Source organism: Bos mutus, chromosome 9, assembly GCF_027580195.1.
Source record: "Bos mutus isolate GX-2022 chromosome 9, NWIPB_WYAK_1.1, whole genome shotgun sequence".
Lineage (NCBI taxonomy): Eukaryota > Metazoa > Chordata > Mammalia > Artiodactyla > Bovidae > Bos > Bos mutus.
The window spans coordinates 101,675,064-101,816,556 of NC_091625.1; the positions used below are offsets into that span (position 1 = coordinate 101,675,064).

The 141,493-nt window shown below is 52.4% G+C and overlaps 3 protein-coding genes and 1 pseudogene across 6 annotated transcripts; all 4 read right to left on the reverse strand.

Annotated features, from left to right (window-relative positions):
* Nucleotides 1-4,224: 4,224 nt before the first annotated feature.
* GPR31 (G protein-coupled receptor 31) lies at nucleotides 4,225-9,895 on the reverse strand. The gene has a single exon (XM_070377032.1). It carries the CDS (start codon nucleotides 9,426-9,428, stop codon nucleotides 8,490-8,492), a length of 939 nt encoding a protein of 312 aa, XP_070233133.1. The 5' UTR covers nucleotides 9,429-9,895; the 3' UTR covers nucleotides 4,225-8,489.
* Nucleotides 9,896-24,299: 14,404 nt separating this feature from the next.
* Nucleotides 24,300-24,382, reverse strand: LOC138989268 (U4 spliceosomal RNA; annotated as a pseudogene).
* Nucleotides 24,383-50,901: 26,519 nt separating this feature from the next.
* TTLL2 (tubulin tyrosine ligase like 2) lies at nucleotides 50,902-53,297 on the reverse strand. Its single transcript, XM_005907278.2, is given in 2 exon segments — nucleotides 50,902-52,131; nucleotides 52,134-53,297. Coding segments are annotated over 2 exon segments (1,584 nt in total). The 5' UTR covers nucleotides 53,286-53,297; the 3' UTR covers nucleotides 50,902-51,699.
* Nucleotides 53,298-68,896: 15,599 nt separating this feature from the next.
* On the reverse strand, nucleotides 68,897-97,814 carry UNC93A (unc-93 homolog A). Of its 4 annotated transcripts, none has more exons than XM_070377036.1 (9): nucleotides 97,505-97,814; nucleotides 90,160-90,289; nucleotides 85,550-85,726; nucleotides 84,287-84,347; nucleotides 82,256-82,381; nucleotides 80,142-80,356; nucleotides 76,137-76,272; nucleotides 74,995-75,126; nucleotides 68,897-69,639 (listed from the first exon to the last, which is right to left on the reverse strand). In XM_070377036.1, exons 2-9 carry the CDS (start codon nucleotides 90,244-90,246, stop codon nucleotides 69,374-69,376), a joined length of 1,200 nt encoding a protein of 399 aa, XP_070233137.1. In that variant the 5' UTR covers nucleotides 90,247-90,289; nucleotides 97,505-97,814; the 3' UTR covers nucleotides 68,897-69,373. The 4 variants fall into 4 exon arrangements, with proteins under 4 accessions (XP_070233137.1, XP_070233135.1, XP_070233134.1 ...); XM_070377034.1 differs by having other exon boundaries at nucleotides 84,287-84,419; XM_070377033.1 differs by having other exon boundaries at nucleotides 84,287-84,516; nucleotides 85,550-85,731.
* Nucleotides 97,815-141,493: the final 43,679 nt, after the last annotated feature.

The following is a 141,493-nucleotide window of genomic DNA, read 5'->3' on the forward strand; positions in this document are numbered from 1 at the left end:
GCTTGGAGGAATTATCCGTAAAATACATTTATTTTCTCTAGTATGGTGAGTGTGTTCACATCCAAGATTCCTGATCAGGCTTAAAAAGTTTCTTTTGCCTGTATTTTAAATTTGGAAATAATTGCTATAATTAAATATATTTCTTGAGTTTTAATAACTTGGACCGAAAGGAGATCAACTCACTCAATCCTAAGGGAAATCAACCCTGAATATTCATTGGGAGGACTGATGCTGAAGCTGAAGCTCTAATACATTGGCCCATTTGAAAGAGCTGGCTCATTGGAAAAGACCCTGATACTGGGAAAGACTGAAGGCAAAAGGAGAAGGGGGCAGCAAAGGATGAGGTGGTTAGATGGCATCATTGACTCAATAGACAGGAATCTGAGCAAACTCTGGCGGGTAGTGGAGGACAGAGGAGCCTGGCGTGCTGCAGTCCATGGGGTCAGAAAGAGTCTAACTCAACTTAGTGACTCAAAAACAACAACAACGAAACTAACCAAGACCTGTAGCTTAGACCTGGGGATTGTATTTCATGCAGGCGTTGGACCAGGGTAGGGTTGTGGTGAGAACTGGCTACTTTTTTCTCACTAAGTGAAAAACTGTGTTACATGATTATACAGCTACCAGAGTGGCTTGGGCTTTTGTCCAGAGGTGGGACAAAAGTCCCTTGGGTTTGAGTCCCTTGGACAGCAAGGAGATCCAACCAGTCCATCCTGAAGGAACTCAGTCCTGAATATTCATTGGAAAGACTGATGTTGAAGCTGAAGCTCCAATACTTTGGCCACCTCATGCGAAGAACTGACTCATTTGAAAAGACTCTCAAGCTGGGAAAGATTGAAGGTGGGAGAAGAAGGGGACGACAGAGGATGAGATGGTTGGATGGCATCACCTACTCGATGGACATGAGTTTGAGTAAGCTCCGGGAGTTGGTGATGGACAGGGAGGCCTGGCGTGCTGCGGTCCGTGGGGTCACAAAGAGTCGGACACGACTGAGCGACTGAACTGAACTGAGCTGAGAAACAAGCCTGTCCTCTGCACTGAACGCCCGTGTGTCTAACGGGGCTGTGCGAACACACAGCCCGATCCGATAGGAGCTGAATCTAACCAAGAACTGTTCAGTTTCACATCAAACGGAAACCAAATGCACGCGCTCTGGGGACTCCGGACTGTCCCTGTCGCGGGCACAGGAAGATGGCAGAGCAGAGCAGGGGTGGGGGTGACGTGTGTCGGGGAGAAGCGAGGACCTCCGAGGACAGGAGGGCACTGCGGACGGGAGGGAACGGAGGCCCAGGGGAAGCTGACGCTGGGGCGTGGAGGAGAGGCGAGCAAAGGGGCAGCGGAAACGGAAATAAAGCGCCAAGAGCAGACCTCTGGACGACCTGCCCTGACAGCTGAGCTGAAATCACCACTGCAGCACCGGGAGGGGGAGCGAGAGTGGCGGAGGGCGCTGAGCAGCAGGCAGGTGTGCGCACAGGTGCAGGGTTCATTTAAAGCCTTCTACACCTGTGAGCTACAGGCTGCGGCGGGTTTCTGCCTTCGGGTCTGAGCGCAGAATGCCTCAATCTCCAGGAAACCCAGGGTTCTGCCTCTAAGGCCCCCTCCTGATCAGACGAGGCCCACCCCATCAGGAAGGGTGAGCTCCTCTCCTCACAGGCAGGTGCTGACCCGTCCACAGAGGCCTCCACACAGCGCCTGGATTGGGGTCTGATGAGTCACTGGGCACCCAGGTCTGGCCGTGTGGACACAGACAAGTAACCATCACACTGACCGAAGAACGGAAACTAAAAAATGCATTTGAAACTCAGTGAGGCGTAGGTCGGGCTGCCCAGGTGGTCAGTGCTTTAGGGTAAGGGTCCGTCAGTGAGCCTGCTGCTCAGAGCTCAGTTGCCAAAGAATCTGCCCGAAATGCAGCAGACCTGGGTTCGATCCCTGGGTCAGGAAGATCCCCTGGAGAAAGAAGTGGCAACCTACTCCAGTATTCTTGCCTGGAGAATCCCATGGACAGAGGAGACTGGCAGGCAACAGTCCATGGGGTCGCAAGAGTTAGACACGACTTAGCGACCAAATCACCACCACCACAGGTCAATGAAGCCATTTCCGTGTTCGTTTACTACGATGAAGGGGACTATCCTGGCAGCGATGTGCCTGGATCATATGGGCTTCCCAGCTGGCTCAGTGGTGAAAATATCTGCCTGCCAATGAAGGTGACGTGGAGAGGCAGGTTCAGCCCCTGAGTCAGGAAGATCCCCTGGAGGAGGGCATGGCAACCCACTCAAGTATTCTTGCCTGGAGAATCCCAGGGACAGAGGAGCCTGGCGGGCTGCAGTCCATGGTGTCGGACATGACTGAGCACACAGGCAGCGGCAGGGAGGTGCAGACCGGAGTCCACGAAGGCACAGCTGCTCGCAGGGACCAGGAGGGCCACCCAGTGGCCAGGACGGACCGGCAGGGAAGTCCACTCCAGGGCGGGGCTCCACCCCCACCAAGGCCCGGGGCGGGGCCCGGGGCGGGGCCCGGGGCGGGGCGGTCTGTGCCCAGGGCTGGCAGGTCTGCCAGTTTTCAAAGAAGAGGTGAAAATCTAGACTTTTAAAAATGTAGAGTCTTGGGTCTTCTTAACTACCTATAGTATAAGGCAAGTTAAAATTACTTGTGAGTCAACCAGAAGCCTTCTGTGGGTGGAATGCAGTCTTTGGGCAGCTGTTAGAATTCTGAGATGGACAAGGATTTAACAAACCAGACACAGCGGCAGCCTGGGGAGGCCCCTCCTGCCCCCCTGGGTGGCCAGGTGGGTGCTGTGATGGTGCAGTGCACAGCCAGGCAGCGGGGTGCACAGCCAGGCGGCGGGGTGCACAGCCAGGTGGCGGGGTGCACGCCAGCTGGCCGATACATGCCAGGTGGCCATGTAGGGCTGTGCAGGGCCTCACAGGTTGAACCAGGACCCTCTCTCCCCCTCCGTCTTTCACGCCCTGTGCAGCACACTCACATCTCTGTCTTCTGCCCTCTGAGCCTCATGCAGGACCAGGAACGCCCTGGGGCATGGTGTCCACTCTGCTCTCCCCTACAGGGAGGTACAGTGTAGTCACAGGACAAAGACTGGCACGTTAAGCAAACTGTCCCATTGAATGTGAACGTGGAAACCATCTGTGCCGCCTGTCCAGGGGCTGGACTGACGGAGAGAAGCTCCCATCAAGTCCCCGACGGCCCAGCCTGGGGCAGGGAGTGCCCAGGGAGGCGGCGGGGCTGGTGAACTTGGGGTGTCAGCCTGGGTACCGGGGGGCGGCGGGGGATGGTGTGAAAAGGGCCTGCGCCTCAGCTCCCGGTCTCCCGTTGTCTGACTGCAGTCGGCAGACGGCTGCTCTGCAGGGCACCGTGCAGTGAAGACCCCAGGCGTCCGGTGTGCTCGGGTCAGGACGGGGTTCCGGGGGGCTGGCTGCCCTCCCAGCCGTCCTTCCAGTGAACGGTCATCTCTCTTTCTGGATGGAGACGTGGGCCCCACCTGGTGATGGGTTCGAGTTTCCCCGGCCGAAGGCCAGTGGGGCTGAACCTCCAGCTGAGGCCGGAGCACTCCTGGGGCCAGCAGCCCGTCCCGCCCTGACTCCAGGCTCCCGGGGGTCTCATGACTGAGGCTGGGCACGGGGGGCCCTCAGCTCGCATCCAGGGAGTGGCTTCTCCGACCACCCTCAGGACACGTGTCTTCCGGCCTACGGTTCCAGTGAGAAAGAGACTTAGACATGGAAGCTGTCTGAGATCTCCGTGGATCACAGAGCAGGGTGGCCTCAGAACGAACCCGCTTAGACGTGGAAGCTGTCTGAGATCTCCGTGGATCACAGAGCAGGGTGGCCTCAGAACGAACCCGCTGAGGGCCTGGTTCTCACCTTCTTCTCCGTCTCTGAAGTCATCAAGTGTTTCCTGATTTTCAAAGAAACGTTTCTCCCCTGCACATCCCTTAGGAGGGCTACTATAAATGCAAACAAGCAACCAGAAAATGATGAGGGCTGGCAAGGAGGTGGAGGAACTGGAACCCTCGTGCACTGCTGGCAGGAATGTAAAACGGTGCAGGCACTGTGGATACACTGTGGGGAATCCTCAGACAGCTCGACCTGGAGTCACGGGGTCCAGCGTTCCTCTGCGGGGACGGCCTCTACCCATTGTAAAAAGATCCCTGTTAAACGATGAATAAAGTGAATTTTTAAACTTTAAAATCAGGTTGATTTGTGTAGGTATTTATTCTGCAGATTTATTACGCATCTACCATGTGCCAGGCCTGGTGCAAGGAGCCTCCAGGCTGGGGAGCGCAGACGGGAGGCCCACGGAGGCCTGCGGGCCAGGGCGAGGCAGGCCGTGGGCAGGGGCGGCGGGGAGGGGCTCCTGGGACAGAGTCGGGAGCCTCCCAGGCCGGAGCCTGCACCTGCAGCCCGTGTGACCCAGGCGGGCACAGCGGCTGCTACAGTCTGGAAAGAGGAAGGAGAAGGTGGCTGGGAGTTTCAAAGCGCGACGGCATGATCTGAGCAGAGAAGGAAATTCATCTCTCGTAGGGAAATCTGGGTCAGAGCTGAGGCAGGGCTGAGATTTGCAAGACGCACAGCAAGGCTGGGGACCCGCCGCGTTACAAGAAGCGAGTCACGGGAGAAGAGAAACCAAAACCTGCCCCTGGCAGCAGAAAAGCTGTGGTTCCGACTCCGTCGCACACCGTCTACTCACACTTTCATTCTGAGTCATTTCCTTACTCAGGGAAGATACTCTGGGGAAGACAGCCTCCGTGCGCTGTCTTTAAAGAAAGGGCCCGTCCGAGTGCAGAGCTGGCGTCCGACGGAAGAGGCAGGACCAGGAGGCCAAAACATCCTCAGAGATGCCTGGAAGATCCTGAACCTTCCACACACAAAAGTTTGTCCCATTTCACAGGATCCTTAGAAAATACCCAGAAAGGAATTACTGGAAGGAGAGAATAGCAATAAAGCTCTGATTTAGCAGAGCTGCTGGACACCTGGCTCAGGAGGCTGTGTTGAGGGTATGTAGGTGAATGGCTGAGTCCCCAAAGGGACCCCAGGCTTGTGGGGACATGAGCAGAGCTTGCCGACTGAACAGGTCACGTGGAGACGGCCAGGCAGCCCCTGCTGTGGGCCGAGTCCTGGGCCAGGCTCTGTGCCCACAGTTTCATGTCTTGTTTCAGCCACGTGACGGCCCCGTGTGGTCTGTCTCTACTGTCCCTGTTTGACAGGAGGGGAAAGTTCAGAGTAGTTGGATGAGCTGTCCCAGGTCACAAGGCAAGGAAGTCATGGAGAAGCATGCTGTCAAGGGGCCCCAGGCATGACTGCTGACCCCGGGACTCTCAGCCTGACTGCACGGCGACAGGACTGACGCTGTTGCTCAGTCGCGTCTGACTCTACGACCCCGTGGGCTGCAGCCCTCCAGGCTCCTCTGTCCATGGGCTTCTCCAGAAAGAATACTGGAGTGGGTCGCCATTGCCTTCTCCAGGGATCTTCCTGACCCAGGGATCAAACCAGGGTCTCTTGCATCTTCTGCATTGGCAGGCGGGTTCTTTACCCTGGAGCCACCTGGGAAACCCGAGGAAATTCAAGAGGGGGCTTCAAACCTACCCATGCCTCCCAGACCAAGTGAGTCAGAACCCCCGGGGTGAGCTGAGGCATCCAGATTTCAAAAGTTCCCAAACTGATACCACAGCGAGTCTAGGAGATGGTCATCAGGACCCTGAGGAGCAGAAGTTCTGTGATGAGACCTCCCTTTTTGGCCCCCCGGGTTTGGACAGAGCCACTGGCCCCAGCGTTGTGGAGGGAGCCTGGCAGGACGGTGTGTGGGAAGCAGGCAGTGCCCAGTGTGGGCCAGCAAGCCTGTCCGGACGGTCACGTGGGCTGGCTTTGCCCACCCCCACCAGAGGGTACCTGATGTCTCGATGGCTACATGTTTGAAGGGTGTGGATTTACCTGCGTAGGGACATAAATGTCATCAGCACAAGGACGGTTAGTTTCTTAACCGTAACCCCAACTGGGTTATCAATAAGGCTTATGGGGAACTTATCATAATATGGGAAATGCTTACATCGAACGTTAGTTTCTTTAAGTTCAGTTCTGTTGCTCATCTGTGTCTGACTCTGCGACCCCATGGCCTGCAGCATGCCAGGCTTCCCTGTTTCTTTAAAGCAGCGTTTAAAATTGTGTATGCAGTAACATCAAAGGAAGAAAAATGGAGATAATTCTTTGCTCTGAGACAGAAGAAACACAGTTTAGAATCCACATCAGAGAGTTTACTCAGCAGCATCACACCTCATCTGGTCCTGTTTCCCTCCTAAGTCCTTTGAAATTCTGTTCACTCGGGAGGAACTGAACTCCGAAAAGAAAGCGGTGTTGCTGGGGGACCCGCGTTCCCTGGGACCCCTGGGCACACTGGGTGCCTCGTACTGTGGCCTGTGTCCTTCAGGGGCGCGGTAGAAAGGCCACGCCCACATTTCAAGTCTGGTTCTGGCAAGGAGCCTACGTGGGAGGCATACAGATCCTGGAGAGGAGGTAGCTTTGCCATTTTCTGTTGTCTAATTCCAGCAGTTCTAACCTTAAATCCTGCAGCAATCATAGAGCCACCTTCTGGGAAAAGCAGAAGCCTCTCTCTGGGGGCGGTACAGGTAAAGGTCTTGTGAGGCCCCAGTGAGGGCTGCATGGGGCCCAGGGCTACAGGCAGAGCCTGGGACCGAGTGCTCCAGGTGGATCCCGGGACCCAGTGCTCCAGGTGGATCCTGGGACCCAGTGCTACAGGTGGATTCTGGGACCCAGTGCTCCAAGTGGATCCTGGGACCGAGTGCTACAGGCAGATCCCAGGACCCAGTGCTCCAAGTGGATCCTGGGACCGAGTGCTCCAGGTGGATCCCGGGACCCAGTGCTACAGGCAGATCCTGGGACCCAGTGCTCCAAGTGGATCCTGGGACCGAGTGCTACAGGCAGATCCCGGGACCCAGTGCTCCAAGTGGATCCCGGGACCCAGTGCTACAGGCAGATCCCGGGACCCAGTGCTCCAAGTGGACCCCGGGACCCAGCCCTACAGGTGGACCCCGGGAACCATTGCTCCAAGTGGATCCTGGGACCGAGTGCTCCAGGTGGATCCCGGGACCCAGTGCTCCAGGTGGATCCCGGAAACCATTGCTCCAAGTGGATCCTGGGACTGAGTGATACAGGCAGATCCCGGGACCCAGTGCTACAGGCGGATCCCGGGACCCAGTGCTCCAAGTGGACCCTGGGACCCAGCCCTACAGGTGGACCCCGGGAACCATTGCTCCAAGTGGATCCTGGGACCGAGTGCTACAGGCAGATCCCGGGACCTAGTGCTCCAGGTGGATCCCGGGACCCAGTGCTCCAAGTGGATCCTGGGACTGAGTGATACAGGCAGATCCCGGGACCCAGTGCTACAGGCGGATCCTGGGACCGAGTGCTACAGGCGGATCCCGGACCCAGTGCTCCAAGTGGACCCCCGGGACCCAGCCCTACAGGTGGACTCCGGGACCAGGGCCACAGGCCTCGTCTAAGCATCTTAGAGTCTCTCTGGGGCGGCACCACCGTCTTGAACAGAGAACGGGAGATGAGGCAGATATGAAGGTGACATTCTAAGTCCTCTGTCAGCAGCGTGGGCTGCAAATCTGGGACATCATTTAAGAGAAAGAGGAGACGAGGCCTTCGTTGCCGGTGTCCAGGGGCTCTGCCCACCTTCTCTGCGGTGGCCTTGCTCCTGGCCGGGCCCCAGCCGCCTTGCTCAAGACTTCCACGTTGTGGGCATTGGGTGGAAATCACGCTCTCACACACAAAGCGCTGTCTCACTCCTAGTTCTTCTCCCAGGAGGCTCAAACAGAGCAGGGGAAGCAGACGGATCTCAGAAGCACATAGCCGTTCAAACCTTAGAGAGTTCTAGCACTTTTGAGAGGTTTAGTAAGAAAGCACTCATAATAATAAAGGTAGGCACTGACCGTGCTGTCTTGGGTGTGACCTATAATTTATGCAAGTGAAGCTTGAGTTTATCAAACCGTGGTGAGCTAAGCAGAGCTGAGCATGGGACGCTTACACCCGGCGGAACCTGGTTTCAGCTCTGAAGCCCCACTTCCCCATGCCGGTTACCACAGTCTGCACAGTAGGTGCAAAAGGGCAGTTTTCATTTACAAACCAGCATAGGAATTAAAGTGATTTGCCAGCGCCGAAGAGTCAGAACCACACCAGCCATGCCGCCTTCCTCCTCCTCCCGCTCCTTCACCGGACACGAGAGCATCTTTCCTCAGCTGTGAGTGTGGGGCCATAACTGAGCCGTTCAGCCTGTCTCAGAATTGTGTCACGGAGGTGCTACTGGCTCAGTTTTGAGTAGCGGCTCCCTGAGGCTCCATCGCTGGAGGAAATCCCGGTGAACACGGTGGGGAGTGTGTAGTGCCTAATCCTGACTTCCCATCCTGCTTGCTCGCCCCTGGGGGAGTCGTCCTGGAGACGGGGAAGGGCGGGTGGTCCTCAGGAGTCCGAGTCTCTGAGGTCCCAGCCCGGGGCCTCTGTGTGCTGCCGGCGGGTCCGCAGGGTGAGGGTATAGAAGAGCTTGCGGTAGGAGTGCCGGAAGGCGGGGCTAGAGAAGCAGTAGACCACGGGATTCAGCACGCCCTGCAGGTAGGTGAGGCTGCCGGTCACGTCGGCCGCGTGGACCGCCGCGCTCCGGAGCCCGCAGGCCCGCGCGGCGGCCAGCAGGACGCGGGCCACGAAGCAGGGCAGAAAGCACAGTGCGAACAGCACGACCACCGCGCCCACCAGCGCCTGCGCCCGCCGCAGCTTGGGCTGCTTGTCCGGCTCCCGCAGCCGCTTCCGCAGGGTCCTGAGGATGCCCACGCTGCAGAACAGGATGAGGCCGAAGGGCAGGATGAACTGGACGAAGAAGAACGCCTCCCGCCAGCGGTGGCGGAAGGACTCTTCCCGGGGCTCGGAGCCAGGGCAGTCCGCCTCCGAGGGGAGCGCGCTCTGGTGGTTGAGCGCGGCCATGAGCAGCCAGACGAGGGCCGAGATGCCCCAGGCCGCCCGCAGGGACAGCGCGTTGACCCTGAGCCTGGAGTGGACCACCCGCAGGTAGCGGTCCAGGGTGACGGCGGTGAGGAAGGCCACGCCCGCCCCGCGGCACAGGGCGCGCAGGAAGAGCAGCGCCTGGCAGGACGCGCGCCCCAGGTCCCAGCTCTTGCGCCGCAGGTAGAAGGCGGCGTGGAAGGGCAGGCAGCCGGCCAGCAGGAGGTCCGCGAGCACCAGGTTGAGCAGGTAGACGGCGTAGGGCTTCCACACCTTCAGACGGAAGAAGAAGGTCCAGAGCGCCACGGCGTTGCCCAGCGTGCCCAGCCCGCACTCCAGCAGCAGCAGCGAGGCCGTGGCCACCTCTGCCGCACGGCTGTGCTCCGAGCAGTTGGGCGGCAGCATGTCGCGAGTCCCGCCGTCCGTCCGTCTAGGGGGCTGAGGCTCCGGGAGCAGAAGGCAGGGACGGAGCCCAAGGCTGTGCTGGTTCCCGCCAGGACAGACGGCACACTGACAGCATCCGGATGAAGCCAAAGACAAAGTGAAGTTTGTTTGGGGAAAGAGGATCAGGAGCAGAGGGAAAAAACCCTTGCAGTTTTGTTTTGCCCTGAAAAAGGGGAAATTGTGTTTCACTTCCTGTCGTCCTGTGTTAAATCCAGCACTTTATCCTGAGGGTCTGTGTGTGGCCCCTGAGGGGCTTGGGAAGTTCAGGAAGATGTCATAAAGTTAAGATAATGGTGGGAACAGATTGTTCTAGAGTTTGCACTGTCTTCCGACAGCCAGACCCGGGGCTGCGATCCCCGAGAAGAGGACGTGGACGACCCGGCCAGTCGACGGTTCCCCGCTTTCACTTGTCCTTTCATTTCATCAGAGCTGATCTTCTGTTGAGGAGAAGACTCTCTCCCCCCTCCCCTCCCACGCTCCCCACCTGGGGACCCACACCCCCGGGTCTCCACGGGCTTGGAAAGCAGAGTAAGATCAGGGATAAGTCTGGGTGCACAGACTCCGCCAGCACGTCCGGTCCACGAGCCCAGGGACGCGCGCTGGTGACGCTCTGTGTGCCTCACACACAAGCAGAATCAAAAACTAAACACTGGTGAACCCGTCGTTCCGACCCATCCTGATCCTAGTTCACCTGGGTCTTGGCCTGCAGTTCACCCTGATTCTCCCTGTTTCTGTTCAGCCTGAATTTTTTTTCTTTCTGTTTTGACTTCATGACATGCAGGATCTTAGTTCTCTGATCAGGGATTGAACCTGTGCGCCCTGCAATGGCAGTGTGAAGTTCTTACCGCTCTATCACTAGGGAAGTCCCTGTTCAGCCTGGTTTGAGCTTTGGAGTCAAATAGAGTTTAGTTCCATCTGGCTTCCCCACTTAGCAGCTCTGCGGGGTGCATGTGAGGACACCTGCATGCAGGGTCCCTGTGTCTGAGACTCTTACACGCGCGGCGCTGTGCACCATTATCTGGGACATCACGGGCGCCGGACACGGGTGCTGCAGTCGTCATTAACCTCCATCCAGGGCTTAAACTGCTAACAAAACTCTTTTCTCCCAACGAGTGATACAATTCCACACCTGACTTCAGTTCCATGTGCTACGACACCTTCGTTGCTGAGGCCTAAGCTGGAAGCTTCAGGGGGTTTTCCAACAGTGAGGATTCCTAGCTGCGGTGTGTTCTCCGTGTTTCAGGCGCCGTCGTGCGCGCACCTGTTACTGCTTTGAGCTGCAGAAGGTACAGGCCTAAGCCCTGCATTGTGGATGGAGGCGCGGTGGCTCAGAGAGGCGAGGCCACTCACTCCAGGTCACCGGGCGGTGAGCGGCAGGGGCCGGGTGCTCCCCGCCCTGCTTGCCCCAGAGCCCGCGTCTCAGCCACACTGCCCACGGCGTCCACGCCTACAGCAGCCTCACTCCTGTGTGTGTGGAAAGTCCAGGTCTCAGCAAGCCGCCGCGTGACTGCGTGACTTTTCAGGCAATTTGACTTGTATTCCTTCTTGCTTTAATTTTATCCGGTTTTCCTTTCCAGCTGGACCACCAGCCCACATATTCTTCCTTCTCTGCATCATGCAGGTTCGCCTGCCTCTTATTTCCTAAGAAGGTGCATTTGGAGAGTCGTCTAAGCTTTTGCAATTGCAGAAACATACCCCCTGGTACCTCCAGCGACGCCTCCAGGAACACGAGAGGATGTGTTCGTTCCAGCTGAGGGCTGGCTGGAGACCACCAGCTCATCTCCAGAGATGCTGTGGTTCATGGTGACGCCCAGGAAAGCTGGCCCTTACTCAACTGCTCAGGGACAGAAGTTACACAAACGCAGGAAAGAAATGGATTAAATCATTTCAATGCATTGAAAACTTGGAGAGACCTTAAAAGCTACTACCCCTTAACTGCATATTCACAGTATACCAAAACTTTCTAAATTATAAATATTCTAGCTCAATAGGTAACATAAACATTAATAATTATGTATTTTCTTTTTAAATATAAAAGGAAATAATTATATATTTTAAAATATAATTATTTATATAATATATAAGTAATTATATGTTTCCTTTTAAATATAAAAAATCAAAGTTATAGAGTAAAAAAAAAAATTCTGCTTCTTTTTCTCAGCATACTGGTGTGTTCTCCTTACTTCTGGAAGATGGTATTGTCCTTTAAGAAGTTTGTTGTGATCTGCACAGTCAAAGGCTTTGGTATAGGCAATAAAGCAGAAATAGATGTTTTTTTCTGGAACTCTCTTATTTATCTATGATCCAATGGATGTTGGCAATTTGATCCCTGGTTCCTCTACCTTTTCTAAATCCAGCTTGAATGTCTGGAAGTTTACATACTGTTGAAGCCTGGCTTGGAGAATTTTGAGCATTACTTTGCTAGCATGTGAGATAAGTGCAACTGTGTGGTAGTTTGAGCATTCTTTGGCATTGCCTTTCTTTGGGATTGAAATGAAAACTGACCTTTTCCAGTCCTGTGGCCACTGCTGAGTTTTCCAAATTTGCTGGCATATTGAATGCACTTTCACAGCATCATCTTCCAGGATTTGAAATAGCTCAACTGGAATTCCATCACCTCCACTAGCTTTGTTCGTAGTGATGCTTTCTAAGGCCCACTTGACTTCACATTCTGGGATGTCTGGCTCTAGGTGAGTGTGAGTGATCACACCTTCGTGATTATCTGGGTCGTGAAGATATTTTTTGTATAGTTCTTCTGTGTATTCTTGCTACCTCTTGAGCCCATCTTTGCATGAAATGTTCCCATGGTATCTCTAATTTTCCTGAAGCGATCTCTAGTCTTTCCCTATTGTTTTCCTCTATTTCTTTGCATTGATTGCTGAGGAAGGCTTTCTTATCTCTCCTTGCTATTATTGGGAACTCTGCATTCAGATGAGTGTATCTTTCCTTTTCTCCTTTGCGTTTGGTAAAGAAAGAGTCAAATATACAGAACGTGATAAATTTGCTTTACAGGACTCTGTGCTTTTCTTGCGACATTTCCTTCTGTCCCAGCATGTGAACCCCAGAAACCCTTCTGTGGTGCCCGTGCCAGTGAGCAGATTTGGTCCACGGGGGACAGGCTCCCAGAGGGCGGCTCTGGCCAGGGTCCCTGCAGGACTCAGGTTTTGGCAGGGACCCCATGCCGCTGTCGAAATTTCCATGTATGAGTGAACGAAGGTCTCTGGAAGCCGTGCCACATGGAGGAAAGGCAGGGAGAAGGGGCATCACCTCTGGGGTTCTGCGCTTGTTGGAGGAGCCCTCACACCTGGGGAAACTCACCAGAAGGGGCTTCACCGAGGGGTTGGGTGAATGGCACCCCACTCCAGTACTCTTGCCTGGAAAATCCCATGGGTGGAGGAGCCTGGTAGGCTGCAGTCCACGGGGTTGCGAAGAGTCAGACACGACTGAGCGACTTCACTTTCACTTTTCACTTTCATGCATTGGAGAAGGAAATGGCAACCCACTCCAGTGTTCTTGCCTGGAGGATCCCAGGGGCGGGGGAGCCTGGTGGGCTGCCGTCTATGGGGTCGCACAGAGTCGGACACGACTGAAGCGACTTAGCAGCAGCAGCAGCATTCAGCCAGGGCCCCCTTTCTCCTTCTAGACCGAGGATCCACACGGGAGCTTGGAGTCTGGACGATGTGTGAGCAGGGCGGCAGCTACCAACGTTTTGTAAAAGTCTTCTCCTGCCTTAACCACATTTGGGCCGCAGCGTAATTTTCAGTTCAGTCACTCAGCCGTGTCCGACTCTTTGTGACCCCATGGACCCCACGCTGTTTATGCAGCTGCACAGATGGACCCAGAGATGACCACACTAAGTGAAAAAAGTCAGAGACAAGCACCACATGCTGTCACCCACGTGTGGGATCTAGAGGACGACACAGATGAAGCAGACAGAGAGAGCAGGCTTTCGGTTGCCGAGGGGTTGGGGAGGCCGGGGGACGGATGGCCTGGGAGCTTGGGGTTAGCAGACGCCAGCTGTTACAGACAGGACGGATAAACAAGCAGGTCCTACCGTAGAGCTCAGGGAGCTGTCTCCAGCATTCCATAATAAACCATATGGAAAGAGTGTGGAAAAGAACACATGTCTGTATACCTGGGTCACTTTGCTGTATGGCAGGTTTTTGCACAGCAGTGTAAACCAACTGTATTTCAATAAAAGATTTTTTTAAAAAGCCCTCATGTGATGATGAGCTAGTAGATATGGAAAGTGTGTGCACACGCGTGTCTGTGTGGGCATCACATGTCTCTACACTGAGCTGAGAGGAGCTCAGCTAGTTTTCGGGGAAGATGACAGTTACATCAGATCTTTCAGATTTGCTTCAAAGGCAACTTGGATAGCTGCTGTTAGGACGCGTGGCCCCTGGCTTGCACTCCTCCCCACGCCTGGACCAGGGGCAGTGATGCTGTGGTCCTGAGTTTGTGTCCCTCTCCTCACCCTCCCGGCAGAGCCTGGGGGCGGGGGGGCGGTCAGTGCAGCCGCCTCATCCCTGCCACCCTCGCCTTCTGCTGCCACAACCCCCCCACCCCCGACACTCGTGCCATCACTCTGATAACACACAGCTCAAAGGATTAGGAGAAATCGATGCTCATTTTCCCAGGCACGGGTTTGTTTTCTTACAGAGGAGTCTCAGATTTTGTCTCATTGCCAGTCTGATATCATCTCAGTGCATAACAAACGGGAAACACAGGAAGGCACAGTGAAACGGGAAGTCGCTGTTACATAACCGCCCGTCGCATGCAGACGGGGTCACCCAGTACCTGCTGTCTGTAGCCTGTCTTCCCGAGGGGCCACTCTCTTGGATCAGCAGACGTGCTCTGCGTGTGGGGTGGGCTTCCTGGCGGGTGGTGTGACTGCCCCCCCTCCGTGCCCTCCGGCCAGTGCCGTCTGCATTCTCTCGCCTCCTCTCTGCTCTTCCCCCAGACGTGAAAATGGCCAACGTAATTACTATGCTTATGAGATCAATTGGAAAGTGGCTAGTGGGCTTTAAATTCTCGTCCTCGAGAGATCAATCATGACTTTCTAATCACACGTGTTCTCGCCCTTCCCGACGTCTTTGCCTCTGTGTGTCTCTCAGGAGGGTGTGATGCCTGCGTCCACATGACTAACCGCGCTGCAAGGCTGCTCGTCCCACGAGCGAACACTGCGGTCCTCAGTCTCGGACTGATTCTTCCAAAGAAAAAGTGTCCCTCTCAACTGTAAACTCACAGGTTAAAAACTTTAGAATTTACTGCCACTTCCTTATTATTAAAGTGATCTATTCTGTCATAGAACATATAGGAAGCTGTAAAGTAAAATAAAAAAACATTTTTCGTTTTTTTTCAAATCCCACCACTTAGAGACACTGTTTGCTAAACTGTTGGTAAATTTCCTTCCAGTGCTTTCTATCAGGTGCTGCTTCACACAGTTTGTTGCTGTTGTTCAGTTGCTCGGTTGTGTCAGACTCTCTGCGACCCCATGGACCACAGCACACCAGGCCTCCCCGTCCTTCATCATCTCCCGGAGCTTGCTCAAACTCATATCCATTGAGTCAGTGATGCCATCCAGCCATCTCATCCTCTGTCATCCCCTTCTTCTCCTGCCTTCAATCTTTCCCAGCATCAGGGTCTTTTCCAATGAGTTCACTCTTCACATTAGGTGGCCAGAAATTGGAGTTTCAACTTCATCATCAGTCCTTCCAATGAATATTCAGGAATGATTTCCTTTATAATTGACTGGTTTGATCTCCTTGCAGCCCAAGGGACTCTCAAGAGTCTTCTCCAACACCACAGTTCAAAAGCATCATTTCTTCAGCGCTGAGCCTTCTTTGTGGTCCAACTCTCATATCCATACATGACCACTGGAAAAACCATAGCCTTGACTAGATGGACCTTTGTTGGCAAAGTAATGTCTCTGGTTTTTAATATGCTAACTTTGTCATAGCTTTTCTTCCAAGGAGCAAGCATCTTTAATTTCATATCTGCAGTGATTTTGGAGCCCCCCAAAATAGTCTGTCACTGTTTCTATTGTTTCCCCATCTATTTCCAATGACGTGATGGGACCGGATGCCATGATCTTAGTTTTCTGAATGTTGAGTTTTAGTTCAGCTTTTTCACTCTCCTCTTTCACCTTTATCAAGAGGCTTTTTATTTTTCTCTTTGCTGTCTGTCATAAGGGTGGTGTTATCTGCATATCTGAGGTTGCTGCTATGTCTCCCTGCAATCTTGCCAGCTTGAGCTTCATGCAGCCGAGCATTTTGCATGATGTACTGTACGTATAAGTTAAATACGGGGTGACAGCATACAGCCTGATGTACTCCTTTCCCTACTTGGAACCAGTCTGTTGTTCCACGTCTGATTCTAACTGTTGCTTCTTGACCTGCATACACGTTGCTTAGGAGGCAGGCAAGGTGGTCTGGTATTCCCATCTCTTTAAGAATTTCCCACAGTTTGTTGTGATCCACACAGTCAAAGGATTTAGTGCAGTCAGTGAAGGAGAAGTAGATGTTTACAAAGTGGATTCTTTTCTCCATTTAATCTGTAATCTTAAATAGCTTCTCAAGTCATTATGCTTTGAAATGTTTGGAAATCAGCGTCACAGACAAGGTGGTGGTAAGTCGCTTCAGTCGTGTCCAACCGTGTGCAACCCCAGAGACAGCAGCCCACTAGGCTCCCCTGTCCCTGAGATTCTCCAGGCAAGAACACTGGATCAGGTTGCCATTTCCTTCTCCAATGCATGAAAGTGAAAAGTGAAAGTGAAGTTGCTCAGTCGTGTCTGACTCTTAGTGACCCCATGGACTGCAGCCTACCAGGCTCCTCCGTCCATGGGATTTTCCAGGCAAAAGTACTGGAGTGGGTTGCCATTGCCTTCTCCAACAGACAAGGTAGGGGATATCCTATAGCTGAGCCTTTATCTATGCCACTAGCTATGACTTTACAAAAGGTTCTAAGAGACAGAACTTGTGTCCAGGGTATAGGAGGGCTTTGTATGGGTTTGATTTCAATTTTTGTTGTTCTTAGTAAATAGATGTAGAGTTGACACAGAAGACTGTGCATTTCTTTGGTTTTCTTTATAGATCTATTAGGCCAGGAATTGGGGGAAGAAACACTTTGGGGGGCTCGCCAAGGAGACACTGGGAGTGGATTCTCCTACCGTGGGACCCTGCAGGACCCCTGACCCTATGCGCCACCCCGCGGGACCGAGCCGCAACCCGGCGGAAGCACCGCCCCACCACTCCGTCAGTGACCCGGGACGAACCTTCCAGTCTGGCTCCACGCAGCTCTGGGAACCTGCACTCGGGCCACCAAAGCATGAGTTTCAGGGACAGGCCCGCCCTTTCCTGTTTCTCAGGCTTGTGGTTGCAACGAGCTGGCTGCTCCCCCAGCTGTGACCCTGCTCGGGCAGCCCCCCGTGGGTGGCAGCTTCCCACAGGGCTCTGGGGTGCGGGAAACGTTGAAAGAATCACACTTTACCAAGTAGTCTTCTTCATTTATCGACATTGAACAAAAACTGAAACCACATTTACGTCTAACTTCTGCAGGCTGGGGGACCTCGGGGAAAAGGGACCCTCTGACCTGACTCTCAGAAGGCAGACGGGGGCATGGAGAGATGGAGTCTGCCCCATGTGCTGAAATCTTGTGACCGAGAGAAGAGGAGCTGGTGTTCACAGAGGACCCCACTCAGCACCAACTGGGCTCCTCAACCTGGCATGTTCAGTGAGATCCCAGAGCCAGGAGCATATTTGAAGTCATACTCCAAATTCAGACACCTTGGTCACGGTTATCTAGACATTCTCCCCGGTGTATTTGAAGAATATTACAATCTGGTCAAACTGTTCTTGTTAAGAGGATTCTCTAACTAGACACCTTTAGGAATGTACTTTCAAACTGTTTTCTCAGTGGGCAGCATTAGTCACAAATAGTCTTTCTACTGAATCACAGGATCATGCCTTCGTAGAGCTAAGAGACCAGAAATGCCTTTTTCTTCCAGCACTTTCCTAGAACTCCCAGCAACAGCCAGCACGGTTGAGAGCATGCTTTCCCTGACACGTGGCGCCCCAGGGCCTGTGTCTGGGTCCTCTAGTCCTGCGGCTTCGCCAGGAAGCCCTGCTCTCCTGCCGTCCAGGGTCTGCAGGCCTGGGGTTGGCCCCTTCCCCCACCTCCAGGGGCGTCATCTGATTTATTTCCCCAGCTGCAGACTCACACAGCCACGCTCCCTCTGTGTCTGCAGGGACCCTGCTGTCCTTCTACCAAACAGCAGATCAAAGGGCAGCTTTGCGTCCTCGAGGACACGGGCTGAGAGAAACGAGGCCTTGCTCTGTGCTGCACACAGAAAGCTCGATGTTAAACACATGGCGGGCGGTCAGCTGGGAGGTGGAGTCCTGCCATCGTCAGATCCCTGTGCGGGTAACCTACTGCACTGACTTTGAACTGACTGTACCCAAACCGCGTTTGTGAACATTTAATTGTCTTTTAACTTCATGAAATCATAAAGCTAGCCAGAGTATTGGGAAGTGTGGTACGCGTGTGCCCCTTTAAGGCGGGGAGGCAGTTTAGAATCCACCGCTGTTCTCTGAGAAGTAGTGGAGGGGTCAGGGGGGCTCCAGGACCCCGCCCCATGACCGCCCTGGACTAGGTGAGGCGGAAGCTCTTGTTGGGTTGGCCGAGGGTGGGGGTGTCCCCAAGACTGCCTTTGGAGCTGATATTCATCCTGTTAGAGAAATAGGAAAGAAGTATCTTTTTAGAGTCACAAAAACTCAAGCCAACTTCTGAGTGAAACTTTAGTAAAACCTGACTGGGGATGGGATGATGGAATTATTAGTCTGTTCATTAGTCTTTGCTGTTGGTACTTTTGATTATTTTTCTTCACAAAACAAATGCTTTTAACTTCTTACTTATCTGTCACTGTGGTTAAATTGTTCATTCCATGTTTAATATAGTTTGAAGTTTATGAATAAATGCGTTTGTTTGCACACAGCCGTAGGTGTCATCGTTTCAGCTGTCCTTGTAAGCCTGCCCCCTCCCCCAAGTCCTTGGCCCGGGGACAATCGCTGATGTGCTCTGTTGCTGTCATTCAGTCGCTAAGTCATGTACACTCTTGTGACCTCATGGACTGCAGCACACTAGGCTTCCCTCCTTTGGTATCTCCTGGAGCTTGGTCAAACTCATGTCCATTGAGTCAGTGATGCCATCCAATCATCTCATCCTCTGATGCCCCCCTTTCCTCCTGCCCTCAATCTTTCCCAGCATCAGGGTCTTTTCCCATAAGCTGGCTCTTCGAATCAGGTGGCCAAAATATTTGAGTTTCAGCTTCATCATCAGTCCGTCCAATGCATATTCAGGACTGATTTCCTTTACAATTGACTGGTTTGATTTCCTTGCAGCCCAAGGGACTCTCAAGAATCTTCTCCAACACCACAGTTCAAAAGCATCATTTCTTCGCTGCTCAGCTTTCTTTATGGTCTAATTCTCACATCCATACATGACTACTGGAAAAACCATAGCTTTGTTGGCAAAGTAATATCTCTGCTTTTTAATATACTGTCTAGGTTGGTCATAGCTTTTCTTTCAAGGAGCAAGCATCTTTTAATTTCATGGCTTCAGTCACCATCAGCAGTGATTTTGGAATCCAAGAAAATAAAGTCTGTCACTGTTTCCATTGTTTCCCCATCTATTTGCCATGAGGTGATGGGATTAGATGCCATGATCTTATTTTTTAAATGCTGAGTTTTGAGCTAGCTTTTCATTCTCCTCTTTCATCTTCATCAAGAGGCTGTTTGGTTCCTCTTCACTTTCTGCCATAAGGGTGTTATCATCTACATATCTGAGGTTATTGATATTTTTCCTGGAAATCTTGATTCCAGCTTGTGCTTCATCTAGCCCGGCATTTCACATGATATACTCTGCATAGAAGTTAAATAAGCAGGGTGACAATATACAGCCTTGACGTACTTCGTTCCCAATTTTGAATCATGTAAGTTGTTCCATGTCTGGTTCTAACTGTTGCTTCTTGACCTGCACACAGATTTCTTAGGAGACAGGTAACGTAGTCTGGTATTTTTATCCCTTTAAGAATTTTCCAGTTTGTTGATATCCACACAGTCAAAGGCTTTAGAATGGTTAATGAAGCAGAAATAGATGTTTTTCTGGAACTCTCTTGCTTTCTTCATGACCCAACGAATGTTGGCAATTTGATCTCTGGTTCCTCTGCCTTTTCTAAAACCAGCTTGAACATCTGGAAGTTCTCAGTTCATGTACTGTTGAAGCCTTGCTTGAAGGATTTTGAACATTTCCCTGCTAGCATGTTAAATGAGCACAATTGTGTGGTAGTTTGAGCATTCTTTGGCATTGCTTTTCTTTAGGATTGGAATGAAAACTGACCTTGTCCTGTGGCCACGGCTGAGTTTTCCAAATTTGCTGGCATGTTGAGTGCAGCACTTGAACAGCATCGCATTTTAGGTTTGGAAATAGCTCAGTTGGAATTCTATCACCTCTTCTAGCTTTGTTTGTAGTAATGCTTCCTAAGGCCCACTTGCCTTCACATTCCAGGATGTTTAACTTTAGGGGAGTGACCACACCATCATGGCCATTGTGATTGTCCAGGTCATTATGACCTTTTACGTAAAGTTCTGTGTATTCTTGCCGTCTCATCTTAATATCTCCTGCTTCTGTTAGGTTCTTGTGGTTTCTGTCCTTTATTGTGCCGGAAACGTTCCGGCTGTACTTGCCGAAAACGTTCCCTTGAAATCTCCGATTTTCTTGAAGAAATCTCTAGTCTTTCCCATTCTGTTATTTTCCTCTATTTCATCACACTATTCACTTGAGAATGCTTTCTTATCTCTCCTTGCTGTTCTCTGGAACTCTGCACTCAGTTGGGTCTATCTTTCCCTTCCTCCTTTGCCTTTCACTTCTCTTTTTTTCTCAGCTGTTTGTAAGGCCTCCTCAGACCACCACTTTGCCTTCTTGCATTTCTTTTTCTTTGGGATGGTTTTGGTCACCTCCTCCTGTTCAGTTCAGTTCAGTCCCTCAGTCGTGTCCGACTCTTTGCGACCCCGTGAATCGCAGCATGCCAGGCCTCCCTGTCCATCTGACTCTGTGCGACACCATGAATCGCAGCACACCAGCCCTCGCTGTCCATCACCAACTCCCGGAGTTCACCCAGACTCACGTCCATCTAGTCACTGATGCCATCCAGCCATCTTGTCCTCTGTCGTCCCCTTCTCCTCCTGCCCCCAATCCCTCCCAGCATCAGTCTTTTCCAATGAGTCAACTCTTCACATGAGGTGGCCAAAGTACTGGAGTTTCAGCTTTAGCATCATTCCTTCCAAAGAATACCCAGGGCTGATCTCCTTCAGAATGGACTGGCTGGAGCTCCTTGCAGTCCAAGGGACTCTCAAGAATCTTCTCCAACACCACAGTTCAAAAGCATCAACTCTTAGGCAGTCAGCTCTATCCATAGTTCTTCAGGCACTCTGTCTATCAGATCTAATCCCTTGACTCTATTTGTCACCTCCAGTGTATAATCAAAAGGGATTTGATTTAGGCCATGATGTTCAAGCTGGTTTTAGAAAAGGCAGAGGAACCAGAGATCAAATTGCCAACATTCACTGGATCATGGAAAAAGCAAGAGAGTTCCAGAAAAACATATATTTCTGCTTTATTGACTATGCCAAAGCCTTTGACTGTGTGGATCACAATAAACTGGAAAATTCTGAAAGAGATGGGAATACCAGACCACCTGACCTGCCTCTTGAGAAATCTGTATGCAGGTCAGGAAGCAACAGTTAGAACTGGACATGGAACAACAGACTGGTTCCAAATAGGAAAAGGAGTACGTCAAGGCTGTATATTGTCACCCTCCTTATTTAACTTCTGTGCAGAGTACATCATGAGAAATGCTGGGCTGGAAGAAGCACAAGCTGGAATCAAGATTGCTGGGAGAAATATCAATAACCTCAGATATGCAGATGACACCACCGTTATGGCAGAAAGTGAAGAGGAACTAAAAAGCCTCTTGATGAAAGTGAAAGAGGAGAGTAAAAAGTTGGCTTAAAGCTCAACATTCAAAAAATGAAGATCATGGCATCCGGTCCCATCACTTCATGGGAAATAGATGGGGAAACAGAGGAAACAGTGTCAGACTTTATTTTTCTGGGCTCCAAAATCACTACAGATGGTGACTGTAGCCGTAAAATTAAAAGACGCTTACTCCTTGGAAGGAAAGTTATGACCAACCTAGATAGCATATTCAAAAGCAGAGACATTACTTTGCCAACAAAGGTTCGTCTAGTCAAGGCTATGGTTTTTCCAGTGGTCATGTATGGATGTGAGAGTTGGGCTGTGAAGAAAACTGAGCACCGAAGAATTGATGCTTTTGAACTGTGGTGTTGGAGAAGATTCTTGAGAGTCCCTTGGACTGCAAGGAGCTCCAGCCAGTCCATTCTGAAGGAGATCAGCCCTGGGTTTCTTTGGAAGGAATGATGCTAAAGCTGAAACTCCAGTACTTTGGCCACCTCATGCGAAGAGTTGACTCATTGGAAAAGACTCTGATGCTGGGAGGGATTGGGGGCAAGATGAGAAGGGGATGACAGAGGATGAGATGGCTGGATGGCATCACTGACTGCATGGACATGAGTCTGGGTAAACTCCGGGAGTTGGTGATGGACAGGGAGGCATGGCGTGCTGCAATTCATGGGGTCGCAAAGAGTCGGACACGACTGAGCGACTGAACTGAACTGAACTGAAGTGAGTGGCCTAGTGGCTTTCCCTACTTTCTTCAACTTAAGTCTGAATTTTGTAATAAGGGACTCATGATCTGAGCCACAGTCAGCCCTTGGTCTTGTTTTCTCTGACTGTGTAGAGCTTCTCCATCTTCAGCTGCAAGAACATAATCAATCTGATTTGGGTTTTGACCACCTGGTAATGTCTGTGAGTAGAGTAGTCTCTTGCCTTGTCGGAAGAACATATTTGCTATGACCGGTGTGTTTGCTTGACGAAACTCTGTTAGCCTTCGCCCTGCTTCATTCTGTGCTCAATGCCACACTTGCCTGTTACTCTGAGTCAGCCTTAATCCATTTTGATAAAGGCCCGGGTTTCCTTAAAACATAAAGGAAAGACCGTCTGCTGAGAGTGATTTCAGAGGATGCCTTGTGTTTGCAGGAACTTGGTTTCTTGGGTTTGGCTCTGTTTTCTGCTGCTGTGAGGTGCGGCGGTGGTGGACATGCCGTCCCCTCTAGCCCGGTTCCTCCTCGTGTCTGCATGCAGCCTGGCTGCGAGCCGCAGGAGTCTCCACGGCCGAAAGCCCACAGCCTGAAGGCAGGAAACCTGCCTACTCGTCCCCTGCCTGAGGCGCCCGGGGGCAGGGCCAGCATCCCTGCTCCAGGGTGGTGTCCCTTGTCCCGTGGCCCAAATGTGGCCCGCTGGGGGTGTTAGAGAAGCCACCCCTTCAGCACGGCGGGCAGAGGGTCCATTCTAGCAGTCTGGGCAGCGCCCCTCATGCTGCGGGCAGAGCGGGGTCCTCAGTTTCCCACGGAGACCCTCCTGAGCACAACCTTGGTTGCGGGGCCAGCCAGAGTCCCGTCTGCATGGCTCGATGGTCTGTGAGTTAAAGTGTCTGCGCTCCACCGCCAAGGAGCACCTGTGTGTGGCCTCTCGGTCCTCCATGAGAGCTTGGCAGACACCACCATGGCCGGTCCATGAGTCAGCTTTGTAGGCACCACACAGGCCGAGCTGGGCTGTTGTGAGGTGGGGGTCCCATGCTGCAGTGGGAGGCAGCCTGCACCCCCTCCCTGCCCACCAACCTTCTGCTCCCTCCTCAGAATGCTGAGGGCTCACCTGGGGGCCGAGGAGCTGGCGGAGACGGAGCCTGGCTGCCCAGAAGACGGCGGGGCCGGGCCCCAGCCTGAGACAGTGGCCGGGCGCTCCCCAGAGGATGGTGGGGCTGAGGCCATGCTGGTGAGTGGGGCACAGGCCTGGGGGTGCAGGCCTGGGGGGGAAGGTCCATGGGGTGCAGGCCTGGGGATGAAGGTCCATCCAGGGGGTGAAGGTCCAGGGGTGCAGGCCTGGGGGTGCAGGCCTGGGGGTGCAGGGCTGGAGACAGCAGGCTTAGGGGCAGTGCAGCCCTGGGGGTTAAGGTCCAGTGGGTGCAGGCCTGGGAGGTGCAGGCCTGGGTTTCTCAGCTCCTGGTGTTGACCCACTCTTGCCAGTCGTTGCCCGACTGTGTCCTGGGCACCCAGCTCTGGAATGCCCCTGCTCCCTGCCCTCCCTTCGTGACCCGCAGGTTCTGTGTGGGGAAAGTAACTGGGGTCTGGAGGACAGGGAACCATGCCCAGGCTTCTGGGGCCTCGTCAGCCCACCCCTCTGCCCAGAAGCTCTGCGGCATCAGCCTTCACGAACTTGGTGTTTTTAGAATAATTCCTACAGGTGAGGAGAAGAAGAATATGAATTTAATTCACTATGGAAATGCAATGACTTTCCCACTGTTTCTAGAAGAAAATGAGAGAATAATATAATTACTAATTTTCTCTCAAATTGTGTTTTTTTCCTTTTAATAGTTAATTTGCAAATGTGATGTTAATTACTTTTTGGAGGTAATCTCTATAAAAGGAAAATATCTTCCTCAAGTTCTAGAGTTTTTTAAACTTATTTTTCCCTCCTCTAAGTCTCTCTACTAAACTGTTTCTAAGGTAGACAGATTAATACCTTCTTTTCTGAAAACAGCTTTTATTCTGATATACAAACAACATTTCCTTTGTTGTACCCATCAGCTTATATTTCTTTCGTAAAAAGATGATTTCCACCCACTTTTTATTTTTATTTTATTTTTATTTTTTTTCAATTAGCAATAATCGCGCCTCAGATAAACCTCATTGGCTACGATACTGCCACTGCGCAAAGCTGGAATCCACCCACTTTTTAAAAAGTACATTTACTTCTTTCCTTGTCTGTTCTTATTTTTGGCTGTGCTGGGTCTTCCTTGCTGTGCACGGGCTTTCTCCAGCTGTGACGAGCAGGGTCTCCTCTCTGGTTGCGGTCCACGGGCTTCTCATGGTGATGGCTTCCCTTGCCGCAGAGCACAGGCCCCAGGGTGCTCAGCCTTCGGTGCCTGTGGCGCGTGGGCTCAGCAGTTGTGACTCACGGGCTCAGTAGTTGTGCTGCGCGTGCTTAGCTGCCCTCTGGCATGTAGGGTCTTCCTGGACCAGGGATTGATCCAGCAGCCACTGCACTGCGAGGTGGATTCGTAACCACCAGCCTGCCAGGGAAGCCCCTTATATTTCTAATTTTGAAGCCTATTTTGTACTTTAACATGGAAAGCTGGACGTAACTGAGTGAAGAAGTGCAAAGCAACAGCTGACATCTACTCCCCGTTTTTCATTCTCTGCGCTGAGTGTTCTATGCATAGGTTTCCCCTCTCATAGCAATGGCCTGAGGTCGCTTTGTATCATCATCTTAGAGGAGCAGAAGCTGAGGCCCAGAGAGGTTAAGTGCCTTACCTGAGGTCACACAGAAAGGAAGGGGGGCAGCCGAGGTCACAGTCTGGGTCTGAATCCCTTCAACGCTCAGTTCTTCAGTCCAGGCTGTCCTGATCCTTTAGGATAAGCTGAGGGGGAAGAAGCCGAGCTCTCAGCCTCCTTCTGCCCCAGTGGTGTTTAGCAGGAAGGGTCAGCCTCCTGAGCTGTTTGTGTCACGTGGACCTGACTCGGTGGAGACGGACGGAGGTCTCCTGGCTGCGTCCGGCCCAGTGGCCGCGAGCTCCTGACAGCAGTCCTTGTTCTCTCCTGTTGCAGCGGCTGCAGCAGGAGGTCTCGGGGCTCCGAGAGGAGTTCAGGAAGCAGGAGGCCCGCTGGGCGGCCACCCACCGTGAGCTCCGGGCCCAGATGGATGCGCTGGTGAAGCAGAACCTCGAGCTGCGGGCTGGGCTAAGGGCCTCGGAACGGCGGCGCCTGGAGGCCAAGCGGAGTGCGGCGGGCTCGGTGCACGTGAGAAGACGCTCAGAGGCTCGGGTACCGGGGCTTCTGTTTGCCAGCCCAGAGCACCACCCGCAGAGCCGCGTGCTTGGCGCTGGGTGACCGTGGCACTTCCCGTGCAGGAGGCGGGAGGGTTTGCCTCCTCTGGTCAGCTCCACACACCACGAGCAACCAGTTACAGTCGGGAGTGGCCAGGGCGTTCATGGGGGCCCCGTGCGTCTGTCTGCAAAGACATCTGCTAACACCAAGCAAAAGCACGTTGGGTGCTGCCCGGGTTTACGGGGGGCCATCTGTGCTTGCTTTCTGCCTCCATTGACCCCTGTCACGACCCCTGAGGTGGGTGCGTCTAACCCCAGCGTTAGTCACATGGCTGGGAGCCAGAGTCCAGACTCGGACCAGCTCACTGACCCCAGAAGCAGCCTACGGGCCCCAGGGCTCTGTCCAGCACTGGGACCACTCAATGGAGAGATGGGAAAGAGCTCACCCTGCTTCCCCGCACACAGTGCCCGGCTTCCAAGTGTGGGTGGCCGGGCCGAGCGCAGGCTGCGGAGTTGGTGGGGTGGCCGGGGCTCTGTCGCTGTGTTGGCATGTTCCCCCATTTGCATCTAAAGAACTGGGCCATTTGAGCTGCGTGTGCAGGAGTCAGCAGGAAACCACGCAAACACCCTCGAAATGTAACTGGGGGTTTCCTCTAGCGGATCAAGGGAAGCGCTAACACTTCTTGTCTGCACTCACTGTGTGAGCTTCTGAGTCTGTAGTTCAAGGACTTGAAACTGAAAAATGAAAGCCACTCAGTCGTGTCCGACTCTGCGTGACCCCATGGACTATACAGTCCATGGGATTCTCCAGGCCAGAACACTGGAGTGGGCAGCCTTTCCCTTCTCCAGGGGATCTTCCCAACCCAGGAATCAAACCCAGGTCTCCCACATTGCAGGTGGATTCTTTACCAGCTGAGCCCCCAGGAAAGCCCAAGGACTTAGGGTATCTCTGATATGACGGATGGGCCTCCCTCTCTCATCTCTCTCTCTCATTTTGAGCTCTTGTGCTTGGCGGGCTTCCAAACATCCCTTAGGTCTGTACACAGTCCCCATCACAGGGTCATGGGGTTACTTAGAGGGTCCGGGCCTGCCCTCCAAAGCAGGCCTGACCTGACCTGAAGGGAACAGACACACATGTGAATTGCACACCTTAGGTGCACACAGGTGTATCTGTGTGCAGACACGACTTCAGGGACAGAAGATCACAAGGTCAGTGACCACTCACGAGCACACTGGACCAGCCTCCGCCCACCCCCCTGCACCCCCGCCCCTCCCCGCCCAGCCCGCCTCTGGGCTGAGTGGTGAGTAACTCAGAATACCTCCTCCCACCTGCGGGATCGGGCTGCTTGCTTCAGAGCTGGGAGGCTACGGGTCTCCCAATTCAGATCTTAGATAAACTGAGTGATGCTAGAAACGGGGGCGTGTTTTCTTCCTTCTTGAATCCTTTCTCAGCTGAAGACACACAGCGCAAGGAAACAAATTAGGTGTTGGTTTCGTTGCCTTGGGGATCTCGGGGTATTTTCAAACAGTGAGCCATGACACACAGCACCACAAGGCACACAGAGGCGCCTTGTTTCGGGCGCGGCGTGTGTTCCTGGAGAGCCTGCAACACACCGAGGGGAGGACCCCACCCCGGGCCCCCAACCTGGCGTCCCTGTTTTTCCCAGGACACTGTAGTTACTGTTGAATGGATTAAATGTGCATTTCTCTCTGTTACTGTACCTCAGGAGATGTGACCACGCTTCCTGAATTTTCTGTGTGATAAATTGTCTTAGGTGTCAGAGTCTACTTTTGGGAAAATGTCCCCTCTGCCAGCTGATACAGGGATAACGCCAAAACACGCTGGCCAAAGTCACAGCACAGCGCTCCTAGGACTGCCGTCAGGAAAGGTGACTTCCACCAGCTGACTCCCGGGTTTGTCGTCTGTGAAAGGAAGCGGAGGCTGGGGACCCAGGCCCACGTGTCCCCGCAGCGTCCCAGGGGGACCCTGCCTCCCTGCAGGAAATCCCTTGCCGCAGGCTGCAGGCTCCCTGGGGCCCTGAGGGCAGAGGGCCTGGCATGGAGCTGGGCACAGGCAGGAGGGCCGTACACCTGGGTCCTTGCTTTATTTCCACTAATCCAGCCTCGGGCCAGGGCCCGGGTAGCCACAGCCGCGGCGCTGTCTGGCTTGTCCTCGTGTGTACCTGCAGCCATTGCGTCTCCTCGCGGCTCGTGCCCTGGACTCTCTCCATGCGCAGTCCACGCTGCTGTCTGGGGGCCTCCTGCGGGGTGTTATTTGATCCCAGAGGCATTTTCCTGGCTAAGGGCAGCCCCTCTTTAGGCAGTCTTACTAGCAGCATATTTGCTACTTCAGCTCTGAGGCATCTTCATCCCTGGAGGCCAGCGTCTGGTAATGGGTGACTTGGGCTGAAAAGCCCCCGGACTCCTGGGGATGACCACGTGTCCTGCCCTCCTGCCCCAATACCTCTACTGAGCAGAAAATATTTTATTCCTTGAAGGAGGGTCTGGGATCTCCTAATCCAGGTGTTTATTAAAAGTAGGAAAGCTATCTTTTTTGGGTTGTTGGGGTGGGGAGTGTCTGAAGCTCCAGCGCTGTGTGGAGTCACTGGTTTGCTTTGGGACGAAGCTTTCTCTTATGTTCTGTATTGAACTGAATTAATTAGGAGCGTGCAACATAATTCCTTAATCAATGCACATGCAAGTGAAGAATTGGTGTGCTCAGAACTGAAGGTTATCAATTTTTGAATAATGCAAAGGGTAGAAAAAATGTCTGTTGTATGTTTTAAAATTCAGTTTTGAGCAATTTGTTTTGCCATGATAGCGAACCTCTTTCAGACAATCCATGCTAACTTTCCTCAATTCCATGTGAACATGGGCTGTCGCGTGGGAGATGAGATACACCAAGAATTCTGCTTTGCAGCACGTGAACACAGGGCTATAACAAAGTAGCTTCTGTGATGGAAGATGAGGTATTTGCTGATATTTTTGGATAATGATTGTCATTGATGCAAAAGTACTCCCATGTTTGTTTTCAGCCAATAAGCAGAGAGACAGAGAAAACTGACTCAGGGAAACCGATACCATGTGAAGATGGAGATAAAGCTCTTTCCAGAAGTCTTCAAGACAGACATGCAAAGCCTCCTAGGAGGGAACAAGCCTCTGAAGAAAAGCCAGCCCCGTCTGAGGATGGAAAGGTAACACTGGGGAGCAGTGCTAATTTGTACACTGAAAGTCTAGATTTAGATGAAATCCCACTATGTCTAAAAAGGATACTCCATTTATCATTCTAAATAGTTTAAATTTTGCTGGGGACCAGCCCCAGCTGATCCAGGGTATTCGAAGGAGAGACGGCCTAGGCGACTATTTATATGCTAATTAGAGATATAGAGAACAATAGAATGAGGATAGCTCAGTAGGAAAATTCAGTGGAGAAAAGAGGCTGAGTAGCTTGGTTTACGCGGGAGACCAATAAAACTTCAAGACAAGAAGTTTGCACCACTTACGTAGGCCGCAGGCGCCCTCTCGAATAGCGGAAGGTGCCTCACCCTAGATACCTTCTCGAGTGGGTCTTAGAAGCCCAGGCATAATTAGTAAGCGTGGTGGGTTCCGCGCTCCAGATGGAGACTCAGCTGGAAGTTAAAGGGAAGAATGACATGGGGAGACCAAGCGCTGGTGAGCAAGGCCCGTAGCTTTATTTTCAACAGGGGCTTTTATACCCTAAGTTACACATAGAGGATAATAGGGGATGCAAAGTCAGCAGTCTTTGATTCTTATCAAAAACCAAGGTTTCTTTCCTGCAAATGTATCGTATACAAATGGTTTAGGTGATTTACATCATCTTCTGGCCAGAAGGCCTACTAACATTTTATGACTCTTGACAAGGACTTATCAACAAAGACTTATTTTCTCTAAGAGTAATTATTTTAAGGTTTGGTGCCATCTTCCGAAGATAAAATTGCATTCCTATAGGGCGGATGTGTAATGGGTTTACAACAAAGGAAAGAATTTATTACCTTAAGGGTCTAAAGTTACTAACACCAAGGCCACTACTTATTTTTTCTATATGCCAACTATTAATTAATACACATTCAAGGATACAATTCAGGGGATGTGAAAACTTGGCAACAAGCATTGACTCATCAATGAAATCCTTTACTAGTCTTATTCTGACAGTTTCTAACTCTCTGAGAGCTCTAAGCTATTTGAATATCTTAAGCTTCCCGTGCCTCTCGAGGCTGGGAGACTGTAAACAATCATATGCATAGCTGTAGGAGACCGGGTAAACTTGTCAGGCGAGTTAGAGAGCCATCTGAGGGGTTTGGATTTAAACACTCCTAATTGCCCAGGAACTTTATTAATTGGAGCTGTAAGTTAACTCTTTGACAGAGAGAACGAGATGGTGGTAGGGGACAGCCCCCAGTAAAGTCAGAGGTGAGAGCACAAAGCAATAAAGTAGGCAGACTCTGGTTTTTTGGGGGAAGATACTCGAGAATATCCGGGGAGACTCCCGAGGCTCGATCCCGCCTTTGCGTATGCTGAGCCTCCTTCCTCATGACCTTTGTCACGAGCAGAATGTCTCTTGCCGGCTCCTGGCAAAATTTATTAAGAATAATTATATTTTCATATATTAATGAATATTATTTGACTTTAATGCTAAAAAAGTAAATGAATGGAGTTGATTATCGTTTTCTCTGTTGTGCTCTGTATATTCCTGCACCTAAAAACAGCCCCTTGAATAACTGACTCGATGGACGTGAGTTTGAGTAAACTCTGGGTGTTGGTGATGGACAGGGAGCCCTGGCGTGCTGCAGTCCTTGGGGTCGCAGAGGCAGACACGACTGAGCGACTGAACTGAACTGAACTTCCTGTATAGCAGACCTTGAGAAACATTACCAATCAACTATTCCCCGATAGAATGCATTTTAAAAGAATAGCCCCTAGAAATAGAACCATCACGTGACTCAGCACTCCCACTCCTGGGCGCACATCCACAGAAAGTCGTAATTTGAAAGGATACATGCACCCCAGTGTTCATAGCAGCACTGTTTACAACAGCCGGGACACGGAAGCCGACTAAGTCTCTGTCAACAGAGGAAGGATAAAGATGTGGCACAGATACACAACGGAGTGTTGCTCAGCCGTGGAACAACTGAAGTAAGGCCACCTGCAGCAACATGGCTATAACCAGAGAGTATCATACTAAGTAAAATCAGATGCAGGAAGACAAATACACATGATATCACTTATTCGTAGAATCTAAAATAGGATATAAACACTCAAAATAGAAACAGACCCACAGACATAGAAAACAAACCTATGCTTACCAAAGAGGAAACGGGCGCAGAGGGATAAAGTAGGAGTAACATGTACACACTGCCGCAATGAAACGGTAACGCAAGGACCTGCTGTATAGCCTAGGGGACTCTGCCCAATATTTTCTAATAACCTATAAGTGAAAAGAGGCTGGAGAAGAATATACATGTTTAACTGCATCACTTTGCTGTGCGCCTGAAATTAACACAACACTGCACACCAACTCTACTTCAGTAACAACAGCAGCAACAACAAAAATATGACCAAAAAAAAGGTCCTTGCAGCGCTGGGCTCAGGGCTGCTGGCGGAGGCCTCGGACGGTTTGAAAACACTGACAGCAGAGGAGGTTTTCTGTGACGTTGTTTCTGGCCCTGAGGTGCGTGGCTGAGCGGGTCTGCAGGCTCTGTGCCCGTCCTTGCCCCTAGGTGCTCCAACAATCACCTCAAAGTCTGCAGAAATGGAGCGGCAGGAGGTCCCCAGCGCCAGCTGCTCTTGCGGTCGCCCCCCAGGACCACCGAGCCAAGGATGACCCAGGTGAGCCTCCTCGAGCAGGCTTTTCCTCCTGTTTGCTGTTTGCTCCCAGACGTTGGCTTTTGTTATCCTGTGAGTGTTTTATTATCCTGAAGATCCCGGGGCGAGCGCCTGTGGTTCTCAGCAGGTCGTCCACCGTGCTCTGACCCTCTTTCTCCAGTTCCCTCGGGTCTCCTTCTGCCAGTCTGCCCCGCACATCCCCCCTCTCCCCGCACACCCAGAGCTGGTCCTGGGGGCAGGCGGTCCACCACCCAGATGGGACCGTCCCCTCCGGGGTCCCAGCAGCAGGACCAGAGGGCCCCGAGCTCTGGACATGTCGGGGAAGGAGCCCTTCCCAAGTCCCTTCAGACCCACATGCGGACCTGCCGCCCTGAACCCCGCTTCTGCTCCAGCCGGGGCAGTGTGGCTTGGCGCCTTTGTGCCGAGCATGAGCTGCAGGTGCCCGAGGTCCCTGTGAACTCAGCAGGGCGATCAGGATCTCGTGGCTTCCGGAGACCTGGCCCTCGCCCTTAGCTGCCCGTCCCCCGCGCCAGTCCTCCTGGCAGGACGCCTGGCCTTGCCATCTCAGAGCCCTCCCTCCGCCCGGGTGGACGCGGACCTGTCTGCCTGCCTGGTGGGCCCCCGCCCCTCCCCCCCACCGGTCCTCTGGGTCCGCCCCGGGGTCTCCCCACAGCCCAGGCTGGATCTTCATCCCCTCGAGGGTCGACGCTGGCGGCCCCTCACCCCCTTGGGGAACCCTGCTCCCCCAAACTCAGTTTACTGCTGGAGCTTCCTGCTCCTGATGTACTGAGTGGGACGGCCCCCGCCCCACCCCAGCCTCAGCCTCCAGCCCTGTCTCCCCTGATGGGCGGTGCCTCCTTAGAGACACGCTCCCCGACTCCGGGGACTGAGGTGGTGCTCACCCCCAGGACCCGTCTGCCCAGCAGACCTGCCACCGTGGGGTCGGGCTTTTCTCTCCTCCCACCCGTCTGCCTGTTGGCTCATCCGCAGCTCGAAGGCAGAGAACGGGCCTTTGGATCCATCACTCGACCCGCCTTAATACGTGACAAGGGGTGGATACGTTCTTTAAATGGGCTTCTCCAGCGGTGCTAGTGGTAAAGAACCCGCCTGCCAGTGCAGGAGACGTAAGAGACCCGGGTTCGATCCCTGGGTCAAGAAGATCCCCTGGAGGAGGAAATGATAACCCACTCCAGTATTCTTGCCTGGAGGACCCCACGGCCAGAGGAGTCTGGTGGGCAGCAGTCCATAGGGTCACAGAGTCGGACACGACTGAAGCGACTTGGCAAGAATATTCTTTAAACGGTTCATGTTTCCTGTGTGATCAGTTGACCCTGTGTCTGTGTAACTGGCCCTCTGTTTTCATACTGATCTCATGAAGGAAAGAGAACATGTTCACATCAGTTTACGTGGGACTTGGAAACTAGAGAATGTGGTTTCGAGACGTGTGTGCACTGTTCTCTCAGCCTCGCATGCTTGCTCTGCAGAGACACGCTCCTCGCCCTCCAGGAGCGATGCAAGCAGGCTCCCCGCCCGGGTCCCGATGGATGAGCCCACGTGTTCCTCCCCAAGCGTCTCCGAGGAGCCACAGGTGGGTGCGTTGAGGGGGTGCAGCCCCCAGCACTGAGAGGGACGCCCCCTCTGTCTTCATGGGGAGAACAGAAAACCACGGTGATTCCAAATACCGCCCCCCTACCTGCTGAGGGCTGCAGCCGTGCCTCTATGTCGAAACATTTTTCCTAGCTTTCGCTTGGGTGCATTTAGCACGTTGTCAAAATAAGAGAGATAATTTTCCATCACTTGGGTTCTCAAATTGGTTTTATTTATAATAGTTTTACTTATAATTTTTAACCAAAACTATTAATAGTAAAAATCAAAGGCAAATATAGCATAATTACCTCCAACTGCTAGCTAGCAATCTGTTTATTATATACTGTATTTAAAACAAGAATCAGTAGTATTATTCAGTTCAGTAGTTCAGTCGTGTCCAACTCTTTGTGACCCCATGGACTGCAGCATGCCAAACCTCCCTGTCCATCACCAACTCCTGGAGTTTACTCACACTCATGTCCATTTAGTCAGTGATGCCATCCAACCATCTCATCCTCTGTCCCCTTCTCCTCCCACCTTCAATCTTTCCCAGATCAGGGTCTTTTCCAGTGAGTCAGTTCTTCACATCAGGTGGCCAAAGTATTGGAGTTTTAGCTTCAGCATCAGTCCTTCCAATTAATATTCAGGATTGATTTTCTTTAGGATGGACTGGTTGGATCTCCTTGCAGTCCAAGGGACTCTCAAGAGTCCTCTCCAGCACCACAGTTCAAAAGCATCAATTATTTGGCACTCAGCTTTCTTTATAGTCCAACTCTCACATCCATACATGACTACTGGAAAAGCCATAGCTTTGACTAGATGTACTTTTGTTGGTAAAGTAATATCTCTGCTTTTTAACATGCTGTCTAGGTTGGTCATAACTTTTCTTCCAAGGATTAGGCGCCTTTTAATTTCATGGCTGCAGTCACCATCTGCAGTGATTTTGGAGTCCCCAAAAATAAAGTCAGCCACTCTTTCCCCCCTATTTGCCATGAAGTGATGAGACTGGATGCCACGATCTTAGTTTTCTGAATGTTGAGTTTTAAGCCAGCTTTTTCACTCTCCTCTTTCACTTTCATCAAGAGGCTCTTTAGTTCCTCTTCACTTTCTGCCATAAGGGTGGTGTCATCTGCATATCTGAGGTTATTGAGATTTCTCCGGGCAATCTTGATTCCAGCTTGTGCTTCATCCAGCCAGGCATTTCGCATGATGTACTCTGCATATGAGTTAAATAAGCAGGGTGACAATATACAGCTTTGACGTACTCCTTTCCCGATTTGAAACCAGTCTGTTGTTCCATATCCAGTTCTAACTGTTGCTTCTTGACTTGCATACAGATTTCTCAAAAGGCAGGTCAGGTGGTCTGGTAATCACATCTCTTTAAGAATTTATAGTTTTCTTCATGGAAGGAAATTTGGGCTTGAACGTATTTATGGTGTAAAAGTTGTTTAGTCTCTATGTCATGTCTGACTCTTTGTGACCCTCTGGACTATAGCCCCCCAGGCTCCTCTCCATGGAATTCTCCAGGCAAGAATACTGGAGTATGTTGCCATTTCCTCCTCCAGGGGATCTTCCCGATCCAGGGATCGAATCCACGCCTCCTGCATTGCAGGCAGATTCTTTACCGTCTGAGCCACCTGGGGAGCCCAGGTGCAGCAACATGGTGTAGAAGTAGGGAGCTGTGAGGGATAACTTCCCTTCCCTTCTCCCAAGAACAGCCCACATTCTGTTCTGCCCTTTCTGACGTCATAAGTAAGGTGCTTTTACTTGACTTTGGGCCCTCCCTCATGGGCTCACCGCAACGCCTCAGAAAGATCCCCGCAGCTCTGCGTGGGGCGACGTCTCCATCGGAGGTTTGCCATTACCTGCTGTGCTGTCCCTCGGCCACCCTGGCCCAGAACAGGGGCGCTGGGGGCGTGCGCCTTCATGGAAGCCCAGAACATGGCCCTGGATGGGCCACGGAGCTGGGCCAGTGAGGTGCGGTGGCAGGCGTCCCAACCACGGTCTCCTCAGACAATGTGACGCTCTCTCCACAGGACCTTCCTGTAGAACCAGAGTTGCCCCCAAATGTGTCCCAGCATGAGGACACCAAGATGAAACAGGAGGAGGAGGGGGAGATCCAGCACCCCAAGGACAAGGTACGTGGTGGTGCCGTCCATCTTCCAGGCCCAGCTCCTGTGCTGACAGTCTACTTCCAGTAAACAAAGCCACACACTTCCCAGAGCAAAACAGATTTAAACATGATTTGTCTCGTATTGCCTGGAGTGTCTCCTTGCTCCACATTGCAACCCTTGAGAAGAGTCTCAGTTCCTGAAGGTCACATCCATGTAGAGGGCAGGGGCAGGTGTTGCTGGGGGGCAGGGCTCTCAGGAAGCGGGTGGGACAGTAAGGCCACAGCTGCAGCCCCAGACGTCCCGTGAGAACCATAATATCTCATAAATATTCACTGATGCCCAAATGATTGCCCAGATCCGAATTCAGCTGACAGTGTTTTGGCCTGTGGCAAGCTCAGAACCTTCCCCGTTCTTGCTTGTTGAATTACCTCTGGCCTAGATGAAGATGAACCTATGCTCTTTAGGATCAGGAAGATCCCTGGAGAAGGGGATGGCTACCCACTCCAGTATTCTTGCCTGGGAAACCCCATGGACAGAGGAGACTGGCCAGCTGCAGTCCATGGGGCTGCAAAGAGTTGGACATGACTGAGCGACTAACACACACACACACGCACAGACATACATTCTTATAAACAGGTAAAACCTTTGCAAGGGTGAACAGGAGGGAATGATACTTGCCGTAACAGCTTGAGTTCATTTAAACGTTATTATTTTTTTCTTTTTTTGTTTAATGTAGGAAAATTTTTAAAGAGTAATTGCTCTATTTACATGGCCTAGGATTTCCAAATTTACCAAACTCAATGACTACGAATTAGCTAGGGTGTGTGTGTGTGTGTGTGTGTGTGTGTGTGTGTGCACATGTGCGCACACTCAGTTGATCAGTCGTGTCTGATTCTTTGCAACCCTATGGACTTTAGCCTTCCAAGCTCCTCTGTCCATGGAATTCTCCAGGCAAGAATACTGGAGTGGATTGCCATGCCCTCCCCCTGGGGATTTTATCTAGACTGATACTTAATAATTTGATAATTGAGGCATGTTTACATAACATGGCCTAAAGGAAAACAGATATTTGTAAGGAAAATCATATCATTTTTTATTCATAACCAAATTCAGGCTGATTTGGCGCTGATCAGTTTAGTGAGACTTATTCACAGAAATGTCACAGTTGGTGTCTATGATGGCAGTAGGCTTATAACAATTCTGAACAGAAGGAAAGATCATAAAACCACAGTAGTGAGACTTTAAGTAATTTTCCATCTCAGAACCCTTGTGTTTCCATCAAGGGGGAACAGGCACTCAGCAACAGTTGTAAAATGGATACTTTCTCAAAAGGCACCGAGAAGGATGTATGTGCTGACAAGACCATCACCCCACGACGTTCTAACTGGGACGTGAAGGAGAGCCCACAAGACACCAGACTGGTGTGCACAGCTACACGCTGGTCTTAAAAATTCAACCCCCACCTGGTTATTAGGAAAGTTTCTGTTCATCGTCACCCTCTTCCTCGGGGGCTCAAGGATGAAGCTAGAAAGTGGGCAGGTGCCAGGCTTTCATTGGGGGTGCTCTTCTGCCTACTGGGTGCTCTTGATATGCTCAAGTCAATGGCAAACTCGGGATTCCACACTAGAGAGGGAGTAGCCGCCAGCCCCATCCCGGCCATGAGTTCTCACTCAGTCATTCAGGGACTGGTCAGCCCTCTAAGCCTCTGTAACTGAGCTTCACTGGATGGATGGTGATGAACAGCGAGGGACACAGGGCGTAGCCTGTGCTGCTGCTCAGTAGCGAACACTTGAGAGGTGCCTTAGTTATAGAATCAGCATTGGTGCTGCAGCAGACTCAGGCAGAGAGCCAGGAACTCAGGCCTAGTATAAGCTGGAGGTCAAAGGGAAGGAGATGGTTTCTCTTTTCTTCTGTTGAATGGCTTTTGCACAGTCTGGTAGGAGAAGGAGCCAGTCTCCCCAAAGCTGGGTGCTAGGTGCTGGGCACTGGGTGCTGGTCTCTAGGTGCTAGGCACTGGGTGTTGAGTGCTAGGTGCTGGGTGCTGGGTCCTAGGTGCTCAGTGCTGGTCTTTGGGTGCTGGGTGCTGGGTGCTGGGTGAAGTAGGAAGTCTGGGCCTTGGAGCCACAGGGGCCTGGGACAGGATCACACTCAGTGACCATGATCTTGAACATGGGAAATGAACTGATCTCCTGAGCGCTCAGTTTCCGCATCTGAAAATCAGGGCACACCTGTTTAACAGATCAGCAGTTCTCAATTGGCCCCCGGGAACGTTTGCAATGCTAGGGGATACTCTTGGCTGTCACGACTGGAGTGGTGGCGGGGGCTGTTGGCATCCAGAGGGTGGAGGCCATGGGCACAGTCAACTTCCTACAGCATATACAGGATGCCCCCTTCCATTCCTACACACACACACACCAAAGGACGACCTGGCCCAGACTGTCGGCTGTGCCCAGTCTGGGAAAATCCACTACAGGTCATTAAACAGACTAAATTCACACCAGGCCGTATTGCTTGGTGCAGATCAAGCACTCAGTCACTGACAGCTGTGAACTCTGGTTATAACCAGTAGAGGCACGTGACATGTTTGGAGGGAGCACAGATCAGCGTTGACCGGGGCTCATGGGACGAACTGATGTCTGGGTTGTGTTAAGTTATCGTATTTGGGGGAAGAGATTCAGCAGAATCTGGAGGTTTTATAGGCACTTCTCCAGAAAGGCAATTGTCCAGATAATTTGGGATTTAACTTGGTTCTTAGAGTAGTAGACTAATAACTGTCTTTTAGCACTAAAACATCACCAAACTGTGTTCGACACATTTTTTAAGGCTTCTTTAAATACTCGACTTGACTTTTTTTTTTTTTTTTTAACCAGGCTTAGGGGTTAAGAGGTAGGGCTCAGGGCCCTGGGAGTCCTGAAGGGCTGCAGAGCTCATCTCTGCCGTTTCCCTCTTGTTTTATTGGTTTTAATTAGAGAGGTCCACTGATGGCTCTGTTTTCCCTCCAGCTAAAGCCTCTGACCCTTTCTGAACTATTTCACTGCCATATGAACTCTCATGGACCTGAGCTAACCCACATGTCCATTTTTTTTTTTTTTTGCAAACTAATGCAAACAGGAGAGTCTGGAAGAACCTGTTTGGAAGGTGGCCTCTCATTATGTCACAGCGATACGATATTGATCTTGTAATCTACCCAACCCTTCACACTTTGAACCCTGAGTTTCCCTGATGTTGGGGGAACAAATAGTCATTTCTTAGCCAGACTCAGGATGATGTACAGATGCAGAGACCAAGGATGGGTGCAGATGCCCCATGTGGATGGGAGGTGTGGACAGCGAAGACAGGCTGCTGGGGAGGACAGGTCCCAGGTGTCCTGGGAGGGATATGCTCCTGTCCTGGTCGGCTTGCTGTGTGGTCACGGGGAAGTCATGGGGGGCCCCTGCTGGGCGGACACTGTTCTCTTCCTCCTCCCTCCGGTCTCCAGGGAGACCTGGCCTCTGAAAGTTGGTTGGACTTCATAAGTACTGCGATGCTGGACAAATAAGCCTTCTCTCTGCTTCCGCTCACTTTGGGACAGACAATCCACGTGAGAAGACTCGCTTTAAAACAAGAAAGCCCTGCAGTCCCTTGAACCTCGGGAGCACAGTTTTCCAAATAATTCAACTTTACTTAAACAGTTCTCTCCACTTGTTCATTCTCTCAGCCTCTATTCCTGATGAGCAGGGACGCTCAGGATGGCCGGCACCAACTGACAGACCCTCAGAGCTTGGAGTAGACTGAGATTTCTTCCTCCCAAGTTCTCACTTTGAAAACAAATCCATCCATTTGGAATGAAAACAAAACACTTTGAAAACAAATCCTCCTCTCTTGCACTTTCCCACCTGGTCCTTCTCCACTTGATCGGAAACCAAAGGGGTCATCATAACTCAGAATCTCACAATCACGGGACCTGTTAAAAAGGCAGAGATGTGTGGACGGATGACCATAGAGGAGCTCATGTGTTATCCGGAGCTGGGCAGTGAGGTTCTCAGTGGCAGGGATCACAGCTCACACTCACTGCAGTGAGTGTGATAGGGGGTCTAGATAGCTACAGATCCCCCAAGGCTGCCTAGCTTGGCAGGTTCCAGGTTCCAGAACCTATCCGGGTGAAGGGCTGAAGGCTACCTCTCGGGCCAGTGATCACCCGGACTAACCAGGCATCCCAGCTGCCTCCATTTTGGGGGCTTTGATGTCCAGCTCCTCTTCCAAAGCCCTACTTCCCTTCCCACGCACAGCTCAGGCCTCCCTGTGCAGGAAGCACTCCACTAGATTCACAGATTAAGCCGAGGCTCAGAGTGACCCCTGGACAGCATCCCAACACAGGTGTGTTTCTGGTGCTTGCAGACACACTCTGCTGGGGCTGGGAGAGCACGCACGGCACATCGCCGCCCTCTGGAAGTCGGGCGCGTTCCCAACAAACAGACAGGTGAGTGATGCCACGAGCAACTCTGGGGAGAGGTGCTGGCCGTGGGCAGGAGATGCGCAGGGCGCTGTCTGGGGAAAGGTTAACTCTACCAGCTGTGGGTGCTTTTAGAGCAAATTCTCCACGGCAGACGTTGGCCAAATGACTCAGCAATTAACTCACTTAATAAAAGCCCTTTTCATACTGTTTCTGGGGTTCTCAAGGCAAGAATGCTGAAGTGGTTTGCCATTCCCTTCTCCAGTGGGCCACGCTTTGTCAGAACTCTCCTCTATGACCTGTCCATCTGGGGTGGCCCTACACGGCATGGCTCATAGTTTCACTGAGTTAGACAAGGCTGTGGTCCATGTGATCACAATTTCTGTGATTGTGGTTTTCATTCTGTCTCCCCTCTGATGGATAAGCATCAGACCTTGTGGAAGCTTCCCGATGGAAGGGACTGGCTGTGGGGTGAACTGGGTCTTGATCTGGTGGGTAAGGCCATGCTCAGTAAATCTTTAATCCAATTTTCTGCTGATGGGTGGGGCTGTGTTCCTTCCCTGTAGTTTGGCCTGAGGTCAAACTATGCTGGGGTAGTGGCATCAGGGACTCAGTGGACATGAGTTTGAGAGCTTTAGTCAGTGGGCTTGCAGTCAGCTTTTCTGCCTGGGCCTGTCAAGCATCAGGAACAAAGTCACCAGCCACAGGGCCTGACGCTTAGCTTTGCACCTTCACCCTCTTAAAAGGTCAAATTCTTTTCCCAAGTTTACATAGACTCTGGAATGCAAAGCTCGAATTAAAACCTGAGCTACCTGGCCTTGTGAATTTGCTTCTCTTATGATGTTCTAATTTTATCGTTCATTGTTTTAGTTCAGTTCAGTTCATTTCAGTCGCTCAGTCGTGTCCAACTCTTTGCAACCCCATGAATCCCAGCATGCCAGGCCTCCCTGTCCATCACCAACTCCCGGAGTTCACTCAGACTCACGTCCATGCAGTCCGTGATGCCATCCAGCCATCTCATCCTCTGTTGTCCCCTTCTCCTCCTGCCCCCAATCCCTCCCAGCATCAGAGTCTTTTCCAATGAGTCAACTCTTTGCATGAGGAGGCCAAAGTACCGGAGTTTCAGCTTTAGCATCAGTCCTTCCAAAGAAATCCCAGGGCTGATCTCCTTCAAAATGGACTGGTTGGATCTCCTTGCAGTCCAAGGGACTCTCAAGAGTCTTCTCCAACACCACAGTTCAAAAGCATCAATTCTTTGGCACTCAGGCTTCTTCACAGTCCAACTCTCACATCCATACATGACCACAGGAAAAACCATAGCCTTGACTAGACGAACCTGTTGGCAAAGTAATGTCTCTGCTTTTGAATATGCTGTCTAGGTTGGTCATAACTCTCCTTCCAAGGAGTAAGCATCTTTTAATTTCATGGCTGCAGTCACCATCTGCAGTGATTTTGGAGCCCAAAAAATAAAGTCTGACACTGTTTCCACTGTTTCCCCATCTATTTGCCATGAAGTGATGGGACCAGATGCCATGATCTTTGTTTTCTGAATGTTGAGCTTTAAGGCAACTTTTTCACTCTCCACTTCCACTTTCATCAAGAGGCTTTTTAGTTCCTCTTCACTTTCTGCCATAAGGGTGGTGTCATCTGCATATCTGAGGTTATTGATATTTCTCCCAGCAATCTTGATTCCAGCTTGTGCTTCTTCCAGCCCAGCGTTTCTCATGATGTACTCTGCATAGAAGTTAAATAAGCAGGGTGACAATATACAGCCTTGACGTACTCCTTATCCTATTTGGAACCAGTCTGTTGTTCCATGTCCAGTTCTAACTGTTGCTTCCTGACCTGCATACAAATTTCTCAAGAGGCAGATCAGGTGGTCTGGTATTTCCATCTCTTTCAGAATTTTCCACAGTTTATTGTGATCCTCATTATTTAGAATCCCTGTATTTTCCATTTTAGTGGTTTGAATATCTTCAGAGGACCTGGCTCTCTAAATGGTGCTAGCTAGTGGACAGACCTCCCATTCAGCATCGTGTCCACCATCTGCAAGCTCCAGGAGATGGTGAAGGACAGGGAAGCCTGGCATGCTGCAGTCCATGGGATCACAAAGAGTGGGATACAACTGAGCAATTGAACAACCAACATCAGCATTACAGCCAGAACTTTGAGAATTTTGCCTCTGGAGTGGATTTTTAAGAGAGTGTACAGATTGCACCCCCAAGGTCTTTCTTGCCGCCTGTAGCTACTGAGGCTCTGTGTGAAATGGACATTTCTGCCTTCTTGAGTTCCTGCTCTTGCTGCTGAAACTAACAAAGTCCTGATCTTGCGTTGAGCTTTGTAGATTTCCAAAAGATTTTCCCTGGGATGGCTTTACTGCAGCCGGTTAGCCTCCACCCCATTATGGGGCTGACTGTCTCCAGAGCTGTCACATAAGGAGGGTCAGACTTGTGGTCACCATCTCAACTTCTTTGCACAAAGTGTCACTTCCTGACCTGGGACCGATTTGAAAATAGATCCCCTCTGGGTTGGACACTTCCCATGTGCCATCATTTAATATCCTTCCTGACCACTGTTCATGGTTTCACAGCTGTCCTGAGAGAGGGTGGAATTACAACATGCTCTCTGTGGTCACCGGGACCGTAGATCCAGTTTGTGAATACCCACCAATGTCTGCATTGAAGGACCAGGGTCCCTGATGAATGAGCCAGTGACAGTTTACCTGTTTAATTCAAGAGGTTCATTGCTTTGTCTTTATACTTTCCAAACAAAAAGTTATTTCCTATTTGTCAAGCGTTTAAAATCCTGTTGTTCCCTACACATAATTGGAGGTGGGTTAGTACTGCCCTCAGCTTTTCAAAACAAAGATGTTAAAATGATACCAAACCAAGGCGTCCTTCCCTCACTAAGACAGGGAGTCCATCTCTCTGAGTTTGTAACCCACAGAACCAAAACCGCCCTCAGTATAGGCTCGCTGACTATCATGCAAACAACCCCAGTGCGTTTCCTTGTCTAGTTCTCCCACATTTAGGTGGTCACTCTTTTTCTGTCTGGGAAATACGGCTAATCACCCCAGAAGGGTGTGTCAGGAACAGCTGGTTATGAGTACTGACTGGGGGCAGAGAACCTCATGTTCTGTTGAGGGTAGTAAGACAGAGGATCCCGGTGGGACGAAATATTTCTATCGGGTGTGTGTGATCCTGGACATGAATCTCAGTCTGAGACTTTTCCCTCTATTTTATCTTTGCTGATTTAATTTTCTTTATAGGAGGGCCTCCCTGGTAGCTCAGTCGGTAAAGAATCTGCCTGCAATCCAGGAGACCTGGGTTTGATTCCTGGGTCAGAAAGATCCCCTGGAGAAGGAAATGGCAATCCACTCCTGTATTCTTGCCTGGAGAATCCCATGGACAGAGGAGCCTGGCAGGCTACAGTCCATGGGGTCGCAAGAGTCGGACACGACTTAGCAACTAAACCACCACCACCATAGGAGTATGACTCCTATGTATGACTCCTTTCTTCTGTTCGACTCCTATTTAAATGTCCTGATTCTGTGAGCTTGAGAGGAATGTGAACTCTGTTGGGCTCTGCCTTCTGTATTTATCCATTAGAGCAAACTCTTTAACTGTTACTCAGCCCCTTTATTTTTTGTTTGCCCTAAATTAAAAAAATATACATTTATTTTGACATAAGTTTCCTATATGCTCTTTACTCAGATTCACCAAGTTTTACCTGTTGCCACATCTGCTGTAGCATTCTCTGTGTGCATGTATGTATACACGCAAACACACACATCCATTGTTTATACTTTCCATTCTCCTTGGGGATAAGCTGCATATATTAAGATCAGTGCCCCTTTGACCATGAAGACTTCTGTTCCTATGACCAGTCCTGTTGGGGCAGGGCTCACCCTGCTCCAGCATGACGTCATCTTGACTAATTGCATGTCCTAATAATGCCATGTTCTGAGGTGCTGGGGCCAGGACATCAGTACAGGAACTCTGGGGTGGGGGACAGGTCAAGCCGTAACATGCTCCTTGGATTTCTTTTCATTTATTCTGCTTGGAATAAGCTGGACCTCTTAGATCTGTGGAGCCACATTTTTGCATCCAGTCTGGGAAATTCAGTCACTATCTTCGATCATATCTGCATTCCTCTGTGCTCTTTCCTTCTTCTTCTGGAATTCCAGTCTGATGCTTTTCCACATCTCTCTCCCCTTGAACATTCACCATCTGGCGTGACCCCTCAAGTCAACAGGAAACAGTGACAGTGAACTCTACCATACCGAGGGTCCGAGGCCTTCCAAGGTCCACGTGCTGTGGGATGAGTGATGACGGTCTTGAAAGGCAGGATTTAGGGAGCCAGAGAGCATATGGAAGGAAAGAAAACTTTTAATTAGGGAGATAATTTGAGTGAAGTTGGGAGAATATAAATTATGTATTTTAATGAGACCAGGGAGATGGGCCTGCCTGGGGCAAGATATTCAAATATAAATAAAATATGAGAGAGTAGGCTACAAGAACATCTTGAATACTAGTCCTCTTGGAGTGGATCACTGTAAAATATGTTTGTACAGCTAAATAATGCAACAAATGTTCTAGTTATGAAGATCTGCTGACTTAACCTGTATTCTTCAGAAAAAGTCTGCCCTGATGGCTCAAAGGAAATCGTGTTTCCAGATGGGACGGTGCAGCATCTGAATGATGGACGCGAGGAGACTGTGTTTCCAGATGGGACCATTGTGAGTGTGGAAAGGTTGGTACCGGGACAGGCGGTGTCAGTCTGAAGTCTCCAGGATTTGTGGTTTGTGCAGTTGTCAATTCTCTGGATTAATTTAATTTTTGTAAAAGTTGCAGTATTTGTATAATACAAAACATCGTTGACCCTAGAGGTTTGGTCTTGTAACTTTGATCTGATTGATTTCATAGCGAACATGGATCTAAACACTCATTTTTTAAAAATATTACTTTTTAATTGGAGGATAGTTGCTTTTCAGCACTGTGTAGGTTTCTGCCATGCTTCAGCGTGAATCAGCCTTAGGTGTACGTACGCCCCTCCCTCCTGAAGCTCCCTCCCACCTCCCACTCCATAGATGCGCATTTTTAAGGGTTTCCTTCGCTGACATTGGTCATGACTGAACTGCAGCCATAAAAATAATCTCTGGCGTTTGGTGTGTGCCCACTGAGGCCGCGCTGTGTAGCAGCCCGAGCCTGCAGCAGCACTCACGTGGTGCTAAGACGCACGGGGAGGTGCCGTCCTGACGGGGATGAGCAGGGAGACCTTACCGCCGAGCCGACTCTCAGGCCCTCGAGCGCCCCCCTCCCCACAGCGCAGGGGCCCCGGCACCGGTGGGCTGCTGCCTCCGTGGGCTCCCTCTCCTGTCATGGAAGCCACAAGTGTCGCCATCACCGCCGGAGTCACTGTGCTCAAGTGACGCTACACCAGGTCCCTGCCGCTCCGGGTGATTCCGCCTCAGGTCCCCGCTCCCCGGGTGATTCCGCCTCAGGCCCCTGCTCTCCAGGTGATTCCAACTCAGGTCCCCGCTCCTGGGTGATTCCGCCTCAGGCCCCTGCTGCTCTCCAGGTGATTCCGCCTCAGGTCCCCGCTCCTTGGGTGATTCTGCCTCAGGTTCCTGCCACTCCCTGTGTAATTCTACCTCAGGCTCCTGCTCCCCGGGTGATTCTGCCTCAGGTCCCTGCTCTCCCGGTGGAGCCCTGCGGCCTCTCCTTCCTCCCTCAGAGCTACCTTCCGCGCAGAGCAGCTCTGCCCAAACAGGCCCGTGACCCCGGCCTCTGTCCTGAGCTCTCCCCAGGCCGCCCTGAGCCCCGCTCAGCTCCTGTCTATACCCTGACTCTGCAGGTGCCTGCCCTCTCCCGCCCTGGCGGCATCTGTACCCCTGTCTCCCAAGATCTGGGGGTGAGGGTGTGCAGACCTGGGTGGTCACACCCCTTGGCCTCACGGGTTCCCCACGGGACGTGCTGGCCACTGACAAGGCTGTTCTCTCCACCAGGAATGGTGACAAGACCATCGTGCTCAGCAACGGTCAGCGGGAGATCCACACAGCCCAGTTCAAGAGGAGGGAGTACCCCGACGGCACCACCAAGACCGTGTACCATGACGGCCACCAGGAGACCAAGGATGCCTCTGGGAGGGTCAGGGTTAGGGATGAGGCTGGAAACATCGTCCTGGACAGGAAGTAGCTTCTGCTTCAAAACTAGCCTTACCTGTGACCTTCCAACATCACCTTGACCTTCCAACCTTACCTGTGAACTTCCAACATTACTTGTGAACTTCCAAATTACGTGTAACCTTCCAACTACATTATTTGCTAAAACAAAGAAACAACTAATGTTTGTGGCCCTAAATGATGAAAAATCGTGTAAAACTTGAGGACTACCCAAGTCATCCAGAAATTATAAAGGAAGAGACAGCCTGGTCCAGGGCTCCTTGTTAGGAAAGGTGGCTGCATCAACACTAGAGCAGCCAGAGAACAGGAAGCTCCCCGACAACAACTCCAGGGCCCCGGCCAGACCCCTTTCTCTCTGTGCATCACAAGAACCAGCTCTACACGTGACGGGCAGCCTTCCCTGGGCCCTGGGCGCCTCCACCTCGGCCTGCAGCTGGCCCCTGGTGCTCTCCTCCTGAATTACACCAGCTTAGCCTGACCATCCCGTCCATTTTCCTCAGGGCACCAGTTCACACCACTACAGGAGCACCCACAGGGAGCCCGACCCAGGGTCTGAGTGACCTGGCCTCATGCCCACGGCTGTGTGGGTGGTAAGCCACCTCCTGAAACTCTGTGTTTTTAAATCTCACAGTCAAGGCAATGACAGTTGCCCCTTTTATTGTTTTGTAGGCGGCCTAGAAAATAAGACACAAACTGGCATTTAACTGATTTTTATACTAAAATGGAGAGTCCCAAAATACAAGAAAGGAATAATTTCCTGAAAAATCTTATGACGAGATGTTTGTAGGTGCCCATGTCTTCATGCGACAGAAATGAAGTATCATCTGTTAGTGCCTGTGATCATTTCAGTCCTAAAGTCTATGGTGCCCACACCACGGTAGCCTCAGTGGTTGGGTGAGGCTTTTTGAAGTAACTCAAGAGCAACGTGTGGTCTTGGCTTTGACTTGAAAATCAAAGCATCCTATAGCAATCACACTGGATCGGGCCTTTTCCACCCAGGAGGCAGCCACCACGGGGTGAGGTCATTTGTCAGATGTAACAGACCAAACCAACCCACTGCTGAAAAGCCGAAAATAGAAAAAGTGAAAGGTGAACGTGTTAGCTGTTCAGCTGTATCCTACTCTTTGTGACCCCACGGACTGGCCCACCAGGCTCCTCTGTCCATGGGATTCTCCCGGCAAGAGTACTGAAGTGAGTTGCTATTCCCAGGGGATCTTCCCAACCCAGGGATTGAACCCAGGTCTCCTGCACTGCAGGCAGGTTCTTTACCTTCTGACCACCACCAGGGAAAAGCCAGAAATGTACCCACTCATTGCTTCAACTATTTTGAGTTGGCTTATCCTAGAAATTGTCATTAAAGCAAACAAAACAAAACCCCGCTCTACCAAGTTAAAGGACTTCTGGCTGTTGTGGAGATCAGGGAAGAAAGTAACATACAATTTTGTGGGTAAACTGTTCAAACACCAGATAATCTGCCGAACCAGCAGAACGCTTCCCAACAGCCACGCACGTGACAGCGTGGGTCAGAATAAGACAGGTCACCCAGAAGGCCTGTGTGTGCTGTGTGTTCTGGTATGCTGCATAACAAACTTATAAAACATTTCCTTCTGATTTCCAAAATCTAGAACATACTTTTAAATCTGGGCTTCCCTAGTGGCTCAGTGTCTGCCTGTCGAGGCAGGAGACTCGAATTCCATTCCTTGGGCAGGAAGATCCCCTGAAGAAGGAAATGACTACCCACTCCAGTATTCTTGCCTGGAGAATTCCATGCACAGAGGAGTCCGGGGGGGTCATAGAGTTGCAAAGAGTCGGACATGACTGAAGCGACTTAGCATGCATGCATGCATAGATCCATATACCTGCAGCAGTCTGCAGCACACTGAGTTGGCTGGAAGGGCATCGACAACCTCACAGCACAGGGATGATGAGCATGTGGGGAAAACAGTAGGAGCCAGCCACAGGCTCCAGAGTCGGGGCTTGAAGGAGGAGCCAGGCTTCCCCGCCCAGGCCGGTCCTCTGTGGTCCTGGGAAAGGCAGCCCACTAGTCTCCAGCTCGTCCTGCCTGAACGTGTGGCCTGCACGTCACAGGAGTGTGGTGAGGGTGGGGACGAGGGTCAGCAGCAGACCGGTCCCCTCCATGGCTAGCCTGGGAGGGGGCTGCCTCAAGAATGCACGCTTCCCCAAAGCCCAGCTTCCATGGGGAGCCCTCAGCGGTTCCATGTGTCCCTCAAGGAAAAGGTGTGTGTTCAGAGTGAGGCTCTGGGCTTCCCGAGACCCTGGACCAGCTGCTCCTCCTGGCTGCTCCCTCCTCACTCACCACAGCCCACCCTGAGCATCCCCCACCCCACCCAGGGACACTCCCCTCCCTTGGGACCTGCCGCATCTTCACCCCGGTCACCACTGCTGTCCTTCGGAGCCCAGCGCGGCCGCCCTGGGCCTGGAAGGACTCCTGGGTCCAGCCTGCATGTCCGAGGAGGGCGGAGCCCTGCAGGGAACACGGGAGCCCTGCCTTTCTGCGCGAGGCCCTCTCCCCACGCTAATGAGAGACCACAGGTGTCCCTGCCGTATGGCCAGGTGAGTCTGCATCACTTACAGGGTCCAAGACACGGTCCTGCTGCGGTCTCTGATGGATTCCAGGGAAGGGTGGAGGGCTGATGGTGGGCACTTCAGCTGTTCCCTGTTCAGGCGGGACATCAGCTTCTCCGCATCTCAGGAGCAGGGGGGCGGGGCAGGGTGGCTCAGCTAACACTTCCCGGGCTGGTCCTCCCCTCGGGGAGCTGAGAAGCCCAGCCCGGCATCCTCCCCCGCCTCCACGGCCGCTATGTCAGCAGCCAGCCGGGGAACAGCAAGAGGGCGAGGCGTGAGGAGACAGGTGGGCAGAGGGCCCCGCGCAGCCATGACGGCAGCAGCGTCCACTGTCCATGCACCGGCCTGGGGCTCTGACCCCTGGGCCCCCGCGGCCTCCCCACCTGCGGTCCAGCGGTGGCGGGAGTGTGCCCGCAGAGGCTCTGCTCAGGGGAGTCTGGCAGGTGGGCGTCCCACACAGCCCAGAGTGACCTCGGGGTCATGGGAACAAACCCCTTTGTTCCTCATTCCTTCTAGAAGATTCTGATCCTGATTTCCTGTTCCCTCTCTGCTGGTTCCCTCTAAGCCCAAGTCAATCCAGTTTTGAAACGAAAGAAGAACCAAGAACCTTGCCTTTCAGCGGTAAGACTCTTCCAGGCCCCGGAGGGCTCTCAGAACCAAAGATCCCAGTCTGTTTCCCGGACTCTGTGACTGACAGTTCTTGCAGTTGCTCGGTCACCGGTCCCCGGGTTGGAGAGCAGGCCTGGGCCTCCTCGGTCCACGTCCACTTCCCTCTCTGGGTTGCCCGCTCCTTTGGTGTGTTGTTTTGGGGCTATGAGGCCAAAAAGAACCCCCGACATCCCCCACGCAGGGTTTCCTGGGTCCTTGGTGGGCTGCCTCCTTCCCACCTTTCAGGGGCTCCCCTGCCCGACATACGCGCTCTGCTCAAGGTTTGCAGATGTCCGTCGTGAAGAAACAGGGAAATGCACGCCTGCTTCCTGCTCGGAAAGTGGAGGCCCACGTATTTCTAGAGAACTCCTCAGTCTCCTGACTTGGGCCTGGCTGTTCCACTTGGGCAAGATGCTGTGTTCTCTCCTCCCACATCCCCCCACCCACCCGACATTGTGCTCCTGATGCCCATTCTAGGAAATGAGCAAAAACATCTCCTATCTCTTTTGAAATTCTTAGTCTGTTATTATTTCAGTTTAATTGGCCTACCCTTTACTATAAGATACGTACAGCCCAGGTTTGGGATTTTTGAATGGCCCAAGGCTATTCTAGCCTGAAAAACTCCAAATGCACCAGCAAGAGCTCTGCTGCTGCTGCGTCACTTCAGTCGTGTCCGACTCTGTGCGACCCCACAGACGGCAGCCCAGCAGGCTGCCCCGTCCCTGGGATCCTCCAGGCAAGAACACTGGAGTGGGTTGCCGTTTCCTTCTCCAATGCAGGAAAGTGAAAAGTGAAAGTGAAGTCGCTCAGTCGTGTCCGACTCTTAGCGACCCCATGGACTGCAGCCTACCAGGCTCCTCCATCCCTGGGATTCTCCAGGCAAGAGCACTGGAGTGGGGTGCCGTTGCCTTCTCCGACAAACAAGAGCATCTTTTGTTAATAACACATGCTCTGCTCACCTGTGTAAGATTCGTGTTCACTTCTAAAGAGTCGTTAAAAGCTGGCTTGTAATAGAGAAGCCAGCATTTCAAACACTGAGGGAGACTGAGATGTCTGGTTTTTGAGTGATGGATGTTGCATACTTTGGTCTCATCAGATGACCTGGACGTTTGCGGAAAAGGCTCCTGTCTTTATTTGCCAGACGTAATACAGGAGCCCGGCTGAGGAATGCTGAGTCACTTCAGTCGTGTCTGACTCTGTGACCCTATGGACTGCAGCCCGCCAGGCTCCTCTGTCCATGGGATTCTCTAACAAGAACACTGGAGTGGGCAGCCATTCCCTTCTCCAGGGTGTCTTCTTGACTCAGGGATTGAACCCGTGTCTCTCCTATCTCCTGCATCGGCGGGCGTGGGGGGCAGTGTTCTTCACCACTAGCACCACCCGGGAAGCCTGGACGACATGTAGCTCAAAACCACCTTGATGCACTTATCTTCTCGACTCCTTCCGATCTTTCCTGGAACAAGGCGAGGGCAATAAAGGACAGATGCCTGAAATCAGGCAGTGAATAAGAGATGCGTCGCAGCATCGGGACTAACCCTGCTGTAATTTTTTTCCCTTCCTTCAGTCTTTTCCTCTCAACCGTCCAGGTGAAGTAATAAAATGTTATTGGTCGTTTCAGAAGCCCCTCCACGCGCACCCAAGACAGGAAGTCATCGTTACCTCGAAATGGACGCTTCTCACTTCCTTTTTAAGCCCCGCTGCGAGGCATGTGAAATCTTAGTTCCCTGACCAGATATCAAATCTGTGTCCCCTGCACCGCAAGTGTGGAGTCTTAACCGCTGGGCCGCCAGGAAAGCCCCGAGTCCTTACTTCCTTGAATTTGGCTCTCGATACCTGCAGCACGCGCTATGCATCCCGACTCTCAATAATTTAATCTTGTCTCTTTTTTTTCCTGCTTTAACTTTTTTTATTGTGGTGAAACAAGCACAAGATGAAATTTACCATGAGGGACATTCAGCACATTTATAAACATTTACACACGTTGTGCAACCATCACTGCTCTATTTCTGGAAATTTTTGTCCCAAAAGGAAACTCGGTCATTTAGCTGTCATTCCCCGCCCCCAGCAACTCCTGGGAACCACCAGCCTACTTTCTATTTCTGTGGATTTGCCAGCTCTGGGCATTTCGTGTAAATGGAATCATGCAGCACGAGATCTTCGTGTCTGGCTCCTCAGCACAGCGTTTACAGTAAATACTGGAGCTTTATGTCTCTCCTATCGGGCAGGAATGGTAACTTGCCTAATCTGCAGGTTTTGGACTTTGCAGGGCTGGAGGGGAATCCAACAGTAGTAAAGCCAGCAGAGAGGGGACACTTTTCAAATATGGCTGATGGACGTCCCTGGTGGGAAGATGTTTGGTACAGTGTCTGATTTAGGGCCTAGGATCCATAAAGAACAGTCATTTGACTGTTTGTGGGGAAGCTTTCAGTAACTCACTCTAGATGAATGTTTGATCATTCACAAGATTAATTGTGAACAAAATATGGTCTATTAAGAAAGAAAGAGCTAACCCTTGGCCTTTCTTGTACTGTTTTCACCAAAGAACCTTTTTAAATACAATGTTTTTTCATGTTAAAAATGCACAGTATAACTGTAATAAGGCATTTCCAAGTACAGGTAAGGGTCGTGTGGTTCTTCTGAGAGATTCGAGCAGAGACCGGTGATGTGATGGAACGGAACCACACCCGCGTGTGCTCTGCTGTGAGTTTTATATTTATGTACGAATCGACAGCTCTAATCCCAGGGAAGTAACTGAGGTGGGCACAGAACCACTTGCCTTCCCCAGCAGAGGAATTCTTGCTTTTCAAGAAGTCATGCTATTTTCTTTTTGTTTTCTCTTCTGCCGCTTGAGAACACTGCTTATGCGTTAGTTTCTGGAGCTCTTGAATTATCCTCCTGACATTGAGTCCGTTCCTAGATGCTCCAAAAGTAGCTTCGTTGAAAGGAAAAATGAGAACAAAGTTGCCTGCCTGGGGACCGGGCACCCAGCTACTGTCCGGCTGCACGCACAGGGAGAGGCCCTTCTCCCGGCCGCGGGCCTGGATGAGCGACACGCGGGGGATGAGCGTCTTGAGGGCCGGGTGCCTGGCCCTGGCCTTCGGCTTGGCTTTGGGAGGCTCCCTCATCGGCGGACGTACCTCCTGCCTGCTCAGCACTGCTCGGGGCTGGCAGGTGTGCTGGTTTTCAGGGCACGCTGTGACCCCTTTCTCCCCAGGAGTTCCATCCTTACTGAACGCTCTTCTGCTCCCGGGTTTGAGAAGGACTCGTGAGGAAGGTCGCGGCCCCGACCTCTGTCTTTCCGAGCGAGGGAGACGCTGGGACTTCCGTTTGCAGCACTACAGCTCTCCTTCCGCTCGTTTCTGAGACTGTGTAAGTGCATCAGCTCGATGGTGTCGTGGATGAGCCTCCTCTTCACGGACACGTCCGCCGAACAGTCAAGGGACAGGCCCGGGCTGTAGTTGACCTCCAACAGCCACGGCTTCAAGTTGTCATCGATGAGGATGTCGAATCCTAAGAGCTCGAAGCAGTTGGCCGCGAAGGGCACGGAGGGCGCGATGGCCAGCACGGTGAGAATCACCACGCGGTTGATCTTCTGCCAGAGGAGCAGATCGTCCACGTCCCAGCTCCGCAGGTACGAGAAGAAGCGGCTGAGGGTCCACTTGCAGCCGCTGCCCACCACCTCTTTGATCTTCTCATACGAGGCCCCCGACCTGTTGATGCTGCTGTTGGTCAAGTGGGCATAGCTGTTCTGCAGATTGCCGAGGTCAAACTTTTCTGTGGCAAAGCGCACCAGGCCTTCCTGATAAATGTAGATGGTCAACGGCTTGAAGCCAGTGACGCACACGTAGACGCGGAGGTCACACTTGTATCTCCCGACAAGTAGAGGGTTGCAGATGTATTTCTGTATGATGCACGTGTCGGCAAAGATCAGGTTTTTAATGTCACTGAAAATGATGATTCCGCGTCCTCGAGAGAGCTCTGCGGGCTTGCAAATCCAGTAGCTGAGCTTGGCGTCCAGCGCCTGCTTCTCCTTGAAGTACTCAGCCACGAACTTGCTGTAGTCACTGGGCATGACGAACGTGGGGGGGAGGAACTCATACAGCGGGGCGCCGTACAGCCTTTCCATGTGGCGCAGGTGTTTGGCCAGGAGGTCCTTCCTGGTGAGCCTGGTGGTGCCCGGGTGGTGGTTCAGGCACTGCCAGGGCTTGACGTTGACATGCTCAGCCATCCGGAAGGAGGAGGTCCTCCAGTAGAGGTTCCAGTCCTCCATGTTCCGCTCTTGCTGGTCAAACTTGCTCCAGCCGCGCTCCAGGAGGACACTCTGCACCACCTCGGGGGTGGTCTCGTCCACCCGGAACACCAGGGGCTTCAGACTGGCCCCTGGAGGCTCATCTTCGGCCATCTGATAAGGTCTTCTTTTCTAGAAATGGATGACCAGAAAAGTGTTAGAGGAAGGGAATGATGGAAGGGATGGAGAGGCAGCTCGGGATTAACAAACATACATAAATGGCAGCCCACTCCAGTATTCTTGCCTGGAGAATCCCATGGACAGAGGAGCCTGGCAGGCTACAGTCCATGCACTTGCAGAGTCGGACGCGACTGAAGCGACTCACACACACACACATATAACTGAGTCACTTTGCTGTGCAGCAGAAACTCAACATTGTAAAGCAATTATAAAGTGAAGTGAAAGTCACTCAGTTGTGTCCGACTCTTTGTGACCCCATGGACTATACAGTTCATGGAATTCTCCAGGCCAGAATACTGGAGTGGGTATAGCCTTTCCCTTCTCCAGGGGATTTCCCAACCCAGGGATCAAACCCAGGTCTCCCATATTGTGGGCAGATTCTTTACCAGATGAGCCACCAGGGAAGCCCAAGAATCCTGGAGTGGGTAGCCTATCCCTTCTCCAGTGGATCTTCCCAACCCAGAAATTGAACTGGGGTCTCCTGCATGGCAGGCAGATTCTTTACCAACTGAGCTATGAGGGAAGCCCCAACTTCAGGGAAGGAAGTAAAGCAACTATACGTCAATAATAAAAAATAAAATATACTGTTAGAAAAGAGGTTGGGTGGACTGATGGCCACCTGGTGGGGATTTCACCCAGGAGTCCGGGTCCGGAGGTCACCTGTGGTCTGTACCCTCCAGGACGTCATCCGCTCTTGCTGACACTTGCCTCTGCACAAACGCGTCCATCTCTGCTGCCTACAGACCCAGCCCCACCTGTCCCCACGCTCTTCTCCTCGGAGCTCACTGGCGCACCTCTTTCTACGAGAACTAGTTAAATGTGCTTTCAGGGACACCGCCACACTTCCACAGAGCCACAGTGGACCCTGTTGGCTACAAAGCGAGCACTCTTCAGAGCAAAAATGGCCAAGTTTCTACAGTTAAGTGAATCTGAGCATGTGTAAAAAGCTGGGAACAGTGGTGTTATGAGATTAGCCAGGGTCTTGGCCTGAGAAGTTTCAGGAACTTGGGCCGGGCCCCTGTGACCATCTCCTAGGGCCCACCTCATACTGCCAGGGCCTGGCAGTGTTTCAGAGGCCCCCGGTTTGTTCAAATATCAGCTCATTTGCAAGAAAGAGTTGAGAAAGAAAATTGGAGTTTTTAAAAACTCATTCTGTGATAGCAATGGTTGTCTGAGGATTGCACCTCACATTTTACAAGAGAAACAGAAAGTGAAGATTCAGCATTTTTCTAAACTTTCAAAGAAAGAGAAAAGGATCATTTATGAGAAAAACCAAAACTGATGATGAAGCTTGAGGCTTTGGTATGACCTAGAAAAAAGGTGAAAATAGTCACAGCCTCTGGGAGAAAACGTCAGTATTCCAAAGTCCTATGTTCTCACCAAAAATTCCAAGTTCAGGCCACTTTGACGTTTCTTTGACCATATTTGTATCATTCACGCATAATTAATCATGTAAAGTGACAAAAATTTATTTGCTGGAAATTCTGTGGCGTTTGGGAGATTCCGATTGATGGAACAGGAGTAAATGTGACATGCACTCTATTTTCAGGGCAGCCAGTCTGGACAAGAAAGGAAGGAAGGCAAGAAGGGAAGAAGAAAGAAAGTGATAAAATAAGATTTATTATTTTAAGGCAGGACAAGAAAAACATTAAGCATAAAATTCCGTGCGTGTGTGTGTCTGGGCCGTGTGCATCGCATTACATGTTAACCAGAGCTCCTCAAAGACGGGAGGGCCTGGGCAACCAGAAAGGTCAGTTTTTCCTTCCTTCTGACGTTAGCAGTGAAACTTCATAAAAGTACTTCCTTCTGACATTAGCAGTGAAACTTCATAAAAGCAGAGTGTTCTTTCCCAGCTCTGTCGAGGGCCATGGAGACTTGCTGTGTGCTCTGTATGTTTACTTGGACTATGGCTCCTTGGTGAACTTTATGTAAAGTAGCAGTGTGTTGTCATGATGTACAATTCTTGTCTCAAATACACACGACTGTGCCTTGGTTCTCTGAGCATTCTGAGCCTCTACTTCTTGGGTTATAGTCCTCAATTCGGCTCCAAAAAGGTTCCCTTTCTTCTTCTTCCTAACTTGATGGTTAATTGAATTTTCATCAACAAAAGAAGGAAAAAAAGAAGGATGGAAGGAGGGAGGGAAGGAAGGAAGGGGTGGGGAGACTCGACTTGCCCACCCACCTTCTTCTCCGTATTTGAAGCTGCGAGAAGGTGTCAAGGAGGAAAGGAGATGCTTGTTGCCAAGTGACCTTGTTTCGGAACTGAAGCCACCTGTAGGGCGTGGGTTGCCTCTGCTATCAAGGCTGCAACTGGCTAGGAAGGGGCTTCCAAACGAGGGTGCAAAAGACTTGTGAACAGAGCAGAGTCAACAAAACGAGCGTGCGTGCCTTCAGCACCGTTGCTGCTTTGACCTGGAACGTGTAGAATTCATGTACCGTGGTGGCTGGTACAGAATTCAGTCTTTGGAACTGATTGTGATGTTCTCAAAATGTGTTCAATGGTATTAATACGTATTTCAAGCCGTGTGTGTGTGTGAGTGTGTGTACACTTGTGTGCGTGCATGGCAGGGGTGAGGCTGGCTCAAATAATGATGGAAGCTGGATTAAACAAAGTTGAAAATCTTCTTTTCTATCTCCGAGAAAGTTGCCGTTATTGAGCGGGATGCCCTCTTCAGCTGTGTGTGCCCTGCTAATGGTAGCATTTCACAAAACCGGTGTAAGAAATGCCGAGTCAGACAAACCAGCTGGGCTGGTGTCCAGGTTCTGGCAGCTCTGCCTTCTCCCACCTTGGGAGTAAACCTCTCAGAGGCTCGAGAGAGGAAGGTGTGTTCTGACCAGAGCCCACTTCACCTGGAATCAGGGCTCAGAGGCCGGAGTCAGCCTTCCCCAGCCTGTGCAGGGGGTGGTCAGAGAAGCTGGAGGAGAACAGAAATGGGAAACGCTGCTCCCAGGCAGCTCTGTCAGCCTGGGTCTGCTCCCACCGGGGAGCCCAGGAGGCCATGGCTCATCCTGGGGTGGGGTGATTGGGGGAATGTCGTCTAAGGAGGCCGAGTCCTGGCAGGCTGCCCGGGGGGTGCACACACTGTCTCGGACCCCGTTTCAGTTAAGCATCCACTTTTCTACTAAAATTTCACTGAGAAACTAAATGCATATTTTAGCTTTTTCTCCTGAATAAAAGTCCTTCTGGAGCTACTTGAAATGTGTTTATCCTGCCTTGTTTTCACAGGTGCTGACAGCAGCAAATAGTTGAATTTAAAAAAAATATGTGTAGGGTATGTGTGTAGGGATTAAAAATAGGTTGGACCATTATCAAAGAATCTACAAACAGTAAATCCTGGAGAGGGTGTGTTTGGAGAAAGGTACACTGTTAGTTGGAATGCAAATTGGTGAAACCATTGTGGAGAACAGGTTCCTTAAAAAGTGAAATATAGAGTGACCATATGATCTCACAGTCCCACTCCTGGGCAGAGTTCCAGAGAAAACCCTAACTTGAAAAGGTGCGTGCACCCCCAGTGTTCACTGCAGCACTGCCTATAATAGCCAAGACATGGGAGCAGCCTGGATGCATCAACAACAAAGATGTGATACATACATACAGTGGAGCATTACTCATCCACGGGAGGAAACTCAATTGTGCTATTTGTAGTAACATAGGTATACCTAGAGACTGTCACACTCAGTGAAACAAGCCAGAAAAAGAAAGACAAATACCACATAATGTCATTTACATGTGGAATCTAAATAAGACTGTGCAAAGGAACTTATTTACAAAACAGAAGTAGCCACAGATGTAGAAACAGACATGGTTACGGTGGAGGGAGCGGTAATCTGGGGGCTGAGGTTAACATACACACGCTACTACATATGAAATAGACGACCGATAGGAACGTACTGCTCCGCTCAGGGAACTCTGCTCAATGCTCTGCAGCGACCTATGTGGGAAAAGCATCTGAAAATGAGTGGATATATATATGTGTGTGTGTATAACCGAATCACTTCACTGTACACCTGAAACTAACACCATACTGTAAATCAACTAGACTCTAATTTAAATAAGAAAAACAGGTTGGAGACAAACTCTGAGGCCCTTCTGTGGGAGGAGGGACGTGGGTCATAGAGAGTCCCTTGGAGACTGGTACATCCTGGAATGCTCCCAAGCCAGCAACCCCAAGCAGAGGGGTCCCGGCCCCGAGGATGGAAGCCAGGGGTGGGTCTCTGTCCCTGGAGGAGGAGGCGGGCAGCAGCCCCCTCAGCTCTGGGGAGCTGTGAGCTCCGCAGACCCCGCAGCAGCCAAGGCCAGCGTCCTCTGTGTGTGCCCCACGCCACTGCTGCCCGGTCCCTGAGATGAAAAGCCCTCATCTGGATGGACGATCGAGCACACAGGGCCGGAACCAGCCGTGAACTCAGCTGTGTGAACTAGAGCGCCTCAAGGCCTAGGGAACCTTGGAACAGGCTCCCCGAGACTGACGTTTCAGACACGCCGAGTCCCACGTCTTCCGTGGGAGGTAACACGCTGACTTTGTCAGAGCACGAGCTGGCCCAGGAGCAAGACGATTCCAGACACAGAGGAGGTCGTGAGCGTAATTACAGCCTCGTGATGTCACAGCTCAGGAGGTCGTGAACGTAATTCCAGTCTCGTGATGTCACAGCTCAGCTCATAAAGAATCTGCCTGCAGCGCAAGAGACCCCGGCCCGAGTCCTGGGTGGGAAGATCCCCTGGAGAAGGGAAAGGCTGCCCACTCCAGTATTCTTGGGCTTCCCTGGTGGCTCAGCTGGTAAAGAATCTACTGCAATGTGGGAGATCTGGGTTCCATCTATGGGTTGGGAAGATCCCCTGGAGAAGGGAAAGGCTGCCCACTCCAGTACTGTGGCCTGGAGAAGTGGACTGTATAGTCCATGGGGTCGCAAAGAGTCTGACACGACTGAGCGACTTTCACTTTCAGCCCTGGTCACACATAGTCCTGGCCATAAAGGAAGCTTCTCTTTCCTAGACCTTGATGATATCCCAGCACACAATGGGTTCTGGGGATGGGAATCAGCCAGACAGCACTTCTGTCATGGCCGGAATCACAGCTCCCGGGATGCCCCTGTGGGCCCACTGCTTCTCCCGAAAGACTGGTCTCTGCACAAGCATTCCTAGGAAGGGCTGGCCCCCAGGGCCCGTCAGACTGCCAGCTCTCATGCTCCCTTCCTCCCAAAGTAGACCCTTAGCGAAGAACTGGGAGTTAGTTTTCCCCCACCCCACAGTTTTTTTAGCACTTTCACTGCTTAAAGGATCAAATTGCCCCCGGGGCTGCTTCCATGGGAACGAGATCCCACTAAATTATTAAACCATCTAATTAACACCATGCCCTTCATTCACCAATGAACTGAGAGAGGGAAGGTGTGGGGGCGGGGAGAGGGACCTTCTCAGGCGACCCTGATTCACCCAAGTGGAGAGTCTGGTTCCATAAGAAACGTCGGTCAGTGGACATGACCGACGAGCCTGTTTACAGCGTGTATGTGCACGAGATGCAAGTCATAAAACTGTATTTCTGCAGAAAGGCCTTGAAACTTCAATTTGAAAAGTTAAATCCAAAAATCTTTTCCCCGCCTTTTTTGGGAATTACTGGAGAGTTCCTTTACAAAGCCTTCACTTTCATGCGTCTCTTAAGACAATGGGATTTCCTTTTCTTTCTTATTATTAATAGCATTACCTTCAGTCACACGTCAGTGTATTTTAAAATGCCACCTTGGTGTGAAGGTAGAATCTGTACCCACAGATGATATTTCACACGGCTTAGCATTAGTCACAGTCAGTATATTTTAAAATGCCACCTTGGTGTGCAGGTAGAATCTGTACCCACAGCTGACACTTCACACGGCTTAGCACAGCGATTTTCAAGTTGAGAAGTTAGTTAAACTTTAAAAAACCTTCCATTTTTATCAAACAGGAATGAGCACTAGCTGGAGGCTCCAGCGTAATTTTTCTGGATGGAGAAGCCAGTTTATGGGGGCGAGTCAACCTCAACCGTTTGTCTTAGAGACGTCACCATCCTGTTTATCCCCCTTTCCTGATGCTTAGTCTACAGACTTCAGTCATGGTTTATAGTTTATAGAAACACGGAGTGCCTCTCACACTAAACAAATTCCCTATATATTACCTGCCCTACTCTTTTAAGTCTATTGAATTTGCTACAATATTCCTTCTCTTTTATGTTTTGATTTACTGGCCCCAAGGCATGTAGGATTTTAACTCCCCAACCAGGGACTGAATCCTAACCTCTGTGTTGGAAGGTGAAGGCTTAACCACTGCACCACCAGGGAAGTCCCTGATTTGTCCTATGTTTTAAGTCAGCCAACTTAAGAGTTCCTTCTTACACTTGAAACTGATATTGTTAATTAACTATACTTCAATAATAACTTTTTAAAAGAGTTCCTATGTACTACATACGTACATGTTCTTTTCAGGAAAAGTTGGCATCGTTTAAACCCAGAACAATTTTTCATTATTCTCAAACAGCACCCATGTGCCAGTTTTGGTGTTAATTGTAAGGAAGTCTATTTAATCATTAAATCCTTCAGTTTCCTGAAAGCAAAGGCCACTTCCAAACACCTCTTGGGCCCAGCCTCCCTAGAATGTGTTCATGGTTCATAAATGCTGCTGGAAGGGGACAGACTGGAAATGGAAATTCTACCATGTCCCAGGCTTCCCTGTTGGCTCAGACAGTAAAGAATCCGCCTGCTATGCCAGCAGGACAGGATGTCTGCTCACCGATCCTAGTGACCCTGGACCCAGCACCTCAAGGAGGACAGGTCCTGGGTGCCGGCGCACTTAGGGGCCACCCTCCAGGCGTGGCTGATGTCCAGGCGTGGCTGCGATGTCCAGGTGTGGGTGCGATGGCCCCTGAACTGGCTGCATATAAACGCTGGGCACCAAGTGGGAACGGAACGCTGTGTCGTCAGGCCCTCATCCGGGGGTGGGTTTGGGGTCTTCCCTTGGCAGCTGCAGAGCCCAGCTGAGAGGTGCAGGACCGGATGCTGGTGTGTGGGTCACTGGTGATGCGGCTTGCTCTCCTCACAAACCCTGGGGCCTGGTCAGGGTGGGGGCCCCAGGCTTCCCTCCCTCCAGACCACGCAGGCCGAGGGCTCAGGGCCTGGTCAGGGTGTGGGCCCCCAGCTTCCTTCACCCGCACTCTGGAGGGCTTCCTTCCCTGCAGGAGACCATGAAGGCCGAGGCCGAGTGGTCCCATCGATGACACTCCTGAGGACTCAGAGAAGAGGCGGTGGGCGCCTCTGGTAGGCCCCTGGGGATCTCCTGGGCGTTACTCTAGTGGGACCACAACAAATATTATTTCTACATAAAACATCTGCATTTCCAAAGTAAGCCTTTTTTATCCACTGAAGCCACAGCAGACTCCAGGTGGACGCACCCTCCAGGAAGGCTGAACGCTGCCCCAGAGTCTCGCCCCGTCTTCTGGGGCCTGTGGGCCAGGCCTGTGGACTCTAGCCCTCAACCCAAGAGAGCCTGTCGAAGCCGGGGCCTCGCACAGAAACTCTCTACTCAGCCCCTTCAGGTTCCGGCCTGTTAACACCTCACTGTTAATGTGTACCGTTTCCCCATCATCTACCTCATTACAGGCCCGGTTATAACCACTCAGGACCAATAAACTGCTTCGCATAACTGTATAAACGCTGCACATCCCGGCAGCTGAAGACGTCGGCTGAGTGGTGTCAAGCAAAAGGGAATCACTGCAGATTTTCTAGTTGGCGAATCAAGAATAAAATCGGTCATTGTATGGAGCCTAGAAGGCATCTTTCTTTTTCGATTTGTTGTGTTCACTTGTTATTATTCATTACCGTCCTCCAGCCACCCACTTGGTAAGTTTTCTAAAAACCAAGAGTAATTAAGTCCTTCGGCTGACTGTCTTGAGGCACAGCAGGCAAGGGCAGGCCTGGGAGGATGTCAGGGACGTGCATGCTGGGGAGGCCTCTGGGCTGGAGTGAAGGCGCCTGGACCTGAATTGTCTGAGTTGGATCAACAGTTGCAGATGTTCCGTTCAGTTCGAGATGGTCACTTGAGCTTCTAGAGTTTGATGCTGAGTGCCCCGCTGAGTGTCGGGGCTGGGAAAGGAGGTGATGGTTCTGATGAGAGATGGTTGCTAAGGGCCCATGACAGCAAGGAAAGTGCAGGGGGCGCTTATCTGATGACAGTGATTGTCCTTTTCCAAATGAGAACATGCGTTTCTCCAAACTGTCTTTTCCACGTTTGGCCTCCTTTTGATCATTTCTCACTGGGCTCAGTTTTCTCCATGGCTTGAGTTCTCCAGAGGACCCTGGGCCTCCTCAGACATGGGAAGGCTTCAGGATGGCTCAGTGAGTGCCTCCTGGTCACTGCCCACATGCAAAACCGACTCAAAGGGGTGTCCGCGCTCCAGGGCAGGGCTGATCCAGGACTGCCGTCTGCCCAGCTCCACACCAAACCCTTTGAGGCTTTCTCTCACCAGTTTCGTGGACCTCACAAGCATCCACTGTTTACAGCGTCTGCTAAACTCACCCTCAAGCTCGCAAGTCTGTTCTCTGCAACCAGACAGTCTTATTGTACATTCTGCCCTCTGAGAGGATCAGGAGGAAGCTGGATGTATTATGATGTTTAAAATCTAGAATTTTCACGGAGTCCAAGGAAACTCTGAATCCGTAATAGAATTTTCACTATTTTGTTACACCCCAGTTCCATCCCCAAGACCCTTGCCCGAGGTGGTCAATAGAAAAGCAACCCCATCTACCAAGCCTGAGGGAGGCAGGCAGGGAAAGCAGCATGATTATGGGAATGTGGAAGTCTTTCCTGGACCCCAAAGAACGTGCCAACCAGTAACCACACTGCTGACACTTTGCCAGTTAAAATGCATGGGAAATCGAAACTTGGGTCCTGCCTGGCTCATTGGAAGGATGGTAAGCATTTATTGAGAATGGACTGCTGTTAATTACCATCATCACTTAAGTACTGTTGAAGCACTTACATGAACAAGATACTCTTGTAAGAAAAACTTCAGAGGATCACATGTGAGCAAGCACATAAAATCAGCCTATGGTTTGGGAGCTGTTGCCCTTGGAGGAGGTGATGGCAATGCGTCCCCGGGGCCACGCTGGCGCTGGTTTGTCTCTAGATCTGGGTGCGGGTTACGTCGGTGTGTTCTGTTTGTGAAAATTCACCAAACTGTACACATGTAATTGTACCTTTTCTGTCTTTACGTTGCACTTCAATAAAAAGTTCTAAAAACTGAGCATCTATCTCAGTTGGAGAGCATTGGGAATTCTTTATCACTCTCTTGCCTTTTAGTAGAAAAACATCCTCCAACCGTAACTTACGAAACCAGGTTATAGTACCGTTTCCTCAATTAACCAGCTGTGTGGTCCAGGACTAATCACTAACCTTGCTGTCTAGTCCTGCTTTTCTCATCCATTTCACAGGAGGAATTCGATCTAGAATCATCTAAAGTCCTGTCCTTCCCAACCCCCAAATATTTCAACGTTATGGTCCCCACCCCCAAGTAGCTTGTATCTGACTCTGCCTGCCAGGCTCCTCTGTCCATGGAATTCCCCAGGCAAGAATACTGGAGTGGGCTGTTATTTCCTTCTCTGGGGGATCTTCCCAACCCCGGGATCAAACCCACGTCTTATGCTTGGCAGGGAGATTCTTTACCACTGAGCTGTTAGGGAACCCTGTACTGAAGATTAATTGTTCTTAAAACAGTCAAGATGCTGCTGCTCAGACCACCAGTGACTGCCAGAGCTGACTGCTGTTCTGCATGTAGCCTCCTCCTTCCATCTATACACCCTGAAACTCCGCCTTAGAAGCTCTTGCCCACTGACCGTCAGTAGGAGTGGGAGCTGGCCTTTGGACAGGAGTCACACTCCCCCCTGGTTTCCAGCATCCAGAATAAAGGAGACTTTCCTTTTCACCAACCTTGTCTGTTTTCTGATTTTTGACCCACGAGCAGCTGGACCTCAGTTTTGGTGACATAATGACCCTTGTGCCCAGGGCCATGCTGGAGCCGTGGCCTCTTCTCTGGAGAAAACTTCTGGGTGGGGCTGGAGACCCCACCGTCTACACTTCTCTTCTCTTTGAGCCACTGTGCTCCCATCTTCATCTCCAAGTCCGCCCAGTCTCTGCAATCATGGACACCAGCAGCCTCAAGACCGCCAAGTCAGTGGCCGCCTCGCCCTCGTCCCACCAACGCCGGGTCTCCGTCTGGACCCTGCAGCCCCGCTCAGCCAGCCTCCCTGGTCACTCCCCCAGCTCCTCGTCCTCATCCTGATGTTTAAACCTTGGAAAATGCCAGTGTTGAGACCTCAGATCTTTGCTTTCCTCCAGCCACTCACTCGTGAGCCAGATAGAACCTAGGTCTCCCGCGCTGCAGGCAGATTCTTTACTGTCTGAGCCACCGGGGAAGCCCTCTTGCGGCTTTTTTGTTTTATTTTTTGTAAGGAAATGAGGGAGCAGAGGTGAAGGAGCACTGCGTGACAGTCGGACGGATGTTCTGACAGAAATAACACGCGGTTCCTGGAGCCAGAGGGAGGTGGGCGTCACCTGCGGCGGGAGCATCTCTTGGGGAGCTCAGGTGCGGGTCGGCGCCCGCCCCGCCCGCCAGGGGGCGCCGTTCAGCCGCTCGGCCTCCGTGGTCCAGGTGATGCTAGCACGCTGGTCCCCGGCCCCAGACGGACAGACGGGACACACAGGCGCCTCCCTCTTGCCCGCCTCCTCGGGCCCGGGGCGCTGAGCCCCGGCGAGGAGACGGGGAACAGGCGAACTGCTGACTGCTGCCACAGACCCAGGCTCCTCCTGCTGTGGGATCTGCCTCCATCCTCACTGTCCCCGCTGCTGGAGAGACAGACAGACTGGTGAAACGGGAGGCGGTTCACGTGCCTGCGTGGGAGGAAGCGCTGGACCCTCTGCGGAAGGGTCTCTGCCTGGGGGGCGCAAGGCAGTTTTGAAAGAGTGCCCCTGAGAAAAGGCATCTGAGGTGAATTTTGAGCACAGGGGGAGGAAAGGACTTTTGATAAAGCCAGCGATCACTGCTGAGGCGCAGAGATTATATTTATATGCAATATGTTTATAAATTTATGTTGTACTTGGGGAACTTTATATTGTATTTTGGGGAGAGAAGGGGTGAGGGCAAGGATGAGTCGGGACTGCCTCACCGAGGGTCCATCATGCCCGGCTAAGGTGTTGAAAAAACAGTGGCCAGAGGTGGCCAGTCGTGAGTAGAGGAAGCAGCGTGTGAGTCTGACTCTCTGAAGGATGGTTGTCAGGTCAAGAGCCACAGGAGGCCACAGAGAGCGCAGGGCTGGAAGACGTCCCGGAAGCGAGGCCAATGGGGCCAGTGCCTGTCAGAGGCTGTGGCCGGGCGCGGGTTAGGCCAGGGCAGCCGGCGGGTGTGTGGAGGCAGGGGTTGCTCCCCATGGGAGGTGATGCTGGACACAGAGCCCTGTCCAGGGGCGGGTGCCTGTTGGAAGTGGTGGCTGGGCACGGGTTAGTCTGGGGCAGCCGGCAGGTGCGTGGAGGCGGGGGTTGCTCCCCATGGGAGGTGATGCTGGAGACAGAGGCCGGTCCAGGGGTGGGTGAGTGACAGCCGAGAGCCGGGGCACAGTCCTTGGCAGCCACAGGCGCTGTCTGCAGGCGTCAGAGGGCAGAGGCCTGCAGGGGAGGCCAGGCCCCTGGGGCGGGGTGCTGGAGACTGAGGGGTGGGGGGGTGGCGGGTATGGGACAGGGGCCGAGCGGTGCAGACAGCGGCCGGTGCTTCACTCGGCTGTTTGGCCGAGTGTCAGTGGAGCTGCTACTATTTTCATGTTGCCTCATGGCGTCCAGGGGGGGATTCCGTGATGTCACTTGTCATGAGCTGCAGTGACGACAATAAGTGATGCTTACTCCTAGAAATTCTTTTCAAAAATGTACTTTATATGCTGTTAGCCAGCTAAGTAGGCGAGCTGCTGCAAGAGCAGCGATGTGACATGACTTTAAAACCAGTGCTCGACTCCCGCCAGCTACACATTCCAACGCTGGGGAGCTCTCCAAAATGCGGATGACCAGGCCCCACCTCAGGCTGAACCCCTGGGTCAGAGGTCAGGAAAGATAAACCCAGTGACCCAGCCATGAGGACGGGATGAGGAAGCCATGTAACTGGTCATGGACCCAGCGCAGCACTGGTGACGGCCCTGTGGAGGCCCACCATGTCCCCGGGACTAGGGGCTACCCTGCGGCGCACAAGGCTCTCCCCCAGTAGCTGGGTCACCCCGACGCTTGGCCAGAAGTCTGGAGGTGGCGGACGCAGCACCACCCGAGAACTCGTCCTGCCTTTTCCGTCTGCAAACCTCACCTCCCTGCAGACGGACGGGCGGAGACCTGCCCGTGAGCTGAGAGGAAGCCATAGAGACAGACTTTGCAGGTAGATGAATGTGTCGGACTTTTAGTCCCAGTATTTGAAAGAGAAAACCAGGAAGCCTGGGCCCCAGGAGCTGAAGGGAGGCGATTAAAGGGGCAGGGAGACGGGAAATGAGCACAGATTATGGGGCGGGGGGAGGCCAGGAAAGGGTTGTGCAGCTGGGGATGGAGGTTCTGAGAGCCTGTTTGGCAGAGGCTGGAGGGGGAGCTCAGAGATGTGGAGAAGCATGACCTGGGCCTGGAAAGGGTCTCAGGAGGAAAAAAAAAATCTCCGTTTCTGATTTGGATGTGAAACTAGAAAAGGCTGCCAAACCACTGAGTGCTTTTTAACCCTCTCACTGCATGTGACTTACATTGTCGCCCTCTCTGACTAGACTAGTTAGCCTGCCTTCACTCACCGACTGCATAAACCTGGTCGGAGCCAGGGTGAGGGCAAGGGTCTCCCAAGGCCCAACGCTTCTACTTGAGTAGAAGTTTTCGGGCTCCTGGAGGGTGTGGTGTGAAGTGACGGGCCTTTCTCACTGAAGGCCGCCCTCCTGGCTTCCTGGGGCCCCCGGCCCGTCCACAGAACGACCATCTGGTGGCATCCCTGAGCCGTCACTGTCTCCAGGACCAACCTGCAGAAAACACCCAGCCGTTGGTCAGGGCGGTGTCTGTGGGCTCGTCTGTGCTCCTCACCAGTGACCCGAGGGTGCTGGTTTACATCTCAGGACCTGGAGAGCTGTTCTCTTTTAAAGCACTGGCGAGCCCCCTTCCATCAAATAGCGGCCGTTAGGCTGTCTGTGTTCTTTCTTCTTGGCTGGGCCGCCAGTAAACTCAGGACTCGTTTCAGACAATGATGGTGACTCCTGCAGCCGTGAGCCTAGATTCCTACCACGCCACTTTCTCTTTAGTATTATGTGCTCTTAACTTCATTTTTACACTTAGCGTTTTATTTTAGATACACATTTAACTTTTAGGAAAAGTTTAACAGTACACTGTGACCTGCATTGGTACTTTTTATTTTTGAAAATCCTTCCCTGGTGAGTGACTCTGAGCAAGAGGAAGACTGTGCCTTTGTTACTGAGCCCTGGGAGGGGACGAGAGACTTACGGTTGTTGGATCCAGTCTAACCGAGGCTCATAACAGCCCTGCTGGGGGTTAGAGATGGACAAAGCATTGCCTTTAACCTTAGTCTGCAGTGTTCATTCTCATTTCACTGTGCACAGTACTCTGTGTGTGCTCAGTCACTCGAATTGTGTCCACTCTGTGACCCATGGACTGTACCCGCCAGGCTCCTCTGTCCATGGGATTCTCCAGGCTAGAACACTGGAGTGGGTTGTCATTCCCTTCTCCAGGGGCTCTTCCCGACCCAGGGACTGAACCAGTGTCTCCTGCATCGGCAGGCGGGTTCTCTACCGCTGAGCCACTTGGGAAATCTGTACAGTGCTTGTCAGTGTTTTATAACCCACAGTGTTTTTTTAAAAAAATTCTAAGCATTATATATATATATATTTTTTTTTTTTTCTTTTTTCTTTTTCAGATTCTTTTCCTTATAGGTTATTATGAAATACCGAGTCCATTTCCCTGTGCTGTACAGTAGGGTCTTGCTGTCCATCCACTCCCTATGTAACCGTGTGTATGTGTTGTTCTCAACCTCCTAATTTATCTCTCCTCTGCTTTTCCCCTTTGAATAATGTCTTGTCTCAATGATTCCTTATGGAGGAGGAACATTCCCATTTAGCAAATGGAGTACTACGCTCAAGATTAAGTCCCTCACTTTCTGCTACAATTCAGCCTTCCCAGAGCAACACTGACATGACCCAGGGACCCCCCGCTCACCCCCCACCCCAGCCCGAGGCCCAGGAGGAAGCGAGAGCCCTGGTAGTTCTGTCTCCGTGCCCCCATCAAGGTACCCGAACACACACCCAGGTTAAAGGGCGCAGGCCAAGTTCAGAGGATGAGCAGGAAAGAAAAGGCCTGAGTGCCACGGGCCACCTTCTGGGAGCAGCCGGCTGGCAGGCAGGAGCGTGCCGTCCAGTGGGAGCCTTCAGTGGCCCCAGCAGCCACTCTCCAGACGGTTGCCAGACCCAGGCCCTCATCCCCTGGACCTGGAGCCCTCCCGTCGCCCGAGGGGCTGGGGCTCCTGCACATTTTCCATTGAGCAGCAACAGCCGCAAACAGCAAGGAGCTCAGCCTTCCGCCAGAGCCTGTGGTGCCTTGGCCTCTGACCCCAATCTCACGGAGATGCAGGGGCCTCCCGCGGCATCTCAGCCTGGAGTCAGGAGAAGGGGCGGCTGTGGGCCTGATGTTCCCGGCCGGCCCCTCTGCCCACATTTGAACATTTCTGTGAGTCCGCTGGGTCTCTGCAAGCAGAGTGTCCCCCAGCTCCAGCACTCAGGCTCAGGAGGACCGAGCACCGCCAGCCACAGTACTGAGCAGGGGGCGCACACAAAAGCCAGCCTCAGGAAGTGTGCGTCCTGCTCACGCAGCACGAGCACAGCCCAGACAAGCCCGAGGGGTCTGTGTTGAGGGCAGGAGGGTGCTCAAGGTCGAGGAGGCCCGTGAGCAAAGCTCTAGAGGCCACAGTGCCCTTGAGAGGGGCCGGGCAGCCCCCTGGAAGGTGGAAGGCCCTGGGCTGGGCTGCAGGACACAACTCGGAAACTTGGCCTTGGGAAGATCACAGGGTCTGGGAGACAGGTTGGCTTCAGGGTTGGAGGAGGGCAGGCAGGTGCCCTGCCACGGGACGCGTGGAAAGAAGCTTGGAGAAGAGCAGGGACTGAGGCGGGGAGGAGGAGGCGAGGTGGGGTGAAAGGAGAAAAGAGGAGACATGGGGAGCCCTGCCCAAGAGGTTCTGTGGTGGGGTGTCTCAGAAAGACAGCTGGGCTCAGAGAAGGGCCGTGCCTGCATTACTGGGCATCAGACGAGGAGGAAGGAGCAGGATGATCGTACCTGCCGGAGAGGCGGGCAGAGGGCAGGAGGCGGGTGGGCCCGCGTCCGGGTTCATGTGTCATCAGCCCCACGAGTCAAGTCCCGCTGGAAGCAACTCGTGTCTCTCGTCGTCAGTGGCCTCCGACAAGCCAATGTGATGACGTTTGTGTGTGTGATCCAGGTGAGTGAGTAAAGTATGTGGACGAGAGTTAGGTCCATAGTATGACTGCATTTATTTAGAAACTCATACCCAAGAGCTTCAGGACACAGAGAGCCTAGTGTGGCTTTGTCCCTCACTGACTCTAGGAGGCAGTCACTGCCTTGCCTGGACGTCAGTGTGCCCGTCTGTAAAGTGCTGGCGTTGGGCTGCGTCTTTTCAGCAACCTTCTAGTTCTTAACCACCACCCCCAAACAAGCCTAGGCTACTGACCCGTGACTCTAGGCATGTCCCTAGCGGTACCCTGAGCTTATTTCTTTTGTATCTGAATGAACTGATTCCTCCATGTACACTCTGCATCTCCACTGAAGAGATGGAGGACTGAAGAATCTGATAAGATAGAGAAAACGTGACATAACAGTGAAACCTCGTTGAAGCGGTCGTAAAGAATCACCTGGAGGCTCCGCGGCGGCTCCGGGTAAGGCCCCCTGCTCTGGGTCCGCCCTGGGCCCACCCACCACGGGCTTTGTCGCTTCACAGTTTCGTCTGTGTCGCCCCCTCCTCGGCGGGCTTTGTCCGCCCTGCGGCCAGCGGCCCGTCCGCCTTCCTGGACTCCGTGTACTCGACGGCCCCGTAGGCGGCCATGGCGGCGCTCAGGACACCCAGGAGGACGTAGAGCTTGATGCTGACGCACAGGAACGTGCTGTATCCGAAGGCGATGACGAAGCCCAGGGCCTCCCAGAGGCGGTAGTTGGCGAAGGCGGCCTCCTTGTTCTTCTCAAACAGAACCCCGAAGAGAGCTGCGGGGAGAGGCGGAAACGTGGCTGTGAGACAGCAGACAGCCCTCCTGATTCCTGCAGAAAACGCTGCCGCTTCCCCGAGGCCCAGGTAACCACCCAGGACCTTCCTGTCTGGAAATCAGAAGGCTTTCACGTTGTGGACGATGACCAGTCCGGTGAGTGGGCCTCTTGCTGCGAAGGAAGCACCATCGCGTAGACGAGAAACAGAGCAGAGGAGAGTCACCGCCGGAGGGGCCGTGAGCCAGCCCCGTACCTCGCGGGTCAGGAAAGCAAGGCTGGGAGACGGGACCTGAGTAGATGAGGGCGAGGGGCCCCCTCTGCAGGGTCCACAGGTGGGCCGGCCGTGTGCTGTCCCCCTGGTCAACATGACAAGAAAGGCCCTGCACTCGGGTCTTCCTCCCCAAAACCATACCTCCAGCCCAGTTATGAGAAGACATCAGATGAACCTGAATTAAGGGACGGTCTACACAACCCCTGACCAGTATTCTCCAAAAGGGCCACAGTCATCAAAGCAGAGAGAAAGAGAAGCTGGCACAGACCAACAAGGCAGGCGTGGTGGCTGCATGTAACGTGGCCTCCTGCCTGGGGTCTCAGAGCTCACAGAGAAAGGGGGGGAAAGCTGGAAAAACGGAATAAACTCGGAAGTTCCGTTATTTCGCAATGTTAATTCCTTGGTTTTGACAAATGTACCACAGGTCTGTAAGATGTTAGAATTGAGGAAACAGAGTGGACAGTATGTGGGAATTCTGCACTCTACTGGCTACTTTTCCGTCGATCTTAAATTATTATAAAACAAAAAGAAGAAAAGCCTGCTCGCAGTCCGACCTGGCCATCACACCAGGTGAAAGGGACCGGATGCAAACCCCTGACCTCCGATGCCAGGATGAGGTCAAGTCTTTGGTTGGAAACGACAGGATGCATGAACTGGGCACATAAGAAAGGACAGATCTTCTGAATCTATCAGCCTGGAAGCAGCCCCTTTTGTGGCTGATGAGGCAAAAGAGTATTTCAAGGCCAGGCATTCCAAGTTGTCTCAGATTCAGGCACTGGCGTGCAAGTGTTGCCATGGCAACAGGACTGTCAGGGTGGATAAACAGAGAGTAGCCAAGATGAATGGCTCCAGAGGCGAGAGGGCTCCCCGGAGCCCAGTGGGAACCCTGAGCAGGGAGAGGCAGGATTCTGCCCCAGGAAGGAAGGGCTGGGATGGTCCGCCCAGGTGTAGCAATCAGCTTTTCCATTGAGAAGTGGTGACTGCAAAGGAGGGTTACACTGTACTCAATTGTATTGTCTCATTAACTAGGAATGTACATAACTAGGAATGTACGTGACTCACGTCTTTTCTTAACAGGGAGACACATTCTGGGAGAATAGCATTAGAAATCCATCTTACTATTGAGACAGCAGAAGTGAGATTGCTGGTCTTGGTAGGTGGAAAAGCCACACAAAATGTGCAGTTTTTGAAAACACAGAGACAGTACAGATGGATCACACTGCAGGGAGGGGAGCCCGCAGGGAGCTCTGTTGTTAAAACAGCCCTCCTGGGCAAGACGGTTGTGAAAGTCACAAACCACAGATGGGAAGAACAGTTTCCCCCCAAGAACTGAGTGTTACTCAGAAAGACTTAATTTGAACAAAAAGACAGAGATAGTTCATTTTAAATTGATATTCTTATTCAAGAAGGACTTAACCCAAGTCATTCACTGGACTTCATGTAGCTGTTCAACTTGACAAGGGCTCAGCCTGATAGTCTCTCGTGTCCATGGAAAGGAAGGAAGAGTTGGGGCAGTTATTCCGATGTCTCAGGGACAGAAAAACCAAACAGGTTTACTGTGAGCCTTCCAAACACCTGGGAATTGTTGTATGCATACGGCTGTGCACCCCAGGCCCTGACCTGACTTCTAAGTGTTCAGTTCAGTTCAGTTCAGTCACTCAGTCCTGTCCGATTCCTTGCGACCCCATGGACCGCAGCACGCCAGGCCTCTCTGTCCATCACCAACTCCCAGAGTCCACCCAAACCTATGTCCATTGAGTCGGTGATGCCATCCAACCATCTCATCCTCTGTCGTCCCCTTCTCCTCCTGCCCTCGATCTTTCCCAGCATCAGGGTCTTTTCCAATGAGTCAACTCTTCGCATGAGGTGGCCAAAGTACTGGAGTTTCAGCTTTAGCATCATTCCTTCCAAAGAAATCCCAGGGCTGATCTCCTTCAGAATGGACTGGTTGGATCTCCTTGCAGTCCAAGGGACTCTCAAGAGTCTTCTCCAACACCACAGTTCAAAAGCATCAATTCCTCGTGTAAACACTTCAAAAAGTTCAGCTGAGCTCAGGGAAGTCAGTTAATGAGAGAGCAAGTCGGCAGAAGCACTGGGATATAAACAGTGGGGCCCCCTCGCCTGTCCATGGGGACGTGGAAGCGCTCTCTCCTGATGAGCCTAAGAGTCCTCCGGGGCTGTCGGGACCCCTCACAGACTTACAGTTCGGACTGCCAAGAAAAGCAAGCGTGGTTTCTGTTTGTCTCCTCTACCGACTCAGGCATTTCCTCTGTTGAGCAACAGACCCACCTGCGGCTAATCTGTCACCGCTTCCACCAGCTGCCCTTTGTCCAAACACAGCAGTCTGTGCTGAGCCAAGCAGACCTCTGTCATCTGGCTCAGAACTCCAGGAGCACGTCCTGCATTGTGGAGGCAGGAGAAAGGCTGTGAAAGCCAAACCCCTTGATTCCAACGGCCTTGGGTTTACTCGGGGATGTTTCCTCAGCTGTTTCACAGGCCAGCACCGACTCAGATGCTAAGGAGGGGCCGTCCCGGAATGCCGAGGCCACGTGTGTGACACCCCTGGGTGCAGGGACAGCAGCCAGGCCCCCGTCCCCGGAAATGGCTGCTGCTGGCTTGTTTGTGGCTGGGCCTGACCTACTTTCCAGTCCCAGGTGCTTCCCTGATGAGGGCTGGACAGTGGGTGGTGTTTCCAAGGGAAGAAGCTCCCTTCTGAGCCGGATCTGCCCCTGGGGCCCCGGCTTACCCCTCGGTGGCTTGTTGGCTGCAGAGATGGCTCACCTCCTGGGGCCTCGGCACTCCCGCCCCCCCAGCCAGGGCCATTGGTGGGTCCTGGGAGACCCTGCCCTCCTGAGCCCCTTGCTGCTCCAGCCCAGACCTCTTCAGGCGCTGACCTTCTGCTGGGTGAGGTGCTGTAGGGGTGACGCCACCTGCCGGGCCGCATCGTGAGTGAATCCTCACGGGATCAACCTGCCAGCCCGCAGTCAGTGCCCTCTGTCACGAAGCCAGGACTCTCAGGCCTGAACTCAACTCCTTTCCCCAGAGTGATAGTCTTCCTGTCCTTCATGCTGACTGCCTTCCCACACTTTCCAAAGAAAGGGGACCCCCCCCTCCCGGCCTGGAGGCCCTCAGCCCCTGTCCCCACCTGCCCCCGTTGGGCACTCCCCACCTCTCAGCTGCCCTCTGCCCCCTGCGCCCCTTCTCCTCTCCTCACAGCCCTTCACTTGGCATCGAAGATTAATAATCAGATTTTCTCTTGCTCCAAAATCTCTGTGGATGGTGACTGTAGCCATGAAATTAGAAGATGCTTGCTTCTTGGGAGAAAGGCTGTGACAAACCTAGATAGCACATTAAGAAGCAGAGACATCACTTTGCCCACAAAGGTCCGTCTCATCAAGGCTATGGTTTTTCCAGTGGTCATGTATGGATTTGAGAGTTGGACCTAAAGAAAGCTGAGCGCCGAAGAATTGATGCTTTTGAACTGTGATGTTGGAGAAGACTCTTGAGAGTCCCTTGGACTGTGAGGAGATCAAACCAGTCAATCCTAAAGGAAATCAGTCCTGAATATTCATTGGAAGGACTGATGATAAAGCTGAAGCTCCAATAGTTTGGCCACCTGATGGGAAGAGCTGACTCATTGGAAAAGACCCTGATGCTGGGAAAGATTGGCAGTGGCAGGAAAAGGGGATGACAGAGGATGAGATGGTTGGATGGCATCACTGATTCAGTGGATATGAACTTGGGCAAACTTTGGGAGACGATGAGGGACAGGGAGGCCTGGTGTGCTGCAGTTCATGGGATTGCAAAGAGTTGAACGTGATTGAGCGACTGAACAATAACAGCAACAACAACATTACTGCTACACAAGCCCAGGGCAATCCCTCTCAGGGCTGCGTCCCCCTGATTGGGGTCCTCTGTCCTATTCAAGCCCAAGCCAAGCCTTTCAGTGGACACCTCCAACCCTGCTGTCTGGGGGCTTGCCAGCCGCCTGCAGCCCGGGAGTCCCGATGTCCAGCCCGGCCCCGGGACCGCCAGGTCCTGGCCTGTCCTGGCTTCCTTTCCTCCCTGTGTCCAGCAGCTCAGCCGCTCAGCCCCTTCTCACCACGGCCCTCTGCGCGGCACACCCCTGCACATCCCCACATCCCCCTGTGTTGCGGCAGCAACTCGCCCTACCCCCGTCCCCAGCTGTAAACCCCTGCTGCTGCTTCCGCGGGTGCTGGGTGAACCCGGCCTCTTCACCAGGCAGGTCGGCCCCAGATCGGGCCAGCCGCCGCCCACACCTTCAGCACTGCAGCCAGCCTGGCCTCACAGTTCCCCCTAAATACAGAGGCTGAAACCCCAGGTGACGGTGTTGGGAGGTGGTCTCTGGAAGCGATGAGGTGGTGGTGGGAGCTCTCGGGGTTAGAGTGCCCTTGTGAAGGGGACCCCCAATTGCCCCCTCACCCCTGTGTCCACCGAGGACTCAGTGAGATGTTTATCAGCCAGGAGGCAGGTCCTTCAGACCCCAAATCCGTGGTGCCTTCATCCTGGACACCCAGCCCCAGAACCCTGAGCAGTACATGTCTTGTTTACAAGCCCCACCCCCCTCTGCGGGATGCTGTTAGAGACGGCTCCCTTCCGGCCTGCTCCAGGCTCCCCGCTGCAGAGGACAATCAGACAGGATGGGATTTGGGGGTGACCCCCAAGATGAAGTGAAACTGACCCCTCCCACCCCCAACTCAGTTCTCCCCGTCCACTGAGGGATGTTGTCATGGTAACCTGTAAGCTTTGGCTCCTCCCCACACCTCCACTGAGAGCAGACAGAAGCCCTTCTGCCCAGACAGACGGGCAGGACATCGCTCTGCCCAGAGGAGCTCGTCCAGGGGGTGCCACGCTGGGACAGTCACGTTAGCAAGGACAGCTGCGCACTCCATTGCCTTTTCTCCCGGGCATCGTGGATCCAATTCCACAGGAGGAAGTGGGGCCCGCCCTCCGGCCCCTGCTCCTTGCCGCGTGTCTCCCCATCTCCCTTAGCGGCCCTGAGCCCTGCACAGCCGGCCAAGCTGGGGTCCCCTGAGCAGGCCGGCTGTGCGCCAGGCACTCACCATTGTTCTGTGTCTGCCAGACCGCATCGGCCATGCCCCAGAGGCTGGGGAACACAAAGAACACGGGCAGCTGGCTGGGGTGCGGCTTCCACAGCAGAAGGGCGATGATGCAGGCCAGCTGGGTCACGGCCCCTGGGGGTGGGGGCAGGGGACAGGGGGCTCCTCTGAGACCCTCGGAGCCGCGGGCCGAGCCTCCGAGCCCCTGCTCCCTAGACCACTGCCGCCCGCCTTCTCCGGTGCCTTTGACCTGACCCGTGCCGGCTGCCGGGGGCACCCCTGGCAGGTATGGGACTCTGTCCGCCTCTGGCCTCCACAGGGGCAACGGCGGGGGAGCCTTGGGGTGACGCACCTCTGCGTCTTAGAGCAAAGTGTCATCTTGCTAGGTAGAGGAGGGCCCAGCTTGTGGGGGCTCAGGGTGGGAGACACTGGGCTTCTTCATTAGTGGGGATCCCTGCTTCTCTCACTGAGTGGGGGGCATGGGGAGGGGAGGGGAGGAGGGTGCCCCAGCCTGGGAGCGGCCTTCCAAGCAGGACGGGGAGCAGGGGCCGGGGGCAGGGCCTCCTCGCTCCTCCCGGCTTTGTCCTCACGGCCCGAGGTCTCGGCTTCGTGAGTCTGCAGGCCCTGTGATGCCCCCCGACCTGGGGGACAGAGCAGCCTGTGACCCTCCGGGGTGGCCGAGGAGCATGTGGAGCAGGTGCCTCCGGGGTTTCCTGGGGCTGCGTGACCCTGGGCGAGTTACTAGGCGTCTCTGTTCCTCAGTAAGAAGCAAATGACTCGGGCCTCGGCTGGCACTATGTCATGGCTTCCTCTCCCTCTCCCTGCGTCACCGCAGACCCTCGGGACTGTCACCATCAGCTAGCTCTTTCCTTGAACACCCTCATTTCTCACCTTGTCTCTGCTGCTTCTTGGTCCCCCAGGGGAAGCAGAAGGGGGTGTGTGTTTAGACAACCAGCTTCATCCGGCGCCTGAACCAATATCTCCTCCTTCTGGGAGGCCCCCTGCCTCCCGCCTGACCTCCATCTCCCCAGTTGGTGTGCCTCCAGTGACCCCCCTCCTCACCCCAACCCTGGCCCTCTTCACACAGGCTGCGACCGCCCAGAGTGCAGCGGACCCTCCCCAGGCGGCGCCCAGCACCCGCCTACCCAGCGCGAAGAGCACGGTCCTGCCGGTGTGCCGGGCCAGCCTCCCGAAGAGCACGGAGCACAGGGCGTCGACGGCCCCGAAGCAGATCATCACATAGCCCACGAACTGGATCCCCAGAGCACAGGTGGTGTAGGACTGTGGGAGAGGACAGACGGTCACCCGTGCCAGCCTCGCCCCCCTTGGGGCCGGCGCGGAAGCCGCAGCGCTCTGGGGGCTCAGCCTCGCCCCACTCGGGGCCGGCGTGGAAGCCGCAGTGCTCTGGGGGCTCATCCGAGTCAGGGAGTCCAGGCTGTGCTATAACGCCGTCTGCAGTGTGACAGTTGGCCTGCTGAGCTGGCGGGCCTTCCGTCCCCAGGGCGACGGGCCTTCCGTCCCCAGGGCGAGGACAGTGCTGGCGCAGCTTTTGAGCGAGAGCTAACGGGACGGTCTGGACAGACCTCCTCCCCGTGTCCCTGCACCGCAGGCATGGTGCACTCCCCTTCCGAGTCTGAAGTCTTCTCCTGGGGTGGGCCGTGCCCCTCCTGCCTGTGGGCGGCTGGCTGAGGACAGACCTGGGGGTGAGCAGGGGGCTCGGGGGGCTTTAGGGCCTTCAAGCTGCTCTGAATGGTACCGTCATGATGCATTCATGTCATCATGCCTGCGTCCAAACCCCGAGAACACCCACACCAAGAGCGAGCCCCCAGGCAGACGCTGGACGCGGGGTGACGAGAACGTGCCCCTGTGGGTGCGCCAGTTGTGACAATGGACAGATGGACTGTAGACAGTGGGGGCCGTGGCCAGGTGGGGTCGGGGGGGCGGGTACAGGAAATCCCTGTAATTTCTGCTCAGTTTTGCCGTGAACCTAAAACTACTCTAAAAAATAAGGTCTTAATGAAAAAGAAGATGGAAGGAGCAGGAAAGGAATCTCCGTAGAGATGAGAAGAACAGAGAGACTTCCTGCCCCAGGCCCCGGAGGTGGGGGGCGGAGGGGCCCAGGGGGACCAGGGCTCAAGGGCTGCAGCTCTCACATCGTCCCCGTCCCCGCAGAATTAGGACAGACGCATAAGGAGGCCCCGGCTCCCGGATGGTGCGGGTCCCCGCACAATCAGGACAGACGCATCAGGAGGCCCCCAGCTCCCGGATGGTGCGGGTCCCCGCACAATCAGGACAGACGCATCAGGAGGCCCCGGCTCCCGGATGGTGCGGGTCCCCGCACAATCAGGACAGACGCATCAGGAGGCCCCGGCTCCCGGATGGTGCGGGTCCCCGCACAATCAGGACAGACGCATCAGGAGGCCCCCGGCTCCCGGATGGTGCGGGTCCCCGCACAATCAGGGCAGATGCATCAGGAGGCCCCCGGCTCCCGGATGGTGCGGGTCCCCGCACAATCAGGACAGACGCATCAGGAGGCCCCTGGCTCCCGGATGGTGTGGGCCGCGCCTAAGCTCATGGGCGGTGGTCTGTGACAAGTCTGAGGGGAGTGGCTGCATCCAGACCCAGGGACTCTGCTACATCCCGCTTGTTGGAAACTCCAGGTCTCCAACGGGACAGTCTTCAGAGCGGAGGCCACAGGCAGCCCCGGGTGCCCGAACTTGCAGGGCTGTACACCAAGGGGAGTTTGCGGTTTATATGGAACTCAAATCCGTACCCTGCCTTTTCTCCTGCCAGTTTGGCAGCCCGTCCTGGGAAGGAGCCGTAGCGGGGCTGGAGTGGGAGTTCCCGGGGAAGAGTGGGGGTCCTAGGGGGCCTCTCAAGACAGGCTGGGGGGCCCAGCCTTGGCCCTGGCTGTCTCCCTCCAACGCCCAGCTCCTCTCCCACACTTTCTGGGCAAAAACCTTCTCCCTACCATCCTTGTCTGTGACATCCCTTCTACAGCATCCCACCAGGGTCTCCAGGACAGCACCTGGGCAGGGGCTCCAGAGACAGGGGCTCGGGGAGAGACCCTCGATAAAGGTGGCCAGCCAGACAAGGGGCTCCGCTCCAGCCACGCCTAAAGAAGGACCCCCTCTAGGAACAAAGTGGGCAGACAGTGCAGGGGTCAGGTGGGCATCCAGGTAAAGGTCATCTGAGTAGCCAGGGCAACCATGCTGAGCCACCTCCGTTTCTAGATTGTAACTCAATATTCGAAAACTAGATAAGGACCCAAATAGACTTTTCTCCAGAGAGGACATACAGAGGAGCAAGAAGCACGTGAAAAGATGCTCAACATCGCTAATTACTCAGTTCAGTTCAGTTCAGTAGCTCAGTCGTGTCTGACTCTTTGCGACCCACATGAATCACAGCACTTCAGGCCTCCCTGTCCATCACCATCTCCCGGAGTTCACTCAGACTCACATCCATCGAGTCAGTGATGCCATCCAGCCATCTCATCCTCTGTCGTCCCCTTCTCCTCTTGCCCTCAATCCCTCCCAGCTTCAGAGTCTTTTCCAATGAGTCAACTCTTTGCATGAGGTGGCCAAAGTACTGGAGTTTCAGCTTTAGCCTCATTCCTACCAAAGAAATCCCAGGGCTGATCTTCAGAATGGACTGGTTGGATCTCCTTGCAGTCCAAGGGACTCTTAAGAGTCTTCTCCAACACCACAGTTCAAAAGCATCAATTCTTCAGCACTCAGCTTTCTTCACAGTCCAACTCTCACACCCATACATGACCACTGGAAAAACCACAGCCTTGACTAGACAGACCTTTGTTGGCAAAGTAATGTCTCTGCTTTTGAATATGCTATCTAGGTTGGTCATAACTTTCCTTCCAAGGAGTAAGTGTCTTAATTTCATGGCTGCAATCACCATGTGCAGTGATTTTGGAGCCCAAAAAAATAAAGCCACTGTTTCCACTGTTTCCCCATCTATTTGCCATGAAGTGATGGGACCGGATGCCATGATCTTCGTTTTCTGAATGTTGAGCTTTAAGCCAAGTTTTTCACTCTCCTCTTTCACTTTCATCAAGAGGCTTTTGAGTTCCTCTTCACTTTCTGCCATAAGGGTGGTGTCATCTGCATATCTGAGGTTATTGCTATTTCTCCCGGCAATCTTGATTCCAGCTTGTGCTTCTTCCAGCCCAGCATTTCTCATGATGCATAGAAGTTAAATAAGCAGGGTGACAATATACCCTTGATGTACTCCTTCTCCTATTTGGAACCAGTCTGTTGTTCCATGTCCAGTTCTAACTGTTGCTTCCTGACCTGCATACAAATTTCTCAAGAGGCGGGTCAGGTGGTCTGGTATTCCCATCTCTTTCAGAATCTTCCACAGTGTATTGTGATCCACACAGTCAAAGGCTTTGGCATCGTCAATAAAGCAGAAATAGATGGAATATTACTCAACCGTAAAAAGGATGAAATAACGTCATTGGTAGCAACATGGATGCGACTAGACATTATAATACTATGTGAAGTTGGCCAGAGAAAGACAAGTATCACATGATAAATGATACACATGAACTCTTTCACAAAACAGAAACAGACTCAGAGACTTAGAGAACGAACTTCTGGTAACCAGCAGGGGAAGAATGGGGAGAAGGGACAGTTAGGGAGTCTGGGGTGGACATGTGCACACCGCTACATTTAAAGTGGATAACCAACAAGGACCTCCTGCACAGCACAGGGACCTCTGCTCAAGATTCTGCAATAACCTAAATGGGAGAAGCGTTTGAGAAAGAATGTACACATATAGATGTATAACTGAACCCCTGCACTCTACACCCGAGAGTAACACAGCACTGTAAATCAACTAGACTTTAGAATAAAAAATTTTTAAAAGCTAGGTAGTAAGGAATTTCAGTGTTTTCTCTATTTTCCACTCCAAGACAAGGACACAGGGTGAGATGCAGGTAAATAAGGGTCACTGCGACGACTGCCGAGCGGCTTTGGTCCTTTACCTGGAGACACGTCTCAAGCGAGAGGCGTCCCTGGGAAGGTCCCAGGCCAGGTGAGCTCACATCCAGCCCCACGGGCAGCTCCCCCGAGGCCGGAAGGGCAGCGTGCAGCCCGGGGAGCCCCGAGCCGCCCGCCAGCCAGCCCCTCTCTTACCCGCGTGTAGTCGCCCGACAGGAAGGCTTGCTCGAACCCACTGAGCATCGGCAGCAGGATCAGGAGACGCAGGCGCTTGTCTCTGAGCAGCTTAAACGTCGACAGCAAAGTGGACCAGAAAGGGGGCGCCTGCTTCTCGCCCTCACCTTCCGGCTGAGCATCTCTTACGGGTTCCAGAAACACGGCCATGAGCAGGACCGCCAAGAAACCGCACCCTGAAAGGACAGGGAGGGGACAGGCTGCCGTGCGGGGCTCCAGGGGCCCCGCACACGCACGCAGGCTCCCCACCTTGCCGTCTGGCCTCCAGCCCTGCTGGCTCCCTCTGGGGCTTCTCTGCCTTCAGCGCCCACTCATCTCTCCTTCTCTGCCTGGTAAACTCCTACTCATCCTTCAGTACCCGGCTTGGATACCATCTCCCCATCAGAGCTGCCCTAGAACCCAATTTCCCAAGAAGATGTAACTACTCCTCAACTGAGAGCTTTGTTCAAAACTCTCATCCTGTTCAACTAATTTCAATTAGTTGAATGCACATCTGGCCTCTAAGGTCACCAACAGTCAGGACCTCATCTGCCTGGTTTCTGGGCCCCACCTCTAGTCCTCATTCTGGTTTGTCAATGTAAAGGGTCCCCTTGGTGCCTCTGATGTGGAAGTGACTGTGAAAGAGACCGGAGTATTGGTGGCAGCTGACCTCACCGTGGAGACAAGCCGACCGTGCACGTGGCCTCTTGGCCTTTGATTCCCAGTGGCATCTGCACTCAGTCCCATCAAATCTGACTCTTATCAGACTCATGGTCATTAAGAAGGACACAATCCAAGACCTTCACAGATTCCAAAATTCAAGAATGATAAAGAATATCCTTAAATTTTCTTCAAATGGACACCAAAAAAACCCCAAAACACCTGATCTAAAGGTACGCCCAAAGTAGTGGAGTCCTTTAGAAATTTTTCATTCAAATAAGTGTCTAAGGATAAGAGATCAAACCAGTCAATCCTAAAGGAAGTCAACCCTGAATATTCATTGTAAGGATTGATGCTGAAGCTGAAACTACAATACTTTGATCACCTGATGCGAAGAGCTGACTCGTTGGAAAAGACCCTGATGCTGGGAAAGATTGAAGGCAAAAGGAGAAGGGGACAACAGAGGATGAGATGGTTGGGTGGCATCACCGACTCAATGAACATGAGTTTGAGCAAGCTCCAGAAGATGAAGAAGGACAGGGAAGCCTGGCGTGCTGCAGTCTGTGGGGTCGCAAAGAGTCAGACACGACTAATTGTCTGAACAGCAAGGATAAGAGCCATCATAGGAACTCACTCCCCTTGGGTAGCCATCTCTTCACAAATTTCCAGTGTCCAACACCTTCTGCTGCCCTGTGACCAGCAGTGGGAGCCACAAGGCTTCACAGATACCCAAGGGTGGGCACTGGGAGATGCCCGCCCAACCCCAGCCTCTCAGAAGAAGTCATTTAAGTATATGCTTCAGAAAAAGGTGATAAGCCCAAGATTTGGGACTTCCAAATCCAACCAGATGTAGTTGAAGTATGAAGTGTGACATTCACTCAGTCATGTCTGACTGTGACCCCATGGACTGTACCCACCAGGCTCCTCTGTCCATGGGATTCTCCAGGCAAGAACACCGGAGTAGGTTGCCATGCCTTCCTCCAGGGGATCTTCTTGGCCCAGGGATTGAACCTGGGTCTCCCGCATTACAGGCAGATTCATTGCCATCTGAGCCTCCAAGGAAGCCCTACAAGTAGCTGATTCACCAAGGCCGTGGGCCATCTCGGTGCCACCTGACAGGGCGGCCACAGCCCCGAGTGGCCACTGAGCACTTGGAATGTGGCTGCTGTGTGACCTCGGAAGAGTCATCTTACTTTCGTTAATTAGAATTTCAGTAAGCACGCGTGATGACCGTGGGCCTGGACGGTGCAGACGTGGGGCTGGTTCCATCATCAAGCGAGACCTCCGACAGCAGAGGCTGCTGCCCTGGGTTTCATGTGGGAAGGCCCCGGCACCACCCAGCTGAGCGCATTCTGAGGGGCGTGTGCAGATAAGCTCAGCTCATCGGAGCCCTGGGAAGGTCTTGCTTTGCCCGGGTTCCTGGGGCCAGCACGTACCCGTGTAGATGCCCAGGAGCGTGTAGATGAGGTCCTGGGAGGGCCGCTTCGTGCTGTTGGTGGACACTGTGGCCATCAGGCAGTCGCTGGCCCCGCAGGCCTGCAGCTGCTCCTCCGGGATGGTCCCTGTGGAAGCAGAGAGGCCAACTGAGGACACGGGGAACTCGCGACAGGAGACGGGACACGCGGAAGGAGGCGCCGGGGAGAGTGTGGCCACGCGGAGCGTAAGACCCACCACAGGTCAGAGCCAACCACGGGGGTTGTTCCATCCAGTGTCAGACACTTAAATACTGGCTACTGGTTATACTGCGTTGCTAACTTCATTAAAAGTTTTCCACTTTTCAGAATTATAAATAGGGTATGTTAGACTGGGTGTCAGGCCCACTGGGTTCTCAGACTCATCTGTAAAGAGACCCGTCACTGTGGGCAGGTTCATTCGTGTTTTCTCTGAATGTTGTTTTCTTAGCTGTAAAAAGAATGACATGTGAGCGATCAGTGACTCAGTAGACCTACATCAAATCTCTGAAGAAAGGGGACACATGTCACAGACAAGCGTCCTCGGGGTCTCATCGTTCCCATAATACTGATCTCAGCGCACGAGATGCCGCAGCATCCCTGTGGCTCCGGAGGTGTGTAGCCGGGGACAAGGTGGCAGCCTGGAGGCTGGAGGCACAGGGAGGTGGAGAAGCCTAGCAAGGCTCCCAGCGGGCCTTCCAGCCCTCAAATTCTGTGTCCAGTGACCAGTGAGAGATTAAGCTTACTTGTCTGCATATCTTTAAAAGTGAACCTGTTTACGCCCCACACCAGTCATGTCAGAGCCTGAACATGGTTCCGTTGGTCAATTGCTGCTGGTTCTGGCAATTCTGAGTAATGATTGGTGTCTATCAACCCTGTGATTTCCCTCTGCGGATGTACTCAGCAAGGATGACATCATGTGAGCAAAAAGGGAGGAAAGATTCTTATTTCCGAAAGCTGGGACTTGAGTGGATGAGCAGTACAGAGGATCAAGGCAGAGAGACAGATTCCTGATAACAGGAGAGTTAGCACTTCTTCCCCTCTAATAAAGCTTCCTGTGAGAACTGAAGACATGCATTTCCTCTGCCCTTGGTTGAAGTCTTCAGACAGCAAAGTGTGCAGGTGTAAAACAGACGCACAGTCTGTAACTCTGTCTGGGTGAGGCCGGGCAGAGAGAAAAGTTAAGACCCTGGTCACCAAGTGTTCAAATCTGCTGGGGACAGTGGCCTTTTGTGTAATATTGAAAACGCTGGTGAATGAATCGATTCAGCGAGAAAATAAATTCACGGAAACCATTCTTAGTCTAGAGGATAGCAAGGACTCCATGGATGTGTATGGATGTGAGAGTTGGACCATAAAGAAAGCTGAGCACCAAGGAATTGATGCTTTTAAACTGTGGTGTTGGAAAAGACTCTTGAGAGTCCCTTGGACTGCAAGGAGATCCAACCAGTCCATCCTAAAGGAAATCAGTCTTGAATATTCATTGGAAGGACTGATGCTGAAGCTGAAACTCCAATACTTTGGCCACCTGATGTGAAGAACTGATTCACTTGAAAAGATCCTGATGCTGGGAAAGATTGAAGGCGGGAGGAGAAGGGGACGACAGAGGATGAGATGGTTGGATGGCATCACCAACTGAATGGACATGAGTTTGAGTACACTCTGGGAGTTGGTGATGGACAGCGAGGACTGGCATGCTGCAGTCCATGGGGTTGCAAAGAGTCGGACACGACTGAGCCACTGAACTGAACCGAACTGGACTGAAGGACTCCATGAATTTGCATTCCACAGGTAGTGACCCTCAGTTTGCCCAGGGCACCCCTCCCTAAGGAGTGGCGGCCAAGGCACCCGGGGACCAGATGGGCCCTCAGAGCCACCCAGACTGTCCAGGGAGGAGCCAGGGTCCAGACAGTCTGAGAACCAGGTCTTGGGGCCCCACGTGACAACTGCTCATGTCCTGAATGAGGACATGAGGGGAGGGACCAGGGGCCCTGGGTGGTCCCCACTTCCTATTACCTTGAGTGGGCATCTGGCCGAACACGAGAGACGAGATCAGGTTGCCCCACACGCCAGACGACTGGAATATGAGAAAGAAGATGCCGAAGTACTGGCTGACCACGTCTTTGCCGACTTGTCCCGTCTTCTGCGCCTGCATGTTCCCCACGATGGTGAGGTAGGTGCCCTGTGCCGACCACAGGGCGGCGGCTCCGAGCCCCACCAGGACGGAGGCGGGGATCAAAGTGTACCTGAGAGACGAAAGTGGACCTGGGCTGCCTTGGCCCTTTCCTCCCTCCCTCTGTCCGAGGAGGAGGAAGCTCCTGGCCCGGCCCAGGGAAGTGTCACTGTGTTGTTGGGTTGGTCAGCTTGACTGAGTCGTCCTCAGACTCAGATGAATGAGAAAATCAGACAGTTTTCTGGTTCAGGATCATTTGCAAGAGTGAAATTTGGTGTCAGTGTTTTTGTGCTTGGATGCAGCTACAGCGAGCTGGGACCACAGATAATACTGGGCGGGTTCTAGATATTCTAATGGCAGAAGATTAAACCTGGTTTATTATCCATCTATCCACCCATCTCCCTGTCTGTCACTCTCTGCAGTAAGGATCCCGTCTGAGAACTCCGGTAACAAGAGAAGGAATCATGTGAAGCCATCATATCCATGTGCTTCTCTGACGGACCTGCAGTGCAGGAGAAGTGGGTCTGATCCCTGGGTGGGAAGACCCCCTGGAGTAGGCAGTGACAACCCACTTCAGTATTCTTGCCTGGAGAATCCCACAGACAGACGAGCCTGGTGGGGTGCAGTCCACAGGGTCTCAAAGAGTGGGACATGACGTCACAGCACATGAGTACATCCTGGATGACAAGGGGTGTCCCTCTAGGAGACGCCTGAGCAGCGTGCCCCTGGGAACAAGGGTCCCTTGAGGGTCCCTGTCCATCCTGGAGCAGGCAGAGCTCAGGTGCAGCCCGGGACACCGGCTCCAGCCCTGTCACATGCGCTCTCTGTGATGGGGTGAGCGTGTGAGGTCTGGCCCAGGTCACACTCTGCTCGGTCTCCCTGAAATTCACCCTCCACAGCTTAGGCAGCTTCTCCCCCTTGTTGCTGGGGCCATGAAAGTGCCCTCCCTGGCCCAGGAGGGAAGCTGGGGGCCCGAGGAGAGATCAGGCGGGGAGGGGGGTGGCGGTCAGGGGAGCACGGCCTAGCAGAGGGGAAAGCAGGGGACGCGGCCACGGCCTGCCCCAGGCGCGGGGCAGGGTGCGGGCAGTGGCTGGGAGCGGGCGTACCAGCTGGCGTAGAAGTTGCCCAGCGAGAAGGCCACGTAGCAGCACATGGCGAGCACGAGGGTCCACTTGCAGCCGAGCTTCCCGATGAGGACGGGCGGCAGGAACATGGAGGACAGCAGCATGCCGCCGTAGAGCGTGCTGAGCGCTGCCACGCCCAGGCCCTCCTCGCTGTACAGGCTGCTCTGCGGGACACGACCGGCCGTCGGCGTCCGAGGCCGGGGCCAGGCACTCGGGGCCGCCCCCCACCCCCGAGGCCCAGCGGCTGGCTTCCTCTCCTCCAGCCGAGGGGCGGGGGCAGAGGAGATGGCAGTGGGTTAGGGACCGGCAGCCCAGAGACCGCGGGGCGGCCGGGGTAGGGGGCCTTAGGCTTCCGCAGCACCTCCCCCACCCCCGACCCCCAACCCCGCCCCCTGGTGAGAGGGGAGAGGGCGTCCAGGCGCCAGCAGCCCTGGTGGCCCCAGGCTACTCGGGAGATGAGCATTGCTGCTGAGCAAGGAGCTCCAGTCTGAAGCTGTGTAGACACAGATGCACGCTTCTCAGTGCTGTCGTTTTTCACTTGAGTGCTTAGCGAGCTGAGTGTGAAGGGGTCAAAAGGTCAGATAGGTACCAGACCCGCTTGGCAAGGGCCATGGCAGGGGTGACGTTTGGTTTTTGCTGTGAAAGAAGAACCAGCCCGATTGCTTCTTCTATTTATTTCACTTATAAAAGGAAAGGAGGGGAGGAGGGGAGGGGGAGGGGAAGAGGGAGAAAAAAGGAGGAGGAGGGGAGGGGGAGGATGGGGAATGGGAGGAGGGGAGAGAGGAGGAGGAGGATGGGGAATGGGAGGTGGGGTGGGGAGGAGGGGAGGAGGAGGGGGAGGAGAGGGAGGGATGGGGAATGGGAGGAGGGGGAGGAGGTGGGGAGGAGGGGGAGGAGGTGGGGAGGAGGGAGGAAAAGGAGGGGGAGGGGAGAGAGGAGGGAAGGAGGGGGGAAGAAGACAAGTGCTCCCCCGGCAGCCAGACCATCCCTCTCGAGGGTCCTCCCGGCCCTGTTTTCTCCTCCTCCATGTCCTGCTCAGCCTGACCCTGCGGTCATTCGTGGAGGGATGCCTGCTGGGCTTCAGGCCACTGACCAGACAGCAGAGGAGAAACATGACCCCGACAGGGTCCGTCCCCCGCAGAAGCCAGAGCCCCAGACTCAGGAAACTGCCTCGGCCTGAGTGTCAGCAGCAGGCAGACACTGAGCTGAGAGCCCCCGCGTTCCTTTTCCTCCGGCGGGGACGGTGGCCCTGCCCCCTCAGGAAACACGCACACCGTGTGAGTCGCACACCCGGGCTAACGAGTCCAGACAACCCTAAACCCGGACGTGAACAGCAGCCCTGCTCACCTTTCTTCCCACCAGGTCCCCCGCGAGACAGACGGCAGAGGCCCCACCCACCCACAGGCCTCTGAAGCCCCCCGCAGACTGCAGGCCCGCAGGCCTGCTCTCACTCCAGGACGGGCTCTTTTCCTCAGGGTAGCCGCCCCGCCCTCTGACCATCCGCCTCTGTCCAGGTGGTGCCCTTTGTCCAAGCGCAGGTCAAGGGTCTTCGAGGGTCTTGAGTTCAAGGCGGGGTGAGCTTTTTCTGAATCTCCCCAAGTGCCTTGCTCCCAGTAGGTACTTAATCGTGTTGGCCAAGTAACTGACACTGAAAATAAGAACCCATTAAAATTCTAAATCTGGTTGGAAGTCAGAAGTCGCATAGTCTGCTGTGAAGTGAGGGTTACCTGGAAATTTCTGCTCATAACTAGTCTCCTGGAGCATGGAGAGAGAGAACAGGCTCGGTGAGGGCCCCTTACTTGCTTAACACTTGAGCCTGACGCCTCCTGACTGGTGAGCTTTCCCCTACGTGTGCGAATGAGAAGCTGGCAGCAGGGCTCTGCATTAGAATGTCCTTCCCCCCCACAGCCCCACGGCCAATCAGCAAATATGTCTGTTATTGACCATAGCACTCCATTGCCCACCTCTGGGAAGGAAGCTGATCTCAACATTCAACACGGGAAATGATTTTCAAAAGCAAATCCCTCTCTCTTAATGAGCGACCGTATTCAAAGGCCTGTCTTTGCAAATGTGAGGAGAACCAACTTGCAAAATACACGCCCAAGAAAAAGCCCGTGGGAGTGACCTGTACTCAACAGCGAGAATGGTCGCTCAGCTCGATCTGCAAGTCGATCGGGTGATTGATCAGTCACAAGCGTGGACCGTGGAGGGCTGCTCAAGGAAAAGACAACACCTGCATGGGTGTCAGATGTCAGTGACGTCCCAAAAGGCCACAGCAGGGGACAGTGAGCCCTGCCGGGGAGACTCGGGGGCCAAGCTCCTAGGAGGACACGAAGGCCAGGCCTTCTCGTGCCAGAAGACTTTTTGGAAGATGTGAGACCTGCAGGACGTGGGGGTGACCAGGGAAATGTCAGGAGGTGTAGAGGGGACGGATGTTTAGGGGGTGGGTTACAGAGGCCCCATCCTGAGAGGAGAGACCCCAGAAGAGTCAGATGCTTCAGCCAGAGCCACTAAGCTCTCTTCCAGGGAGATGTGGCTGGACGACTAGACCCGTGAGAGACCCAGACCCCGTCCTGGGGACCTGGAGTGGATCTGTAAGCCCGTGGAGCACCCCAGAGGGGTCTTAAGCAGATGAGCACATATCAACGACTTCACTCCCCAAATGGCCATCAAGCGTGCTGAGCGCTGTCTGAGGCAGGGACACAGTGGCACAGTGGTGGGGGAGCCCAGCCTCATGGAATTCACACACAGTGCAGGGTGGACCGCAGGACCCCGGGTGCACACACAGGGCTGCCTCTCCCAGACATGGGACCCCGGGCACCGGGAAGGAGGAGGAGAAAGGTGACATTCACACTGCAACCTGAACGATAAACAGGAGACTGACTGCTCATGTGGGAGGCAGTGCAGACCTGTGTCGGGAACCCCGGCAAGCACACGACCACATCCAGACCAGGGCTGGGACGCCAGCATGCTCACGGCTGCCTCTGGTACCTCTCTGGGGCCCGAGAATGACGCCAAGCAGATGAAAGCAGAAGGAGGTGATGGAGGCAGGCAGACCCCTCCAACGTGGGAGTCAGCCACCCCGAAGGCCACATCCGTACTGTCCTTACATGCTGTTCTTAAGCTAGGCCCAGCTGCAAGCGTTCAGACACGACATGCTCTGGATCAGTGGGTGAGGAGATACCGCCCGATTAGCAGGGACAGAGCGGGGTTGGGGGTAGGTGGGCTCCTCCCATGACACGTCGGAGGTCTGGTTCTCCAACATCTCTGGTCTTCTGAGGAGGAGGAGGAGGCCACACCAGTGACAGCGGGCCCCCAGAGGGCACCCTGGGGAAGATGGGGAGGCCAGCGTGGCCTCCCCTCAACTGCGCGCTCTCCCCACACAGAGGCCTTTCCGACAGGCTCCTGGGGAGGCCCTCAGATCACATGTATTCTCTAGTCTCGCGGTCCCAGCCCGCAAGCTAGGAGTCCTGGCACACCCTGAGGCATGTTCCCCTCTCCGCCCGGCTGCTAAGTCCAGGGGCCAATCGGCTGTCACTGGGACCACAGCTGCTCCCTGAGAATTCTGACCCCATCAGCCCATGCCAGCACCCGAGGAGAGTGGCCTGGGCGACTTCCTCCTGTGCAGATGGTGGCACCTATGGGTCTACACTCTCGCTAAACTCTCCTTCCAGATGCCACTCACCACAACCGACACGGGCTCAGTGCAGCACAAAAATGCAGGCAGTTCATACATGCTAGCACTTTACAACATCCCAGAGCTCTGAGCAATGTCTGCAAAGTCACAGATGATCCTGGCAAGAAAGGGACTGTGCCTCCCCTTCAACTTGACTCTGGGCATCACCCGGGCTGAAATTTCACTCTCTGCGAGCTTAAGCAGAATAGAGACCAGAAGAGGAAATAGGAACTTGGAGTTCAGGGCTGAATTTGAGCTTCCTCATCAACCACAAGTCCAGAGTTTGCGCCTTAACAATGAGAACAGGTTTGAATCTCTACTCCTGTCTTGACCCTCTGATTCGGAGCCCCTTCCGTGTGCTATTCTGGTTCAATACCGCACGCTCAGAGCTGCCTACTCCTTGTCCATGACCGACAGACCTTGCGAGACCACGCTACGTGTCATCAGAAACCTTACAAACGCTTCACTGGGGGCAGCACCCAAGGCACAGAGCTGCTGGAGGCGGCGCCAGGGGCATGATGACCGGCCCCTTCCTGCCCAGCCCTGGCGGTTCCTTGAGGCTTCATTCGCGGTGAAAAGTCAGACTTAAAGTGGAACTACCCAGGGCAGATCAAGCAGGAATCCGTGTGGACCTCCGATGAGTTCGCATTACTGCCCTGACCACAGACTCACAGTGATTAGTCTTGTCTCCTCTCACCCACAAAAGGCAAGGCAGACCTTATCAAAGCCCTCTCCCAAGTCCAGCTCTCCTCGTCCAAGGGTCAGACACCAGCAGTTGTGCAATCCTGCTGAACTGGGAGCGGAGGCTGCGTGTAGAGCCACCGTCTGTGTAGAGGACTGGGGAGGGTGACCTGGACAGACACCCCACGTTCCTCGCTGTCCCGAAGGGGAGGTCAGGCGGCCGTCGCACACCTACCTGCAGGCTCTGCAGCCCTCCGTAGGCAGTGAAGAGCAGCAGAAACCCAAAGGACAGCACGAGCACGTTCTTCAGGTTCCCTTCCATGGCGCCGGCCGAAAGCGTCACGCCCGAGCAGCTCTGCAGTTCCCTGAAAGACACCAGCCCGGCTCAGGGACAGCAGCCGGTACCCAGAAGTCAAGTTCTGTCCTGGAGTCCGAGTGAGGCGTGCGATAGTCACCCAGGCTGCTGAGAGCTGATGAGCTTGATAACCGCCGACTCCACGAGGCACCCCAGCACTGGTATTGTTAACCAGGCAACACTTAGGACTCTCATCAGCTTGTGTGCACCAGAACTTTTTTCTGTTAATTTCCAGTAGATATGTCCATGTGGGAAAGTGATGATTTTCATATCACATGGTATAATTGCCTACATTACATAATTAGATATATGTGAATATCTTAAAGAACAAAGTATACATGTCAGCTTCAAGATCCATAATTCAACTTCTGAAAAAGAGCTGACATGATTGTAAGACCCAAGGGCCAAAGTATTAGTATGTCAAAGACTAAATGACTTTATAGCACTGCAATAAGGTAACAGAATTTATATAACACTTTATAGCTTGCAAAGCCTTTTATACGCTATCTTACTTACGGTACAGTGATAATTATCATCAGATCTTAGACCCATTACCAGACAGGGAACAGCATCAGAAGACTTTGAGGGGTTTGAATTTCAGATTTAGACCAGTGCTGTCTTAGAGAACTTTCTGCACCATCCAATGTAGCAGCCATTTAAATTTCTATTTTAATCAATTAAGATTAAATGCAGACTTCCCTCATTTTCCTGTGTGGAAATGAGGCGGGGTCTCGGGAATCACTGCAACAGGCGGGCACACAGTGAAGGGGCGGGTGACCTGCCTTAGAAATGAGGGAGGCCTTGAGAGCCCACTGCTGAGAAACATGGTCAGGTGAAAAAAAAAAAAAAAAAGATTAAATGCAACTGTGAGTACACTTCCTTAGTGACACTGCTACATCGCTTCAGTCGTGTCCGACTCTGTGAGACCCATAGTCAGCAGCCCACCAGACTCCCCCTCCCTGGGATTCTCCAGGCAAGAACACTGGAGTGGGTTGCCATTTCCTTCTCCAATGCATGAAAGTGAAAAGTGAAAGTGAAGTCGCTCAGTCGTGTCCGACTCTTAGCAACCTCATGGACTGCAGCCCACCAGGCTCCTCCGTCCATGGGATTTTCCAGGCAAGAGTACTGGAGTGGGGTGCCATTGCCTTCTCCCCTCAGTGGCACTAGCCATGTTTTATGTGCTTGAAAGTCACATGGTTATTGCAACTGAGGAAGTGAATCCATAGTTGCATTTCATTTTAATTGATTAAAATAGAAATTTAAATGGCCACATGTGGCCAGTGTGATCGTATAGAACGGGGTCAGTCTAGAGTTTAAAGAGCTTATCTCATATCTCACAGCCAATAAGCAAGCAAAATCACTTGCTTTCTGATTGTGTGTCATTCTATTCAATTATTAGTAAAACTTGGAGTTTGAAGACTGTTTTGAAAGCTCTGTGCAGACAGTTATTTTAATCTAGTTTGGATTAATAAGGCAAACCTTACAGTGAAGGTAAGTGTTACCCTGGGTGGTGACCCAGTTCAGGGAAGCAAGTCATACCACATGAACAGCATGATGAAGTTCTTCTCCTTGCAGCTTAACTTATTCCTATGGAAATAACATTTTGCAGAAAATGACAGTTCTGGGGACTGACTGAGCATGAACTATCACACCCACAAAGACGTGAGAGCAGCAAGGTCTACGAAAAGCGATGGTGGCGACAGAGACGAGCGAGGTCTGAGGGTCTGACCCTGATCCTGTAACTTCTCAGCCGGACCATCTCAGACGGATCACTGACTCCTCAAATCTCAGTTTCCTCTTGAAAAAGGAGGGTTGCAGAAGTTCAAGAAGCTAATCACTGGGAAAGCCCTTGGAGCAGCCTTGACACAGATCACCAGTGAATGTTAACTGGCTAAGATGACATGTCAACTTTCACTGAAGATATCGGCGGGGACAATATTCCAAGAAACGTCGCACCTATAAGCTAGTGACATTACGTATGAAATAGATAACTGATGAGAACCTACTGTATGGCTCAGGGAACATACACAGTGCCCTGCTGCTAAGTCGCTTCAGTCGTGTCCGACTCTGTGTGACCCCACAGACGGCAGCCCACCAGGCTCCCCCGTCCTTGGGATCCTTCAGGCAAGAACACTGGAGTGGGTTGCCATTTCCTTCTCCAATGTATGAAAGTGAAAAGTGAAAGTGAAGTCGCTCAGTTGTGTCTGACTCCTAGTGACCCCACGGACTGCAGCCCACAAGGTCCTCCATCCATGGGATTTTCCAGGCAAGAGTACTGGAGTGGGGTGCCATGGCCTTCTCCTACACAGTGCTCTGCAGTAACCTAAATCAGAAGGAAATTCCCAAAAGAGGGGCTATATGTTAATAGTCAATTTTCCAGTAGTCATGCATGGATGTGAGATTTGGACCATAAAAAAGCCTGAACACCAAAGAATCGATGCTTTTGAATTGTGGTACTGGCAAGGACTCTTGAGAGTCCCTTGGTCTGCAAGGAGATCAAACCAGTCAGTCCTAAAGGAGATCAGTCCTGAATATTCATTGGAAAGACTGACGCCAGAGCTGAAGCTCCAATGCATTGGCCGCCTGAGGAGAAGAACTGACTCATTTGAAAAGACCCTGGGATGCTGGGAAAGATGGAAGACAGGAGGAGAAGCAGGCGGCAGAGGATGAGATGGTTGGATGGCATCACCGACTCAGTTAACATGAGTTTACCCAAACTTTGGAACAAAGTGAAGGACAGGGAAGCCTGGCGCGCTGCAGTCCATGAGGTTGCCGAGGGTCAGACACGACTGGGCAACTGAACACAGCATAGCTGCTTCACTTCACTGGGTGGTAGAAACTGACATAAGCAACTACACTCCAATAAGTCTTTTAAAATGTCATACCTAGCAAAACATGGACTTTTCACACCAATCTTATTATCGATTATCTGACATCCTTTTTATTCGTCAGCAACTCTAGCTTACTTCTATTCCGATCTGTCTTTAGCCATGAAAGACTTATCTTTTGATATCAGAAGACCTTCCTAGGGTTTTCTTCTGCTACTCGCTGTTCAAAGTTACCAGAATGACCTTCTGGACTTTCTAACTGGCTCCATGCACACCTCCAAGTAGCTGCCGATCCAGCCGTTTCACCCTCAACCAGGGTCTCCCGAGGAGCTGTGAGTCTGTGCAGAGGCACGTCGGGGGTCTGCTTCTGGTCTCTTCCACCCCGCCCCCTAACTGTCCTCTTCTAATCAGGAATCAATCACTGAAATCATTGCTTTATCAGGTTTTTTTTTTCAGTCTCCCTCTTGGTGTTTCCCCTTTGTCTTAAGAGGGATTTTTAAAATGAAACACATGGTTTGCAATCAACCTTGCTCTCTAGCAAGACAAAAATGTTTCTTTTTTCCCCTCCAGTTTTATTGATAAATAATTGACACACATCACTGTGTAAGCTGATGGTGTGCAGTCTGATTTACATCTATTGTGAAATTATGGTTACAATAGGTTCATCTAACACCCGTCTTCTCATATGGATACAATAAGAAGAAAAGAGAAACGAAAAAAATTAAAGGTTTCCTCATAATGAGATCCCAAAGATTCATTCTCTTAATAACACTCCTTTGTATCAAGTAGCAGTGAAAACTAGAGTCATCACGTACGTTACATCACAGTACTCACTTATCTTGTAGATGGAAGCTTGAACTTTTAGACCACCTTTCTCCAGTCCTTCCCCCTCCACCTTCTGCCTCGGGTAATCATAAGTCTGACCTCTTTTTCATGAGTTTGTTTTTAAATTTTTCTAAAAAGATTCCCAATGTAAGTGAGTTCATACAGTATTTCCTCTCTCCGTGACTTCACTTAGCATAATTGAGGGCAAGGTCCGTCCACGCTGTCACAAGTTGTAGGACCTCTTTGCTTTTCACGTTGCGTATGACATTATATTGATTGTATGTATATATATATATTATATAAATGTATACTGTGTTTGTGCTAGTCACTCAGTCGTGTCCGACTCTTTGCGATCCCACGGACTGTAGCCCACCAGGCTCCTCTAGCCGTGGAATTCTCCAGGCAGGAATACTGGAGTGGGTTGCCATTGCCTTCTCCAGGTATATATATGTACATGCATATTATATATACCACAACTTCACTCATCTGTCTGTTGGTAAAAACGTACCTGACTTCCTGGCTCTGGTAAGTCACGCTGCTGGGCACCTGAGGGTGCAGGCATCTTTCTAAGTCAGTGTTTTTGTTTTCTTCGTGTAAATACCCAGGAGTGGAATCTCTGGACCAAAGGGCAGCTCTGCTCATGATTTTCTGAGAACCTGCTCTGCGTTCCATGGTGGCTGCACCAGTTCAAAACCCGCAGTGCACAAAGCTTCCCTCTTCCTCATGTTCTTGCCAGTGTTTGCCACCTCCTGTCTTGATGGTGATGGTGGTTCTAACAGGTGTGAGCTGATATCGCTTTGTGGGGAGAGAGTCAATTCCTAGGCAGGTGGATAAGAAGTCCAGGGGTCCCCAAGGAGAGAGGGGTCTGGAATTCTCAAGGAGGAAGAAAGGAAAACGTTTTTTTCCCCCTCTACATTCCTTAGAATTATATAACAATAATGTATCCTGCTTGAGGACAGTTTCTGGAAAAAACCTTCTGGCTAAACCTGTTATCTTAAAATGTAAATTATGGGAGTAGGTCTAGTAAAATCTTTACAACCTCCAGACATTCTTTTGATTCATTGTAATAACTAATTAAAAGGTATATAACTCCGTTGCTAACACTAGCTAGGGGGCACTTTCCATCCCCCTTCTGATGTCTGTGTCAGAAGCTTTCTCCATCTCTTTTATACTTTAATAAAACTCTATTACACAAAAGCTCTGAGCGATCAAGCCTCGTCTCTGGCCCCGGATTGAATTCTCCTCCAGAGGGCAAGAATCCCGGTGTCGTTTGTGGTTCAGCAACAAGCTTTCAGTGGTTTTGAATTTCCGTAACACTAGTGATGATGAACACTTTTCGTGCATCTTCTCTGGAGGAGTGCTCAGTTCCTTTGCCCATTTTTTAATTGAGTTATTTTATTTTCTACTGTTGAATTTATATGGGTTCTTTATATATTTTGAATATTAGCCTTTTATCAGATATATGGTTTGCAAATGTACTTTCCCATCACGTAGGTCGGCATTTCACTTCGTTGATGATTTCTTTTGCTGTGCAGAAGCTTGTTAGATTAATGTCCTCCCACTTGCTTAATTTTTATTTTGTTGCTTGTGCCTCCCTTGGCATATCCGAAAAATCATTGCCCAGACCCACATCTGGGAGAGTCCCCGTGTTTCCTTCCGGGAGTTCTGTAGTTTCAGAATTTCCATTAGTTTTTAATCTACTTGAGTTGGTTTTGGGAAATGGTGTAAAACACAGATCCTATGTCATTCTTTTACCTGGGAATATCTAATGATTCCAGCACCATCTATTGAGTATTCTTGGTTTCCTTGTCAAATATTGACCGTATATGATTTGGTTTATTTCTGGGCTGTCTGTCCTGTTGGTCTAATTGTCTGTTATTATGTTGGCTCCACACTATTTTGATGACTATAGCTTTGTAGTATAGCTTGAAATCAGGACGTGTGAGTCCCCTTGCTTTGTTCTTCTTTCTCAGGATTTCTTAGGCTCTTCAAGGCCTTTTGTGGTTTCACATAAATTTTAGAGGTGTTTTTTCTACTTCTGTAAAAAACAAATGTCATTGGAATCTTGATAGGGATTGCATTGAATCTATAGGTAGATTTTGATAATATTGCTATTTTAACAAAATTAATTCTTCTAATCCATGAACACAGAATACCTTTCCATTTATTAGTGTCTTTAATTTCTCTCGTTGATGTCTTGTAGATTTCAGAGTAGAGATCCTTTGCTTTCTTAGTAAAGTTTGTTTCCAAAGATTTTGTTTTTGATGCTATTTTGAGATCAATTTCTTTATTTCTCTTTCAGAAAATTTGTTGTCAGTGTATAGAAACACTGCTGATTTTTATATGTTATTTGTTTGTATCCTGCAATTTTACTGAAATCTTAAATTTTTTGGTTGAGTCATTAGAATTTTCTTTACATAAAATCAAATATAAATAAGGACAGTTTTTCTTTCCCCTTTACAATTCTGATGCACTTTGCTTCTTTTTCTTGCCTGATTGATCTGCTAGGGCTCCTAACACTATGTTGAATAGGAGTGGGAAGAGTAGGCTTGCCTTATTCCTAATCTTAGAGAAGTTCTCAACCTTTCACCGTTGAGTATGATGCTTGCTGTGAGCCTGGGGACCCAAGTCAGGTCTGAACATGCACTGAGCTCTCTGGTCTGCCGACAGGTGAAGCTACAGGCTGTGCTCTATGTCCAAGACCCCTGCACGTGGGGCTGTTGAATGGGCTTTGTGGCTCCCGGGTGCTCTGGGTGGGTCTCTGGTCACTCAGGCTGAAGCCTGTATTCAGTGATGAGCAGGCCTCTGGGTCCCTGCCCTGGCTCAGCTGGAAAAGCAGCTCTAAGGCCAGGAAAGGGCTGGGCTTTCTTAACTGAAGCCGACGTGCACCCCGAGCTTCCTGATCAGTCACTGGCAAACCATCAGCCCCACCCACCTCTCAGTCAAGGCCTGCTGGGCCACACAACTTCCAGGAGCCCTTGCTGGTCCTCCAGTCAGATGGGGCTGGGAGGCACCCTGCACGTGGGTGGGGGTATGCCCAGCTCCCTTGCCTGGGCGGGAGGGGAGGGGCTGCTCCTGGCCACCCTCAGTTTCCTAGTCGGCTCTCCAGCCTGGAGATGCAAGGAGCTGCCGTCAACCTTGGCCCTGAGTTTGTCCCCTGCCTGTGGGCAGCAGGGGGCAGGCCACACTGGTCCCCAGCTTTGCTCTGGGGGCCACCTGCTCTGCCTGCCTGCCTCCCAGCTTGAGTGCAGCTGGGCGCACAGCTTGCAGGAGTCTTGCCAGCCTCCTGGTCAGACAGGGCTGGCCGGCTGCCTGTTAGCGGGCGGGGCCGTGACTCAGCTCCTGCCTGGACCTGGGCAAACAGCTCTTAGGTCAGCAAAACTCCAGTCTGAGGATCTAAATCAGGCGAAACCACACCCAGCAACACGGCGCACAGTGCTGGGGGCGGGTGGGGGGAGGCTGCCCCCACCCCAGGTCTTGTCCCACTCGGGGGTCTGGAGGCTCGAAGGGGTCCCTCCACGTGGTGCCAGCGGGGGGAGGGGCAGCACGCGAGCCTGTGGCCACTTTCTTACCCGGCGCACGGTCTCCCGGTCCCTGGGGTCAGGGCGCTGTAGCCTCTGCCCAGACTTCCAGGGCTTGCTCAGTGTTGTCCCGCTCTCCAAGGTGGTCAGTTGCCCTGCTTGTGAAGGGAGCGAAGTCAGGAAGGACCTGTGTCACCATCGTGGTGACATCACTCTCCCAAAATACTTCTTAGAAGAGACGTCCGCCAGGAGGGCTTCCAAACTGTTACTGTGAGGAAGGCAGTCATGTGACACTTTCCCCACGATCAGAGGGGCCCAGGCTCAGAGGTGTGTCCCTACCAACTCATGCCTACTTGCAGACGTGTGGTGGCGACGGGCAGGGCAGGGGAATTTCCGGAACCGAAAGGAAAGCTGTCTCGACCTTTCAGCAGCAACAGTGATGTGTTGGCAGAATCGTGAACCTGAACCCTAGGACGGGGCAAACGTCAAGTGGCTAAAGAGATGCGGTGTAAGTGACTCAGAAGATATCAGCCATTGTTTCACTCCCAGTGTTAACATCAATACCAGACCCTTTGATTAGCTTCCCCAGTGGCTCAGGTGTGAAGCATCTGCCAGCAATGCAGGAGATGCAGGTTCGATCCCTGGGTTGGGACGATCTCCTGGAGGAGGGCATGGCAACCGGCTCCAGAATTCTGGCCTGGAGAATCCCATGGGCAGAGAAGCCTGGTGGGCTACAGTCCATGGGGTCACACAGAGTCAGACATGACTGAGCATTGCCACCGTGCAGAAAAAGGATGATTTTGCAGACCTGCTTAAATGTTCGTGATCACTTGCTAGATATAAAAGTGATGGAATGTTCTAGAGAACTGGGTGATGGCCGATGCTGGTGTGATTCTACCAGTAACTAGGTGTCACTGTTTGGCTGCCAGTGTGGGCGAGCTCTGTCCCGTCCAACTCTGTGCGACCCCAGGCACTGCAGCTCCCCAGGGCCCTCTGCCCATGGGATTCTCCAGGCAAGAATACTGGAGTGGGTTGCCATTGTCTACTCCAGGGGATCGAACCCCAGTCTCCGCGTCTCTTGCTTGGCAGGCAGGTTCTTTACCACTGAGCCACCTGGGAAACCTTCTGCTGCCCAAGTTCACCAAAAGCAACTAGGGCTTGAGAGCTAAAGAGCCACATTTTAATTTTATGTATTTACTTTGGCTGTGCTTGGTCTTTGTTGCTGCATTCTCTAGTTGTGGAGAGCGAGGGCTATCGTTTAGCCGCGTCTGAGCGTCTCGCTCAGTGGCTTCTCTTGACGGGAACACGGGCTCTAGAGCGCTCGGGCCTCACAGCTGCAGCACCACCGTCAGGAGTTGTGGCTCTCGGGCCTAGTTGCTCCGAGGCGTGAGGGATGCTCCCGGATCAGGGATGGAACCTGTGTTCCCTGCGTTGGCAGATGGATTCTTATCCATTGCGTCACCCAGGAAGTCCAAGAATCACATTTTAAATGAGCAGACTTTCTGCTAAGAAGCTAAACATTGCTCTGAATTCAAGGGAAGTCTAATCAACGATTTGCTCTTTTAAAGGATTTGTTTATGTAAGGAAATTTATATCAACTTTTTTGACATTTAAATCTGACATCTTTGTTAATAAAAACAGCACCAAATAAATTTGCATTTGTCCTGTTCGTTAATTACACTTTAATCTACATAAAGAATTAAAAATGTATATGTAGGGCCTGAAACAAATTATTGCCTAAGTTAAATTCTTACACTTTGGAAATAAATGTACTTAGTGCTTTTTTTTTTAAGAAAAAAGAAAAGCAATTTATGTTAGCACAACTCTAACTTGAGAAAGTGTTTTTGAAACAGGAGGGAAGGGGGTGGGGTACAACCTTTGAAATAATGACAGGGCCCGGGGACTCAACAGAAACTGATTAGACTCAAATGGGTCCAAGGCGGCAGAGTCAGCAATATTACGCTCACTGTGCTCCAAGGCCACTCTCGCCTGTCACTCCAGGAATCTCTTGACGTCCTTCTTTTGCATTCCAGTCCCCTACAATGAAAAGGACTTTTTTTTTTTTTTTTGGTGTTAGTTCTAGAAGGTCTTGTAGGTCACCATAGAACCATTCAACTTCAGCTTCTTTGGCATTACTGGTCGGGGCATAGACTTGGATTGCTGTGATACCGAGTGGTTTGCCTTGGAAAGGAACGGAGATCGTTCTGGCATTTTGAGGTTGCGCCCAAGGACTGCATTTCAGGCTCTTCTGTTGACTATGAGGGCTATTCCATTTCCTCTAAGGGATTCTTGCCCACAGTGGTAGATACAATGGTCGTCTGAGTTAAATTCACCCATTCCCGTCCATTTCAGCTCACTGATTCCCAAGATGTCAATGTCCAGTCTCGCCATCTCCTGCTTGAGCCACGTCTGGTTCCTAGTGTTTCCGGTTCCCATGCAACATTGTTCTTTACACCATCGGGCTTTACTTTCACCACCAGACACATCCACAGCGCAGTGTTTTTCCCCGTTGGCCCAGCCGCTTCCTTCTTTCTGGGGTTATCAGTAATTGGCCTCAGCTCTTCCCCAGCAGCATACTGGATGCCTGCTGACCTGGGGGGCTCGTCTTCCAGTGTCATATCTTTTTGACTTTTCTTACTGTTCATGGGGTTCTCTCAGCACCTCAGCAAGCAAGATGACTCAGAAGTGCCATGACGGTTGCAAGGTGGGCCATCAAAACCAAAACGTGAGCAGTGGCCCAATGCCTAGAAATTTCCACCCCTTCCCCCAAATAATTGGAGTAATCCTCCCACCCATCAGCCTACGAAGTTACGCAGCCCATACAAGCTACCACACCTCGTGTCGAGGCTGCGTTCGCCCTCTGTGGCAGCCCACTCTCTGGGCTGTGCGGTGTGCTTCTCTCTGAATAAACCCACTTCTTGCCTCTCACTGTCTCCCACGGAATTCTTTCTGAGATGAGACATCAGGAACCTGAGTTTCATCAAGTCCTGAAACCAGGCGTGTGCTCTCGGTTGGAAGACTGTGGGGTTTGGCTGGGTTCAAGCCCCAGTCTGAGGGAAACGGTTTCATCTTCTCAGAGCACGTCTTCCAAAGCAGCTAAACCTTTAGAGCAGCAGGCCCTCCTGCTGGCCCCACGTTGAGATGGTCTGGGCCACGGGGACGATGACACGGGGCTGGCAGGGGCCTCTCCTGGGTCCAGCCCCGCCTCCGCCAAGCCGGGGCCTCTGCTGACACGGGGCAGAAAAAGACGACGAGAAACAGCCCAAATGCTTTCGCCCTCACAGCACTCGCGATGGGAGCAGCGCCCCGCCCTCGCGAGATTCCGGCTCTCCTCTGCCCTCTGGATTCTTAGCATCCATTTCCACCGGGTCCATCTGGGCTGCCTGACTGCACAGCCAGAACCTTCCAGGGGAACTGCAGAGGCCCTGGCCTGCAGCACTGGAGAGGCCACCCCCACGCTGGACGGAGGCAGCAGGGAGAGGGGGCCTCAGAGGACCGACACGGCCATCGAGGACACCGCATGAGCGGGTGGGACCGACTGGGCCCGCGATGGCGGAAGACTCAGCTTCCCGCGGTCCTTGAGCCTCACTACACGTTCTCTCTGACACATCAGCTAAACGACACACCCACGGGCAGCATCCCAGTTCCCGGGCTGATCATGAAAGATCAGAAAGTGGGCAGTGGGGCCCCTTCCCCAAAACAGAGGGCAGAGCCCCCAGTCATTAGCCTATGAAATTGCCCAGCTCGTAGAATCGAACCACCCCACACCTCGGGCGCTCCCACCTTGTCAGAGGGAACACATTCTGTCTATGGCCTGAGCCCCTCCCTCGGTGACCTGCTTCCCCTTTACTGCGGCCTGCTCTTGAATTCTTCCCGGCTGGGAGCCAAGGACCCTCATGGCAGCCCGTCCCGGGGCTCAGCCAAGGCCTGCGATGAGAGCATCCTCTCAGGCCCCATCATCTTGCACCATCTTCACAAAGGAAGAGGGAGAAGACGGCCTTTCCCTTCTCTCTCGTTCTCCCTGTCATTATAAAAGCGTAGCCCACTTATTTCTCTGGACAGAGCCCCCTTACCTGCCTGCTTGTACCCCTCCCAGTGTCCTATATTAACACACCTACTTCTCACATATCACTTTGCCTCTCGCTTAATTCCTTCTGGGCTGAGACATAAAGAACCTGAGCGTCAAGTCCTGAAACAAGGCGTATGACTTCAGTTAGAAGATTGTGGGTTCGAGTCCCGGCTGAGGAGTTGAGTTCAAGTCCCCCCGGAAGGCAGACACCGTGTGCCGGGGTCCAGCCCCGGCTGATCCAGGGTATTCAAAGAGGGGACGGCGTCGGCGAGGGTCAGGATACAATAGCTTCAATTAGATATTAATTAAAGATATAAAGAGTAATAGAATAAGGATAGCTCAGTAGGAAAATTCAGTGGAGAAAAGAGGCTGAGTAGCTTGGTTTATGCGGGAGACCAATAAAACTTCAAGACAAGAAGTTTGCACCACTTACGTAGGCCACAGGCGTCCTTCCGTTCTCCCGAAGGAGAGGAGACACTGAGGCCTCCCCAGTCAGATCTTAGAAGCCCAGGCACAATTAGTAAGCATGGTGGGTTCCACGCTCCAGATGGAGACTCAGCCAGAGTGAGAGAGAGCGCGACATGGGGAGACCAGTATTTCGAGAAACTGATCCCAATTCTTTATTTTCCATGGTCTACTTTTATACACTGAGATGTTATGCAAAAGTCACGTGGGGTCAGCTGTCCTGACTTTTATCAAAGTCAGGTGCTTCATACAAATGTATACAGAGGTCTTAGGGGTGTTACATCATCTTCTGGCCAGGGGGCCTGCTGACAATTTATGACCCTCTCCTTGTGACAGCGGTCAGCCAACCAGGACATTTATTTCTCCAGGGGTGATTAGTCTTAAAACAGACGCCACCCAAATAAAGTTACATTCCTATAGGGTGAGGGTGTAGTGGGTTTTAGTTAAGGAAAGAATTTACTTAGCCTAAGGTCTAACATGATTAATATCAAAGGTTAATACTTATTTCTTCTATATATTCATTAATGTGTGTAAGGGCAGGGGATATGGAGACTTAGCAACAAACATTGGCTCAACAAATGAAAAACCCTTCACCAATACAATTTCTAATCAGCCCATTATACTTATACTAATAGTTTTCTAACTTTTCTAAGGAACCTGTTTTTAGAAGGTTTAAAGCATCTCGTGCCTCTCACGGTTGGGAGGCTGTGAGCAATCACATGTGGCCGGACAAGCCCGTCAGGCAGGCTAGGGAACCTTCAGAGGAGTTTGTAGGTTAAAACACTCTTGTCACGCCCAGGAGTTTTTATTAACTGGAGCTCAAAGTTAACTCCTTCTCCAAAAGAGGTGGTGGAGGACAGCCCCCCGTAAATTCAGAGGTGTAGGGGAGAGCACAAAGTAGTAAAGCAGGCAGGTTCTGGTTATGGGGGTAGATGATCGAGGATTTCCAGGGGGACTCCTGAGGCTTGATCCCGCCTTTGTGTATGTCGAGCCTCCTTCCTCATGACCTTTGCCACGGGCGGAGTACCTCACACTGGCCCCCAATAACTGTGGGTTGGACATCATCCAGAGGAGGGCGGTTTCGGAACCAGAGTGGAGGAGGCCGGCAGGGCACGGCCAGCACTTCTGACATGCCTCACATCTGCCGTGACAGGCGTGCAACAGAATGGGTCAGCGGGGGCACTGTGATGGGGGCTGCTGGAGCAGGACACACTAATGCACACACACGCCATGTACACACACGCACACGCACACACACGCCATGTACACACGCATGCACACCTTTCCTTTCCCAAAGGCATAACCTTTCTCACCGCCCAAGGCGCCCTCTGCTGCCTTAGACAGAGAACTGCTTTCACAATCTCCCACGTGCCTGCTGGGTGCCCATCCCACGCCAGGTGCCCCCCAGGAGCCGGGTTCTCGCACTGCTGGCATGGTGAGAGCCCCTGTCCTAGAGGAGGAACGGGAAATAGACAACTAGGCAAAGAGAGAAATCAGAAAAAGGCAGGGGAGACGTGCGTGTCATCCCCCAAACAGAGCAGGGAGCCTGGCCGAAAGCCTGGGCACGTGTCCCACCAGGATCCCACCCCCACGTCTCCATGAAGCTGGCCAAGTAACTGCAAGCCCCTGATACAGCCGCTCAGCTCCCCGGATACCAACCCAGGCAGATTTCTCTGGGTGGAAACCCACAGCCCCAGGTCTGCCGTTCACAGACCGGCTCGGCGAGCCCCGCGGAGGAGAGCAGGCGGCACTGGCAAGGCAGGCAGAGTGCTGAGGAGCCGAGGAGCCGGACGCCACAGCTGGACAGCAAGGGCCCAGCGCCCACGGGCTCCCAAAGCCCAGATGCGGGCAAGGGTGGCGATGCTGACGGCACATTTTCTCTGCAGGCCAGGCAGCGGCGGGCAATGGCACGTGGGGAGATCTCCAAAGATGACTGCACGCCTCTGCTCCACAGCGCACAAACATCCGTACAATTTGAATCTTGCCCCCAAACTAAATAACGCCACCCTCCATTGATTTTACCTAGTTCCGTGGCCTCCTCAGTTCCATCGCAGCACACGGCTTCTTACCCTTGGAGAGTGTCTGAACCCTGAGATGCTTCCCTGGTTGGCTTCTGGTTGCAAAGGGAATGGCTCTTTTCAATGGTACCGTGGGCAGGTGTGTTGTAATGCTTGTTTTCGCTCCAGTAAGAGGCAGGACCTGTTTGTAAATTGCAGAGCCCCTGGCAGCTGCTGACCTGGAAACTTCTGAACTCTTTGGGAAAAAAAACTTGCTGGCAAGATGTAGAGAGACTAGAGAGAGACTGGGGGTGATTAAATGAGAACATTGTGTAAAGATTGCTACTGAAAATGATTGTGTGGGTTCTAAATAAAAATGGCAGGAAATCATTGGCCGCTCATACCCTCCTGAGCTCCCCGACGAGCCCCGCCTTCCCTGAGCCCCACCAACGCACGGGCCGGCCTTCGGGGGTGAAGTGGTCCCACCGCCCCACCCTGGGCATCGATCCTCCCGCTGCCTGCCCACTGGACGGACAACTCCCTGAGGCCTTGCCTGTCTAAAGGCGGCTGGAAAGAAGCAAGAGATGTGGTGGGGCCCTGGAGAGGCTGGCAGACAGAGGTGCAGACGGCCTCCCCATGTCCAGCAAACTTTCCTGGGGCTGCACTCTGCATGGGCTGCAGGGGCCTGGACGCAGAGGAGAAGCAGGGCTGCCTCCAAGCCGGGAATCATGGCGCTGAGGGCCCGGCCAGCAGGACTGACAGCCCTCTCTCTGCCTCAGAGAAAGCTGGACCAGATGTCCCTCCCTCTGCCCCAGAGAGAGCTGGACTGGGCATCCCTCCCTCGGCCCCCAGACAGAGCTGCCTGTCTCTAGGGCATCGCCACGTACCTGCTCATCTCGAGCAGTCTAGTCACTTCCCATCCTCCCGGGGGTGGCAGCAGGCCGGGGAGGGGCACTCCTGCTCAGGCCAGGTGAGGGCAGGTTGATGACGAGCTCTGAGAACTGGATGGGATTGTGAGTCACAAGGCGGGAGAGTTCTGTGCAGACAGTGAGCCGCTTGCAGCCCTGGCCTCTGCGGTCTGGGTGAGCCGAGTGTCCAGCGCCCCCGAAGAGGGACAGCCAGCTGGGGGTTCGCAGAGCCTCCATGGCTGGCATCTCTCCTGAACAGTCTTTCATGGCCAAGAGGCAGCAACATGCCCACTGCATCAATGGCCGTCCAAGCCGGGATGGGACTCTGCACCAGGACCCGAGCTCCTCCTGGGGAAGGGTCTGGACGTGGGCACCACAGGCAAAGGCAGGATTCTCCAGGGAATCCCAAACATCCTGCTTCTTAAACTCTGGGTGCAGCTGAATAACGGTGTGACGTTTCACTGTGTCTGACCCACGGCTTGGGAAGCGCCGCTCACCTGGACGGCTAGAGTAGGGATGGGGTGGTGCGACGAGCACCTCTCGTCTCCACCTCTCCTCTGCCCCTCCCCAGCATAGATGCGTCAGGCCTGTTCTCAACAGCTTTCCTTCATGGTGCTCACACTGAAGTTCCTTTATTTCCTAGGAGCTGAGAACCCTGTGTCTTAAGAGCTGGTTATGAACTCTGCCGAGCATCTCACTGTGCCTGGGAGGCTGGGGGGGTGGGGGCGTGGTCCAGGGGCCTCAGCAGAAAACTACACGGACAGGGGCTCCTTGGGCTGCAGGAGAAGGGGTACATGGGTTCGCAGAGGTCAGGGGACACCCCCCGAGTCTCACCCCCACCTCGGGGTTAGGGGAGCTTGAGGTGTGTTGCTGGGGGGCCTCCGAGGCCGGGGACCACAGCTGTCCATCCATCCATCTGTAGCCCCATCCCTAGGACTGACGGGCATTGCTCTCCACGCTTTGCACTCAGCCTTTGCTACCTATTTTTGGATTTAGTAAAACAGACAGACTCTACCAAACAAGACGATGCCTGACTTGTGGGTATCACACCCCCAGGACACTCTGGGAGATTCTGACTCTACAGAATCATTTCCTGAAGTGCCCTGGGGTCCAGAAGAGACCGCGATGGTTGAAAGGTTTGCAAATGACTGTTATCTTTGGCCTCCTAAGTGACGCTGACATTTCTCGTTGGAAGTTCCTTCCTGCGACCACGGTTGTAACGTCTCTCTCCCTGTGAGGGGTCTCTGGTCCTGCAGACCCACTACCGAGGAACGAGGACTTGAGCCTCGTGCTGCTGAGACCGGAGGTCGTTTGTGTCCCCTCTGTCACGGGAGCCCCAGGAAGGCCTGCTGAAGGGCGCTCGTGGGACCAGCCTTGCCTGGGCAGCTCGCCCGGTTCAACCACTGCTCCGCCTCCTTCACAACAAAGACTCACTTTTACATGTCTTCCTTCAGTCCCACTCCTGGAAAAGATGGCCCCGACTCCGAGAGCGCCAAAGCAAAGTTCTTGGGCAGGAAGGCAGAAGGTTGGGGCCCACTCCAGAGGGACACCCACCACACTTGCTGGTCCGGTTCACCCATGCACAGGGGTGGGGCAGGACTCCAGAGGACGCTGGTGGGCGAGAGGCCATCCCTGGGACGGGGCAGGGAGGAGCAGGGCACGTGTGGTCCCCGGGCCTGGTGGCCCTGAGAGTCCCGGCCCCGCAGCCACGCCCCCTGCTGTGTGAGGCTGGCAGGGCCCTCCCCCGCCCTCTGGCACCACTGCCTGGATTCACCCAAGATCTTGAGAGTTGGACTATAAAGAAAGCTGAGCGCCGAAGAATTGATGCTTTTGAACTGTGGTGCTGGAGAAGACTCTTGAGAGTCCCTTGGACTGCAAGGAGATCCAACCAGTCCATCCTGAAGGAACTCAGTCCTGAATATTCATTAGAAGGACTGATGTTGAAGCTGAAACTCCAATACTTTGGCCACCTGATGCGAAGAGCTGACTCATTGGAAAAGACCCTGATGCTGAGAAAGATTGAGGGCAGGAGGAGAAGGGGATGACAGAGGATGAGATGGTTGGATGGCATCACTGACTCGATGCACATGATTCTGAGTAAACTCCGGGAGTTGGTGATGGACAGGGAGGCCTGGCGTGCTGTGGATCATGGGGTCGCAAAGAGTCAGACACGACTGAGCGACTGAACTGAGCTGAACTGAATACCTGTTTTCATACTCCATTTTCTATTTTAGATGTTACGTATTCTTTTTCTACTCCTTTAATAGTGATCCTTGACTTTTAACTTACCTTAAGTTAATGAATGTCTTAAACTTTCCATTTGAATAATAAGAATTTAAGAACATCCTTCCCAATTTATATGTTGCTGTTTTGTATTAACTGTTTTCAACTTAATCTCCCAAATTAAACTTTTTTTCCATGGACGATATTAGTTTGCATTTCCCTGTATGCTCAACAATGTCTTTGCTCATCATTCCTTCTTAAGTGTCAGCCCTTCCTACAGGATAACTTCCCTTTTCTGGAAGTTTGTTCTATAGAATTTGCTTTAGTGAGTTCTAGGGTGGTAAAACCTCCCAGTTTTTGTTTGTTTGTTTGTTTTAATCTTAAACTGTATTTATGGCACTGGGCATATAATTCTAGAGAACATTTATTTTCCGCCAGAGCTTAGATTCTAAATGAAAGTTTGCCAGGCAGAGAGAGGTGGGCAGCAGCAGGTCCCATTCCTCCTCTCAAAGCATCTCCAGCTCTTGCAGCCCGAGCAGGCCTTGTGTGTTCTTTCTCCCAGCGTTGTTGTAACAATGAGTCTGTTGTGTCCATCACTGAGCAGCAAGGGGGTTTGTCAGTGAGCGTGGCACTCTCTCCTCACTGCTCATCCAGTACATGCCAGTCTCCGTGGTAAAAGCTCTGCATCCGTAAATTCAGTTCACTCTCACGATCTGCTCCTCACTCTTGTTTCTGTGGCACTTCGTGTTTTGTGAAACACTTTATAGTGTCCACTTTGCAAGAATGAGACCCAAGGACACAGGCGGTGTGTGCCCTCGAACTTAAGGTAGGGGGACAGACTCTGCCCCTGACACCAGAGCCCTGCCCTTCCCAGCACATCATATTCTCGGCCAGTCTCTGAGCTGCTCTCATCGTCCTTTAGATGCCCTTGGCGTTCCAACTTTCAAGTCACAGAGCAGCTTCTGATAACTGTACGAGTGCAATCTGGTGCAAAATCAGAATTTAGTTTTCTCTTTGTTAGAAACAACAAGATTTTCTTCGACTATTGTTCTGCTCTTGATAAGAGATTGTGAAGAGTTCTTCTTTACATTTCGGGTTATCTGCCTGGAAAGCAAAGGTTTTGCATCCCATAAAAATCTCCTATGCTTTGTGTCTTTCTCGGGTCTTTGATTACTTGGGAGAATTGAGTCTTCTCCATATTAAAAGAGCTAAGTTTTATTCATAATTATATACACTTTTGTGCGTGCTAAGTTATTTCAGTCCTGTCCGACTCTTTGTGACCCTATCTGTAGCCCACCAGGCTCCTCTGTCCATGGAATTCTTGAGGCAAGTATATTGGAGTGGGTTGCCATTTCCTTCTCCAGGGGATCTTCCTGACCCAGGGGTCGAACTCTTGTCTCTTGCATTGCAGGCAGATTCTTTTCCTTCTGAGTAACCAGGGAAACCCCCCAAACTTCTGTATTTGCCTTTAAAATCTCATATTGTCACCTTGTTCCAACAGATAATTAAACATTATTTACCAATGATCTATGATCCTATTTCATCAAATGTTCAAAACTGTTGACATTTTGGACAACTTCCCCAAATCAGATTCTAAATGGAATCTTTAGACCTCAAATTGACTTTGAAATTTCCCAGAGAGAAATACCTCAATTTGATGAATTCTTTTTTTTTTAATTTTATTGAAATATAGTTGATGCATAATGCCATGTTAATTTCTGCTGTACAGCAAAGTGATTCAGATACATACATACATATACACATTATTCTTTTAAAAATACTCTTTCCCATTATGGTTTATGACAGAATGTTGACTATGTTCCCTGTGCTGAGCAGTTGTTGTTTAGTCGCTAAATCGTGTACGACTCTATGCAACGGCCAACTGCAAATTGGCTCTTATCCTTGACTGCATCATAAAAGATTGAATAACAAAGGCATTTGCCATCTGCCTCTATGGAGACTGAACCCCGTGTTTCGATAGCTGTTGACCTTCAACAGCCCCTGAGGGAGTTCAGGGCGGAGGGAGGCACTCAGTGCTCCAGGAAATCAGGTGGGACAGGTCTTTAGATAGTTGGATGTTTTTAGGAATAGATCTTATGGTCTCAATCCTTAAATCTCCTCATATCTAGAGAAGATCCTCATGACTAAGGATCAAAAATCCTTTTGTAAAATGAATGCTTCATGGCAGCGAACTCCCCCTTCACCAAAACCTTATACACTGGCCGTCCCCCACTCCGCTTCGGAGCAGACTCTCGGACACGACCCCATGGACTGAAGCCCACTCGGTTCCTCTGTCCACAAGACATCCTGACAAGAACCCTGGAGTGGGTTGCTATTTCCTTCTCCTTCCTTTTTCTTTTAATATTTATATTTATTTATTTGTTTGGCTGTGCTGGGTCTTAGTTGCAGCATGCAGGGTCTTTGGTTGAGGCATGCAAGGTTTTTTTTTTTTTGGTTGCGGCATACAGGATCTAGGTTCTAAGAGAAGCTGAGCACAGCCAGCCAGCAAGGCTCTCAGCTGCAGCCCAGCACAGTAGTCCTTCCCCTGCCCCTGCCTTTCCTCCATCCCATCCCTCCCAGGTCTGGTCAGGGAGCACTCTTCCCACCTCTGTGCTCCCTTAAGCTCTCAAGACTCAGAACAAGACAGGGGGAAGACCAACCAGACCAAAGTTCTTTTTCCTTGTGAAAAATGGATAACAGACAAACAACTGCCACCTCTGGGAGGAGAGAATCTGCAAACTGAGAGTAATTTACCAAATGTCCCCTGAGTCATTGAGCCAAGAAATTAGCACCATGTTTTCTCCTGCTAATATGACTTTAGAAAAGAGATAAAGGACTCTTACCACTCAGTTTCCACCAGATCCTGCAGGCAGAGCTCCAAGATGCTCAGTGCTGTTCAGTCGCTCAGCCGTGTCCTACTCTTTGCGACCCCATGAATCGCAGCACACCAGGCCTCCCTGTCCATCACCATCTCCCGGAGTTCACTCAAACTCACGTCCATCGAGTCAGTGATGCCATCCAGCCATCTCATCCTCTGTCGTCCCCTTTTCCTCCTGCCCCCAATCCCTCCCAGCATCACAGTCTTTTCCAATGAGTTAACTCTTCACATGAGGTGGCCAAAATACTAGAGTTTCATTTCAGCTTTAGCATCATTCCTTCCAAAGAACACCCAGGACTGATCTCCTTTAGGATGGACTGGTTGGATCTTCCTGCAGTCCAAGGGACTCTCAAGAGTCTTCTCCAGCACCACAGTTCGAAAGCATCAATTCTTCAGTGCTCAGCCTTCTTCACAGTCCAACTCTCACATCCATACATGACCACAGGAAAAACCATAGCCTTGACTAGATGGACCTATGTTGGCAAAGTAAGGTCTCTGCTTTTCAATATGCTATCTCGGTTGGTCATAACTTTTCTTCCAAGGAGTAAGTGCCTTTTAATTTCGTGGCTGCAATCACCATGTGCAGTGATTTTGGAGCCCCCAAAAATAAAGTCTGACACTGTTTCCACTGTTTCCCCATCTATTTCCCATGAAGTGATGGGACCAGATGCCATGATCTTTGTTTTCTGAATGTTGAGCTTTAAGCCAACTTTTTCACTCTTCTCTTTCACTTTCATCAAGAGGCTTTTTAGTTCCTCTTCACTTTCTGCCATAAGGGTGGTGTCATCTGCATATCTGAGGTTATTGCTATTTCTCCCGGCAATCTTGATTCCAGCTTGTGTTTCTTCCAGCTCAGCATTTCTCATGATGTATTCTGCATATAAGTTAAATAAGCAGGGTGACAATATATAGCCTCGACGTACTCCTTTTCCTATTTGGAACCAGTCTGTTGTTCCATGTCCAGTTCTAACTGTTGCTTCCTGACCTGCATACAAATTTCTCAAGAGGCAGGTCAGGTAGTCTGGTATTCCCATCTCTTTCAGAATTTTCCACAGTGTATTGTGATCCACACAGTCAAAGGCTTTGGCATAGTCAATAAAGCAGAAAGAGATGTTTTTCTGGAACTTTCTTGCTTTTTTGATGATCCAGCAGATGTTGGCAATTTGATCTCTGGTTCCTCTGCCTTTTCTAAAACCAGCTTGAACATCTGGAAGTTCACGGTTCACATACTGCTGAAGCCTGGCTTGGAGAATTTTGAGCATTACTTTACTAGCGTGTGAGATGAGTGCAATTGTGCGGTAGTTTGAGCATTCTTTGGTATTGCCTTTCTTGGGATTGGAATGAAAGCTGACCTTTTCCAGTCCTGTGGCCACTGCTGAGTTTTCCAAATTTGCTGGCATATTGAGTGCAGCAATTTCACAGCATCATCTTTCAGGATTTGGAATAGCTCAACTGGAATTCCATCACCTCCACTAGCTTTGCTTGTAGTGATGCTTTCTAAGGCCAACTTGACTTCACATTCCAGGATGTCTGGCTCTAGGTTAGTGATCATACCATCGTGATTATCTTGGTCGTGAAGACGCTGACTGACCATAAAAATGCTTACCTCATGCCTTCTTTTATCAGGAGTTTCAGGCTCTCTGAGCCCCATCAGCCATGGGGCAAGGAGTGTTCCATCAGTAAGTTGAATTCAGCCACCCACACGGCCAACTGCTGTGGAGGAAGAAGTTGTCCTCTGCCCTTTTAGGTTCATTTGGCTAATCTAAGAATTAACACGAGACAGATCAATCGGAGAAAATCACACATTTACATAACGTGTATACATCAGTCAGTTCAGTTCAGTCACTCAGTTGTGTCCGATTCTTTGTAACCCCATGGACTGCAGCACGATAGGCTTCCCTGTCAATCTCCAACTCCCAGAGCTTGCTCAAACTCATGTCCATTGAGTTGGTGATGCCATCCAACCATCTCATCCTCTGCCGTCCCCTTCTCCTCCTGCCTTCAATCTTTCCCAGCATCAGGGGCTTTTCCAATGAATCAGTTCTTTGCATCAGGTGGCCAAAGTATTGGAGATTCAGCTTCAGCATCAGTCCTTCCGATGAACACCCAGGACTGATCTCCTTTAGGGTGGACTGGTTGGATCTCCTTGCAGTCCATGGGACTCTCAAGAGTCTTCTCCAACACCACAGTTCAAAAGCATCAGTCCTTCAGTGTTCAGCTTTCTTTATGGTCCAACTCTCACATCCATACATGACTAATGGAAAAACCATAGCTTTGACTCCCTGACCTTTGTTGGCAAAGTAATGCCTCTGCTTTTTAAAATGCTGTCTAGGTTGGTCATAGATTTTCTTCCAAGGAGCAGTGTCTTAATTTCCAGGCTGCAGTCACAGCTGCAGTGATTCTGGAGCCAAGAAAAGAAGTCCACCGCTCTTTCCATTGTTTCCCATCTATTTGCCGTGAAGTGATGGGACCGTGGATGCCATGATCTTAATCTTTTGAATGTTTAGTTTTAAGTCGGTTTTTTCACTCTCTTTCACTTTCATGTCTAATTAGTTACTCAGTCATGGCAGACTCTTTGTGACCCCACAGACTTCTGCGGGGTCCTCTGCCCATGGAATTATCCAGGCAAGAATACTGGAGTCAGTTGCCATTTCCTTCTCCAGGGGGTCTTCCCAGCCCAGGGATCAAACCGACGTCTCCTGTGGCTCCTGCATTGACTGGCGAATTCTTTACCATTGAGCCAGCTGGGAGAAACACAAGAAAACTGAGTAATTCGCCAAAATTGCCAGAGTCCTCACCTCAAATACCATTTTCAGCTAAATGCAAAAGATGATGTTGGGTATTTGAGACTTATGAAGGGAGCAAGGCAATTCACATGGAGATAGTGTCAACTAGAAACTGGCACTTGCCAAGAGCATCTGCCAGTAACTGAACAACAACCGGGGCATTTGCCATCTGGCCCTGCAGAGATCGAACCTTGTGTCACTACGGCTGCCAGCCTACAGCAACCCCCAAAGGGAATTCAGGGTGGAGAAGGAGGCACTCCATGCTCCGAGGAAACTGCGGAACAGGTCTTTAAAAAGAGATTTTCAGGAACTGATTTCATGATCCCAGTCCTTGCATTGCATCATGTCTACAAGAGCACCGAATCCCCCAGCTCCTGGTGACTAGCAGCACGCCTCTTGTAAAGTAAGCGCTTGACCGCACTGAACTCCCCCTTCACTAAAATCTTACGTATTGACCTCCCCGCACTGCCTCTTTAGAGCAGACTCAGAGCTGTGTGAGGTGCTGTCTCCCGGGCTGCAGTCCTCATTTGCCGCAAATAAAACTTGATTCGAAACTCTCACATTGTGCATTTTTTAGTTGACAATAGAAAAACAAATGTTGGGTAAATTAGTGTTCGTTTGGCCAGCAGAAACAATGGGGCATAGAGGGGAATTTTAGCAAAGCCATCCTGAGGATAACCATGGATATAACCGAGTATAGCTCCGTGTGAACGACTGCGGGGGGGAGAAAGGATACCTCCCCTCTGGAGGCTGCCCACAGCGAGGGAATGTCTGACTTTATTTCCTCCTGTTTTAGTATAAAAGAAGCCTGAACTCTAACTCAGGCAAGATGCTTCTTTGGGACATGAGTCCATTGTTCTCTTGGTTTGCTGGCTTTCTGAATACAGTTGCTATTCTTTGCCCAAATAATAATAGCAACAACACAAAATGCTGTAGACAGATTTCCCCTGTTTACACACCTGTCAACTTAAAGACACACACACACACATGTGAGAGTTTCAAGTTCAGTTTTATTTGGGCCAAATGAGGACAGCAGCCAGAGCTCTGAGAAACTTCTCCAGAGAGGCAGGGCCAAGGCCAGCAGAGGCGACTCTGTTGAACGGGAAGTTCATACCGTCAGGCGCTTCTCTTTGCAAAAGGTTTTCTGCTAGTCACGAGAAGCTGATGTCACCACGATTCAGTGCTTGCCTGGATATGAGGAGATGCCAGGATTGGACTCATAAAATCAGTTCCTGAAAATCTGTAATTATCTAAAGGCCTGTTCCACCAGTTTTCTGAAGCACAAGATAGCTCATTCCTATTTTCCACCTAGAACTCCCTTCAGGGCAGGTTGAAGATCAACATCTGCAGCAGCTCAGGACTCGGTCCCCACAGAGGCAGGTGGCAAATGCCCTGGTTGTTGTTCAGTTACTGGCAGATGCTCTTGTTCAGTCGCTAAGTCATGTCCCTCTCTTCGTGACCCCACGGACAGTGGCACCCCAGGCTCCTCTGTCCTCCATCATCTCTCAGAGTTTGTTCAAATTCATGCCCATCAAGTCAGTGATGCCACCTAATCATCTCATCCTCTGCCACCCCCTTCTTCACTGTCTTCAATCTTTCTCAGCATCATGGTTTTTTCCAATGAATGGCTTTCACATCAGGTGGTCAAAGTATTGGAGCTTCAGCTTCAGCAACAGTCCTTTCAATGATTTTTCAAGATTAATTTCCTTTAGGATTGACATGCTTGATATCTGTCAGTCCAAGGGACTCTCAAGAGTCTTCTCCAGCACCACAATTCAAAAGCATCAACTTTTAACACTCAGCCTTCTTTATGGTCCAACTCTCACATCTGTGCATGACTACTATAAAACCCATAGCTTTGACTAAACAGACCTTTGTCAGAAAAGTGATGTCTCTGCTTTTTAACATGCTGTCTGGGTTTGTCATAGCTTTTCTTCCAAGAAGCAAGCATCTTTTAATTTCATGGCTGCAGTCACCATCCCCAGTGATATTGGAGCCCAAGAAAATCTGTCACCGTTTCCGCATCTATTTGCTGCTGTAGTGGCTGATGGATTGAGGGCCTCAGCATCCTTTGTTTATGACATGGCAACATTTTTCTTCTCTGTCTTTCTTTTCCTTTGGCCATGCTCTGCTTGTGGGATCTTTATTCCCTGACCGGAGACTGAACCTGGGCCCTCGGCAGTGAGAGTCTAGAGTCCTAACCATTCTTTATCCCCAGCACATTCCGCGCAGGCATCTGTGTGTTCTATCTGAGAGGCTGTTTGCAGAGAAAGGGAAACCATAATGTGTCAGGGAGAAAGAAAGTTTTCACCATCCTTTCAGAGAAAGCTAAAGGAGAGGCCCTCAGGAGCTCACTTTCTTCAGAAGTCCCCACCAGAGCCAGAGCAAGTAGGAACTGCTAAGGAGTTGAATTTTTAAAAGTCAAACCAGTATATTAAAAAAAAAAAAATTACATTGCTTCCCAGTGTTGGCTGTATTGATAAACCCAACTTTTTTTCAGAGCTCAGTATCCCCTTGAGAGGGGAATAAATGTTGGGTCACAAAACCCCAAGCATCTCACCTCAAGGCTAATTGGTAGAGAACAGCTGGCGAAAGTCCTAAAGGTTTTATCTTCCCTACAACCGATACTGTTACGTTCTAACCCCAACACCAGAGCCCATACTCGTTGCTTTCGCTAATTCTGGAGAATCCAGCTCAGATCCGAATCCAAGGAATGACTCACTCTTGGGACCCCAGAGCACATCCTCCAGGAGGGGCAGAGTGTCGCCAAGAGGGATTGACCCGGGTGGGATGTCCCGGGTGGGATATCCCAGCTGCGCCCAGGCTCTGCTGGGGAAGGAGCCGGGGAGGAAACCACCGGCCTGGTGGGCTTGCCGCTCCGGGGAGCCTGAGACCGACCACACATGCACAGACACACCCGAAAGCCACCTCTCCAGACGGTGAACAGCCAGGCCCCGAAAGCCCTGGGCTGCAGCCCCTAGGTCTGGCTTCTCGAGGGGCTGGAAGATGCCACCCCAAGCACACCACTCTGCACAGGGAGGCTTCTGAGCTGAAACAGTGAGACAAAGGAAATACAAGATAAACTCTGCCCCACCCCCTGTCAGTAAGGGCTGGACGATTCTTAATTATTTGGCAGTTCTAGACTGTTCTCAGCCCACAGTCGGCACCTAGGACTCTGATCGCAAACCCTGCTGAAACACTTTTGCCTCCATCAGCCTGTGCCAGCCCGTCTTCGCTATCTCTGGGGGCTCGAGTCCCAGGCCTCTGTCGTGTCCCTTCTCTCCCAGCCCCTTGTTCTTCTGCTGGGACGCTGTGGAAGCTGTGGTGCCCAGCACCCCGGTGCCGCGCCACTGAGGTCTCGTGTAGATGCGCCGTGCACGCCTTAGAAGCTCCTGTTGTTTTTCTCCCGTCCATCTGTCTCAAGTGAGCCTCCTCTGCGGCCCCCATCTGTGCCCCTGAGACAGGAGAGAACTGAGGCACCCTGGAGACAACGAGTGGCCGCCAGGTGTCAGGAGAGTCCACGTCTGCAGCTTGTCCTTGAGACGCCTGCGTTCTCTGGGCGACCGTGAGAATCACCTGGAAAATGGAGGGGTGTGAGGAGGCCACACTCCATCAGACAGACACACGGACAGACAGAAAGCCAGCTGGCTGAAATGAGCCAGACACAGAAAGACAGACACTGCGTGACCTTAAAACCAGCCAGACTCCCAGAACCAGAGCAGAGTGGTGGTCTCCGGGGGCGGGGCGGGGGGGGTGAAGTGGAGTGGGGGCGGGGAGGTGTTCCTCAGAGGATGCAGACCTCCAGGTAGAAGGCGAAGATGCTCTGGATCGATGCCCAGCCTGGCGCCTGCAGTTGGTAACGCTCTTGCGTCTGCTTGGAACGTGCTCAGAGAGGAGATGTAAGTGTTCTCATCATGAGGAATAAAAGGTGTCTGTGGGCATGCTGGACGCGTCAATGGACCTGGTGTGGGAAACATGTCACATGTATGCAAAACACCGCACCACACACCTTCAGAAGCAATTTCCATTTGCCACGTTTACCTCAAACAAGCTGGGCAGAATAAATCAGCTTCTTAAAAGGAGGACCAGGACATGGGGAGAGGCTGGCGTCTGGCCCCAGACCCAGGCTGAGGGCTGAGCTGAGGACCAGAACCCCTGGCGGGCCCCCGCTTCCTTCCCGGGCCGCGCCGGCGCGTGCAGCCGGCTGATGTGTAATTACGAGCTATCAGAGAGCCGTTCCCTTGGTTCCAACCAGGAGGGCCTCCACCGTCCCAACTGAGGGACCCGAGCCCTCCTGGGATCAGGTGGCTGTTTGACGGACAGACCCTCAAGTCCTGGTCTCTGATTTTGTCCCATTCACTGCAGCCAAGGAAACGGGGCGGGGTGGGGGTTGTTACTCGGCAGGAATGCCGACCCCGATGGCTGAAGACTGCTGAGTGAGGGCGCCCCCCTCACCGACTGTCACGGGCAATTTGAGGACCCCTATGTCACAGATGGATGAAGGGATGGAGCTTCAGAGACGGGCAGCAGGGAGACTCAGGGCAGAGAGAGCCGGTCTGAAAAGCAGGAACACAGGTATTGATCGAGGACCTGCTGAGGGTAGACCCTGGTTGAGTAGCCCCCAGATTTCCTGTCCTGCGATCCTGGCTTGAACACAGCGAGGCAAGGAGTATCATTCCTCACTGGGTGGATGAGACATCCAGGGCTGGGCGTGAGTGGGGGCCACTGGCCCGTGTTTCTCAGGGCATACTGACTCACCGGACACCCCAGTTCTGTAGCTGAATTTCAGAAAGCTAATTTTTGCTTAGAAAACATTCATCGCCGAGTTCCTGGTGGTGAGTGACCTTCTCTGTGGTCATGCGGGCCCCTGGTTCCGGCACCATTTTGCCTCTGGAGGCCATGAGGTCTCCCCATTCAGCCAGAGAAAGAGGAGGGAGGAGGCTTCCAGAGCCAGGCTGCCAGGGTCCCCGGGCTCATCCATGCCCTCCCCGGGCAGAATCGGCCACATGGCCGGCCCACCGGGGGTGGTTGGGAGTGGGGTCGTGGGTGGCAGAGTCCTGGGCTCAGCAAACCTGGCCAGGCCGTCAAGGTCCCCACCAACCTCTGTCAGCCAGACTCCAAGCCGTGCTTTCTCTTGGACTTAAGGTTTCTGAAAACCAGGGGCCTCCCCCACAGAGTGGGGACCATTCCAGAATGAAAAAGAAGACCACTGTGGAAGGGGCATGACGAGAAAGGGCTGTGGCTGCTCCATCCTTCGCCCTGGGGACCAGGATCCTCACCAGACAAGAGCCGCTCCTCCTGCTGCCGCCACCCCGCCCCCAGCAGGAGCAGGCATCCAACCTCATGCCAGCCAGGCCGTTTGGTGAGGTGTCCTTTGAAATCCAGGGCAGAACCGGAGGTGGCAGCAAATGAAAAGGGAGTTTTACTAACTGAGCAGGAAAACCTGGAACAGAGAAAAGAATATAAAGTTCCCGTCTGCAAGTGAGCAGTAAGCAACCGTAACACAGCTTCAAGGCTGCAGCTTTCAGAAACCAAACTCCTCAGTGGCCGTGGCCGGGAATGCCTTCCTCTGATGTTGGAGTCCCCAGAAATGCCCGGGGTTCCCTTCACACCCACGTGCAAGGGCTCGGGATCGTCCAGCTCTCCAAGAGGATCCTGGAAGCAGCCGTTGTAGGTTTGAATATTTCTGTTTCTCTCCCTTTCTTCAATTTACCCCAAAAAGAAAAGCAAAGAGTGGGAGCAGTGGCTTGACTGGCTGAAGCAGGGTAAGTGGCTGCTCTGGGTTATTATTCCTATCCCAGTGAACTTGGAGAGAACAGGTCATTTCCTGGAGCCCCAGGGATGGTCTTAGTTCCCTGACTTCATGGGCTGCAGGGGAAGCCATGCTCCCCTCCCTCCTGGCTGGGCCCCGGGATGCTGTGGAGGAAGGAGGGGGCGGTGAACAGCTTCAAGACCCCCAGGTCAGACTTCAGTGTCTCCACGAGGCTCAAATCTAGCACGAGGCTCTTGAATGCAGAGTCAGTGTTGAGATGTCGGCGGTGGGAAGTAAAGGAAGGGCCTGCAGGCCATGGGCCATGCTCTGGCCTCTGAGTTCGCCCACTCAGCAGTGAGGACCCAGAGAAAAGAGACTCTGAAGGCAGAGCCTGTATGGCTGGAGGCCAGCCAGGGACAGCCAGGAAGCCTCTGGCCTGTGGTCAGGGACACACCGTTCCCTGCCCGGCGAAGGGCCTGAGCCTGGGGCAGTTCCCTCAGGCCCAGTGATCATGGCTTTAATCCCGTGCTTGGCTCAAAAATCATCATTATTTCAGACTCAGTAAGCCTGGACTCAGCTTATTAACATGGCATTTTGGTTGCAAAAGGCAGAATCCAGAAGCCATCTGTGAGCTCTGATTTCAGGGCCACCAGAAAATCCCCCACCTGTCCCTGACTCTTTCTCTGTTATAGTTTATGAAATCTCCCCACCAGACACAGCTTATCTTAAGGCCTTTAGCTGACTTTCTAAATGGCATAGTTGGTAGAGAATCTGCCTGCCAGCGCAGGAGACTCAACAGACTTGGGTTCGATCCCTGGGTCAAGAAGATCTGCCGGAGAAGGAACTGGCAGCCCATTCCTGTATTCTTGCTGGAGAATCCCATGGACAGAGGAGCCTGGCAGGCTACAGTCCCCAGGATTGCTAAGAGTTGGACATGACTGAACAATTTAGCACACACGTTCCCAGATTAGACAGGACTCTGAGTGTGTGTGAGAGTGTTTCCAGATGAGATTAGCATTTGAATAGGTGGACTCAGTAAATCCCTGGGCCCCGCCCGTTGTGAGTGGGCAGCGTCCAGTCAGCTGGGACCCCAATAGGAAAAAGGTGCAGGGAGGAGGATCCCCCATTTCTCCTGCTCATTGACACGCTTGGCTGGCTCGTTCAGCCTCTCCTGCCCCTGGCTGGGGTTTACACCTTCCGCTCTGCTGGTTCTCAGGCTTTCAGACCAAACTGCCCTGCACCATCCTCTGGTCTCAGCTTGCAGACGGCATGTGGTGGGGCTTCTCAGCCTCTGTAACCGTGTGAACCATTTCCTTTCATTGTGTATGTACATGCAAACATGTGTGTGTGTGTATGTTTATGTATATACGCATATATATACATGTGTATATACGTGTGTATGTATGTATGTGTATGCATATGTATACACACACACACACGTAAATATATCTCAGTGTGTGTCTCTGAGTCGGCGGGTGAGGACTCTGGAGGCCATATGAAGGCTGGCCTTCCTCAGTGGCACCTCCCGTGGCCTCCACACCTCGCGCACGGCCCTCCTAAAGGGATGCTGGCTGCCTTCATGACACAGTGCTGGCCTGTCCCCAGCGAGGGCTCCCAGGGAGCGTGAGGAGGAGCCACCTGCCTTGGTGATCTGCAGGGGAGTGACGTGAGTCACGTCCACCGTGCTCCACCCGTGGAAAGCGAATCACAGTGTCCAGCTCACATCAAGAGGTGCGAACGTGCTTTAAAATAGCACCTTTCTTGAAAACCCTGCTATAGAATTTTTTTTCATTCTTAGTGTAATTACCTTTCAGGAAAAAGTTGAGCGAGACCTGGCTATAGCGTGTGAATTCAAGCGTTAGGCTTCTTGCTATTTCATGAATAAACCAGGTTAGGGGATTAGGAACTAGACCTTGAGACGACACATCCTTGGTTTAAACTACAAAGTAAGATTTTCCTAGCCCTTGAAATATTCAGGAAACGGATATCCCCAGAGTCCTTATTGATCAATTTTGGGTATTTGGAAGTCTTTGTTTCATTGCATTCTAAATCCTTAAATAAAGATTTGTTTGGTTATTTCAGAATAGAGGCCGGTTCATTTTCCAAGTGTCTACAATTCCTAATTGTATCTGAGTATCAAAGCTTCTACAGCCCACACCTATAAATTGTGCTTTATTTTAGGAAATGGGCCTGAGAAATAATATAGCTTGGTTTCTAATGTTAAAACAATTCTCATAACTATCAAAATGACATGGTTGATTCTAGAAAGAGAATAAACTAAGCCTTTGCCATTTTGGGGGGGTAGGGTGTCATTCTTGGAGTCAAAACTGATCTGGGTTTTTAATCATGCCCTATAACTTAATCAAGCATTTGATAAGGCATGTAATTGTGCAAATGTTCTGAGTGGCTTTGGCAAAGAATGTGCTCTCATAAATGCCCTATCTACTCTATTTACATTTCCCACAGTCCTATTCATACAGATAAATGCATGTCTTTCAGCAAAAAATTAAATCATAACTCAGCTCACTTGCTAACCTGCCAAAGACAACACTTGTTTAGTCCCTCAATCGTGTCCCACGTATTGTGACCCCACGGACTGCAGCCCCCCAGGCTCCTCTGTCCATGGGATTCTCCAGGCAAGGACACTGGAGTGGGTTGCCATTTCCTTCTCCAGGGGAGCTTCCCAACCCAGGGGTCACTGCATCTCCTGCAAGTGTCCTGCGTTGCAGGATGACTCTGCTGCTGAGCCTTCAGGGAAGCCCAAAGACAACATGCCAGTCCTTAAAATGATCGGACCAAGGCAAGGCCACATTTGAAAGGCAAATGTGAAAGTCAATCGAGTTGAAATTTGAATAATTAAAGCTTTCTGGTTTATGTAGACAGCATAAAATTATAAGAAGCTAATTATGTCAAGTAATTAGCACATCTTCGGAAATCAAGTGCAAGGGCAGTCTGCTTGGAGACCAGAAGAAACTATACAATCAGAGAATTGAGAAAATGCCGTCGTGTTCTGTGTGGGGCCATGAACTCCACACAGGAAGGGGCAGCGCATCGGCTTGCTGCCTTTAAAGGAGCCTGCTCCCCACGTGCTTGCAGGGCTGGTTTCAGTGTTTAAAGCTGTATTCTTGTCTTCCTGGCTGAAGTTGAAAATTGGTCTGCAGAATGGATGGATCAGATCTTACTCATGGATGGATTTATATTTAATGGCATTTTAAAGGTTGTTTATAATTGGCAGTACAACAGAAAACATCCTTGACACCTATGAGGAAGGCAGCCTGTGAGGCCTGGGACAGAAAGGAGGGGGAAGGGGAGACAGACCTGCAGGGCAGCTGGGTAATCACGCAGGCGGGGAGTGGGCGCACCGAGTCCAGGGACCCTGTTCTCCGACCAGAGACATGCGACCCGGCCTCTCTGTCAAGAGCAAAAAGAGAGGTGGAGTTCAGGGCCGAAGCAGAGCACCAGCATCAGCAGAACCACCTCCTCCCCGCGGGCCTGCGCAGCCAGGGTACCAACAAGCCTACTGAGAGAGAAGCATTTTAATGACTTCCTCGAGGCTGCTGTGTTTTAAGGTTAATGTCTCTTGAGAGATGCCCTGGTCTTTTCTAAAAGATTACAGCATAAAGGGGAGTATTTTGGGTTTTTAGCACCTCTGCCAACAAAGGTCTGTCTAGTCAAAGCTATGGTTTTTCCATTGGTCATGTATGGATGTGAGAGTTGGACCATAAAGAAAGTTGAGTGCAGAAGAATTGATGCTTTTGAACTGTGGTGTTGGAGAAGACTCTTGAGAGTCCCTTGGACTGCAAGGAGATCCAACCAGTCCATCCTAAAGGAGATCAGTCCTGGGTGTTCATTGGAAGGACTGATGTTGAAGCTGAAACTCCAATATTTTGGTCACCTGATATGAAGAACTGACTCATTGGAAAAGCCCCTGATGCTGGGAAAGATTGGGGGCAGGAGAAGGGGACCACAGAGGATGAGATGGTTGAATGGCATCACTGACTCGATGGACATGAATTTGAGTGAACTCCGGGAATTGGTGATGGACAGGGAGGCCTGGCGTGCTGCAGTCCATGGAGTCGCAGAGTCAGACATGCCTGAGTGACTGAACTGATAAGACCAGGGAGAAACAAAGAGTCAAGAGCAGCCTTGGGGAAACCTTCTGTTTCCCCACCACTGACCGCACACAACAGGATCTCTCAGCTATTTTGCAGATACTGAAACCCCCTCCAGGGGGGAGAAGCTATTGAGTCACAGGTACGCTGCCCATAGGCATGTGGACACCAGACCAGTTGACCTGAAGGTTGGTGATGCTGACCCCGCCTCACGGCACCACCACCAGCCCATCAGAAGAGTGCCCACCAAGTGATCACGCCCCCTTTGAACAATTGCCATAGACTTTCTCACTGTCCTCCCCAGGTGTGCCCACTTGGATTTGAGGGCATTTGCCTGCTGTGGCTCCCTTTGCCTGGCTAAGCAATAAAGCACCCTTTTCTACTTCTCCCAAAGCTCTGTGTCTGAGATTTTATTTAGCACCAGTACGCAGAGAAGCTGAGCTTTCGGCATCGCAGGTAAGCTAGCCTAATCGGTGTGTAAGAAAGATGCAGAGGTTATGCAGCTGAAACAGTGCAATAACCACAGGGCATGGACGCGGGGGCCAAGAGGCCTGGCTGTCCCATGAGTGGTGACGTGAGCTTGAACAAGCCCCTCACCCCTGGGAGGCCCAGCCCCTCCTCTGTGGGATGGAGGCCTCACTACTTCCACAGGGCGGCAGGTTGGATAATTGGTCCCCACTCTTTCATTAGCTACGAAAGAGTGTCCACCTGCCCTTTGCCCTGTGACTTTGCAAGGCCTCCTGGAAGGGTCTGACCATGTGACTTGGCCCATTGGCATCAGGCATGCCCACCGAGCTTGCCTGGCAGGGATACGGGTAGAGACATCAGTGTGGAGGCTCTGGAAGGAGGATCTAGAGGTCCTTGCTAATTCTCACACTCCACCATGAAAGGAACAGCTGGTCAGCTGCTGTCCTTCAGCTATGGCCCCGGAATAGCATTTGGGTCAGACAGAAATTCAACCCGTAGCTTGGAGCCAAGCCACCCCACAGCCAGCCCAGCCCTGTGTGGACCAACTGAGCCACCAGTGACCTAACACTCACGAGGATGAAACACAACGTGTGTTCCTGGGAGCCCCTGAGCTTGGGGGTGGCTTATTACTCAGCATTACTGTGATGGCTGTGGACAAATACACTCAGAAGTTCCTGTGAGCATCTCCTAAGCCAATGAGCATGAGAGTGCTTCGTAATCTGCTTTAAAAAAGACACTCATCTGGAACGAATCCTCTAAAGGCAGAAACTTTCGTTACTTTACCTAGAAGAGCTCCTGGTACAAATGGATGGGTGGATTTTTGATAGAAAATATCCGTGTATGGGTTCAATCCCTGGGTTGGGAAGATCGCCTGGAGGAGGGCATGGCGACCCACTCCAGTATCCTTGCTTAGAAAATTCTGTGGACAGAGGAGCCTGGTGGGCTACAGTCCAAGGGATCTCAAAGAGTCAGCCACGACTGAAACGAGTTAGCACACACACATATATGTGTATGAACCCTGGAATTTCTACTATAGGCACTGTTTTTCTTGGATTTAAGTAATTCATTTCAGTTAATATAAATATCCCTGAGAAAGGTGATTTTTTTTTTTTTTGGTAACACTATGATTTGATGACGTTTGAAGCCAGATACTTGGAATGATTATAGGATCTGTAGAAAATCAGAGGTAAGAGCAGGGGTCTAAGAAATGAATTTCCCACTTTGACCCATGGATAATTTACACCCTTCAACAAAACTTTAGGCGTTTTACTGAAACTAGCATTCTGTCCCCCCAAAAAATGTCTTTCATAAAATAAAGGCACACAGATACACACCCAAACATGTGCACTAATACAGCCCTGAGCACATTTGCAGAGGCTGCACTGGTGTGGGTGTGTCTGTCTACCCACCCATCTATCTTCTGTTTATGCAGAGACAGATCTTTCGCAACCACAAGGGGACTCACATGCTCTGGGAGACAAGAAAGAGAGCTTTGAGAGAATGATTCCGTTTGTGTCGAATCTGTACACAAAACGTGTGCTTCATGGACCTGGGGCTCAAGAATATGGGCTGGAAGCCTTGCTCCTTGATGGGACTTTGGACAAAGCATAAAGTAAGGGAGTTTGGGTTAGATAAGTTCCAGCTTCTTTGAAATGTATTCTCTGTACCTTATGAAGGGTGAGATTCTGAGTTTACCTGAACCATTTTGTGACCGCGCTGGCTTAGGGCACTGCTCCTTGAAAGCGGTGTCTGTGACTCTAGGGGTCAAAGTGGGAAGCCCATTCCTGAAACCCCTGCTCTGAAAGCTTAGTTCCCGTCTGCTGGCATGCTGGCTGTGATGTGCCCGTCACTCCCTCGTCCCACAGCCTTGGTGCCCTGGGCAGTGTTAACACGGTGTGTTCGAGCGTCTTTGCTGGGACACCTGCGAGTCTCGAAGGCCGGAGTGTGCACAGCATGCTACCTGATGAAGGGAGACTTTGCATCTTGGCCCGAGGACTTGAGCAGCCCACACGCGACCCAGCACACAGCTGCTGGGTGCTTGCTTTGTTTCTCCTGCTATTTTTTATGACCTTTGAAAGCTTTCCTAAACCTGGACTGGACGTTCCTGGGGCCACATGCTGCCCTCTGCTTGCTTTTTGCCGCATGACCAGTGGTGTCTGTGCTGGTCCAGTCTCGAGCCAGAGGGGAAGGGCTGGAGGCCCTCGGGGTCCAGGGGCTGTGTGTCCCCTAGTTGGGCCGACAACGACCGGTTTGGAGGCCACGCCGCGTCCAGTGTGGGTTTCCGCGCTGCCTCAGCCCCGCCCCCTGCAGACCCGTGTTGTGTTCAGCGTGGAGACCTGGGCCCTGCGCTCTGACGGTCCTCCACGGAGCATCCCCAGTCCTTGTCGCTGGGCGAAGAGGACGGCACGGCCCCAGCGCAGGCCCTGGGCACCCGAGGCAGGCGGGCTGCGGGGCGCCCTCTCTGCACCCGAGCTTGTCCCCGCAGCATGCAGAGCCCTCCGTGGCCCGGCTGCCCCTGCTCCGTCCACCTGCCGCCCTTTCTGAACTCCAGGGGCGCCTGTTGTCGGCGTCACTGGGCGGGGACAGGGTTTCACACCCAGACCCTGTGTTTCAGGGGCACAGGGGTCAGAGCTCGGGTTCAAACGCTCCGCTGACTCAGGGCCACGGGAGCGATGGCTGTCGTCCGGGTCTCGTTCTGGGGTCTTCACACAGTCACAGTCCCCAGGGCGTTGCCTCTCGCTGCAGGTGGGGAAATAGAGGCTGCAAGCTCGGGGGCCGCCAGGAGGCGCAGGGGACGCCAGCACCGACCCAGGAGGGACCACGCACCCCCCGGGCCCGGTGCTACGTGCTGAATTCTCTCTGAAGAGCCCCTCTCCAGGTGCCGCCCGGAAGGGCCTCCCTGGAGCTCCTCTTGGCCAGGGTAGTCTTCCGGGTTTGGTGGAAGGACTGCAGTGAGCGTATGCGCTGGGTGGGAGATGGCATTTTCTTCCAGGAAAGACGGTCGGCGCTCCACTCCATCCCAGTATCTACCCAACAGCTGCAGCTGCGAGGGAGGGAACTTGCTGCCTTGCCGAGAACATGAGAGGCGGCCCGTAGCCACGTTGCAGCCCGAGTACTGTTCCCAGGGACGTCGTCAGCCTTAGGGGACGGCTCTGGCCTGAGCATGCGCTCCGTGATACTTAGCACAGCGCGCGTGGCCCTTCTCCCAGAGAGACGCCCCGCTGGGAGACCAGTCCCAGCTGCCCGGCTCAAGGGCGTGGGGGTACCATGGGGACAGGCGGCCTGGCGCCCACAGTCCAGGGCAGGAGCGTCCTCCATCCAGCAAGGTCGCTCAACACACACAGCTTCAGCGGTGGCCAAGCCCGCCTTCCTTGATTTTCTGGGCAGCTTGCTGGGATGGCTGCAGGAGTGGAGGGGGCCCTGATCCCTCGTCTAGCCTGGAACCCCCCTCCCCGAGCTGCTGGGGCTCAGGGAGCCGGGAGCTGGGGAATGGAGACTGCATCGGTCCGGGAAGGAGGCCCTCGTGAAGACGGAGAGGGCGGAGCACACGTGGGGTGGGGGCCGCCTCTGACTCCCCATCCCTGCTCCCCTGAGTCCATACACGGCAGGCCCCGCAGTGACCCCCCCCGACACACGGCGCCCTTTTGCATTTTTTCTCGTGTAAAATGTCAGGCTGGTCATCATCCAGCGGGATCCCACGCCCTCCCCAACTGACTGCTTGTTGTTGATCGAAGTGAGTTATTCTGATTCGAGCATGTGTCACAGAACCAGCAAGTCATCTCGTTGCCTCCCAGGGGGGATGCATGTGGTAACACGGCCACCTGGGGACGGGCCTTAAAATGAGGGGCCCCAGCCCAGGGCTTCACACCAGGGTGAGATCTGATGAACGTTTACAGAATCATTGGGATGGGGGTAGGGCTTCCCTGGTAGCTCAGACAGTAAAGAAATAGCCCTCAATGCGGGAGACCCAGGTTCGATCCCTGGGTGGGGAAGGTCCCCTGGAGAAGGGAATGGCAACCCACTCCAGTGTTCTGACCCAGGGCATTCCATGGACAGAGGAGCCTGGACGGCTACAGTCTGTGGGGCCACAAAGAGTCGGACACGACTGAAGCAACTTAGCACACAAGGCCCTGCCCAGGGCATCCTTTCTGGTTCAGCGGAGCTGAGGCCAGGCCCCTGCCTCCCGGCGCCGACGGCTGTCCCAGCTCTGGGGTCTCTCCTGCGGCTGCGGCGGGGTGCTGGGGGCGCCAGCCGGACACAGGCCTGGGGCTCGGGTCCAGCTCAGCGAGCCGCTCGGCAGGAAGCTCCCGGCACTGGGAGCGGGTGATGGCTGTGACGTCTGCTCGGTGTTTGGGGGATGAAGCGAGTTAAACCACGTGAGGCTGTCAGAGCCACGCCTGGGCCGTGGGACAGGTTCTGAGATCCAGGCGTCTGCCTCTGCGGCCCCGCACAGTCCTCTGAGACGCAGACTTCGTCGCTCTCTGGCCCCGCTGGCCCCTCTGGTCCTAGAAGAGGCCTCGTGAATGCCACGCCTGCCCTGGCCCAGCAGCTGGCCCCTTGCACCTGAGCCCCGCGAGTGGCCCTGGATCACAGGGCAGCGTGGCCCAGCCGGGCGGCAGTCCCGTGGACACAGCCATCGTTCCCCGCCTGGCGTGTGGGTCCCCACGCGGGAGAGGCTGTGTGCCTCCCAGGGTCACCGTGGTGCCGCCTCTCCATGTACAGGAGGAACTCAGCACCCAGAGGGCCACACGGCAGAGGGACGTGACACTCCAGAGCCCATGTGGGCCCTGGGCACCGGGACCAGGGCCCCAGCAGGGGCGGGGTCCCCAGGGCTCCTGGGGGGGAGACCCCATCCGCCAGGCTGATGCTCCTTGTGATTCTAAACCCTTCCCTTCCCTGCAGGTCCCTGCTGGCCTCCCCGGCCTCAGGGTATCAGGAGTGAAAGTGGGCATGGTCTGCGCAGGGGCTGGCCTGGCCGGCAGGGGCCGCTGGGGGAACCAAGGCGTGCAGAGAAGTAAACGTCTCCCTGTTTTTCTTCCCACGGGCCTATCAGAGCTTTTACACTCAGATTTTCTCCTCACAAGCTTCCCAGTAGCTCAAACAGTAAAGAATCTGCCTGCAATGCAGGAGACCCAGGTTCGATCCCTGGGTTGGGAAGATCCCCTGGAGGAGGGCCTGGCAACCCACTCCAGTATTCTTGCCTGGAGAATCCCATGGACAGAGGAGCCTGGTGGGCTACCGCCCACGGGGCCGCATAAAGGGGGACACAACTGAGCGACACTTTCTCCTCTGTGGAAGAAACCCCCAAATCTGCACTGAGGGCTCTCACAGACGATGACGGCCTCCCAGCCCGGCCCCCGTGCCTGCAGGGGGACGTCCCGTGGGACAGAGCTGTGTGAGGAGGAAACTGGGTTTAGGTGGACGGCACTCGGCTCGTGGCAGAGGGCGATGTGAGCCCACAGCTGACAGGCACGACAAGCCGGGGCCGCAAAGGCCCCCTGTGTTTAGTGCTGACCCCCCTCCCCGCCCTGCAGAGAGGCCAGCGCACTCTGCACCCGCCCCGCCCTCCTGCGGCCTTGGTGAGCCTGCAGCTGCCCCCGGCCGCTCTCTCAGACTCGGGGGGAGGACGGCGGAGCTGCCCAGGAGGCTTTCGAGGCGCCCGCAAGCAGTGGCTCCCCCACAGTGCGGCGGGCGGCTTGCTTTGGGCCCTGAGGTTGTTCATGTTCAGACCTGCTGGCTGAGGGGGGCTCGCGGCAATGGCAGTGACGGAGCTGTGTCCTCGTGGCAACCCCACTGGATGCTCCCCTTCTGCCTTCGCCCCATGAGACGGAGCCCCGTGTGCAGACGGGACCTGGAGGTCAGCAGTGACCCCTGGCCCAGCTGCCTGGCCCTCGGCCGGACTGGACTCCCTGGCAGGACTCGCTCAGCAGTGCGTTTGGAGCCTCTGACCGCAGAGTCCCCACCTTCGCTGGGGATGTGATCACTGTCCTGCTCGCAGCTTGGACAGCCACACTGGCCACCAGCACGTCCAGATGAACCTCTGCAGCTGCGTCTTCCAGACCCGGAGGGACCCTCTCTGCGGCCGCAGACTAGCCTCTTCCCTGGGCGGTGTCTCAGCCCCACGCCGGGCGCCTTCCAGGAAGGGGAGCCCAGGGCCCAGGCAGTCCTCAGGTGGTCTTCTGGTCAGTATGATCTGAGATCACTCGGACCGCGCTCCTCTTTTAAAAACCCGCCCTGATAATCCCGTCCCCCTCTGTTCAAATGTGAGTGTTAACTCTCCAGGGTTTGAGCTGTCGGCAGGGACCTCTCCCACCACACGTTTACCAGATCACTGAGCGTCACACAGGAGGACCCGGGGCAGATGGATGTGGGCCTGGCGGCTAGGGGTCTGGGACCCCCAGTGGCGTGTTTTTAAAGGGGAAGCCCAAGAATACTGGAGTAGGTAGCCTATCCCTTCTCCAGCAGATCTTCCCGACACAGGAATCCAACTGGAGTCTCCTGCATTGCAGGTGGATTCTTTACCAACTAGAGAAGCCCCAAAGGGGAAGTCAGGGAGAAAATAAAATTTGCCTACTTAATATTTTTCCCATAGTGTGCCAAAGTCTAGATGGACTGTTTCACGCCCTCGGCTCACAGGACATTGTAGGCTGTAGCTCTGCTCCTCTGCAAAAGGAGGAGACAGATTTCACCAAAGTCGTGGACGTGTGGTGCGTGTGTGACGTGTGCTGTGCGTGTGTGAGTGGGGTGTGTGTGCGTGCGCGTGCCTGTGTGTGCTGTGTGTGGTGCATGTGAAGAACATGGGGAAGCAGGGAGAGGACCGTGGTGGGGGCTCGGGGCCCAGGGCAACGCTGTGTACACACCTGGAGGGTGAGTGGAGCCAGCTGGAGACCAGCTGGGGAGACGCTTTGTATCGGGGTCGGGGGAGCCTTCCGGGCAGTGAGCGGGGCTGCGCGCCTACCCGCCCGCGGAGCAGACAGCCGAGGGGCAGAGAAGAGCTGCCAGCCCGTCAGCACCATCTGGGATCCGTGCCAACCCCCTTCCACTCATTGTGACAACTTTCCAACGTGTGATCGGAAACGACCTGCAACCTGAGGCTCAAATCTGTCTTCAGAAACGGGTGGCATTTGGATTTTCTGCTCGTGAAGATGACTGATCACAAACCCAAACCATTTCTGGCCCGGTTCCTTGCAGCCTTAAAATCCGCTAGACTGGAAATGCCGCAGGGACGGTCTTCCTGCGGAGCGTGCAGGTCGACAGCTGGCCGGCCTGAGAGTGCTGTGGTCCTTTGTCAGCAAAGACAGACCCGCTTCTCAGGGAAAAAGCATTCCAAACCTTTCCCTCGTTGGACATCGACAGAACCCTTTGCCTTAAAGATGCTGTGTTTTGTCACAGACATTACTTTTTTTCTGCATCTCCATGCCTACCAGCCCCTCTCCACACACCCCATATGAAAATAATAGTAACAGCAAGAGTGGTCATGGTTGTTAAAATTTCAGGATTTGGGCAAGCCTATTGTTTAACCCCACCATTATTAAAAATGAAATTATATAAACTTTCAACTATGCAAATTGCATTTTAAAAGGCAACTATTACCCAGAGATCATCACTTCCTACAGGTTTTTCTACACTTCACGATTTCTCTGCTTTCGAGTTGCTCACTGTCTTGAGCCAGCTCGGATGGGAGGATGTGGAGATTCACAGGGGCCCCTCCCTCGATGGGCAGCAGGGGCGACCCCCCACCGGGCACACACTGCAGGGCTCAGGTGTTCTGGGCTCCATCTGCCGAGACCCGTGAGCAGGCCTGCCAGCCTTTCTGGGCTTCCCTGGTGACTTGGGGGAGAGAGTCCGCCTGCAATGCAGCGGATGCAGGTTCGATCCTTGGGTTGGGAAGATCCCCCGGAGGAGGAAACGGCAGCCCGCGCCAGTCTCCTTGCCTGGAGAGTCCCAATCTGTGGGGTCACACAGAGTCGGACACGACTGGGTGACTCAACATCAGCAACAACCGCCACCTCTTACCGATGCTGTTTTCCTGCAAGAGTGATGAGGCTTCTCATTTCATAAGTGCCCACGACCGGACTAAACACACACCTGTTCTGAACGGCACCTGTCAGCCGACCTGGCCGTAGGCGACGGTCCCAGGTGACGCCCTCGGACGTCCCAGCCCACACCCAGCACCTCCACCAACTTTCAGAGCACCTTCCGCGGGCTGAGCCTACCTCTCCCCGATCCGCTGAAACCCTAACCACCCCCTCCCCGCACCGTGATGGTGTCAGGAGGCGGGTCTTTGGGAGGTGATGAGGTCAGGAGGGTGGAGCCCTCCTGATGGGATTAGTGCCCTAAGGAGAGACCCACACGAGGACACAGTGAGAAGACCCGGCTACGACCCAGCAAGTGGGCCCACCAGACAGTCAAAGGCAGCCAAATTGCAGATGGATTCTTTACCAACTAGAGAAGCCTCTAGTTCAGGGCCCTCACTCGGGACCTGAACCTGTGCATTTTCATTGCCGCTGCCCAAGCGGACTGAAACAGCTCCTTCACCGGAGAGCGAAAGGCCGTGCTCAGGCCCAGGGCATCCGACTCGTCACTGCTCCTATGTCGTGTCTGACTCTTTGCGACTCCAGGGACTGCAGCCCGCCAGGCTCCTCTGTTGATGGGATTTCCCAGGCAAATGAGTGAGTTTCCTCCTTCAGGGGATCTTCCTGGAGAATGAAAAGCTCTTTCCAAAACCCCTACATAGTTTTGACAGATGTGTCTGCCCCTTACTTTTGCCCATATTATTAATGTCAACACCTTGAAACAAATGCCCAGTGCACGTAACTGATTTAACATACTAGCAATTGTTTTATTTTACAAAGGAATTATTATTACATCATTCTATGATTAATTACATCATTTAAATAGTAGTTCTTGTTTGGCTGATCTCAGAATAAAACAAGCATACTTGTTCTGAGCTTCTTAAAACTAATTGTAAACATGGAGGCTTATGTATTAATTATTGAAAGTTACATTTAAAACAATTGGCCAGATTACTTAAAGTCATACAGACTCACAGCATTCTTTATTTTATCTTCACAAAGAATGAACCAATTACTTGAAATGTTTTAACATATATAAACTGTCAGCATTTCCTTTAGGCTCTAATTCCTGACATATGATTTTAAAGTAGAAAACATTTCCTTACAACGATTCATATTTATACAGAATCCATAACTTGGCTTCAGCTCTGAATTGTTGTTAATTTTAAGCCTTCATTCAAATGCCCCATTTGCAAAAAGCAAGGAAGTTTACCGCTAAAGCACACATTTATTGTATTACTAGTCAACTAGTCGGACACGACTGAGGGACTTCCCTTTCACTTTTCACTTTCATGCATTGGAGAAGGAAATGGCAACCCACTCCAGTGTTCTTGCCTGGAGAATCCCAGGGATGGGGGAGCCTGGTGGGCTGCCGGCTATGGGGTCGCACAGAGTTGGACACGACTGAAGCGACTTAGCAGCAGCAGCAGCAGCAGCAGCAGCAGCCAGCTAGCACCTTGGTCAAAGGAAAGACGATGAAAGCCACAAACGCTTTTCCCAAAAGCCTGAAGCCGTGACGTGTTGTTCAGAGGTGTTTGTTCTCATCTTCCCTGCTGGTCATCAGCACTCAGGCTCTAGGATGTTTCCTTGGGCTGGAGATGTTGCTCTGTTCTCCTGCATGTCTTCATTTCCGGCTGTTTTCGGGCGGCTCCTCCGGCTGCTGGAAAGAGTTGGATTAAGACAGGCAGATCTTCCCTCCCACACTCCGCCGCTGGCGCCTCTGCTCCCACTTTTCCTAAAGAAGAGCCAGAAGTCTCTCGTTTTAAAGGCCATCATATTCCTTCTCCTTTCAAGCCCTTTGACGGCTTCTCTCCCGGTGCGTTTTGGGATGAAACACACCCTGGACTAAAGAGGGAGCTCTTGGGATGGGGAGCGGGTGGGGATGGGGCGGGGGCTGGGGGACCCTGGGGAGCCGCGGGCCGCTGGAGGCGGGCCTGGGGGCGCGGTGGGCGGGGACCCCGCTCTCCTGCCGGTGAGAGCAGCCTGGGTGCCGAGCTCGGAGAGGGAGGGGCTGGTGCTTCCGCACAGGACGGTGAGCCCCCGCTGCGCTCTCCAGCCCGGTGGGGTGGGGGCTCCGGGCCCCGGAGGGGCCCGCAGGGGCCACGACAGAGCGGCTGGCGAGGGTGCAAGGTCCCCCAGGCGGCCTGTAAGGGGCGAGGCCTCTCGCTCCAGTGCTGCAGAGCCACGGCCCCTCCACGGGGGTCAGAGCCCGGGGTCCCTCTATCACGGCAGCCTCACGGTGGCCCCCGTCTCCAGGCCCCGGGCCCTCACCAAGCCCCAGGACCAGAGCGTGGCGTCGAGGGGTCGGGGGGCGGCGGAGGCAGTCGGGTCTCCTGCTTTCCAGGGCAGAGCGGACGCGGAGGGGACCCCCGGCCTTGGTGTCCTCACGGGGCCCCTGCAGACGCCCCCCTGGCGAGCCAGCCTGCCCCCGCCCCCGCCCGGGAGCTGGGTCCAGCACCCCCAGCCCCTCGGAGGGGCTCTTCCCAGGGCCTGAGTCCCTCCAGCCAAGGCAGACGTGGTTCTCCACGAGGAACGAGTTTCAGTGGAGAATGTTGTTCCCTCCCTCCTTAATTTTTACTTAGGAGTGGACATTTTCTCAAAGCAAATACGTCAGGCTCCTAGCAGGGCTTCCAGGAGGACATCAGCGGCTGCTTCCATTCACGTCTTTATTTTCCCAGTATAGTCCCAGCTTCTTACTGTTGTGCTAACTTAACAGTAAAAAAACAAAGCAAAGTGAAAGGCACTCAGTCGCCTCCGACTCTTTGCGACCCGGTGGACTGTATAGTCCATGGAATTCTCCAGGCCAGAATACTGGAGTGGGTAGCCTTTCCCTTCTGCAGGGGATCTTCCTGATCTAGGGATCAAACCAGGTTCTCCTGCACTGCAGGCGGATTCTTTACCAGCTGAGCCACCAGGGGAGCCCAAGAAGACTGAAGTGGGTAGCCTATCCCTTCTCCAGAGGGTCTTCCCAACCCAGGAATCGAACCGGGGTCTCCTGCATTGCAGGCGGATTCTTTACCAGCTGAGCTACGAGGGAAGTCCAAACAAAGCAAAACAAAAGCAAAAATTAAAAAACAGGTGAGAGGAGGCTTTCCTCCTGCCGACTAAGGGACCCACGTGACCACTCGGCCCGCCCCTAAGACCTTGAACTGCCTCCATCTCCGTGTTCCCAATCCACTGGCTCCCCGTGGCTCCCAGGTCCCCACAGCCCAGGTGGCTGCACTCCCACGAGACTTCCAGTCAAAGGAGAACGTCCGAAAACGTCTTCAAACCCACTGTGACCTACTTTTTAATCAAGCACACCAAGCATGAGGGGTTTTTTATGTCCTCTGAGAAGGTTTTGAATGTCCTCCTCTGACGAACCTAAGATTTTTATTTAAATAAGTTCTTCAAACAATTTCCTACAGGAAAACACATTTTCTCACTGAACTCTGTATCTGTTCCCATTTCCATAATTCCTGCCAAGTAAAAGCTATAGGAATTCAACATAATACCCACAAAACACTCAGGATCATCCTGACACGCTGTGAGCAGTGCTGTTTCATTATTTTCCTCCACACTCTGCCCTTGCTCTCACCCCCTTCCCTGTCTTGGGCCCCAACTACTCTGCTTGATACCTTCAGACGCGTGTGGGCCCCTGAAAGTGTAATACACTCTATCTTGTCTTCAGGTCTTTTAATTTACATAAATTATATTGTACTTTAAGTATCAATCAGCGTCTTGCTTTTTCCCACTCATGCTGTGCTTTGAAATCTCTCGAGGGAAGGATTGGGAGTCTGGGGTTGGCAGATACGCGCTATTATATGCAGGATGGGTAGACAGCAGGGTCCTATGGCAGCTCAGGGAACTACATTCAGTGCCCTGGGATACGCTGTGATGGAAAAGACTTTAAAGAAGAACGTATATATGTAAAACTGAATCACTGTGTTGTACAGCAGAAACTAACATGTCATAAGTCAACTTCAATAAAATGCATTGGAAAAGCTCTCTCCGTGCTGCTGCCTGTTACTGTAACCCATTCCTGGAACCCTGTAACGTGCCCGTCATTCACAGACACCGTGACTTCCCCTCTGCCCCCCGAGCTCCCTGCTAACGAGGGCGTCCTTGCGGAGATGGACAAGGCTCCCCGGAGTCTGTGCCAGGAGGCGTTGCTGGTCTCGGGGACAGTGTCTTGACCCACCGCTGTGACTCCATCAACGAGCTGCATTTGTGCCAATCCTGGTGCTCATTGGTCATCCCGTGTGCTTTTCTCTGAATGTGGGAGGGACTGAACATCTCACCTGCTGGTGGCTGCTGAGGTTGCTTCCTTTTTGTTAAAACTGTGCAGAACGTGCCAATTTTTCTCTCAAGCTGATGGTCATATTGCTGATTGGCAAGTGTTCCCCTGGACATGTTAGTTCTTAGCTGTTTTCCTTCTGCTGCCATCCACGTGCTAACTCTGTCCCTGCCTCCTGTGTAACTATGATGCCATCAAGCCTTCAGTGTTACTGCCTGTGGTTTGGATCTTGGGGATCTTATGTAAAATCTCTTTTCTCTCCAAGATCCCTGGGTTGGGAAGATCCTCTGGAGAAGGGAATGGCAACCCACTCCAGTACTCTTGCCTGGAAAATCCCATGGACGGAGGAGCCGGGTAGGCTACAGTCCATGGGGTTGCAAAGAGTCAGACACGACTGAGCGACTTCACTTTCATTTTCTTTCCAGCAAGAACACTTGCTGCTCTTCCCTCTGCAGGACTCAGAGCATTTCCCTGCACGTTGGTGTCTGGGGTTGTCTGACGTTTCCTTCTGTGTATGGGCCGAGGAAGGGCGAGGCTGGTTCCTTCTCCACCTCCGCGCCTCTTTCCCTGACCCCACCTACGAATGACCGCACCTTCCCCGCTGACCTGTGCCGGGGCCGTGTCAATCAGTACGAGGTCCCCTCGTGTGCTCACGCCTGACTGCACGCGTCTCCTCAGGACGCTGCTGTCCTTCCCGTCCCCTAGCAGTGGGCAGGCCACTGTCCTGGGGCCAGTGCCCCGCCCCTCTTTTCTCCTAAGACCGCCTCCGCACGCGGTTTCCTTCCTGTCTAGGACTGGGGAATGTGCGCTCGTGGATCAAAAGGAAACGCATGGACTTTGCATCCTTAGCGCACATCTAACAGGGGCCCCAGTTGCGTCCTGTTCCATTGTGGTTGTTCCGCTGGCTTTGTGTGTTCAGGGCTGTGGAGACTGAGTTGTGAATGAGTGGAAACCTCGCCAGTTCCTGGGCCCCACGTCCCCCGCCCCAGAGCCCCCGGCCTTTTCTCAAGCTCCTGCTGACAAAAGCGCCATCCCGCCCAACGTACAGGCGACGGCAGAGCGCAGACCCTCCCCGAAAGGCGACGGCAGAGCGCAGACCCCCCGAAAGGCGACGGCAGAGCGCAGACCCTCCCCCAAAGGCGATGGCAGAGCGCAGACCCTCCCCCAAAGGCGATGGCAGACCGCAGACCCTCCCCCAAAGGCGACGGCAGACCGCAGACCCTCCCCCAAAGGTGCTTTTGCAGCCAAGTGGAGGCTGGGATGATGCAGGGGCTTAGACTTGCCCAAGGAGGGATTCATGGTCCCAAAGGATGTGCCTCTGGATATTTCTGGGCTCAGAGACAGGGAAGCTGAAGTCCCCTGTGCTCCCAGTGACCCTGTACCCTCCAGAGCACCTGGCTTGTGCCGGATCCACGTGGCCCACCCAGGCTGCCGAGAAGGAGCTCAGGGGAGCAGGGCCCTTCCTGCCCTGCATGGCACCCCTCCTGTCCTAGGGCCGGAGGCCAGGTGGGGGCCCAGCCCACACAGGGAGGTCGGCCAGGGGTCTGAGAACGGAGTCACTGCCCGCCACCCACGGTGGTCAGTGAGCCAGGAGGGGGCCTCTGGGGGTGGCAAGGTGGGAGGATGCGAGCCACGTCGGTGGGCCTGGAGAAGCAGGCTCCCTGCTCTGACCTGGCACAGCCTCGGCCACCCCCCGGGGGTCCCTGGGGGTCCCAGCCATCGAGGGCAGTGGTGCAGCCCCAGGAACTCCTGCATGGAGGCACAGCTGAGCAGTCAGGACACAGTCCAAGTTTCCTAGGAGTCCCCATTAGGGCCTGCAAAGTCCTCCTGTGAGACGGGCAGGCAGAGGGCTTGCTGGGGTGCTAAAACCCTGAGGCTGAACATGGGGGTCGTCCTCACGGGAGGAGACACAGCCCCTCTGTGCCGGAAAGTCCTTGGTGGAAACGGGAGGAATTTTTAAAAAGTACTAGCAACCCTTTTTGAACACCAACAGTCTCTCTCTGAGGTGTAATTTCCTCTTTTCCATTTAAAATAAACCAGAGATAAAAATAAATACATCATTGTAAAAAAGACTAAGAATTATAAGATAAAATACAACAGAAGGTCAAGTAAAGGAAAATAAAAGGCCAAATAGATATGCATAATACAATTATTTTTGTTTTTTAAGAACAATAAAACTTAGGGCGAAGCCTTTGTCTAAACCTAAATGACTTTAAGGCAGTAACGTCCAGTAGAGTATTGATATGGTGTCTGGTAGCCTCCAGTGTCGCATATAATACAGACAGCTGTAGAAATATAGGGTCTGGTAGAAATTTAATGCAAACTCCATATATAATAGTATACTTCCTAGGAATCACATTAAAAAAAAATAATAAATAGCTGCAATTAATTTTAATGGCAAATTTTATGTAACTCAAATATCCAAAGCTCATCATTTCGACATGGAACCACTATGACTCTAATGACAAGATATTTTTTGTTGTTGTATCTCTAACCTGGTGTGTATTTCGCTCTCGCGATTTGTCACAGCTTGCACGAGCCACTTTCACCTGACAAGTGGCCGGCCCACTGGACAGCTGAGTCTCAGCATAAAAGGGGAAAGCTCGGTGCCACAGCGCATTGGAAGTTCAGCAGCACCGACCCGGTGGCTTGGACGGGGTCGGGGTGGGGCCTCCAGCATCTGGAGCCATCAGGGACGCGGGTCCCTTCTTCCTGATTCAGCTTCAGCCTGAGGGCCCGACACCTCCACCGGCAGTGTGGGAGGCAGCTCAGGCCCCCCAGCACCTCGGATCCAGTGGACAGTCCGATTCTGTGGGTTGTTATTTGCATTTCTTTGATCATCAGTGACATTGAATGATTCTCCCTGGTTTATAGGTTAATTTTACTCCTGCTTTTATGCTTAAAACCAGACTACTGAATTAGAAGACTCTCATACATAACTTGCCTAGCATTAAGGCGAGAGAGGCAGGAGAGAGAGATTAGGAACAGAGGGATTTTTCGAAACCCAGAGCGAGGGGCACAGTGACTTTAACCAGGAAAGTGTTCCAGTCACCACCAGTGCCTGCCCTGCCTGCCCCACAGCCCCAGCGCGGACTCTGGACCTGCCCGGCTAGAGGGAGAGCGTGTCCCCATCCTGTTAGTCACTTTTGCTCGGAAGACTCACTCTGCTCCGAACGTCTTCCATAGCCAGGGGGAGAGGCACACGGCCCCGCAACGGGTCACAGGAGAGCACGTGAGCCGAGGCCCCTCTGACCTCAGCCCTGCAGCTGGAGTCCGCGCTGACCGGTACGTGGGGAACACGTGGGCCTGGCTGCAGCCGTGGAGGTCGGGGCAGCTTGTTACAAAGCGTTAGCGTGAAAATAACTGACTCACAAAGGTGTGCCAGGCCTGGGGAGCCGTAGCCAAAAGTGTAACAGGAACATTCCTGAACCCCTCCACTAGGGGTGCGCAGAATACACATATAAATGCAAACTGGTCAATTCTCTTGACTGTGTAGAAGGAAATGCTACAATTCCTGTGTGGCGGAAAGTGATTTATGAAGAAGAATCATACTGAGGAAGAATCTGGCCTCTCCAGACCAAGGCCCTTATTGTGACACTAAATTTAAAAAGTGGTTAGTATAGGAAATTTGTCTCTTGAGAGTCCCTTGAACAACAAGGAAATCAAACCAGTCAATCATAAAAAGAAATCAACCCTGAATATTCATTGGAAGGACTGATGCTGATGCTGAAGCTCCAATACTTTGGCCACCTGATGCGAAGAACTGACTCATTGGAAAAGACCCTGATGCTGGGAAAGATTGAAGGCAAGAGAAGGGGATGACAGACGATGAGATGGTTGGATGGCATCACTGACTCAAAGGACATGAGTTTGAGTAAACTCCAGGAGTTGGTGATGGACAGGGAGGCCTGGCGTGCTGTGGTCCATGGGGTCACAAAGAGTCGGACACATCTTAGCAATTGAACAAATAAGTTTAAAAAGCAGTTAGGATAGGGAATTTGAGAGAAAGAGTATTGGCATCCCCTCCTCCAGGGGATCTTTCCGACCTAGGGATCGAACACATGTCTCTTACATCTCCTGCATTGACAGGCAGATTCTTTACCACTATGGCTCCACCTGGGAAGCCCGAGGGAAAGAGTATGAGAACCTGTCAGCCAAATTGTTGTTTAACTTTGAGAGTAAAAGAAAGATATTTTACCTCCCATGCACTCTGTTTGAAAACAAATAAATTACTCAGTGAAATACACCACCCACACCAAGAATGAAAGAAAATTCCCCATAGATTTAGAGTCTAAGTCCAAAATCCATTGTTTTTCCACTGCACAGATTTTTCAAAAATACGTTCCAAGAAACATTAGTTTCAGAAGACATTCATAAAAATAGGCTGTATTGGTCTGAAGAGTTTGGGAAACACGCGTGCTTTCTTTGCAGGAACAGCTAACGTGTGCGTGCACACTCCTAGGCGTGTCCCCACAGGAAGTCGCTCAGTCCTCAGACTGCTGGGGTGCTGTCCTGGCCGGGCCACAGGCGAGGAAAGGGATCCCTCAAGGTGCCTGGTGAGTCGGCCGACTGCATGCAGGTGAGGGAGTCTGGACCCCCAGAGCTTCCCATGCGGACCTCCCCCAAACAGCCACAATGCCCAGGCATCCCACAGCCCTGCTCAGCCACCTCACCGTGGCTTTGTCTCCAGGATGGAAGCTCATGTAGACGCAACTGAGATAGAGCGTGCCTGTCGTCTCCAGCTCCACCTGTGTGGGGGGTCCCCCCAGCTGCGAGCGCGGTGTGGTGTTTGCAGCCCCAGGCCCTGCACACGGGCCCAGATGAGGGCGTGGAGTTGCGCCGGGCCTGGAGGGGGCAGTGTCACAGGGCGGGGTGACCAGTGGCCTTCCCTGAGGGTCACCATGAAGACGCTTTTCTCCCTAAGACTGTGAACCAGGCAGAATATGTGTCCCTCCCAGTTCTGTTCAAGGCTGCACGAGGCAGTGAGCTAAGCCAAGAATGGAAATACAACTTACACACACTGGTAAGGCAGCCTAAAATCTGCCTTTATTTGCAAATGACATGACTAAGTACATAGAAAATTGTAAGGAATTGCCGCAGAAACCTTCCAGAGGTATGGAGTAATTGAACAAAATTGTAGGACACCAACAATACCAACAGAAGTCCATTATATTTACATACATTAGCAATGTAAAAATTGGAAAAAAATTTAAAAAAGTCTTGCACAAAAGCACAAAAAACATGCTTAAGGAGAACTTTAACAAAATAAGTGCAAGACCTAAAAAAATGAAAATACAGTACATAGCTGAAAGAGACAATAGATGATTTCAACAAACGAAGAGATAGAAACAGACAGTGTTCACGGGTTGAATGAGTTAATAATTCCTCCCAACTGACCCATAGGTTTGATGAAATCCACACCCCACACCCCACACAAAAAGCACACGTGTATGTATGTGTGTGTGCATGTTTCTGTGTGTGTTTGTGTGTATGTGTTTTTTGTGTATATTTGTGTTTGTATGTGTATATTTGTGTGTGTGTACTTGTGTGTGTGTGTATTTTTTGTGTATATTTGTGTTTGCATGTATATATTTGTATGTATATATTTGTGTGTGTACTTGTGTGTGTGTGTATTTTTTGTGTATATTTGTGTTTGCATGTATATATTTGTATGTATATATTTGTGTGTGTGTACTTGTGTGTGTGTGTATTTGTGTGTGTGTGTACTTGTGTGTGTGTGTATATATTTGTGTGTGTACTTGTGTGTGTATGTGTTTTTTGTGTATATTTGTGTTTGCATGTATATATTTGTGTGTATGTACTTGTGTGTGTGTGTGTACTTGTGTGTGTGTGCTTGTGTGTGTGTGTACTTGTGTGTGTGTGCTTGTGTGCGTGTGTGCACGCGTGTGCAGGTGTACCTGACCTCCAGCACCCCCTCAGGCCCCATCGCAGGGCGAGACCCCACCGCGCAGTCAGGAGTCACAGGTGACTCTGAGGGTCGAGGGTTTTAAGAACGACTAGAAGAATCAGA

Bases quoted from the DNA above. Each gene is read 5' to 3' on its own strand.
- GPR31 (XM_070377032.1), bottom strand. From the start codon at position 9,428: ATGCTGCCGCCCAACTGCTCGGAGCACAGCCGTGCGGCAGAGGTGGCC.
- UNC93A (XM_070377033.1), bottom strand. From the start codon at position 90,246: ATGGAAGGGAACCTGAAGAACGTGCTCGTGCTGTCCTTTGGGTTTCTG. The intron at 84,517-85,549 runs GTACGCCCGCTC...TTCGTCTCTCAG, and splicing joins GGCAACTTCTACGCCAGCTG to GTACACTTTGATCCCCGCCT. The intron at 80,357-82,255 runs GTACGTGCTGGC...CTGTCCTTTCAG, and splicing joins GCTCCTGGGCATCTACACGG to GGTGCGGTTTCTTGGCGGTC.